General features: G+C 35.6%; 1 protein-coding gene across 1 annotated transcript; it reads right to left on the bottom strand.

Moving 5' to 3' along the window:
* Positions 1 to 4,070: 4,070 nt before the first annotated feature.
* LOC148940954 (GPI mannosyltransferase 3-like) lies at positions 4,071 to 99,966 on the bottom strand. Its single transcript, XM_089104827.1, has 8 exons — positions 99,845 to 99,966; positions 75,032 to 75,149; positions 58,373 to 58,598; positions 44,013 to 44,163; positions 13,695 to 13,985; positions 11,916 to 12,044; positions 7,731 to 7,925; positions 4,071 to 5,132 (listed from the first exon to the last, which is right to left on the bottom strand). The coding sequence occupies exons 1-8, from the start codon at positions 99,964 to 99,966 to the stop codon at positions 4,565 to 4,567; spliced, it is 1,800 nt and encodes a 599-aa protein (XP_088960953.1). The 3' UTR covers positions 4,071 to 4,564.
* Between the last annotated feature and the right edge of the window lie 44,213 nt (positions 99,967 to 144,179).

Genomic DNA, 144,179 nt, shown 5'->3' on the forward strand with positions numbered 1-144,179 from the left:
AATCCTTTATTTATCCTCATTCTAAATATGTATTACATAGGCAAGTTTTTAACTGAAATTATAGAGCAGCATTTAAACGAACAGCATTATTCCGTAAAATTCCCTTAGAGTTGCTTGACGAGACACATTTTTTTTTCTCCAAGATAATCACACACAGAAAAACCCTCTGGCTATTTCTTAGTTGGGATAGTAAAAGACGAACCACAGGGAATCAGCCAGCAAAGTCAGTCAAACATGGCACCATACCTCAGAGAAGCAACTTTGAAATATACTTGTTCTATTAACTTGTCAAAAGATAAGTGGGTTGCATCAGCATGCATTACCGTGGGCCGTGTTCGTCTTTTACTAGATTGCAGCTACCGGTGCAACCACAATTATATTACATTTACATTATTTTTATGAATATTACATGTTACCTTTATAAATACTTGGCTTTAGATACGATAGGTTGCCATACTGGGGCAACCATGATTCGTCCCCGAACAATTCCAACGTAATCTTTCTTGACACGATTAAATATAACTATCATGGTTGCCCCTGCTTGAGGGAATCTAGCAAAGAGTAAGCCCCTGCCAGTAGTAATCAAAAATTTTGAAAACTTGTCTGGAAAAAAAATGTCTTGTGAAAAAAAAATCGTCGCTTAATACCAATTCAAGGAAGGGAATAAGATTTCGCTTCATCTTATTTGTAAAAGTTAATATCAGGTTCCGTGGAACAGCCACGTGATATTCTTGTCACAAATCAAACAGTTCGTGGTAACGAACTGTAAGTAAGGAGCGACCCGGCTCAATATGAACCGGGACTCTAAAAAACTGAATTTTGATACCAATAGATATATAAAATGAATTAGCATATTACGTTGATTTCAAATATGTAAATTCCATTAAGTTTAGTTACAAACATCAAAGGTTACAAGCCTGAGAAAATTTGCCTGGTTTTCGAAAATAGAAGGAAATATCCCCAAAAAGTCACAGAACCTTATTGACAATCACAACATCAGATTCAGCGTATCAGAGAACCCTACTGTACAGGATTCAAACTCCTACCTGAAAAAATGTGGAATTTTGTATTTTTTGCCATAAGAAAGATCACGGATGCTTGTTTTTTTTTGTTTTGTTTTTTTCAGGGGTGATCGTAGTTACCCAGTGGTCCTAGAATATTAGGCGAGGGCTCATTCGAACGGAAATTGAAATTCCTTATACTTTTTTACTGTGACCAAAAAATTGAAGGGCAGCTAGTTCCTCTCCCACGGCCCTTTTTTCTCAAGCTCAACCGGTAAAAATTTTGGGATAACCATTTTGTTCAGCATAGTTGAAAGGTCGAACAAATATACCTTTGAAGATTTCATGACCCCCACAGCCCACGAGAAAAGGTCTTTAAGTTAAAAAATGTGCCCATTGTTTAAGTGTAGTATTTGCTATTGGGAAGTATGCATACATTTTTTGGGCGAGTGGGGGGGGGGGCAAATTTTCTTCAGGTGGGATATTCCACAGCGACAATTTGTTCTGGGAAGGGAAAATTTTAGGGGGTCAATTTTTCAGAGAATATTTTACACTGGTGAAATTTGCAGAATTCCTATACGAGATTCTTCTCATGTCTTGCTTTCTCTTTGTCTATTCAATTTTACACGTGCAGATGTTAAGAGTAAGTGTTCGGGGTAAATTTCACTAGGATTGAATTATCTAGAGCAGTGGTTCTGAAACATATTTAGACACTGTATCCCTTTTTACCCGCAAAATATTTTAGGTACCCCTTCTCAGTTACCAGAACTAAGCAAAGTACAGCTAAAATATAAAAATTGCCGGTCCTAGAGTTAAAAGTTTGTTTTATTGTTTTTGTTAGCTGGCCGTGTACCCCCTAAAAATTTTTGCGTACCCCCCAAGGGGTACGCATACGACAATTTGAGAACCACTGCTCTAGAGAATAAATCGGTCAAGAGGAGGGATTTTTCCGTAGCCAGATATCCTGGCATTATTTAAAAAACGATCAGAAATTAAATAAAAAAACAAGTGTTTTTTTCCACTGAAAGTAAAGAGCAACATTAAAACTTAAAACGAACAGAAACTATTACGTATATGAAGGGGTTTGTCCCCTCGTTAATACCTCAATCTTCACGCTAAGGTTTTTTTTTGGATTTCATTAGAGCTATTTATTCTAATTAAACCCTTTGTGATTCAGGGGTCATTCTTAAAGAACTGGAACAAAATTCGAACTTTAGCGTAAAGAGCGAGGTATTGACGAGGGGGCGAACCGCCTCATATATGTATTAAAAATATACGAATATAGAAGTTCGTTACGTAAGTTAATTCGTAAATTACGTATATTTATTACTAATAAAAATGTTCGTAAACAAAATTAAAAGCTCTAGTGCCCTTTTTAAGTCACCAAAAAAATTTGAGAGCAACTAGAACCTCTCCCAGTTCCTTTTTATTTCAAAACCGTCCGATCAAAATTTTGAGAGAACCATTTAGCAAAAAAAAGTAAATTAATATGCAAATTTCTTTTTAATTATTCATGTACGGTGAGCCAAAATCAAAACCTGCATTAATTCAAAAACGTTTAGAAATTAAATTAGAAAAAACAAGTTTTTTTTACCTGAAAGTAAGAAGCGACACTAAAACTTGAAACGAACAGAAAGTATTCCGTATATGAAAGGGACTGTCCCCTCCTCAATGCCTCACTCTTTATGCTTAAGTTTGACTCTTTCTTACAACTCCATGTTTAAAACAAAATTAAAAACTTTAGCGTAAAGAGCGAGGCGTTGAGGAGGGGAAAGCCCCTTTCATATACGGAATAATTTCTGTTCTTTTAAAGTTTTTATGTCGCTCCTTACTTTCAGTTAAAAAAATTGTCTTTTTTTATTTAATTTCAAAACATTTTATTTCTGTTTATTCTGCTTTATTCTGTTTATTCTGCTTTAGTTAATTTCTGGTACAGCTTTGACCTTAAAGACAGTCTTCAAGGCCTGAATGGAGATTAATTTAAGTCTTTTAGAACTGGATGGATAAAGTGATATTTCATTAAAAACACAGAACAAAACAAATACACTGAGAAATGGCTTTGAGTTTTGAGGTTACAAGTGTCTTGCCAACACAATGAAGGGCGCTCTCCCTCTGCTCATTGCTCAGAACTTCATTCTTTCTACCCATCAAATTCCTTTACATTAAATTTTCTTTCTACCGATCAAATCCCATCAAATTCTTTTCTTTCTACCCATCGAATTCCTATTTTCTATAAATCTTTCACCTCTCCTCATTTTCAAACCATGAAATTGTAATTTTTAATTTCTTAGACCACATTGGCCTGACATAGCTAAAGAAAGAAAACGAGCAAAAATGGGTTTTTTAAAGGCCAAATGAAAATACTAAAAAAAAAACACAACAAAGCGAATATTTCGAGGGAACAAACGCCTCTCTTCTTCAGCGCGAAACGAAAAAATATAATCAATGCGAGTTCCGAAGAACAAACCAACAAACAAAACGCGGAAAGTCAATGTGAATGTTAAAAAACTAACGAAAAAAAAAAACAGAAATTAAAAGATCAATAAAAATCAATAAAAGCCAAAAAATTTTAAGAATTAAAACCAAATACTTTACAACAATAAAAGTGAGTCATTCACCAACACGTCAACAACCCCTTAAGTCTCAAAGAGTGTCTGCGAGGAATGCAATTATTAAAATCAGGAGTCAGATGACATAGCTCTCAAACTTATTCAATGCTGTTTCGTTTTGGTTTGAGTGAATGAATGTTTTTCTTTTATATCTCAGTTATTCGCTAGTATCCGTCGATGGCGGTTCAATTTTGATTTATTTTGCAAATCACGGATATTGGTGAATGACTCCCTTTTATTGTTGTTAGGTTTCGGTTTTAATTCTTAAAATTTTTGGCTTTTACTGATTTTTATTCATCTTTTAATTTTTTGTTTTTCTTCATTGTTTTTTTCCCCATTCACATTGACTTTCCACGTTTTATTTGTTGGTTTGTTCTTCGGCATTCGCATTGATTTGATTATATTTTTTCGTTTCGCGCTGAAGAAGAGAAACGATTATCCCCTCGAAATATTTGCTTTGTTGTGTTTTTTCAGTATTTTCATTTGGCCTTTAAAAATCCCATTTTTGCTCGTTTTTCTTTCTTTATATTCTGATTTTTCTGTTAAAATTCACAAGAAAGAAAAACACTGACAAAATTGTGTATAGTTGTTCCACTTACAAGTCCCTTGTATCTATCAAATTGAGTAACAAATTCTATGGCACAACTTTACATGTAAGAAAATTAATCGTAACCTACATAGTTTACTAAAAGAGTAAAGTTTTTAGAAACCTTAAAAACCCTTCTTTTTAGAAACCTTAAAACCTTAAAAACGGTTTTTAGAAACCTTTAACTTTTCTAAGGTTCTAAGGTTTTTAGAAACCTTAAAAACCACTCTTTTTAGAAACCTTAAAACCTTAAAAACGGTTTTTAGAAACCTTTAACTTTTCTAGGCTTCTAAGGTTTTTAGAAACCTTAAAAACCCTAAATTGTCAATTTGAATTAATATCAACCTTTAACTTTTTGACTTGAGAGTTCATTCTGTCTTGGTTTTTTCATCGACCACTTTAGAGGAAGACTCACTAACCGTCTGATTTGAATTATCTAAATTATTTAATGAATCTGCTCTCAACTTCGGATCTTCCAATCTCACATTTTCATGACTAGATGTATCATTAAATCGTGTTGCATTATCATACTTTAAATCAGTTAATGTTGCATTATTACTCTTATCCTCTGATAGCCAATCCGGCAGCAAGGTCAAATTAAACACCCACTTGGAAGTCGTTGCATTATAATACCACCATTCTTCTTTTTCACTAAAATCCCTTCTTAACAAAATAGCATCACCTGAGCGTCTATACTTATAATCTGGTATACTATTGACCTCAACGTTATTATCTCCTATAAATCCAGTTGCATATAACACTCTGTACATATTCCAAATAAATTGGTTCGCTGTGACGACAATATGAGTAATGTGATCAGAATCTGGACCAAGTTGCTTCATGTATCTATAAAACCAAATTTGAGGACTTTTCATGAATGCAGTTTGGTCTTGACAGCTGACATATCTCGTCTCGACAAATCGTCGGTGAATTACACTAAAAGAAATAAAACATTACTCTTTTCACACATTTTTCAAAAACAGATAATGGAACCAAATCAGGAAAATGTAGGGGGCATGAATTTTTTCAGTTTTTTTCAAAGTTAAAGCTATTTTCTAAAGCGAAGGGGGGGGGAGCATGTTCTCTTATTTTAAAAATTATGACATGCAAAAACAGCATCTTTCAAAACCTGGGGAGGAAATCACCCCCTATCCTCTTCGTCTCATTGACAACCCTGAGAACAGACAAAAATTAATTTATATAATGCGTCAGGATCGATGCTCCCAGAGATTTTATAGACAGTCTTTTGTTCATACCCGTGGTTCGTGACCTGAGGAATGCGTAACCCCAGGGGTACGCGAAAGCCTGTAAGAGAGTATGTAAAAAAAAAATATCAGAAATAGTAGAATCAATATCTATGGCAGTTGCCATAGAGGTTTCATTCGTAATATTTTTGTTACATTTAAAATAAAAAATTACTTTTTACGCTATGGTCTTTAAAAGATTACTTTTGTGTTACGTTTTTGAATAATTAATAGATTACTCATCTTCTGAACAATCTATGTTCCCCCGTGAAGTAACTCAACTGTTTCCTGTTTTGTCACACTGCCATGAGTATGAATAATCTTCACACTGCAGTATTATCACGCAACCATTCAATTCTTAGGATTTAAGAAACACCCGTTTTGCTTAGTCGCATAGTAAATAACTTTAACATTCTACTTCATGGGATTATCATTTGCAATGCTGAGAAAGCAAACAGATTTCGAAGTCAACATCTCGTCCATTTTAATCTGGGTAATTTCTCTGATTATACTGGTCTACAGTGGTTCGTTAACAAAGCCTAATAACTATTTGTGTAATTAATTCATACTGGCTTTTAAATATTTGCCAGTAAAAAAGTCTAATCATCTCTCAATTTTTTTTCGTGGTTGCAGAGGTAGCCGTGACCTAGTAAAGAATAAACTACGGCCTATAGTAACCAAAAATTAAAAACGCGTTTTAAAAAAATTGGCTTGTTAAAATATCCATTTGTTGCTGAATAAGGAATGGTAACTATTATCTCGATTAGTCTTAAGCGTAGGAATAATAACAAATGGAATCATCCAAGCAACCAACTTGTCAATCTCAGATACTGAGGCATTAATTGAAATTTCCACAGATTCTTCTGTGCGTTCCAACTTAAACATGCAAATCTTACTGAGTTCTAGGCACGACCAAGGAAAGAATATAAAAGCATCAGTGATAAAGCCCTGGATTGTCTACTGCCTTTCCAAAGCTCAACGCTTGTTGAGAGGGCATTTTCACCCTATGCATTCGCAAAGAATAAACATAAAAATAAACTTCATGCAGCTCCAGATTTAAGGGTTCATCTGTCATCATTTGGTCCAGATTTTGAAAAGCTCAGCTTGAATGTCCAAGCTCAAGCACCTTAATTAAAATATTAAGTTTTCTGCTCATAAAGTAGTTTTGTAAAATAATTAATAAAATGGTAATTAGTTAATAAGTGTTCATGCTAAACTGTCCAAAAAATAACAACGCAAAATATTTTGTTACTTTTAAATTATGTTAAAAATGTATCCAAGTTGGGTTTAGTATTGTTTACTGTCTAAACAATGTTATTTTTCTTATAGTTTTTGTTTAAAAAAGAAATTTAGTTAGATTTAGCCTCGTTTTCTAACATTTTAAACGTGCTTATTTTATATAATTAGTGAGAGACTATATAATTAGCGACTATATAATATATAATTACATAATTATTTAAAATATAATATATAATATATAATTAGACTATATATATATAGTTAGTGAGATACTCAATTAACCTACGTCCATAAAATTGCACAAAAAACTCGTCACTGTTTTTTGTCACGGTTACAGCTATCGCTGCAACCTAGTAAGAAATTAACCCTAGTAAGAATTTGATTAGCCTGTAGTAGGCTAATCACAAATTTAAAAACTCTTTTTGAAATTAAGTGTCCAGTGAGATATAACTGCCACAAGAAGCTGAATTAGGAATATTAACTAACGATTTCGATTAATCCTAATGATAAAAGTGTACTGAGAAGAAAAAAATTATGAGAATTTCAAAGAATATCTGGAAACCTCATGAAAACGACGTTGAATTGAAAAAAAAACTGCCTCATTGAAATTGCTGTTGTTGAGAACCCCAAACATGAAAGGTACAACTTCCCACTCTTCCTCCCACTTGAAAAAAAAGACAACCACTTTTGTTCACTTTTTTATCCAGTTGGGGTTTCTGTGTTTATAATCCGAAAGTAAATCTACAAAAAAAAAATAAAAAAAAAATCTACCCCTTCCCAATCAAAGTAAATCTAAAAGTAAATTCTTTGGGAAGCAAAAAGAAAATCTGTAGAGCAGATAGAAATTTAAGAATGGCTTTATGCCATCTTCCCTATGTTGGGGAAACCACAACCTCCTCCCCACTTAGTATTTAGAAAAATAAACTGAATATGGAACTTTAGCAACAATATTTCTAGGTTTCATGATAATTACATCAAATAAAGTAAATCTTTCATAGTCCCACTTCGTGAGACTCAATATAATAGCAGTAATACTCAAAAGAAAACTTACCTTGACAAGGGATAGCCCAAACATTCCCCAAGAAACATGACACTTGGCATCCGATCAATTGGTCTCAAGTCGGGCTCCAAAGTATCACGGAGGACATCTACAATTGCATGGCGTCCATAATCCTCGTATAGGCACTTTTCATAAATATTCCAGCCATTTACCATTAAAGTAAGGGTCAGAAACCAAGCAACTAAACTAAAAAAAAAACAAACAAAGTAATAATTTACCGAGTTGAATAGACCATCACATGGTGTTCCCTCTCCGCTAATAGGGAACCAAGATACTGACGACACTAAATTAAGTATCTGTCTTTCTTTGTAGCTTACTTAAATGTTCTCAAGGACAAGTGACTCAACAACTATAGCTACAAAAGAGAAACTTCTTGTAAAATAAATTTGAAGGCATGTCTATTTGTGTAAACTAAACATACCTAAAAAATTATCACCAATAAAAAAGAAGGTCTTGCGAAGCCCGTAGCTATTACCGCGCAGAACGAGGGCGCGGGGAAGTAGCACGTCGGCAAAAACCAACGAAGCGGGCTATTTGGCTAGTATAACGCCATCAAGACGAATTTATAAAAAAAAACACATAGATATAAGTATTATCTTCCAAATGGGCCCTTTTTTAAATACAGGTTAATATGGACTGTCGTTTGCTCTTTACAAGGTTCAACCATGATAGTTAAGCTTTTAGTTTAAAATAAATGCAATAAATTACATAAGTATATCGGAAAGTTATATTATGTACAATTATAATTTCACTGAGAGCGTAGACTAAACGTTTCTTCTCTTTAAAATAATTTGTCCAAAAACCATAGAGAATTTTTGTTGATATGTTTTTCCTCTGTTTAGAGCTTGGTAACTATTGATGAAAATCTGATTTTCAACATTTGCAATTTAATTCACTAACATTATCTTAAAAGATAACACTGAATACGATCATTTACAAATTAATTTAATGTGTCAATAAACGCCTTACATTTTTAACTCGGATGACATATCTGTAGGTCATATCCTTGAAGATATCCTTGAAGGTTCTTTTGTTCAATTGAATAAGCACAACGGTCGTAACTGCAAACAATGGATTTGATGCAGCGGTTTAGTTCAAAGAGCATCGGTAGCTTACAAGAGTAGAAACTGACGCGTGTCAACAAAAAAGTTACCAGCACCATCTAGCATTTGACATTTCTTCGCGTGTTTTCAACTCTCGTAACTGCGTCTTTTTTAGAAAGTGAGATCATACACTTAATACTACCCTACTTTCGCCATTCAAACAATTTTTACCTTATTATAACACTGCTATAATGCTAAGAGACAAAAAATGCTATTTTGCGTTGGTAATTTTTTTGTCAAAATTAGCGCCAATTTTTACTTTCAAAGCTATCCATACTCTTTGGTTTAGTTCATAATAAGAATGCCATACCCATACATTAATAGATACTATAAATTATTCTTGGAAAAAAAACATACCCATTTTTGTACTAAAAAACAAAAACAAAAAAAAAACAACAAATAAACACGCATCCGTAATCTTTCTTCTTGCAAAAAATACAAAATTTTACGATTTTGCAGATAGGAGCTTTAAACCTCTACAGTAAGGTTCTCTGATACCCTGAATTTGATGGTGTGATTTTCATTAAGATTCTATCACTTTTAGGGGGTATTTCCCCCTTTTTTCGAAAATAAGGCAAATATTCTCAGGCTCGTAGCCTTTGATGGTTAAGACTAAACTTGAGGAAATATATTTAAAATTAGCATAAAAATCCGATTCTTTTGATGTATCTATTGGTATCAAAATTCCGTTTTTTAGCGTTTCGGTTACTATTGACAAGACTCGCTCTTACTATACAGTTCGTTACCACGGACTGTTTGGTGTGTATTAGAAGGTTCATTGTGTAAATGGTTGCATGACGGAGTTTTTTCTTGTATGAGGGAGGGGTACCAGTCACGGTGAAGTTATTGAGGGTCTTGGAACCTATTGCGAGTTTTTGAGATTCGTTTGTATAAACTGCTTAAATTACACTGCCATATAAAAGATATAAAACATTTGTTAGCTAAATCTATCATAAGGAAAACAATAAAATGAAAAAAATACTGAAAGTTATAAAATTGAACAAAGAAAGCCAGAAAAGACCAGATTCTATCAAAAACTACAGATCTAAAAGGTGTTACCCTAAAAATGTCCGTTTCTGGTGTTCAAGAAACGTCCCACCCACACCAACAAATATGATGAAACCCCCTCTCCGACCCAAACTCTGAATATTTCTGACTTGCCTAAGGTAATTTCACAGGCTTTATGTTAAAAATAAATACATTTCTGAAGAGAAAAACAACTAAAATACTGGCTTTTTATTGTAATTAAAAAGCAGCTGAAGAATAAAAATGGCTTTTTAAAGCATCAAAACATGCCACAAACCTGTTTGATATGAAAAAAAACCTTCTAGATATTCGTACAAGTGAGAATAAAGGACTTAATGAATCTGGGGGAGGACAAAAACTTCAACGTATACTGAGAACCAGGGTTATCACCTGTAGCACGAAAGTGCTATTTTAGCACTATTTTATTAAGCGTAGCACTATAGCACGTAATTAGGGTTGCTAAAATATTGCTAAAATAGCACGAAAGTGTTCAAATTAGCACTATTTTAGTACTAGCACCGAAAATCGCTGTGTAGCACGCAAATTAGGGAAATTTTAGGAAATTAGGGCACTTTAGGAACTGACCGTGGTGGCAACCCTGCTGAGAACCAAAATGGCGCGGGGAAACTTATTGGACCAATCGATCAAAAATTTTGAGCTGAGGAACTTAATCGGCAAATTTTAGTCACAAAATGTCGTACCAGTAAATCACAGAGACAAACTTTTTAATTAATACATCCTAAAACACAAGGACGAAAGCATTATAGCGATCTTCGGTCACTTTAGACAATCTTATACATACGTACACGATACAAACCAAGTAAGCTGCTAGATGGCGTTCGCAATTCATCTCAAGGGGTTGCAGTTAAGTTTATAGTCTTATGAGTTTGACTTCTAGTTCTATGCAATTAGTGGTTTTAATTGTGGAGAATTTAGGGGAGGGGATGTGTTTTTCAAATCTAGAGCAGATATTTTGCTGTCATTTTCCAAGAAATTACAAAAAAAGACAAGACATTTTGACGTAGATAATTTCGGAGACCACACTGCCTTTCCATGACAATAAAATAAAAGTTCAAAATAGGAATAAAATCCTTTTTAATAGACAGTGTATAATAAACTTCACAAAAATTATCAGATATTTCGGTCACACTTAGTGAAAAACTTAAAAGAATTTTACAAAGCAATGGTCTGAGGGTAGCTTTAAAGAGTAATAATACTTTGGGTAGTTTTCTAAATTCTGGGAAGGATCTAACTTTCAACTTAAAAAGTGGGGTCTATAAGATCCCATGTACTTGCGGAAGCTCATATGTGGGACGTACTAACCAAAATTTGGAAATGAGATTATTGCAACATAAAGATTCTATTTCTTCGGCTTTAAAGCAAGATTCTAAGTCTGAAGATTTTACTTCAGCCCTTTCAGAACATATTTTTAATTTTCAAGACCATTTTATTTTGTTCGAGTAGGTCTCTTTGATTTCTAGGGATCGGGGTTTAAAGCAAAATTTTTGTGAAACTCTTAAAATAAAGAAAATCTTATTCAAGAATATTGCTTTGAATCGGGATACAGGTGAATATGGGCTGAACTCTGTCTGTGATAATTTATTAAAATCTGACAGAGTAAAGTTCAATTCACCCAATGTAGTTGACCTCTGTCCAAATGTTATGTCATTGAACGCTAATGAACCGAATCCAAGTAGGTCAAGGAGACTAGCTCCCGCCTTTGCTTTGAAAAGAATTAGAGATTTAAACAATATGTAGTTTTATTTGATTTAGTATATAAACTTTTGTTTTAAATTGTTTTAGTTTAGTTTTACTACTGATAACGGTCACTGTATATGTGACCGAAATACCTGGTATTTTTTTGTAAAATTTATTATACACTGTCTATTAAAAAGGATCTTATCCCTATTTCAAACTATTATTTCAAAGACATTTTGAACGAAAAATTAAAGACATGAGTAGATGTATCATGTTTTATGAGTTTTTCGTGATTGCTCCATCCCCCAAGATTACGCATCCTGTGTATAATTCTACGAGGCATACTTACAATCTTCGAACTTTCCTTCGGTAATTATTCTTCAAAAAATCGTACGTTTCAACTGCTCCAACTGCTGCAATTAGAAGTGCCAGGGGTATAATTGGCATCAAAAAGCGATCTTCTTTGTGAGGATTTAAGCTAAAATCATAATAAAGAAAACACTTAAGAGTTAGCATCTTGGGCATAGATTACAGCCCAAAATCTTTAATAGCCGCCCAGTCCCCCCCCCCCGGAAGTGACTGATTAATCTGATTCCAGTATTTTATTTGATTCTTACAACTTATTACCCTGAAATACCTATATTGGGTATTCAGCTCCAAATCTTAAGGAAAAGTAGGTTACCATTTTATGATTCTTGTTGCCCCATAAAGATTGTCCAGAAGAGTAAAAAGAACAGAAAACCATGGATAAATACTGCAATAGCCGAAGACCAAAATTTCATTTTTGAAATTTTAGGTTGACTGGACCCTTTAATATGATTCAGGATGTTTTTTTAAACACTCTTTAGACCGGCTTGAAGGTTAGCTAGGAAAAAGTCGAGAAAGGGCTCCCAAGTAGGGAAATTGAAAGTTCTATTGTCCTTCTAAAGAACTTACAAAAATTTTGTCGCTTCAAAGTAGTGTTTTTTTGCCATTTATAACACAAAACAATAAACTAAAATGAAAGCTAAAATGAGCAAAACCCTTTACAATAAGTATTTTAGATACAGATGGCAGCCCAAAACTGAGATTTGCACGTACAGACCCTTAAAAATTAGCTTGATTTGTTAATCTATTTCTTGTATATTTTTCGGTTTTCTTATGAATTTCTATAATCTTAGTTTTGTCACTTGAAGTTGCTTTATTCAATTTTGCGGCCAGTTTTTTTTTTCAATATCTATTTTCTTTTCTTTTTTTAATACGAGTGCAGCCTGTCAGTGCCTGAGGTAGTTACATTCGCAAAAAGCATATTTACTTACTATTGTTATATAAAGACAGCTAAATTTACATAATGGTAGCTACTTGTGATAATTACATAATTACATTTAGCCTGTAAAACATTATATTATTCTTGGAACAGACTTCTTAAGCTGTTTGTTGCCATTTGGCTTATGCGCGTTTTTTTTTTTTTTTTTTTTTTTTTTTTTTTTTTTTTTCTTCTTTGGTGCCCAATGCTGCCAAAAACTAAATAAGAAAATACGAAGTTTTCTTTAATAAAAAATTTAATGCCTGAATTGTCCTGATTTTAAATGTACATATGATTGCCTAATTTTCCAGTTTACGTTTTAAATAATGAAATTTAATTTTCATTTTCACAAACATTGGTATCTTGGAGAAAAGCTAGAACTAACTTTTTCTTCGCAAGCCTTTTTGTGAACACAATAGGCTTGGGGTCCACTTTGATTCTAGAGTTTAAGAGAAAATAAAACACAAAAATTAGAGCTTATAGCTGAATGGTCAGGCTTCGTATTCGCATGTCGTCGCTATTACACAGATAGGCAATATCTGACATTTTCCAAGCAATGAATTAATTCCCAAAAATCATTTGCTGAGCAAACAGAGGATCACCAGGGCAAAGTGTGTTGAACCACACTTTAATCCTCCTGATCTTCCTTATATTGATGACCCTCTTTTGGAGAACAGCTTAACAAAAAGTGTCTGGAAAATTCCCCAGAGTGTCAGATACGATTTTGAGGCGTAACAACGATGATATATGCCAATAAATTTGATTTAGCCATATTTGACATAGTACTGAAATATCTTTCTCTCTTATCTTAAAGTAAATATTATTAAAAAATATTTTCTTTACCTTGTCACAAGAATATTCAGAATAAATATTGCTGACAGGATTCTTAGTTCATGTTTTCCTCTCGGCTGGTAGAAAGAAGTCCAAATTGCAACAATACACCATGCAAAAAGTGGCAGGGTTGTCAGAAAAACCTTTGGAAGAGTAGAGGTGAAGTAAAAGCTAAAGGCTTCAGTTCCAAAAATAGTAGACCCTTGTTCCCAAATGTTGACCTTGAAAAAGTTATAAGGAGAAACACAAAGTTCACCTGTGTAATAAGAATCAAGGGCAACGAATCCAGCGAATATGAACAAACTAGAAAAAAAGGAGCTTCTAGAAACTATGGTCGCAACCTACAAGATTCTAAGAATACTTAAATGAAATCTTAGGCCAATTTCAGCCTATTAATTGTAATTATGTTCTTCTAAGACACTTAAATACCCATTTGGGCAAAAAGGTGATACATTTCGATAAAAACTTTTTGTGCCCACAAAAATGATTGGCCTAGTTTTGAATCAAAAATTAAAACAAAAAAAATAACTTGTAGTTGAATAGTCCGGCTTCATTTTGGCAAATAGTAAGAATAATTTTGGTAGGCTGTCTTTGAGTTAAGGGTAAAAAAAAAATGCTTGAGGGGAAATTATAGCATAAATATCACTTTTTCTAGTCTAAAAAAAAAAAACGTTTAAAAAAGAAAAAATAGCTTGTATTTGAATCGTCTGGCTTTATCAGAGGCAACGCTGTACCGTTGCCTATAGTATAGGCCATACAGCTCCAATGTTTCATTAATAATTTATTTATTATTATTTTTTTCCAGAGGCACTTCATGTGGAAGGGGTCGTCGTATAAAGTTCAAAAGGGGCTCATTTGATTGGAAATCGAGAATTCTAGTGCCCATTTTAATACTCAAAAGTGATTGGAGGGCAACTAGCCCCCCCCAAGCCCATCAGTCCCCCAAACACATCCAATCAAAATTTTGAGATAGCCATTTTGTTCAGCGTAGTTGATTTTCAAATAGAAAATATATTTTGAGGAGGACACTCCCCCACAGCCCACAGGGCAAGGGTTTTAAGTTATGCCCTGGGGGCATATAAGGTTTTTATAGAAGGTGATGTCGTAGAAACTTCAAAAAAGGCTCATTCGATTGGAAGTCCCTTTTTAATAGTCGAAAGTGATTTGAGGGCAACTAGCCCCCCCCCCCAACCCCCATATTCCCCCAAACACATCCAATCAAAATTTTGAGATAGCCATTTTGTTCAGCATAGTTGATTTTCACATAGAAAATATGTTTTTGAGGAGGACACTCCCCCACAACCATCAAGACAAGGGTTTTAAGTTAAACCTTAGAGGGATATAAGGTTTTTATAGACGCAGGTGTCATAGGAACTTCAAAAAAGGCTCATTCGATTGGAAATTCAAAGGGCTAATCCCCTTTTTAATAGCCAAAGGTGATTTGAGGCCAACTATCCCCCCTCTCACGCCACCTTTTCCCCCAACACATCCAATCAAAATTTTGAGACAGCCGTTTTATTAAACGTAGATTCAAGTTCTGGAAATTAGGTCTTTGAGGATGACAACTGCCCCACAGCTCTCAGGGCAAGGGTTATAATTTAAGGATTCTCCAAATCCTTCCCATTATTTCTTATGGAAGGGATTCAAGGATTCTCCGAATCCTTCCCATTGTTTCTTATGGAAGGGATGCTCGTATAAACTTTAGAGAGGGCTCATTTGATTGGAAATTGAAAGTTCTTGTTCACTTTTTAAGAGTCAAAAGAGATTGGAGGGCACCTACCCCCCCCCCCGCCGCCCCACCCTCAATGCATCAGAGAAAAAGTTTGAGATAGACATTATGTTAAAATATTTCACAGTTCTGATAACAAAAAACGCCGGTGTCGACACAGCCCACTAGGGCTCGGGGGTAGGCGTTGTAAGTTATGCCCTGGGGGCATATAAACAATCAAACAATCATTAAATAAACAATCAATGCAAACAAACATACAATAGATATTGATGTAAATTAATAAATACATTTAGCACTGATATTAATGTAAATTAATAAATAAATTTCTGCTGGGTGGAATTTAACGCGGGGGAATTATCAGCAGGAAAAGAAAACGTTCTTTGAGGGGGGAGAAATTTCCCTGGGGTGGGTTTTCCAAATGTGAATTATTCAGGGAGGGGACGACTAAACCCACTCGATAATATTCTAAATTTTACATCTGAAAGTAACGGGAATAAAGAGTCAACGGAAATGTCAGAGATAGCACTTCAGGTTCCTTTAGACGATTTTTTTCGTGTCTGTTGAAAAAAGACATTTTCAAAAGACAGATTATTTTCATTTGTATTACTTTCTCTGTGGCTGCTCAATTATACATGTGATGCGGGAGACTTCCCCCCACCACTGTCTAAGGTAAGGTTCCAGTTTTCTTCTAAAGGCTTAAAAATGAACCCAATGCGATAAAAGTATAACTCAAAATAATATATATAGAATAATATATGCACATAACATGGAACAATTAATCAAAATTGCATATTATGACGTGAGGCTCACCCAAATGATGGCCAAGGGAGCTCACCATTCCACAATCTATGAGATCAGTCCTTCAATAACTGAAAATATAAAGTATTTTTGAGTATTTTAACGTCTTCCACAACTCAAACAGTCCAACATTCTACAGCCCAATGAGTCTTTCTAATCTCCTAAATCGGGAACGGAGGAGATAAGTAAAGTTCCGCCCCGTATTGGATGAGTCTCAAACCTCCCCCGCCCCCTCTCCTACTGTCTGCGCTAAAGTTTTCTTCTTTATGCCAAGTATGCCCCCCCCACCCCAAAGGCATTATTAATGTAAAGTTTTGTATGGGAAGAACACATAGTAAATCTATTATAATTATCCAATTATAAGGTTGAAATATATACTCTGTGATAGATGCAAAATTGCTTAGGCATACAAAATCCTATTAAGGCTAATTCCAAACAGTCGTGATCCCTTTGTGTCAGCAAGTGAAATGGTCTAAACCCCCTTATTGGAAGTATTATTTCAATCCATTCATTGTTGCCCATCATCGCTGCCCACAAGTTATGCAAGCTGTCTATTGTTCATATATAAGGTTTTTATCAAAGAGGTAATCGTATAGACTTTGAAAAAAACCTCATTCGATTTAAATTTAAAGTTCTAGATTCGTTTTTTAAAGTCAAGAATAATTGGACAGTAAGTACCCCCCCATGCCATAAAAACTTGAAATTTTTTGAAATCAAAAACGAACAAAAATTAACCAAAAAAACTTTCCGAAAAATAAGTTTTTCAATGAAAAGTAAAGGCCCTTAAGCCCAGTTTATACGAATACCTATTAACATACGAAATCAACACAACCAAAAATTACTATTAAATAATAGATAAACTCCCAAAACGAAGAGAAATTGAACAAACCATCATATCAAAAAAATAAAACAGGTAATTATATAACTGGTTAATTAGATCTTAAAGCGAGTAATTCTTAGATTGAATATGAAAATCAAGCTTAAAACGAAAAAAAAATTTTGCTATTAAATTATAAATGAAACTTATAACGAACAGAAATTAAATAAACAATAAATGCGAACAAACATACAATATATACTAATGTAAATGAATAAATAAATATTAAAACGAGTAAAACTTAAACTGAATATGCAAATCAAGTTTGAATCGAATAAAAATAACTACAAACAAGAGTTTGGGTATCGCCTCACTGCAGAAGCTTAAAACCTACTGCGTCATTGGCGCTTTACTGAAAACAAATTATATTACAAATGTTTTCTTTTGTACTTAATATTGAAAATAAATATTAAAATTACAGTAAAATTTTGAACTGATGAGCTTTCAGCAATTAATATCATTATTCATCAAATATTCAGTTTAATTTATTAGTTCTTTCCAAGATTGGTCAAGACAAATATAGTTTCACTACAAACCAAATTTGGATACTGCCCCCTTCTTTAACTGCAAAAACCTAAAGCCTTCTACGTCATTGGCGCTTCAATGTAAACGAATTCCTCGTACATTACAAATTTATTCTTTTTTAGTTCATACAGCATTGAAAATGAAAATAAAAATTACAGTGAAAAAAACAATCTTGAACTGATGGATCTTTCAACAATTAATATCATTATATATCTAATACTCAATTTGATTTTGTTTATACTTTCCAAGACTGTTCAAGACTCGTATAGTTTTCAGTAAGGCGCCAATGAAGCAGCAGTTTTAGGCTTCTGCAGTGAGGCGATACCCAAACTCTTGTTTATAGTTATTTTTATTCGATTCAAACTTGATTTTGCATATTCAATTTAAGTTTCACTCGTTTCAAGATTTATTCATTCATTTACTTTAATATATATTGTATATTTGTTAGCATTGATTGTTTATTTAATTTCTGTTCGTTTTAAGTTTCATTTACACTTCAATAGCAAAATATTTTTTTCGGCTTTTAAGCTTGATTTTCATATTCAATCTAAGCATTACTCGCTTTAAGATCTATTTATTCATTAATATTATTAATTGTTGTATGTTATTGGCTATTATTGTTTATTTAATTTCTGTTCGTTTTGGGTTTCATTTATTCTGATTTAACATCCCCAAAAAATAATTGTTGATGCGCCCTACTGTCAACCTGAATGTACACAGTGTGTTTTTTTTTAGTTTAACTTCCCACCCAACAGTCTCCGAAAATTTTACCTTAATATTCTTAACCTTTGTATTATTAGTGGTAGTGGTAGTAGCAGAAGTAGTAGCAGTAGTAGTAGTATACCAATATTGCCTCTTGGTCAGTTGAACACCCCTCCCCCCCCCCTCACGATGCCCTGAAAATTTCATCTTAATGCCCAAAGTCAGGAGAGGATGTGCCGACCAAATGTTAATTCTTAGATTAATAACTGAGACCAAAAATAATCTTAACCTATATTTTACCAGTAGAATTAACCACAAGAAAATTCCATTCTCGCTGAAAATTCTCCCCGGAAAATTTTCTGCGGACAGTTCCACCAGAAAAAAAATCTCCTTGGCCTACTTTCATTTGAAATTTTTCTTTTTTTATATAATTTCTGACCGTTTTTAAATCGTACCGGAAAATCACCCCCTCCCTGTCTCCGCGGAAATTTTTTCCCATAACTCCCCCCCTAACACACACAATAGAAAGTTTCTCCCATGGAATAAGACTTAATGAGTTTTCTATATTTGGAATCAGAGTCGGCGGCGTTCGGTCGACTTTAAATTAATTTTGCAGCAATTCTTTATTGCGTCAACCGCAAAGCCAGAGCTTTCCCTTCTCGTGTGGTTTAGTATTTCGATTTTCCTGATTAGAAATTAAGCAGGGCTTGCACTATCCCCGAATTTTCGGGCATTTCACTGAAAATCTATGCGTCACCCCGAAAAAGAATTTGGTTCCCCGAAAATCACGCGATCACGGTGACACCCCTAGCAATTTATTACCAGTGACTTTCCCTGCCAAATATTACTTTGCATACCATAATTCTTCAGTACTCTCTTGTTCATTAATTTTCGTCTCTTTTCTTACTTTGCAAAAAAACCAGACAGATGCAATATGTAATTGCAAATATTGCAATATACACAGTTCTTCATATGTTGACAAAAAAAAAGTATCGTCATTATGAAATGAGCTTAAATCATTTCGAATGCAGTTTCCCAGTCGCTATTTCTTACATCGTTCGTAGTCAAGAATCTTATTTTCATGGTTGAATAGAATTATAGAACACATTCACTACTATACAAGCTTCGGCCTTCAGTTGGATTTTGAAATTGACAGCCGACAGATTGTTTCTACAGCTGAATTGTAAGTTTGCAGATTTTTTTCCAGAAGGGGGTAGGGGGGTAGGGAGGTATTACATTCAAATGATAATATCTAGAAATTTTTTTTATTGAAAGCAGGGGTCCCAAAAAGTTAATTTTATTTTAATTTAAAGCAGAGACGGCATCCTATCAAGGTGGTATCCAGAAGAGGGGGGGTAGTGAGCTATCATATTTAAATGATAATACCTCGATTTTGTTAATAATAATTTAATAAGTTATTTTTTAAATTTAAAGCGGAGATGGTATCCAGAGGGGGGGGGGGGCATAGGGAGTATATTTAAGTGATAGTACCTTGATTTTTTTTTATTGAAGGCAGGGATGCCAAAAAGTATAAAAGTTGACAAAAATTAACAAGATTTTCGTGAGTTATACTTGATACAGCACTTGCATGGCTTTATCGTCCAAAGGGAAAGGGACATATGCGTCCAATCCGTTTTATTTCTTATTGATGAAACGGGTTTTCTTTGAAAACATTCATTCATAAGTACCAGGCAGATTCACACTAAAACGAATTGCTGTGACGAAAGCGATATCAACATCCCGACCTAACGTTGCGCTCTGACAATGGCACCCTTGGTCCAGTGCCCAAGTTACATTAAAAGGCCAAGTCATAGTAAAAGCTTCAGTTTGGGAGATTCAAGGAGGAGTCTTTGACAAGCTTATGACCTCAGGGTACTAGATTTTGCAACGTTCCTACGTATCTACAGTGGTTTAAAAAATTCGATCACCCCACAAATGATTATCAAAAATATGCACAAATATAACAAATGTAACATTTGGAATATTATAACACTTTTTTCAAAGCTTTGAAGAAAAGCAAAAAAAAGGCTAAATACCCCTAACTACTCTTGAAAGCAATTTTAATAAGACACTCTTTGGAGATTCCATGGAAATGAACATAGCAGAAGCTTTGAGCCTGGGTGGGGATCAAACAGGAGTCTTTGAGTATTTTGACCACAGGTGACTTGTTGTTGCGACTTTCTTGAATTTGGTAATTTTTGTGAGGATTTGGAAATCAAAGCTTAAGCTCAATAACTGATACTAAGTGTCCTAACATTTTGCTTGGATTAAAATTGACGAACTAGGATGAAAATCTCAACATCTTCCTGGAGCAAATTCAGTCGGCATATTATTTCATTTAATTACATTTAAAGCGGTGAGCTCTTCATTTTTTACCTAAGAAAAAAGCTGGCACTTCATTTTTCTTCATACCAAATAAACCATTAAGTGTTTTTTGTTCCATTGTAATTGAAGTGTTCTTAAGTGAAGTGTTCATCATGTATTTTTCAATCTGATAAATTTATTCCTTTTAGATGCAGTTTATAATTTGACTGATAATAGGTATTTATCAGTTTATAGTTTGGAATGAATCACCAAAAGAAAAAAACGAATAATATCCAAAAGAACATCCAAAAGCAATAAAAAAGCAGTAGTTCAGCCTTAGCCTACATGACATATATTCTATAAAGAAGCCAAAAAGCCTTTAAAATGTATTCTTTTAAAATTGTAATTAAAAACCAGTTTTTAATACAAGAAGGCTTTTTAGGAATTCAAAAGAGCAAAAAAAAATCAATATCAAAGTCGCCCATTTCAACTGTTTTAAAGGTGACGAAACAGATATAGGCAAAGGGGATTATGAAAAAATTAAGTTTTTGAGTTCAAAGTTATATTCAAAGTTTTTAACCAGATAACTGACGAATTTGGATATACGGTATTTGAGGTTTTGTATGCAGTAATGCTCGATGAAAAAAACTTCTAATTTTGATAATTGTTTGTTTTAAGAATAAAGAGCTAATAGATAATTCAACTATTATGCAAGGGTTCTGAAACACCACATCCATTTCGTTTCTACCATATTCCTACTTCTTTTCAGGATAACGAAGAAGACCAGTTTCCAGCCAGCCACTTGTGAATTTTTAAACTCATGAATAGGCTGGAATCTGTTGTAAATTTAAGCTGTGATTTGAGAAAGACTGATGAAAACATTAATGATTGCGGACAACATTGATGGCACCGGTGGCGCGCCGCCAACATCTTACCGGCGGCGTTGCGTGGCGCGCTTTTTTTGGCCCCGCCGCCACCGGTCTTCCCGCATCTGCGCGGTGCCAGGGTCTAGTGAAGGCCATACGGCTCCAGTGTTTTATTATTATTTTTTTCCTAGAGGCACTTCATATGGAAGGGGTCGTCGTAGAAACTTCAAGGGGAGCTCCTTCGATTGGAAATCGAGTTCTAGTGCCCTTTTTGACAGTCGAAAGGGATTGGAGGGCAACTAGCCCCCCCCCCAACGCCCATAATTCCCCCAAACACATGCAATCAAAATTTTGAGATAGCCATTTTGTTCAGCGTAGTTGATTTCCAGATAGAAAATATGTTTTGAGGAGGACACTCCCCCACAATCCTCAAGGCACTGGCTTTAAGTTATGCCCTGGTGGCATCTAAGGTTTTTATACAAGGTATTGTCGTAGAAACTTCAAAAAAGGCTCATTCGATTGCAAATTCAAAGGACTAGTGCCCTTTTTAATAGTCGAAAGGGATTGGAGGGTAACTAGCCTCCCCCCAACGCCCATTATTCCCCCAAACACATCCAATCAAAACATTGAGATAGCCATTTTGTTCAGCGTAGTTGATTTCCAGATAGAAAATATGTTTCGAGGGGGACACTCCCCCACAACCCTCAGGGCATGGGTTTTAAGTTAGGCCCTGGGGACATACAAGGTTTTTATAGAAGGCGTTGTCGTAGGAACTTCAAAAAAGACTCATTCGACTGGAAATTCAAAGGGCTAGTGCCCTTTTTAATAGTCGAAAGTGACTGAAGGGCAACTAGCCCCCCCCGTCCATCATTCCCCCAAACACATCCAATCAAAATTTTGAGATAACCATTTTGTTAAGCGTAGTTGATTTCCAGATAGAAAATATGTTTTTGAGGAGGATACTCTCCCACAACCCTCAGGGCAAGGGTTGTAAGTTATACGCTAGGGGCATATAAGGTTCTTATAGAAAGTGTAGTCGTAGAAACTTCAAAAAAGGCACATTCGATTGGAAATTAAAAGGGCTAGTGCCATTATTACTAGTTGAAAGTGATTGGCGGAGAACTAGCCCCCCCCCCACGCCCATCATTCCCCCAAACACATCCAATCAAAATTTCGAGATAGCCATTTTGTTCAGCGTAGTTGATTTCCTGATAAAATATATGTTTTGAGGACACTCGTTCATAACCCTCAAGACAACGGTTTTAGGTTATGCCTTGGTGGCATGTAATGTTTTTATAGAAGGCGATGTCGAAGAAATTTCAAAAAAGGCTCATTCGACTGGAAACTCAAAGGGCTAGTGCCCTTTTCAATAGTCGAAAGTGATTGAAGGACAACTAGCCCCCCCCGCCCATTATTCCCTCAAACACATCCAATCAAAATTTTGAGATAACCATTTTGTTCAGCTTAGTTAATTTCCAGATAGAAAATATGTTTTTAGGAGGATACTCCCCCACAACCCTCAGGACATGGGTTTTAAGTTATGCCCTGGGGGCATATAAGGTTTTTATAGAAGGCGTTGTCATAGAAACTTCAAAAAAGGCTCATTAAATTGCAAATTCAAAGGGCTGGTGCCTTTTTTTAATAGTCAAAAGTGATTGGAGGGCAACTAACCCGCCTCTCAACCCCACCTTTCCCCCAAGCACATCCAATCAAAATTTTGAGATAGCCATTTTATTAAACGTAGTTTTAAGTTCTGGAAATTAGGTCTTAGAGGATGACAGCTCTCCCCCAGCCCTTAGGGCAAAAGTTGTAAGTTTATGCCCTGGGGGCATATAAGGTTTTGTATAGACGACGTTGTCGTAGAAACTTCGGAAAGGACTCATTCGATTGGAAATTTAAATGGCTAGTTCCCTCAGAAGCGCATCCAGTATTTTTGTTCGGGGGGGGGGGGGGTACTAATTTTTTAGGGGGGGGGGGTTACATAAAAAACCTCAAAAAACGCATAAAAAATTTGTTTATGTCCAATTTTTTTACGTTTTTACGAGTCAAACAATCATTTCGGGGGGGGGGGGGTTTCAAACCGGGTAACCCCTGCCCCCTGGATACGGACTTGAGTTCCCTTTTTAATAGTCGAAAGTGATTCTAAGGCAACTGACCCCCCTTCCATGCCCACCATTTCCCCAGACACATCCAATCAAAATTATAATATAACCATGTTGTTCAACGTAGTTGAAAGTTCTGGAAATTATATGTTTGAGCAGGACACTCCCCCCAAAGTCTTCAGGGCAACTTTTTAACCTATTTGTTTGTTATTCCTAACAGCGCTACCCTTAACTTTACCACTATCATCCGGCAAACCCCCCTCCAAATCTGCAAACATATAACAAGAATTACTTATTTTTAATAAACATGTAAATTGGGTTATATATTTTTAGACTAGGAGGGAGGACAAAGTAAATTGAGACACTAGTAGAGTAAGAGGTACCATTTTGCGTACGCCCCCGTACCAAACAGGTTTCTGGTAGGTATAATCTGGATTGGTAGGTACAATCTGGTTAGGTGGGTATAATCTGGTTTGGTTCAAGTTTTTCTGACACAATTTTTCAGGGATACATTCACGGGTTTTTGAAGCACTTTCATCATAACATGTTTTATTATTATTTTTTTGGCAATTGAAATTTTTTGTGGGTACATATGGAATCCGGTTAATAGCCTATAGCTTAAAGGTATCTGAGATCTCGCCCCAGTATCGCATAAACTATTAGAGATATCAAGTGATTTTTTCTTTACATGGTGTTCGTTCAATTGAAAGCGAGGATTTCTGTTAAATAAATAATTGTTATACCTTTTAAAATAGCTTTACGAGGTTTGAGGGACTCTGTTGTTTTATTCCGTGTGATTTTTTCTTTACATGGTTTTCTTTAAATGTTGTTCGTTCAAAAAGAGAGGATTTCTTTTAAATAAATAATTCTTATACCTTTTAAAATAGCTTTACGGGGTTTGAGGGACTCTTTTTTTTTATTAAGTGTTATTTTTTCTTTACATGTTGTTTATTCAAAAAGCTAGAAATTTTTTTAAATAAACAATTGTTATACCTTTTAAAATAGCTTTAAGGAGATTTTGTGAACTCTGTTTTTTTATTACTAGTGATTTTGTCTTTACATGTTGTTCGTTAAATAAGAGAGAATTTATGTTAAATAAATAATTCTTATAATTTTTCCGTTCAATTGAAAGCGAGGATTTCTGTTAAATAAATAATTGTTATACCTTTTAAAATAGCTTTACGGTGTTTGAGGGACTCTGTTGTTTTATTCCGTATGATTTTGTTTTTACATGTTGTTCGTTCAAAAAGCGAGGATTTCTGTTAAATAAATAATTCTTATATTTTTTCCGTTCAATTGAAAGCGAGGATTTCTGTTAAATAAACAATTGTTATACCTTTTAAAATAGCTTTACGGGGTTTGAGGGACTCTGTTATTTTATTCCGTGTGATTTTTTCTTTACATGGTGTTTCGTTCGATAAATAATTCTTATATTTTTTCCGTTCAATTGAAAGGGATTTCTGTTAAATAAATAATTGTTATACCTTTTAAAATAGCTTTACGGGGTTTGAGGGACTCTGTTGTTTTATTCCGTGTGATTTTTTCTTTACATGATGTTCGTTCAAAAAGCGAGGATTTCTGTTAAATAAATAATTCTTATATTTTTTCCGTTCAATTGAAAGCGAGGATTTCTGTTAAATAAATAATTGGAGAGTATTGTCAGTTTAAAATAGTTTAGAAATAAAAAAAAAATTTAACAAGAAATGGTTGAAAAGTGTTTTGAGGGGGATGGGATTGCATGGAAGGGTTAAATAAATAATTCTTATATTTTTCCCGTTCAATTGAAAGCGAGGATTTCTGTTAAATAAATAATTCTTATACCATTTAAAATAGTTTTACGGGGTTTGAGAGACTCTGTTGTTTTATTCCGGTGATTGTGATTTTTTTTTACTTGGTGTTCATTCAAAAAGCGAGGATTTCTGTTAAATAAATAATTGTTATATTTTTTCCGTTCAATTGAAAACGAGGATTTCTGTTAGATAAATAATTGTTATACCTTTTAAAATAGCTTTACGGGGTTTGAGTGGCTCTGTCGTTTTAGTCCGTGTGATTTTTTCTTTACATGGTGTTGGTTCAAAAAGCGAGAATTTCTGTTAAATAAATAATTCTTATATTTTTTAAGTTCAATTGAAAGCGAGGATTTCTGTTAAATAAATAATTGGAGAGTATTGTCAATTTAAAATAGTTTAGAAATAAAAAAAAATTTAACAAGAAATGACTGAAAAGTGTTATGGGGGAGATGGGTTGATTGGCAGAAGGATGTATTAGCGTAGTTATAGTGGAGGACGAGTTGCTAGCAAAAACCCGTGTGGATGAGTTGAAATAAAAAAATTTAACAAGAAATAGCTGAAAAGTGTTTTGGTGGAGATGGGTTGATTTGCAGAAGGATGTATTTGCGAAGTTATTGTGGAGGGCAAGTTGCTAGTGAAAAATCTAAGCTAATAAGGGTTTTTGACCGTAAACTCTAGTTTTTTGTAAGAAAATTATGGAAAATACAATTTGTTGGTTCATAGGTGAAACTTAAGTCCAGGTATGGATCGAAAAAAAAACTATTTCTGTAGAATCTGAGCTAATAAGGGTTTTTGACCATAAAAGCTAGTTTCCTGTGAGAAAATTATGGAAAATACAATTCTCTCGTTCAAATGTGAAACTTAGATCAATTCTCTAGTTCAACTGTGAAACTTAAGTCCAGTTTTGGATACTCATAATAATGAGGACTGATGGTTCTAATTTAATATTTTTTTTCTTAAAAAAACTTTTTTTTAAACTTCGAAATTATTCAACTTTATTTTTTTTGTACGTATCTTAAAATGACAAATATGCTTACGGCTCTAACAATTGTACTCTGTGATTGGTCAGAGACACAATGTGGCTTTCCCACTGGTATACTATGTCCGGATATCGACACTACCCAGTCTATTGCATGTATTAAATCAGTATTTTTTACGCAGTAGAACGATAAACACATAAGTCATATCTTTTAAAAAAGTGAAGATGGAGCATTTTAATAAAGTGTGTTCACATGTCAATGTTATTGTAGCATTGAATGCTGACAAGGACAAGTATTTAAGCTATGAAACAAGTAAAAATGGTAGCACTATTAGAAATGTATGTGTGCATTGTCATGACAGTAAGGAATTTAATTTCTTTGGAGTACCAAAATAATTCAACTCTTCTTATGGTGGATATGCAAGAGTGAGATATCCAGAGATGATAGCACTCAAAGAAAATGCCAACATAAAAATAATAGTTGATGAAGAGGGACATCTTCTTGCCAGTGCTTGTGGTAACATGCTACCTCTTGTTGCACTCCATTGTAAACTTTCGGGTATTAGCATTCAACGGAAGATCAAAAGAAGACATGCATACTCTTCTACTAATATCATAAACCATATCTTGTCGACGTGCCGAAACTGTTACCTTTGTAAAAATAATGTTGTAATAGACAGTAAAATTGCCGGAAAAATAAAAAGGGCATTGGCAGAAAATATCACTAAGGAATATAAAGATGAATCCATGAAAAACAAAGCACCAGCAAACTACACTACCATTAATCAAACAATTATTGAAACAAATAATAGCAAAGATGATTTACATATTGAACTTGTGGAAGGCCCCCCATAAGAAATGTGTTCACATGCAAGTGTTATTGTAGCATTGAATGCTGACAAGGAGAAGTATTTGAAATATGAAACAAGTACAAGTGGTAGCACTATCGGAAACGTATGCGTGCGTTGTCATGACACTATGGAATTAAATTTCTTTGGAATACCAAAAAAATTCAATTATACAAATGGTGGATATGGGAAAGTATCATTTCCAGAGATGTTAGTACTCAAAGAGAATGCCAACATAAAAATAATAGTTGATGAAGAGGGGTATCTTCATGTTAGTGCTATAGGTAACATGCTACCTATTGATAGAACCTTTCGTCGGCTTTTAGGTATTAGCATTCAAATGAAAGCAAAGAGGAAAAGAAAGGCCTACTCTGCTACTAATATCATAAACCACATCTTGTCTACGTGCCGAAACTGTTACCTGTGTAAAAATAATGTGATAATAGACAGTGCAATTGCCAGAAAAATAAAAAGGGTATTGTCAGAAAATATCACTATGGAATATAAAGATGAAGCGATGAAAAACAAAGCACCAGCAAACGTTACTGGCATTGATCAAACAGTCAATGAATCAAATAATACCAAAGACGAAAAGCATATTGAGCCTGTTCATGAGACACCAGTAAAAATTGTGTATGATTCAAAATGGAATAATGATTATTCTACTGATTATGAACTAAGAGAAGACAATAACTACAATATCAAGAAAGAACATGGCGAACTATTTTATGGAACAGATTCAAAATGTCCAAAGTTAATCATTGATATTAATAATGTATCATAATATATTTTTTTTATTAATATTCTACATAACATTATTTCATTAAAAATATTACATTGTTATGTGTTCATTATTTTTTAGAGTAAGCTAGCATATCAAGCGTTTATAATGTCTATTAAAACATCGATGTTGTAAGAAAAGGAATTTGCGTACATCTATTGTCAGACACATGGGATAACATTGTCAAAATCTAGGTATCAGAATGAAAAATTGTAGGTAAGTAAGGAAGCAAGTAAGTAAGTAACAAACTCTTTCATGAATTCACCTCGTGGATACACAATGCAGAAATTTCATTAAAGAAATTATGAAAAAATTGTAAGTAAGTAGCAAATTCTTTCTTGAATTCACCTGCTGGATAAACAAAGACATTTCGTTCTAGAAATTATGACAAAATTCCAAGTAAGTAACAAACTCTTTATTGTTTACACAAATTAGATGCAAGATGTAGAAATTTAATTCAAGAAATTATAAAAAATTCTCAGTAAGTAACAATTTCTTTCTTGAAGTCAACTCTTGGATACACAATACGGAAATTTCATTCAATAAATTTTGAAGATATTTGCAAGTAAGTAACAAACTCTTTATTGATTTCCCCTATTGGATATACAATACGGAAATTTCATTCAATAAATTATGAAAAAATTGTGAGCAAGTAACAAGCTCTTTTCTGAAGTCACCTCTTGGGCACACAATACACAATATGGAAATATCATTTAAGAAATTATGAAAACATTGTAAGCAAGTAACAAACTCTTTCCTGAAGTCACCTCTTGGATACACAATGCAGAAACTTCATTTAAGAAACTATGAAAAAATTGTAAGTAAGTAACAAATTCTTTCTTGAAGTCACCACTTGGATACACAATACAGAAATTTCATTAAAGAAATTATGAAAAAAATTGTAACTAAGTAGCAAATTCTTATTTGAATTCACCTGTTGGATAAATAAAAAGACATTTTCTTCAAGAAATTATGACAAAATTCTAAGTAAGTAAAAAACTCATTATCGTTTTCACGAGTTAGATATACGATGGAGAAATTTAATTCAAGAAATTATGAAAAAATTCTCAGTAAGTAACAATTTCTTTCTTGAAGTCAACTCTTGGATACACAATACGGAAATTTCATTCAAGAAATTATGAAAATATTTGTAAGTAACAAACTCTTTATTGATTTCACCTCTCGGATATACAGTACAGATATTTCATTCAAGAAATTATGAAAAAATCGCAAGTAAGTAACTTTTTTTTCTCTTTATCACAAACAATTTTCACTTAGCTACACGATGTAGAAATTTAATTCAAGAAATTATGAAAAAATTCTCAGTAAGTAACAATTTCTTTCTCGAAGCCAACTGTTGGATACACAATACGGAAATTTCATTCAAGAAATTATGAAAATATTTGTAAGTAAGTAACAAGCTCTGTATTGATTTCACCTCTTGAATATACAGTACAGATAATTCATTCAAGAAACGTGACTAAACCCGTTTTGAAACTACATGCTATTTGTATGCCTTTCCTTGGCACCTTTCCAAACGAGCGGGGATTCCCCACTGCTTCCTACACATTGCAAAAAAGTGAGCAGTACGAAAACTCTACGTTTTCAACCAGACTGGTTTTTTAGACAACACCAATTTTTTAGGGACCAATCAGAGACAGCGGAGCACAAAAACAGAGACGACACACCCACAGAGATGACACACACATAGAGACGAGACACGCACACAGCGGAGCACAAAAACAGAGACGACATACCCACAGAGATGACACACACATAGAGACGAGACACGCACAGACACGACACACAAACAGAGTCATAGTGAGAGAGATATCCAAAAAGTTGGGTTGATCTAGGTTCACTTAGAGTGGCGCGCCACTCTAAACACTTTTTTCTAAACGCCATCTCCCCACAAACACTTTTAGGAAATTTCTTTTTCAATATGTTGATTTAAACTTACAATCTTTGGTTTTCTACTAGCAATTCCGCCTCAGGCGTAATTCTGCCACTGCATCCTTGTGTCAATAAACCCATCTCCCCCAAAACACTTTTTACCTACTTTTTGTTAAATTTTGTTTTTATTTCTAAACTATTTTAAATTGACTATACTCTCCAATTATTTATTTAACAGAAATCCTCGCTTTCAATTGAACGGAAAAAATATAAGATTTATTTATTTAACAGAAATCCTCGCTTTTTGAACGAACACCATGTAAAGAAAAAATCACACGGAATAAAACGACGGAGCCCTCAAACCCCGTAAAGCTATTTTAAAAGGTATAACAATTATTTATTTAACAGAAATCCTCGCTTTCAATTAAACGGAAAAAATATAAGAATTATTTATTTAACATAAATCCTCGCTTTTTGACCGAACACCATGTAAATAAAAAATCACCCGCAATAAAACGACAGAGTCCCTCAAACCCGTAAAGCTATTTTAAAAGGTATAACAATTATTTATTTAACAGAAATCCTCGCTTTCAATTGAACGGAAAAAATATAAGAATTATTTATTTAACCCTTCCATGCAATCCCATCCCCCTCAAAACACATTTCAACCATTTCTTGTTAATTTTTTTTTTATTTCTAAACTATTTTAAATTGACAATACTCTCCAATTATTTATTTAACAGAAATCCTCGCTTTCAATTGAACAGAAAAAATATAAGAATTATTTATTTAACAGAAATCCTCGCTTTTTGAACCAACATCATGTAAAGAAAAATCACAGATAATAAAACGACAGAGTCTCTCAAACCCCCGTAAAACCATTTGAAAAGGAATAACAAATATTCATTTTATAGAAATCCTCGCTTTCAATTGAATGGAAATAATATCACAATAATTTATTTAAAAGAAATACTAGCTTTTTGAACGAACACCATCTAATGAAAAAATCACACTGACTAAAACGACAGAGTCCCTCAAACCCTGTAAAGGTATCTTAAAAGGTATAAAAATTATTTATTTAACAGAAATCCTTGCTTTCAATTGGATGGAAAAATCATAAGAATTAATTATTTAACAGAAATCCTCACTTTTTGAACAAATACCATGTAAAGAAAAAATCACACGGAATAAAACAATAGAGTCCCTCAAACCCCTTAAAGCTATTTTAAAAGGTATAACAATTATTTATTTAACAGAAATCCTTGCTTTTTGAACGAACACCATGTAGAGAAAAAATCACACGGAATAAAAACAACAGAGTCCCTCAAACCCCGTAAAGCTTTTTTAAAAGGTATAAGAATTATTTATTTAACAGAAATCCTCTGTTTAAATTGATCGGAAAATGAATTTCAATCATTTATTTAACATCCATACTCTATTTTTGAAATACCATCATTAAAAAAAAAAATAAAAATGAATTAAGCGACAGAGAATCTAAAACACTTGAAATCTATTTTTAAAAGGAATATCATTAGTTTATTTTTCAGTCATAATCGCTTTTTGATGGACAACAATGTAATGACAAAATCACATGGACTAAAACGACAGAGCCCCTCAAACCCCGTAAACCTATTTTAATATGTATAAAAATTATTTATTTAAAAGAAATCCTCCCTTTCAATTTAACTGAAAAAATATAATAATTATTTTTTTAAAAGTATTACTAGCTTTTTGATCTAACAACATTTAAATAAAAAATCACACTGAATAAAACGACAGAGCCCCTCAAACCCCGTAAATCTATTTTAAAAGGTATAACAATTATTTATTTAACAGAAATCCTCGCTTTCAATTGAACGGAAAAAATATAAGTATTATTTATTTAACCCTTCCATGCAATCCCATCCCCCTCAAAACACTTTTCAACCATTTCTTGTTTAATTTTTTTTATTTCTAAACTATTTTAAATGGACAATACTCTCCAATTATTTATTTAACAGAAATTCTCGCTTTCAATTGAACGGAAAAAATATAATAATTATTAACTTATCTGTTATTTAACAGAAATCCTCGCTTTTTGAACGAACGCAATGTAAAGAAAAAATCACACGGAATAAAACAACAGAGTCCCTCAAACCCCGTAAAGATATTTTAAAATTTATAAAAATTATTCAATTTAAATAAATCATTACTTTCAATTTAACGGATAAAATATAAGAATTATTTATTTAACACAAATCCTCGCTTTTTGAAAGAACACAATGTAAAGAAAAATCACCCGGAATAAAACGACAGAGCCCTTCAGACACCTTAAAGCTATTTTAAAAGGTATAAGAATTATTTATTTAACAGAAATCCTCGCTTTCAATTGAACGGAAAAAATATAACAATTATTTATTTAACAGAAATCCTCGCTTTCTGAACGAACACCATGTAAAGAAAAAATCACACGGTATAAAACAACTGAGTCTCTCAAACACTGTAGAGCTATTTTAAAATGTATAACAATTATTTATTTAACAGAAATCCTTTCTTTTTTGAAAGAACACCATGTAAAGAAAAAATCAGACGGAATAAAACAACAGAGTCCCTCAAACCCCGTAAGGCTATTTTAACAGGTATAACAATTATTTATTTATCATAAAGACTCGCTTTATATTTAACGTAAAATTTATAAGAATTATTTTATTAACAGAAATCCTCGCTTTTTGAACGAACATCATGTAAAGACAAAATCATACGGAATAAAACACCAGAGTCCCTCAAACACCGTAAAGCTATTTTTAAAGCTATAACAATTATTTATTTAACAGAAATCCTCGCTGTCAAGTGAAATTAAAAATTATAACAATTATATATTTAACATAAATCCTAGCTTTTTGAACGAACACAATTTAAATACAAAATCACACGGAACAAAACAACAGAGTCCCTCAAACCCCGTAAAGCTATTTTAAAAGGTATAAAAATTATTTATTTAACAGAAATCCTCGCTTTCAATTGAACGGAAAAAATATAAGAATTATTTATTTAACCCTTCCATGCAATCCCATCCCCCTCAAAACACTTTTCAACCATTTCTTGTTTAATTTTTTTTATTTCTAAACTATTTTAAATTGACAATACTCTCCAATTATTTATTTAACAGAAATTCTCGCTTTCAATTGAACTGAAAAAATATAAGAATTATTAACTTATCTGTTATTTAACAGAAATCCTCGCTTTTTGAACGAACGCCATGTAAAGAAAAAATCACACGGAATAAAACGACAGAGCCCCTCAAACCCCGTAAAGCTATTTTAAAAGGTATAACAATTATTTATTTAACAGAAATCCTCGCTTTCAATTGAACGGAAAAAATACAAGAATTATTTATTTAACAGAAATACTCACTTTTTGAACGAACACCATCTAAAGAAAAAATCACACGGAATGAAACAACAGAGACCCTCAGGCTCTATAAAGCTATTTTAAATGGTATAGCAATTATGTATTTAACAGAAATCCTTACTTTCGTTTGAACGGAAAAAAATATAAGAATTATTTATTTAAAAGAAATCCTCACTTTTTGAACGAACACCATGTAAAGAAAAAATCACACGGAATAAAACAACAGAGTGCCTCAAACCCCGTAAAGCTATTTTAAAAGGTATAACAATTATTTATTTAACAGAAATCCTCGCTTTTTTAACGAACAAAATTAAATGCAAAAATCATAAGGAATAACACAAAACAGTCACTCAAACACCGTAACTATATTTTAATATGTATAACAATAATTTATATAAAAGAAATCCTCGCTTTAAATTGAACGGAAAAATTATAAGAATTATTTATTTAACAGAAATCCTCGCTTTTTGAACGAACATCATGTAAAGAAAAAATCACACGGAATAAAACAACAGAGTCCCTCAAACCCCGTAAAGCTATTTCAAAAGATATAACAATTATTTATTTAACAGAAATCCTCGCTTTCAATTGAACGGAAAAAATATAACAATTATTTATTTAACAGAAATCCTCGCTTTTTGAACGAACACCATGTAAAGACAAAATCACACGGAATAAAACAACAGAGTCCCTCAAACCCCGTAAAGCTATTTTAAAAGGTATAACAATTATTTATTTAACAGAAATCCTCGCTTTTTGAACGAACACCATGTAAAGAAAAAATCAGATAGAATAAAACAACAGAGTCCCTCAAACCCCTTAAAGCTATCTGAAAAGGTATAAGAATTACTTATTTAACAGAAATCCTCGCTTTTTGAACGAACACCATGTAAAGAAAACCATGTAAAGAAAAAATCACACGGAATACAACAACAGTCCCTCAAACCCCGTAAAGCTATTTTAAAAGGTATAACAATTATTTATTTAACAGAAATCCTCGCTTTCAATTGAACGAACACCATGTAAAGAAAAAATCACTTGATATCTCTAATAGTATATGCGATACTGGGGCGAGATCTCAGATACCTTTAAGCTACAGGCTATTAACCGGATTCCATATGTACCCAAAAAAAATTTCAATTGCCAAAAAAACAATAATAAAACATGTTATGATGAAAGTGCTTCAAAAACCCGTGAATGTATCCCTGAAAAATTGTGTCAGAAAAACTTGAACCAAACCAGATTATACCCACCTAACCAGATTGTACCCACCAAACCAGACTATACCCACCAGAAACCTGTTTGGTACGGGGGCGCAAGCAAAATGGTACTTCTTAGTCTACTGACACTTTCAGGAACGATATATATAAATGTAAATAAAAAATATATAGTAATTTTTAATATTTACAATTAGCATGTAAATGAGGCTATTAACAATGAAACATGTCACAAAGACCATTGATCGTTTCAATGACAAAATGCTATCTTATATCCAGTTTGAATCCAATTTATTGGTTTTACTTATATTTGAACGCTGGAAAAATCAAGAAAGCTAAAGACTCACGGTAGATATATGATTTTTATTCAAATATAGTAGTATGTAATTCACTTTAAAAAAAATATGTGTTAACACCAAAACATACTGACTCTCATTGAATCTTCAGGCATATACAGAATTAGTTCAAAGGAAGAGGCTGGGATGGTTGTAAATATCGATACTTAATCAATTAAAAGTAAAAAATTTGGGATTTTGCCAGGGGGGATTTTCCTTGGAAAACTTTCCAACGGATTGCGGAACTTCTGGAGAAGGGGACGCCGGTTCCCTATCTAAATTGAAGATTCCATAAATTGTCATAAATTCAGAGGATAAAGACAGGAGCTAGAATTTTTGTTCAGGAGGTGATGGTATTTCTTGGGAGAGGGCGGGGGAAGAGGTTCTACCCAACTTTCTATATTTTGCATTAGTGGAGAGAAAAAGGCTTCCCAGTTACAGAGAATATTTCTTCACGAACAATGATGTAACGTCAGGCTCAACAGAACGTTTCGCAATTAGGTTCAATAGATTGTCAAATAAAAATAATGTTTTGTCACTTATGTACCCAAAATTTACTTCTGAGTGGCCCCTCCTCTGAAGAAACTATTAAAAAATTAAAAAAAACTTCTAAACTGCTAATTTATTATTCCTAACAGTACTCCACTTAACTTTACCACAATCTTCCGCCGCCATCTCCCATAAATACGAAAATATATAGACCTAACCAGAATTAATCCCTCTTATTTTCAATGAATTTTCTATGCTTGATTTTTTCTTTAAGTTTTTTCAACTACTGTGGAAGAAAGCCTACGTAAATTTAGCAATATAGAAACTCATGAATAATATTTAACTTGAGCTATATATTTGTACATTAAGAGAGAGGTTAAGCAAAGGGAGACAGTTTTGGGAACGATATCGATAAAAATAAAAGATAAATCTAAAGAAGTTTTAAATTTTTCAAATTAGTCTACACAAGAGTTATTAATTAATCAACATGTTAAGAGAACAAATTCTTACTCCATAGTATGCAGAAAATATCCGATAAGAAACGAACTTACGGTATCCGTTTCCATTTTTTCAATGGTTTCAATAACTGTATAACTGTATGCAAAAATTTTGAGGGAACGTTAAGACACATCAAAATACACTAATAAGAACTAATTAAACTTAGCAGAAAAAGGGACTTGGGGTCCGTACGGAGAATAGATCCTCACGAAATTCAAAAACTTTTTAACCTACTTGTTTGTTTTTCCTAACAGCGCTTAACTGTACGACTATCATCCGCCAACCCCCCTCCAAATACACAATCATATAACAAGAATTACTTATTCTTAATGAACATGTAAATTGGGCTATATATTTTCAAACTAGGAGGGGGGAGAAAGTAAATTGATACTCTTTCAGGAACGATATATATAAACATTACAAAAAAAAATATACATAGTAGTTTTTAATATTTTCAATTAGCAGATAAATGAAGCTATTACCAATGAAATATGTCACAAAGACAATCGATCGTTTCAATGACAAAATGTTATCTTATGTCCCGTTTGAATCCGATTTATTGGTTTTACTTATATTGGAACGGAGGAAAAATCAAGAAAGGTGAAGACACGCGGTAGATATATGATTTTTATTCAAATATAGTATTATATAATTCATATTAAAAAAATATGTGTTAACACTAGAACATACTGGCTCTCATTGAATCTTCAGGCATAAACAGAATTATTTCAAAGGAAGGGGCTGGGATGGTTATAAATATCGATACTTAATCAATTAAAAACAAAAAAATTGGGATTTTACCAGTGGGGGATTTTTCTTGAAAATCTATTCAGCGCATTGGGGAACTTCTGGAGAAGGGGACGCCGGTTCTCTATCTAACTTGAGGATTCCACAAGTTGTCATAAATTCAGAGGATAAAGACAGGAGCTAGAACTTTTGTTGAGGAGGTGATGCTATTTCTTGGGAGAGGGTTGAGGAAGAGGTTCTACCCAGCTTTCTACATTTTTCGTTAGTGGAGAGGCAAAGGCTCCACAGTTACGAAGAAAATTTCCTTACGAAGAATGATCTAACGTCAGGTTCAACAAAACGTTTTGCAATGAGGTTCAATAGATTGTCAAATAAAAAAAATTTGTGTAGCATTTTTGTACCCAAAATTTACTTCTGAGTGGCCTCTTCTGAATAAAATATAAAAAGATTAAAAAAAAACTTTTAAACTACATATCTATCATTGTTAACATTATTCTACTTAACTTTACCACAATTTTCCGCTGCCCTCCCTCGCAAATACGAAAATATATAGGCCTAACCAGAATCAATCCTACTTATTTTCAATGAATTTCCCATGCTTGATTTTTTCTTTAAGTTTATTCAACGACTAAGGAGGAAAGCCTACGTCAATTTAGCAACGAAAGAACTCGTGGATAATATTTAAGTTGAGCTATATATTTGCACATTAAGAGAGAGGTTAAGTAAACGGAGGCGGTTTTAGGAACGATATAAATAAAAAAAAATAAATTAAAGGAAGTTTTCAATTTTTCCAATTAGCATACATAAGGGCCATTAATTAATCAACATGTTAAGAGAACAATTCTTTCTCCGTAGTATGCAGAAAATATCCAACAAGAAATGAACTTATGGTATCCGTTTCCATTTTTTCAAAGGTTACAATAGCTGTAACTATTCTGTGGGGACGTTAAGACACATCAAAATATATTAATTAGAACTAGATAAAGATTTGGCTATGCAAATACTCTCAGAAGTTCTTTCAAACTGAAAATGCTAAAATAATTAAAATTACGGTCATATTTAAAATAAGGTTAAAATCCATACTCAGCGATAGATACAAAATTGCTCTGGCACACAAAATCCTATTAAGGTCAATTCCAAACAGTCCTGATCTCTCTGTGTCACCAGGTGAAATGGTCTAAACACCCTTAATGAAGCTATTTTTTCAATTCATTCATTGTTGTCAATCGTTGTCCACAATTAGGCAAACTGTTCATTGTTCATATATAAGGTTTTTATCAAAGAGGTAATCGTATAGACTTTGAAAAAGCCTCATTCGATTTAAATCGAACGTTCTAGATCCGTTTTTAAAGTCAAGTATAATCGGACAGTAAGCAACCCCCTCCCCATGCCATAAAAACTTCAGAATTTTTGCAATCAAAACCGATCAAATATTAACTAAAAAAAAAACTTTCCGAAACATGAGTTTTTCAAAAAAAGTAAAGGCCATTTTAAACTTAAGCTCAGTAGATACAAATACAGTCTAAAATTCAAGCTCAAAACGACCAGAAATTACTACTGGAGAATACATAAAACCTAAAACGAAGGGAAATTAAATGAACAATACTAAGGAAAAACATACAAAAAGCAATAATATAAACAAATAAATAGATCTTAAAGCGAGTAATGCTTAGATTGAATATGAAAGTCAAGCTTAAAACGAAAAAAAATATTTTGCTATTGAAGTATAAATGAAACTTAAAACGAAAAGAAATTAAATAAACAATCAATGTGAACAAACATGCAATATATATTTAATGTAAATGAATAAATAAATCTTAAAACGAGTGAAACTTAAATTGAATATGCAAATCAAGCTTGAATCGAATAAAAATAACTACAAACAAGAGTATGGGTATCGCCTCACTGCAGAAGTCTTAAAACCTACTGCATCATTGGCGCTTTACTGAAAACGAATTATATTACGAATGTTTTATTTTGTACTTAATATCGAAAATAAATATTAAATTAAAGTAACATTTTGAATTGATGACGTTTTAGTTACTAGCACAATTATAAATAAAATATTCATTTTAATTTAGTAGTTCTCTGCAAGACTGGTCAATGCCCATATAATTATATTAAAAACTAAATTTAGACATTGTCCCTTGTTTTAACTGCAAAAACCTAAATCCTTCTGCGTCATTGGCGCTTCACTGAAAACGAATCACTCGTATATTACAAATTTATTCTTTTCCAGTTCTTACAGCATTGAAAATGAAAATAAAAATCACAGTGAAAACAAAATCTTGAACTGATGGATCTTTCAACAATTAATATCATTATATATCTAATATTCAATTTGATTTTGTTTACACTTCCCAAGACTTTTCAAGACTCATATACTTTCCAGTAAAGCGCCAATGATGCAGTATGGTTTAGGCTTCTACATTGAGGCGATACCCAGATTCTTGTTATTACTTATTTTTATTTAATTCAAAATTGATTTACATAATCAACTGCTGCTAGTTTCATTTTAAGATAAGTATTTGAATCTGTATTAACATCTATTTTATGCTTTTTCGCTGAGATTGCTTTTTTAACTTCTTTTCGTTTGAAGTTTCATTTATACTTCAATAGCAAAAGACTTTTTTCTTTTTAAGCCTGATTTTCATATTCAATCTAAGCGTTACTCGCCTTAAGATCTATTTATTCATTTATATTATTACTTGTTGTATGCTTTTTGCTATTATTTTTTCTTTAATTTCTGTTCGTTTTGGGTTTGATTTATTCTTTAATACTAATTTATGGTCATTTTGAGTTTGAATTTTAACAGGTATTTGTATCTGCTGAGCATAAGTTTAAAATGGCCTTTACTTTTCTTTGATAAACTTATTTTTCAGAAAGTTTTTTTTTAGTTAATCAGGACAAAAAGCCAATTCTTTTGATGTATCTATTGTTATCAAAATTCCGTTTTGTAGAATTTCGACTACAATGGCCGATTCGCTCTTATCATAAACTGTCCTAAGATTTGCCACCCCCAGGCAGTTCAGGTGCGTCCCCAAGTGGTGGATGAGGGGAAATCCTCCAGATACTGGAGATTTGTTCAAATAAATAATAAAGAGGCGCGGACACAGGGGGAACCAAGTTTCTGGGTTTTTTAAAACACAGAGGGAGTCCCGGATTCTGGAGTCCAACCCATTCGAGGAAGAGATAAAGGCCCTGTTTTGTTTCTGTGCTGGACCCATTTGCATATGCATACGTCCCGTCAGAGTCAAATCCTAGTCCCAGCTATGGGTAATTAGTCAGCGAGTAGAAAGCTGTGAGGGTGGAGTATTCTCAAGATAGAGGAAATTGGCCACCTGCAAAGGACAGAGAGGAGTGGCTTCCCGTTGTCCTACAATATCCATAAAATCCTCTTCTTTTAAGTTAGGGATCAGTTGAAGATAAAGAGACAAAACTGTGCTACCGCATCCAGGGTAACCGATGGAAGGAAAGATATAACAGTGAATGATAATGTTACCGCGTACGGGGGAGCCGACGATCTGACGACTTCAGACGAAGATATGCGAACTCGGCAGACGATGACGATTCCCATTGAGGATGATAACACTCTACCAGGAGAAACCCCTATTCTGACACAGAAAGCCACGTTCTACCTGGGGACTTTGAATGTGCGAAACTTGGTAAAGACTGGGAAACTAGAGCTAATTGTCAAAGAGCTCGAGAGATACAGATGGGACGTTATTGGCCTCTCGGAAACTCACTTGCCTGGTTCAGGAGAACAACGATGCGGCGACATCATACTTTCATATTCTGGCACACCTGATGGCAAACACCGTCAAGGCATTGACTGTCTTTTAAAATACAAAGTAAAGCGCGCCCTCGGAGCCGCCAACTTAGTCTCAGGGTACTTTATGATGAGTCAACTGCGAGCGAAAGTATGAAACACTATTACAATCCAAGTGTATTTCCTCGACTTCTCAAGACCTGTTATAGAAGTTGACATTTTCTATCAACAACTTCAGTCTGTAACTGATGAAGTACCAAAGAAAGATCTCCTCGTAGTAATGGGTGACTTCAATGCTATCGCCAGAGAAGCCACACAGCTCGACAGTGATGTCTTAGGCAGATTCGGTCTTGGGAGGCGAAACGAACGTGGCGAGCGTCTACTTGAATTCTGCAGGGATAATGATCTCTTTGTTACAAACTCAATGTTCAAACATAGAAAGAGAAGAAAGGCAACCTGGATATCCCCAGATGGAAAGACGACAAATCTGATTGATTATGTCCTCATCTCAAAACGGTGGAATTCATCTGTCACAAATACCACCGCCTTGCCTGGGGAAGACTTAGATTCAGGTCATGTCTTTGTAATGAGAAAATTGGACAAACTTCAATTGAAAATTCTACCTGTAATGAAAAATAAGATCCAAAGACTCCGCACCAATACACTGAAAGAACTCATCACACACATCACTTTCCTGCAGTCATTAAAGGAAAGTCTTGGTCCTATACTTGAGTTACTCCCGTTCACCATAACCCGTGACATCTTAGATGCCCTAGTTGATAAACTGAACACAGCACTCATAGATACAGCTAAGGAAATCTTAGGCCACAAACCTAAAACAGAGAAGCCCTGGATCACAGATGATATACTATATCTTTGTTACAAAAAGCGACAGGTTTGTAACAAGTAAGACCGAGAAAATAGGAAGATGTATAAGCGGATACAGCGGACGCTAAACAAAAAGATTTGAACAGCCCTCAGAGATTATATACGGGAGAAGTGCGAATCCTTCGGAAAGGATTTCCAATCAGGAAACAACCACAGAATGTACAAAACAGTCAAAGAACTCTCCACGAAAAAGTCCACCCTCGCTACTAGCGTCCTGGACAAGGGCGGTAAGCTCCTCAGTGACAGCGAGGCTATTAAAGATAGATGGAAAAGCTATTTTGAAGAGAAACTGAATCCGCTTCTTACCTGCAACCCTAATGTGCTATCAGGATTGTGCTATCAGGAGTGACCCTAGCCCCCCACCTTTACTTAGTGAGGTAAAAGAGGCCATTCACAGTCTCAAGAACAATAAAGCCCAAGGCCCTGATGGTATCCCTGCGGAGCTGCTTAAAAATGGGTCTCCTCTACTAGAGGACCTACTAAATAAAGTAGCTGTCGCCGTGTCAAAAATTGGCCTTTCCTTGACATATGGGGTGAAGGTTGTATTCCTACTAATCAACAAGAAAGCCCATAAAAACAATCCTGAGAATTACTAATCGATAAGCCTTACAAGTCACTCAAATAAAGTTATAACAAGGATCCTTCTAAACCAAATCAGAGCCATAACAGACCACATCATCAGCGACAACCAGGTTGGTTTTTGCTCTGGACAGTTTACCCCCAACCAGATCTTTGTAATAAGGGAACTCGCAGCAAGGTACCTTGAATCTGACAAAGAAATTCTACAACTATTCATTGATTTTATGCAGGCCTTCGATCTAGTTTGGTGAAATGGCCTTTGAAATATACTATTCAACTACGGCGTTCCTGAAATTATAGTCAACATAGCCAAAAATATGACAATTACTGTAGCAACATAGACAATTACTGTAGCTGTGTTTAGACCCCAGAAGGCCAAACAGAAGAGTTCGCTACAACTTTGGGCGTGCTACAAGGTTGCATACTTTCACCGCAACTTTTCAAGCTATTCTTACATGCCATACTGTCCCTGCTTGAGAACAATGTAGGAGTGACCGTTAACGGTACAAACATCGATACCCTAGATTATGCTGACGACCTTGATAAGCTAGCAGAAACTGATTCCAATCTACAAACCCAAGCCTCCGAACTTTAAACAGCCGGAAATAGCTTTGGTATGTTCATAAACCCAAAGAAGATCAAAGCGATGCGCACCACAAAAGACCCAAACCCATCCACTGTCCATGTCGTAGTAAGTAGCGAAGAAGTCGAATCGGTGACCAGGTTCGTGTACCTAGGGAGCTTAATATCATCAGACAACAACTGCTCCGACGACATAAAACGAAGACTTACCCTAGGGAGTGCAACCTTCAAGAGGCTACTCCCCCTCTTTAAAAATAAACACCTATCTATGCAACTGAAACTTCGACTTTTCGACTCTCTAATCATACCTGTTGCCATATACGGCTGCGAAAATTGGACACTGAAAGTCGAAGATGAACGCAGAATTTCGGCTTTCGAGACAAAATGCCTCCGACGCATTGCCGGAATCACATACCAAGACAGAGTCTCGAACGAAGATCTTCGGAAGCAGCTGAAGCGGGAAACTACTATTCTCCAGAAAGTGTGCCTGCAGCAACTTAGGTGAGCCACATACAGCGAATGGAGAACTCGCGCCTGCCAAAAGTTGCCTTCGAAGGAAGGGTCCACGGTAGCCACCCACCTGGAAGACCTAGGAAGAGATGGCATGACAACTTATGAGATGACATCTTATGCCTTCTGAGACTAGCTGATGACCAGATTTTGTACAGGAAACTGATCCAGGAACGTGTGAAGGAGATGGCCCCAACGTGACCTCTTGAGGACGTCAGGGACATAAGTAGTAAGTAGTAAGTATAAACTGTTTGATACCCGGTTGACTTCTGTGTCGGTTCAGTGTTTATAATTCGTTATAACTCTGTTTGAAATAAATAGAAGGTTTCTGATTACGATTTGGTCAAGTGGGACCTGAGACCCTGCCGCCTGCTGTACATATCGGAATGCCACATGTGCCGCAGAGTTCTGCCACGCTTGGTCAGGGGCGGATCTAGAGAAAGATCTTGGGGGGGGGAGCAATCTGACAAGGGCACCGATTAGCAAATCTTGGGGAGGGGGGGGCAATATGACAAAGGTGCCAATAATTGACCAAATTGACAAATTTATTCTAAAAAAAGAGTGAAAAAAGAAGACAAAAAAAAAGGAAAGAGGGCGCCAGAAAAAAATCTTAGGGGGGGGGGGGGCAGGGCCACCCGGGCCCCTCTCCAGGATCCACTGATGTGCTTGGTGCAGTCCCCAACACGCTTGGCACACTCCCAAAAACATTTGGCAGAGTTCTACCTCGCTTGGCACTCACCGCCTGGAGTACATGATTTCTGAGAGAGTGCGACTCCTCGGATTTTGCAAATAGTAAATATGTATTTCAGGTATCTTTTTAGATGAACATTCAAAGGAGTTTTTTTTTAAAGATGTTCAGAGCTGTCAAAATGCACAAACTTCTGACTACGAAAGACTTTGCACAGAATTTCACTCTCGGAGCTTTCTGATTTAATTTCTGCTTAACCTACTTCATAGTCTAGACATTCAGAGTAATTTTCAGAGCCACAGTGAGTAACCACATCAGTAACCACAGTGAGTAAATACCTCTGAATTCAAGCTGCAGCATAGTTATGTCAAAAATTAAAAAAATGTTGGAAGGACTATGCCTTAAACCATTATTTTAAAAATAAATAAAAACGGAAAAAAGTACCTGATAGGTAAGGCCACGGTAAGAGTTTTCTTAAAATTTGAAAAATGGCACAATATATGATGTAAGCCAAGTGGGATAAAACAAACAGCCGCGGTACACCGTATGCAAAATGAAAAGGTACAAACAACGAGATATGACCAATATTTCTTATCTGAAATAAATAAACATAAAAATTAAGTTTCTCTAGAAAAGCCTGAAAATCTGTACTTTGAATCTAGATTGCAAAATTGTGCCTCATAAAAATATGCAGACAAAAGTCCTGCTCTTTCAGTGGGAATCAGAGAATTTTGGCTTTTTTCGCAGAAATATTGCGTTTTTTTCAATTTTTGTGAGGCAAATAACAAAAAAATTATTTTCAACAAACGTACCAAAAAAAACGTTTTTTTTAAACTATGCGGGGGAAAACAATCCTGGGGTGGCTTGAAAGAAAATCCTGCTGGCCCCCCCCCTTCACCCCCAATTCATGTTACTGTGTACCCAAATGCATTTTATAGCTATTTTGTTTATTTGTAAAATAAAAATATTGTTCATTTTGTTTGTTCCACTTTAGTGAAATAGTGTCTCTAGCTTAAACATGTAAACAAACATAAAAATATACATGTAAAATAAACATGTAAAAAAAAACCCGGGCGCAAATTAAAGCAAAATAAATAACCTTTTCAATAACTGTGTCCTTGATGTACAAGATAAGATGTTTTATTCATCATTAAATACACATACAATATTACATGTTATTAATCCCTCAAAGGCTCATTGGCCTGTACAAAGATCAATGTCCATCTTCGCTGATTCTGTCATCTGCTAACTTGTCTTTGGTATGTTACGCGGACGACATCCTGTATCTTAGCCGAACCCTTCAGCGGGCAATTGATATCTTCGAAATCCTTTAAGCCGTATATATTAAAGTTGGACTTCAGTTCAACGCTTCAAAATCAGAAATCGTCCTATTCAATTGGAAAACTGATTTTTGTGTTCCTACCATTGCCCTTGGTTCTAGCTCTGTCCAGCCAGTGGATCACCTCATTTATCTAGGTTTACCTATAGTTTCGTCTATTCGTCACATCCGAAAACTTCTCCTGGAACAGCTTAAACGAAGAATTTCTGCGTCTGACGCTTCAATTGTATCGTCCAAACGCAGATTCCACCGGCCGCTTCTAGAAAGCTTGTATAACACCATCATTCTTCCTCACATTTTATATGCTACGCTCTTCCAGAAACTTCTCACTAAAACTGACCAGAGTAAAATCAGAGCAATCAGTGTTGCCAGATGGTGCGCATTTGCACCATTTGGGCGCTTTTTCGAGGCGGCTGCGCTTTAAATTTTTCAGGTGTGCGCATTGCACTACATTTGCGCATTTTCAGAAATTTCAGCTCAAATTGGGCGATTTTTGGCCTCCGCATGAAAAAATCGGGATTTTTAGGTAGGCTAGCTCATAGTTATTTTATCACGAGAAATTTAGAGGGTGACGTTCAAAATCTTAATCGCGTGAAACTTCAAATTACAGTAGCTTGGGGTAGCGGATAGAGACCTGTAAAACCAAAAATGGGAAAGTGGGCAAATTTCCAGAAAACATACAGGAAAGAGTGGGAAAAGTAGGCTGAGCTGAAAGATTAGCTGAAGCCTGTAGACAGTGACCCAACTTCAGCATACTGCCCTGTCTGCAAGTCCACCCTGAGGGCTCACTTGGCTGATCTCAAGCGCCATGCAGAAGGGATGAAGCACAAAGCTGAAATGAGAAAATTGCTGCCACCTGATAGGACACCTACACTTGAGCGAGTTGGTAAGCACACTGTAGTTAGCAGCATTGTTAATTGTACAGTATAGAAGCCCCCTTTGAACACGATGTCATTTCTAGGTTGATTTTTGTGATTCTTCAGGTAGGTGTTGTCTCTGTAATGCTGTCCTGATAGTGATGAAATCAATAGGAAGCCCCTTCTATTTCCCATGTGTTTTCCTCAGTCTAGCAGGCCAGCCCTTTTCCATGCACCCCAGATAAACCACACTGCACCATGAGAAAAATAGATGGGCTTTTTTATTTGTTCATAACTATTTTTGCAAATAGAGTTTGTTTACATTGTATAAGGTCTCAAAAGAAATGCGAGGAGGAGGGGCACTTTTGGTTACAACTATCCACCATGCCAGCTAGTAAGTAAGTACTGTAGATATGAGAGTAGAGATAGAATTATGCGTGTACCCTACTCAGCTTTTACGTATACCCTATATGAGAAAATATATTAGTATACTGTGGGGTTTGAGCATGTACAGAGGTTTCTGCATGGTACATGGAAAAGGGCTAGTGTACTAGACTGGCAGTGCCCCTATTTTAATTTTTAAATGGAGTCAGTGACAGTGGTTCCCTTTAGTAGATATGCAGCAACCATATTGATTTGTAAGGAGAAAAATAATGGTTCAGCATTCAGAAAAAAAGAAAAATTGGGGTAAAATTTGATTATAGCAGCTACTCCAGTTCACCCATTTTAAGTCCAATTGCTATGCTTTTTTTGGCTGAGATGTTGCCAACACCTCCTATAAAGGTTGTCCCCCTTTTTACTTTTTTGATTTTTCTATTTTTTTTGCATAAAGTAGAGGAGTGTTTGAAGATTTTGAAATTGACGAAAGAAAGGCAGGGTTGAACTATCAGAAGCAACATGTAATGCACATACACAGAAATGCTTAAATTATGACTTACCCATGATCTACTTCAAACCCTCCCCTACTTTACGGAAAAAAAGGAAAATCAAAAAAGTAAAGAGGGGGACAACCTTTACATAAGGTGTAGCTAACATCTCAGCAAAAAGAATTATCAAAATCGGGCTACAAATGCGTGAACTGGAGCGGCTGCTATGGTAAAATTTTACCAAAAGTGGACACTACCAAATGGTTTTGGTGTAGTGAAATACTGAACCTAAAAAGGAATCATCAGAATTGACCTAGAAATCTGGACGGGCATCCATGCTACATAATTATTGCAGCATCTAGTGCTAGATCACATAGTGGTAGATTTGACAATGTTGTACAGGTATGCTTTAAACTGTCAGTCTAGTCACAGTGAACGTAGAGGACCTTATTCTGGTGCAATTAGTCATTCCATGCAAATATATTGCCTGGCTCTACATTTAACAGTTGTACTAAAAAAACCTAAAACTGGCAATGTTGATTTTCCTTTTTTAAGTCTGGCCTTAAAAACGATTACAGTGCTTTCCACCCTAATATTTACAAGCCATTTAGTAAACTTCTCCAAAACTAGCAGTCCCTAGTACTCATCCTTTCCCGGACAGACAATTACTGTGCAACCTAACAGTTGTATAATGTTTAGATATCGTGTTATACTTGCTGAAATTGCTCTTTCCATGCAAAGCAAAATATGAGCTAGAATTTGCAATAAAATACTATGGTTTGTAATTCGATAATGCAATGTACTATTACGTCTATGTTTGATGTTCAGAGGTAAAACTAATTGCTTAAAATGGTGAAATGACTCTACCTTAATGGTGCAATGATAAACCTTCTTGCATAAGTTCTTATCATTCTACTTTAGTGGTAACTGTTGTAGGTCCGTCAATGGTGGGGGGGCCTGATTTATATATTTTATTCATTTTTAACACAGTTTTTCGGTCAAGATGGCAGGAAAGGGTTCCTAGCCTGTTTGTCATGACAGAATTGTCAGGAGACTGGAAAAATTACTAAGACGGGACAGAAATGCCGACAAAATCTTTTTTCGGCAAAAAAGGATAACTTACATGCTCATTTTAGTGCTAAAATAGCTGAAATCAGCAAAAAAAACCAAAAATGTGTGGCCTTCAGTTGAGGTTTTTTTAGTGTTGAAAACTGCTGAACTAAAATATAGAGTTGTACAAAAAAATCAGTCTTGGGCCGAAACTGGTGTCACCGTTTCTTCACCCCCCCCCCCACCAGGGTTTGGGGAACTGACTGGGCGGTAGTGTGGTCTTAGCCGCCGAACGAAGAAAATAAGATCAAAACCTCCCAACCTTTTTTTTCATGTTTTGTTGCAAAAACGATTGCGTCCAAGAAGGCAGAGCGGCAATAGCGTGTCATATCGCCTGTCATTTATCAACATGTAGTGTAGACTACCTTAAAGATTTGATGAAGCAGAAGTTGAAGGGCTGTGAGGAACTGAGTCTTCATATAACTAAATGCAGTATGCTCATTAAAAACGTGATAGCCCCAGAAATGCCATCTGAGATAATAGCTGATGTTGGTGGAAACGAGAATTCGTTGATTCTGGACGAATCAACAGACGTGTCAGTCGCGAAATATATGGCTGTGTGCATTAGGTTACAGTCAGCAAAACTGAAAGTGATCAATACTGCTTTCCTAGGTCTCGTACAGGTCGTGACCACAACTGCTGTAGCTCTGTTAGATGCCCTGTGTGACTTTCTCGCCAAAATAGGGATCCAAATCAAGAAATGTGTGGGAATAGCTAGTGACGGGGCAAGCAACATGGTGAGCATTCATAATTCGGTGTACACGCGACTTCGTGAGAAATCGGGTAATCCAGACCTCATACTATTCAAGTGTATCTGTCATTCTCTTCATCTGTGTACCTCGAAAGCTGGTTAAGAGCTACCTACATCGATCGATTACATGCTACAGCAAACCTGTACATGGTTTTCAATGAGCCCAATACGTAGAACTGCATATCGGCAAGTTTATACCCTCCTAAATGACGGAGCTAAAGGCCGTGGTATGGTTCAGCTTGCGGCAACTCGATGGCTTTCACGATATGGGGCAGTGGAAACGGTGCTAAGTTCTTATCTAGAACTATCTTCACATTTTGAGTGAGCTAGCCTCACTGAACGGTGCTATGCGGCCGGAGTTCTAAACGACATGTATAAAGACGTACCAAGTAAATTGTACTTGCTGTTTTTGAAGCCGATTCTGAAAAAGTTTCAGAAGACCAACTTGCTATTCCAAAAGACTTCCACTTACCATTTATGCCTTCTACAAGAGCTCGAGTCATTTGTGCTTACCTTACTACGGCGATTCCTGCGGAGAAATAGTGTATCAATTGAAGTCAGTCTCGAATCTGGCCTCGAATCAATTTACCTGCCGGTTGGCGAAGTTGACTTCGGATACGAATTCCAAACTGCCCTTGATAACTCGTCAAAGTCGATTTCTGAAAAGGATGAAATCCTTCGGCACTGCCATAACTTCCTGAAAGTAGTAGCTTCCGAGGCACTGAAAAGGTTGCCCCCTAATCTCGCCCTCTTAAAGAAAATCAAAGTCTTCTCTCCACAAATATGTCTCAACGGCATTACGAGGCCACGCTTCCAAGAGCTGCCACTTTCTCTTCTTAAAGGGCGTGACTTGAGTCAACTAGAAAATCAGTGGCGAAATTTGCTTCAGGTCGACTGGGTCGAAATATTCAAAGGGGAGTTGCCGGTGAGTTCGGAAGTGTTCTGGTTCGGTGTTGGTGACTACAAAGACATGTTGAATCGAAAGCTTTTCTTCGATATTGCCCAAGCAGCACTTTCAGTTCTTAACATGCCAATCAGCAACACCGTAGTCGAGCGAGTGTTTTCGGTCATGAATGTGGTAAAACACAAAATTCGAAACACAATGCTGCTGAAGATGCTGAACTCTGTTGTGACCATTCGACTTTGGCTGAATTGCCAAACTAAGTGCTGCAAGGATCTTGACCCCACGCCTGCTATGTTAAACCGATTCACAAGTGATTTGTATAATGATATCCGAGAATCACCTGAAGAAGATGAAGATGAAGACGACAGTTATCAGGAAGTTCTGTGTGATATAGAGGAAGGGTTTGCTGCGTTCTAAAATGCTCACTTTCTTGTTTTCTTTTTGTGTTCTTGAAGTTGGTAGCTGATCTCGATGGCTAGTCCATAGCAAATAATGTTTAAATAAAAAATAGATGCAAAAACTCTGTTTACATCACAATATATTAGTGGGAAAAGATCATTATAAGCTTCTGGTGCTGCTAGAAGATGGGATTTGTTAAATAGACTATGGGCTCACGTGTGTACATTTAAATTTTCCTTTGAATCTCTCATTGGCTGTTGACCTTTCAGACCTAAAAATCGAGCTATAAGAAAGAGGCCTTCTCTGTCTCTACGGTTAGTGGATATAAACGTGCAATGACGTCGTAGATTTGCGGAAACCCCTAACAACTGTCCGGATTGTGGTGTGCTCCCCCCGAACAAATGTGCTGAAAAGCAGTAATAACGGCGGCCGTGTTTTTTTGTTTTTTTTCTTTGACTCGGTTCCTCTTATCGTCCGAACTTGCATTTTCGAAAGAGTTCTCCCACGTCACATACTTTAAGAAGACAAAGCGGCAGCTTTTGGGAGCTTGGAGCTTTGGGAGCTTTGGTTTCCTATACAAAAAATAGCAGAAAATGCGCCGAAGGCGCATTTTCGCTTCTCTGGCTGCGCGATCTTGTGTCAAGCATCTGGCAACACTGAGAGCAATGTATTTTCGTTTTGCGAAGCATTTGCTTCGTCTACCTCCGTGGTATAGGAATTCGCATGTAATTGAAAATTTTAAAGTCGCAGACCCTGACGTAGCCGTCGCTAGACGAATAGCGAAGCATAATAGAAAAATACGCCGAAATCTACACGAATGGTCCCATCTGCTCATTCAGTAAATCAGTGATTCGTTTTCGTTGTTGGTTCAGTTTGTTATAGTTTGTGTCTTCTTCTTTTTTCTTTTTTATTTTAAGTGCTTCGTCTTGTTGTATTATTTGACGGGTTTTTCCATAAATAAATAAATAATATAAATAAACTATTAAAGAATACTAAGAAGACCAAGTGACGAAACTATTATCCTAGATTCTATGTGAAGATAGGAAGGTCTAAGTCTTCAAAAAGAGTTAACAAAACCCATTGGTGTCAATTAAGGGGTATATGCCCAAAGGCGGTTTTAGGGGGACAGAGGGCACAGAATTTCAAAAAAATAACCTAACGGTTATAATCATTTTTTAATTTTTGAAATTTCATTTTTATCAAAATAAAGTAGAGGGTGCAATTGGCAGCAAGTATATGCAAAATGAATAAGGAATTTTCATTTTTTTTTTTTGTGTATCTTCATCACCATTCCTAGAAAATAAAAGTAATTTATCAGTAAAAATAAAATATTGCGATGATTAGATCAGTTATTCAATGAACTCCAAGATATGAAAAAAATCATTCAACAACGACACAGTTCCTTAAAGAAATCTATAGATGTGTCAGAACTAATTATGTAAAATGGAGATGAAGGGGTCTTCACAAACGTAAGAGTTGTCTATCAAATATTATTAGCGATTACAGTGTCGATGGCCGTTAATGAGCGGTCGTTTAGGAAACTTACATTAATATTTACGTACCTCAGATCGACTTTGGGCCAGGAGCGACTAACTGATTTCGCGTTAACAACCATAGAACGGGAAGAATTAGAAGCAATCATCAACTGGGACGAGATAATTAATAATTTTGTTTAGGCTAGAGTAAGAAAACTCAGACTCAAATTAACGGATTTTTTTAAATAGATTCAAATTTTGCCAATAAGTGAAAATTTGGTTAAAATTCGGCCTGAGAATTTTTGGGAGACAGGGTGGGGGAGGGGGGCTATTCAATATTTTACCGTGGGTGCAAGATAGGCCAGACCCGCCTCTGTCTGTGCCTTATGCTCAGTTGAAATCTGCGTTGTAGGTATATTTTTATTAAATATTTATTACAAGGCCGTATCCAGGGGGGGGGTACCCGGTTTGAACCCCCCCCCCCCGGTATTTTTGACCGAGTCGGAAATTAATCTAAAAAATACCTGTAAAGACAAAACCTTACCAGAAAAAAAATATGCTCCCATACTAAATCCTATTGCATTTAGTGGGTTAACGGTTCTGATCAGCTTACGCAATTAGGTAACCGTAGGTAACCCCATGTTCACCTGACCTTGCATAGTACATTAGGGTTAATATTATGCGCTCTGATCAGCTTACGCAAATAGGTAACCCCATGTTCACCTGACCTTGCATAGTAAATTAGGGTTAATAATATGCGCTCTGATCAGCTTACGCAAATAGGTAACCCCATGTTCACCTGACCTTGCATAGTAAATTAGGGTTAATAATATGCGCTCTGATCAGCTTACGCAAATAGGTAACCCCATGTTCACCTGACCTTGCATAGTAAATTATGATTAATGGACACACGAGGTATGGAATAAGGCAGTGCAGGATTATCAGTTTAATTTAGTTCAATTTCGGACTTGGATAAGAGAGGAGAGATTTTCAAAATGAAAAGGACATGTGGTATTGCATCGTTTTTCTTTCCAAATAGGACCAGGGATGTTTCTGACCGTGTCTTTAGCAGGACATCTGCAGAGCATTTATCTAAACCTATGGATTTAAAGGGAACTGAAGCCATCGTTGAAGCTTCTGAATCACGCACACTGGAACCAACCACGACGCAACACGCACCTGCACCAACCCAGTCTTTGTCTTTGTTTGCAAATGACAAAGATCGTTTTGTCAACAAATCATCCAGTCTCGATACAAATTCTAAACTGCGTTTGCTGAAGAGCTCTTGGACTCCAGATGTCTCCTAAATTTTTCCAGTATCCGAAAAACGGAAGCTGAAGTTTCAGTTAACTGGGCTCGCTCGTTTCAGTTGGTTGTCCTACTCTTCTTCTGAGGACGCTACTTTTTGTAGATTTTGCGTTCTGTTCTCGTAAGAGACAGCTGGCAAAGACTGCCAACAGCACTTGGGGAATCCAGTCAAAAAATCATTTAGGAACTCAATGGGAGTAATGGAGTGCTTTACAGATCACAAGCGAGCGCCGTTTCATATTAACTGCACCGAATCGGCTTCAAACTTCTTTTCTGTCTCAGAAAAAAGGTAGGACAATATCGTGCACCAACTAGACGCTGCGAGGAAAGCGTAGGTTCAAGAAAATCGCCAGAAGTTGCAACAAATTGTTACTGCTACTGCTTTCACGGCTATTTTCGATGAAGTTCAGCGTTTTTCCAGCGACTTGGGCCAGGAGATGATTCGTTCAAGGACGAGAGGCAGTCAGAGTAGGCATGAAGATGATACAGACCTTATCGATCAATATAGAACCTTGCTCTTTATTCCTTTCCTGGACCACTTCACTTCCGAGCTGAAACAACGATTGGTGCTTCACCAGAAACTGCTGTCAAATCTCAGCGTCCTTTCTCCTGCCAAAATTGTTTCTGTCGATCTGAAAGCATTAAACCTGGAGTCATTGGTTGAATTGTATGGCGATATTCTTCCCGAGCCAGACTGTCTGAAGCAAGAAATTGAGCTACGGCGCATCAAGTGGGAGAATGTTCCGGTATCATTGAGGCCTACTTGTGCTGTGTCTTTGCTTCAGGAATGCGCTACCAGCTTTTTTCCAAATGAGGGTCTTTGCAGGATTGTTTTTGTAATGCGATTGACTATTTTTACGACCCCAGAAAGGAATTTCTCAGCGCTAAGAAGCGTCAGAACATGGTAAAAAATTTGAAATGAAGAGGAGCAATTGAATGGCCTAGTTGTCGTCCGAAGGGACGTTGATATCTCCCCTGACAAGGTCATCGTCGCCTGGATTTCGTTTTAGATATATTCGCCCTTACTTTGAGCTAAAAAAAAAACTAAAAAATACATAGACTACTTCTAGCATACTATTTGGCTTCTCTTTTCGCAAAAAAATAGGTTGTAGTATTTAACTGTATGTAAATACTTGTCTTGTTTTTCCGTTACTAAAAAAAAAAAAAAAAAACAAAAAAAAAAAAAAAAAAATGCCCCTTATAGATACGAGAGTATGCCTAGTGGACGCGTCCTCGTTCGCAAGGGGCGGACTAACGGTCTCGAGCTAACGTAATGTTACTCGAGGATGTTAGACAAAGTCCACGGGAAAAAATGGGGTAAACCCCCCCCCCCCCCCCCGAACAAAAATCCTGGATACGGCCCTATAATATAATAAATTTTATTATGTCGTATTTTGGTCGGGCTAGATTATGTTAGGTTAGCTTAAGTTAGGTATTTATACAATAAGTTCCGTGCGGCCCCCCTACCATAATTCTTTGTTGTAGTTTCCATTACTTTGTTACTGAAGTATTATATTTTCATCATATTTTGGTAAAATTCAATAGGATTAACCTAACTTCATTTCTTGAGTTTGTACCATATAATACACAAGGACCATCGTATGTTATATTGGTTGCACTGAAGTTTAAGCGTAATTGACACATCTTAGCTAGGGTTTATAATGCATTCGTTGTCCCACATTTCCTCACCCTTGCGCTTTTTTGGTCCCTGTTTTCACTTAATGATATTAAAGACATTTGAAGTTGCTTCTATAATTAAGAGATATGTTTGCTTCGGATGGCTCACTGGTAATAATTATCACCTGTCTTTGCAATATGGGGTTGCTAATCCTGTGATGGCGGTGCAAAAAAAGGGAGGTACCGGAATTAGCCTACTCTTTAAAGCCCCTTTGAAACTGTTCTTTATTTTGTGAACTGTATTTTTATTTATTTTTTAATGTTCATTGTATTTGTTTCTTTTTTTTATTGATTAAGCCTACTCTGTCACTGTTGTGTCTTTTTACATTTATGATGGGCAATAAATCCATACATATATACATAATGTTATAGCTTAATCGTATCAATTATCCAGTTTTTCTGAAGATTCTTATTTTCAAAAAATTTCCAGACGTTACACTGTCACTGGCGCTAGTAGTTTGTAATCCCTATTTTCCTATGCTGGATCATCGAAGGTCAAACTCTTTAAAGTTTCCCATTTTCTTTACTTTGAACGTGAGACCATACAAACCTGCTTCTAAAACCCAAGTCAGAAGTCGGGTAGCACCTGGGTGGTTTACTGGTGACATTTATTACACGATTTGGAGATGAAAGAAATACATAATACAATATATTAATCCCAACTCTTCACAACATGGTAAGTTTAAAGGGGTTTTCCGCTGTCTAATTCTCCAACAAGTATTTGATTTGTTAAAGATATTATGTAACACTGTTAGCCAGCAGTTTTTTGTTTGGACGGCGGAAAAACCCCCTTAGATAGCAAAATAGATAATTTATAACACAAAACATTGACAAAGCCTAATTGAACCTAAACGTAAAACCAATTTGAAAGAACAAATAAAGGAATTAAAGGAATTTGAATAAAGGAATTATAAGGAAACCAAAAGGAAAAAAAGGCAAAATAGGGGAAAACCATGGAAAAAATGTGTGTTGCCCCATTGTTGGCTGCCTGCTAATAGATTTTGACCTTTAATAAGGAAAATTTAAGTTATAATTTGTGATTGAGTGACCCCTTTCCAGCCTTACACAAACATTTTTACTATATGATTTGGTTGGAGTAACACACACAAAACTGTTTACCACGAACAGTTTGATTACCAATCAAAATCCAAACAGAGATCATTGAAATATTGACTGTTTTTTTCCGTTTTTTTTGCGTTGCCAAAAGTATTGTATTCATAAAACTTTATAGTTTCCTGAAATGTAATTAAACAAATAGGTTTTTCTACTAAAGTAAGGAGCAAGTTTAAAACTTAAAGCAAATATAAATTACTCTGTATATAAAGGGCAGTGCCCCCTTCTCAACGTTTTGCTCACTAAACAAGGGTTTTTTAGTGCTTTGAAAAATTTTATCTTTCCAATTGCAAATTTTCTTTAAAAACTTGAAAGCAGCCAAACTTCATAGTAAAGAGTAAGGAGCTAAGGAGGAGACAGCCCACTTCATATAAAGAATAATCTGTTAAATTAGCTTTCAAATCTGTTCCTTGTTTTCATTTGAAAAGCTCTTTTTTTATTTAATTTCTGATTATTTTCCAAATCATACCCAGGCTTAACCAAGATATAACTTGAGGTACCAGTCCCTTAAATCCTTGGTTAAATACTTTTAAAATATGTAAATCAATAATTGTACGTTGATTAGTACCGTAATACGTTTAATTGCAATATCTATTTTGGAAACAATTTGAATATACTTAAACAATTAGCGGTGAATAGTAATTTTGGTAAAAAGTCTTTGTTAAATTACTACTCAAGAATTTTGGTTGGATGAAAAGGAGTATTATTGTTTGTATGGATGGAAATTGTATAAAAGATATATTCCTCCTCGGGGTAAAGTCGTAGTTTGGTGCCCTAGAATGGCAGAAAACTAGACTTTCGCCGGACGCAATCTCCATCGTCACTTAATAAAGAGATTTAGATATAGATTTCAATGAGCTTCCTCACAATCATCTTAGACTTTCGGTTTGATACAGTCACCCCAGTGAAAAAACAAAACAAATAAACATGCATCGACGATGTTCCTTCTGAAAAAAAACGAAATTCGACATTTCGAATATTGGAGCTTGAAACTTTTACGGTAGGGTTCTCCGATGTTATGTATCTAATAAAGGGATTTTCAATAAGATCGCTTGCTTTTTTGTGAGTGTTCCCCCTTTTTTCAAAGATCAGGCGAACTTTCTCAGATTTTTTGGTTGTTCTTTTTTTTTGGGGGGGGGGGGGGTAAGAATAAATTGAAAGAATTTTATATATTTAGAATCAGCATAAAAAGCCAATACTGCCGCTATATATTTGGTGAATATTGGTCAAAGTCAATTTTTACTTCCAGTTTTTTTATCACAAACTTTTTGATAAGATTCTCTTGTGACGATATTTTTGTGAACTCGTTATTTCTACTGAGTTGAATAGGACACTTAAATGAAGTAGGGTCAATTAGGCAGCTAGTTAGTAAATTTCAATTTCATTTTTCTTCCACTGTTCTATTTTTTTTTTTTTTTTTTAATGTCTGAATATATAGCGGATTTAAGTTCGAGGGGAGAATTGCCCTGTTGCGAAAGAGGTACATTTTACATGGCCTTTATAAAATCAAAACGTGGTATCTATGCAGGCAGGATGATTTTTGAGTATCTCTACTCCTTCTTTAAAATATTATAAGGCTTAGGAAATTGCAAAAAGACAAGTCTGCATCTGTTATAATCTACGGAAGCAATAAATCCTTCTGTAATTTTGGTTGGAGTTTAATTTTCTTTTAAAATTAAATACATAATAATTAAATATATTATTGATTAACTAAATTGATCCTTTTGCCAGGAATCCTTGTTGTTTAAAATTTACTGTATTTTGTTACATTTTGCATACAACTTAATTGCTCTTTTTATTTGGGGTTTTTTTCCTAAAAGTACTGAAAAATAAACTTATTCCTACGAAAATAAATTCCTGAAATATATTCCCTGTCACCCAACCGCCATTGATATTTTGAGTTCCCCCCCCCTTGAAAATTATCTGCCGGCGCCCTTGTCATATACCCTTATGAAGTTATTGGTAGTAATGGGAGCCAAATTGAAATAAGGGGATGAAAAAATGAGCAAATAAGCTAAATAATGTGACATAAAACACCATCAGAAGGTGTGGCTTTGCTTTGAACACAGATTATTGATACTTACACAGACTTCTCATTCCAATATATTTGCAAACCTAAAAAGGAATCCAATGAGAAGATTTGACGCTCGGGAGGAGCGTTATCCAATTAAAGTGCGGGCGTACCGTTCTCCAATCCAATGACATTGCGCGGGCGGGCTAGTTTTATTAGATAGCCAATGTAATTGAGGAACACGTCGGCCCATGTATTTTGCTAGTAATGAGATTTCTGTTGAAACCTACAAAATAATCCGTTCTTGGAATGTGTAGCTGTCTGGGACCCCATAAAATGGCACTGGTCTCATTTTTACAGATAAAAAGCGTTGCCAGGGCAACACCGTCCATTTTGTCGACAACACCGACAAAAGTGCCCTACCAAATCCATAATTTAAGCAGTAATAATTTAGAACGTGTTGCAATAATGTCAAACTGTAAATAATCCCGTGTACTGATCCTGAAATTTAAGAAACGACGTTAAATAATGCCTTAGCTAGGTTAATTTACCATCTCCCCCTCCTTCAGGATATAGACAGTATCACTATTTAGGAATCCAAATACTTTGGTCAAAATACGTTTAAAGCATCAGAGATATCGGAATTGTGGAATTGAGTGAAACGGGGGATCTAATATGAATGTTAAAATTACAATTTGGGATTTGCCATTTATGTAATTCTTATAATTTTGCTCATGAACCATTATAACCGGGTATATATCTCTGGTTAGGATAGGCTAGGTAACGTATTTAATATATGGTATGCTTTACCCCCCCCCCCTAGGGTGCAAATATATAGCCCAAATTTTTTTATAAACTATTATATATTCATCCTATTTTATATCATTATCATTAACCAAACTTGACTTCTTTAGCAGTATATAGAAGTGTCCGTATAATGCACCAGTACCGAGATATCTAAACAGATTTAAGAATCAGAGTCCTGAAAAGTTACCTTTGTCTATTTTGTAGGGATACAGCGATAACACTATGAGCAGAAAAGCCATTTCAACGGTGTTAGTCAGGGTTCGTGGACTTAAATTAAAAACGAACCAATTTGAAAACATGAAAAATGTCATCCAGTTGGCCATTCTTTCTCCAAATATTTGTGCTGCTCTCTTGTAGAACATAGTCTCTGCGATTGCAACAAATATTGCGTGCATTAAACGAGGAACTAATGTCTGAAAAATGGAAAATAACTACAAATTAATGAAAATAAATAAATGGTAAAAATTAAAGATAAATCATCAAAGCGCAATTACAAATTTTTGAAATAAAATGGGTTACAAGAAATATATTTAAGCCTTTCAGGAGACAATCTGACAAAGTCCATTTCCTTTTTCTAACTTAAGTTAGGGCATCTGTGCATAATAAAACATTTACTTTTAATTTTTATAATGATTTATAACTAAAAGGTTAAATAGAATGGACTTTGCTTGTTTTTGCAGCAAAACCAGACTTGACTCGTTCTTTGAACTGAATCAGAATTTAGCTATTTTTTTTTACCAAGTCAGGACTTAACTCGTTTTTGCATTAATTCGGCCTATGGCTTAGACTTAGCTCGTGTTTGCGCCGATACTGAAAATTCTTGGATCATTCTACTTTAAACTAGGTGCAACTAAAAAATATTGGTGGTTGAGGGGTTTGGATAATTTTTATAATAATTACATAATTTGGAACCCTTGCTCCTGGGTTTTTGTGGGTCTTGTACCCTTGCAGGCACATTACTTGGACTGACCGGCCATTTTGAGCCTAAAGACTGCCTCAAAATTTCGATCCAACACGACCGGGAGGGATACGGGGATATATGCAAGCATAAAAGCACACGGGCCCTCCGACTATTTTTTTGCCTAGAAAATTAGCACCGGAAAGTTCAAATTTCAGTTTATATGACCATCCCTTCTATACGAAGAGGCTAGGTATAAAACAATGCACGGGATATGCATCACTCGATACTAAGTCAACGCTACTGTAATGCTACTCAGGGTTGCCACCAGCTCAAGAAAAATTCCATATTTCATGGTGAAAAAATTTGCCGCTCGCGACGCTTCGCGTCGCTCACAAGTACGGCTTTTTGATAACATAGATCTTCGTTCACATAGATGCAACGCACAATTGCACGGTTTGTATTTTTTTTTCATGTAATAGTTCGTCGAATGCGCTTAAATGTTTCAACGTGTCTCGCTGTAAAGTATCTTCCTGATTTAAATTGAGTCAATAGATTAGTCTAGCTGCCAATATTTTTGTTGCAATACAGCTTCGTTTTTCACGGAACCCAAGGGATTTCTTTGAATGTAGGTTTAACCAGTGTTGTGAAGGGTGAAAGGATTCCTAGAACATATTGATAAACCTGTAGAAAGACAAGTTTATATTTGTGTGTTTAACCCTTAGATAGGGTCAGTCGAGCGTGTGCATTGTACGTGATAAGTATCTATGGCTTTGATATAAATAAAGACTGTTTATTTGAAACATCTATGGACTTGAATATCTAGCTCTGCAAAATGGTATATTGGTTTGTAAGCACCATTGAATGGACTCGCCCAACTCTTGAAAATTAAAAAGAAAGCTTACAACATGGTGTCAGAAGTGCTGTGATTTTTCGAGCCCAGTCCATCCAAAGCAGAGCCAGTCCGATGCCATTTCTTCCAAACAGACGCCAGAAATAAACAAGATACTGGCCAGACATATTGTTACACAGGGTCGTCTCAACTTCTAAATGTTTCTCAACCGCCGCAGTTTTATCAAACCGAAGGTGACCGAAGCCTACCAATCTACGCACATCTCCTGTCGTGAAATCTCCAGCCGTCAAAGAAGAAACCTTGGAGGGATCTGCATCCAGTGAAAAACATAAGAGTAAGTGTGAGCCCTAAAGTTTTGTGCGCATAGGAAAAAGTTAGGAGTGCATAGGCTAGCTATTTTCTTGTATCAATTTTTTCTTTTTTAACCATGAATATCCCAGAATTAAATCCTGAAAATGATAATTTTGATGAAGTAAAAGCGAAAGCCTTCCTTGCACAGCAAGAATTACGAAACATAGAAATACCCCCTACCTTTGATCCAAGTAGCGATTATTATGACGTAGAAATAGTCACTAAGTTTTATTCTGACATAAGTCTCTGGGAAACAGCGGCAATGGCCCATTATCTACAAATTTCATCTAATCCCCAAAGTAAAAATTCACAGCAACCGCATCCAACAAATAATCCACCGTCAAGTGATAACCTTTCAATCAGAGCAACAACAGATTTAGCTTCATTAATAACACCATTAACAGAGGTCTCAAAGATAAATGAATTTATTAGCCAACTGAAAAGAATTCAAGATACCTTAACGTGGTCGGAAAAGCAAGTGGTTGCCACAGCAGGAAAGCTAATGAAAGGGGAATTTTCTATTTTTTTTGATGATTTAAATAAGGGGAATTTAACACTTGATACATTACGGAAAAATCTGTTGGAGGCTTTTGTTCCTCAACGCAGCCCCGGGCAAATCTTACAAGATCTTGTGGGATGTAAACAATTTCTGGATGAAACAGTATATCAGTTCTTAAAACGAGTTGAAAGAGCCGCTAAGTCTTACGCGAATTCAATGGGCTATTGGGATGGGCTAAGAAACCCGGCAGTTCAACCATTGGCACTAAACACTTTTAGGGAAGGTGCACGCATAACTTTTAAAAGGGTACTGATGGAACATGAGGATCAAATAACTAACCTAGAAGATGCTTTTAAAATTGCGACCAAGTATGAAAAAATTGAAATTGCGACAAAACCGGCGGATGAGTTTTTTTCGGCTGCCGTGTCAATTGAAAATAGGTTCCGCCTCCCCAGAGAAAGACATGCTACGTTTGCGGTAACCGAAACCACGATAGTTCCGAATGCTGGTATAGAAAAGACCCAGACTCTGAACAAGTATCGGAAAACTAAATAGCCAGTCTAGACAGAGGGCTACGACTGGTACAGAAAAAGAAAACCCTCAATCTGAAACTAAGTATATTAGCATTAACAGCAACATGGGAGAAGATAGAGTATCATTAATACGAAAAGACAGGGATGAGATGCCTGGTGAAAATTTGAAAGTGCTGGACATTTCTATGAGATACCACACAAAGTGTACCTGTGTTGAAGAGGCATCTACAGAATTAGCCTCACGTGATGGTAAGTGGGCCAGGTACAGAGGTGCCCAGCAGTTCGTTCCGCGAAGTGCAATGAGATCTGCTAATCCGGGGGACGTAGCTCGGTTTTATGTGGAACGGTTAAAGGAATACAGGGACGGGGCAATAGACGGGGCCTTGGAAGTTGCATGTATATGTAAATATATATTACGTAAAGAAGTGTGTGATGATGAGAAATTGGAATACAACATTCCTGTTTTTAATAGATATTCTATTTTTTACAAAGGCGAGTTTGAGGAGTTGGTGGGGATTGACGAACACGAGATATCTGTGTTGCAGGATTACTTTCGTACCAACACGCGCCCTAGTAGCGGGCGTAAAACGGCTAAGACGGGTCGGATAGGAGCGACAGGACTTGCGCCAACCAAGGGGAAGGCCCCATCAAAGAAACCTAAAGAGACAGTCTCTCCGATGTCTGAAGAGGAGAGGAAGCAGCGTGTTGCAAAACGGAAAGCAGCTATACGCAGGATTAAAGAGAAGTTAGCTAAAACCGCTAACTCACATGGGTTATTACCTGCATCGGGTTTTTTCCTGCAACAACCTTCATCGTCGATAGTTAACCAGATGATGGAAAAAACGTGTACTGCGTCCGCTCGAGCTTTGGATGCTTACTCTTCTGGTCTGTTGGACTGGTTGTTGTATTGTCGTAGGGTGGGGTTATCGAAAAAACGGGCATTGTGGGGAACATTGCATTATATCATAGCGGACGTGGACTTATCCGCATTACCCGACAGCTGCTGGGTGAGATGCCTAGTGGACGACGGAGACGTAGAGTCTAACCCTGGGCCTATATGCAAGTCTATGGATGATGTTCGTTCGGCTTTGCCGAGCGGGGTTGTGCCAAAAAAAAGGATCAATCCCTCCATTTTGGAATCTTTCAGCAGGGATTGAAAATGACTAATATAAATACATACTTATGAAGTAACCAAAATTCAGATCTTAAAATATTTTAAGTTTAAGCCGTGTGTATAAATATTTTACTAAATATTCAATGTCATTTTTTTTTAACATCCCCTAAAAATAGTGCATTAATTTAGTTAATGGAAATTATATATATATATATATATATGGATAACATTGCTGCTGTTACCAAGATTTTTCTCTCAATAAGGAGAGTAATCATAATAAAAATTATGTTTAATTTTATAGCAGATTTTATAAAGAAAATTGGAATTATGTCCAATCCTCATTTCTAATTTTTCTTTTTTTTTCTCGCAAAGATAGGCTTTCGCTACATTAAAACGCGATAAGATTTATTGATAAGTATATGTGTATATGTTTACGTGTAGGGACAATTGTAGGTGACTGCGCACCTAGTGAACAAAAAGGCTTTCACTTATAAACAGTGTCAACATTGTCAGTTTTGTGGCCGAGAAGGGAAGCACAGTTTAAAGACTTATCCTGCCGAAGTGATTCCCCGTCAAAACAGAACACTTTTATTTTCAGTGAATGTTTTTAAGTGCACACCCTAATTTAGTATTTGCTGTTTGTTCTTTTATTTTTTTGTGTCCTAATTTTATGTTTGTTTCATGGATATTCTGCGCCGTAATACCAGAACTTTTAAGCATAGTTTAAAAATCTTAATTTTTTTTGCTAGAGTCGGGATTTAAGTGATGTAAAAGATACTCTAAAAACCTTTTTTTAAATAACTCAAAAATCTAAAGGGAAATAGCAAGAACTTTGGTTCTCTTTAAGAGGGGGGTGGATTGTAAAGTATCTTCCTGATTTAAATTGAGTTAATAGATTAGTCTAGCTGCCAATATTTTTGTTGCAACACAGCTTTGTTTTTCACGGAACCTAAGGGATTTCTTTGAATATAGGTTTAACGAGTGTTGTGAAGGGTGAAAGGATTCCTAGAAAATATTGATAAACCTGTAGAAAGACAAGTATATATTTGTATGTTTAACCCTTAGATAGGGACATTCGAACGTATGCATTGTACGTGATAAGTATTATTGAAAAAAATGACCATGGATTGTCAGTTTAATTTAAATATACTGGTAATTATTCCTTGAAGTTTTGATAACTATTTATTTATTAAAGTAAAAAAACGAAAACATTTAAGACGTATTTTGTTTTCAGTAAAGCGCAAATTATTTTCTGGTCTTGAAAAAGCGTGGGGGTTATCAGCCCTATTCATGTTGATTTTTGCTCGTTTTTGGGTTTGACTCGGCTATTTATTGTAATTTCTGTTCGTTTTGATTTTTATTTATTGATTGATAGTGATTTGTGGTAGTTTTGCGCTTGGAATATTATTTGACTTTATTTTTGCTCAATGTTGGCTCAATGGAGCTTTTTACCTTTCTTTTAAAAACTTGCTTTGTGGGAAAATAATTTTAAGTTAATTTCTTTTGATTTTTTTTATGGACATTGTCTTTTTTATGGAAAAAATAATATTTTATATCTTTTTTTTGTTTTTTCTATCAGAATCCATAGATTAGGTTGCTATTTGTATGTCAGAAATACTTTTTTCAAATTTAGTAATTTGAAAAAAAACAATTAATTTGATTAGGAACCGCCTGAAGTTGACCTAAAAAATAAAAGTAAAAATAATTCCCGAAAGATTCTATCTATGCTCTTTGACAACCTGGATACGCGTACATTCTTTATATTTATTTAAATTGTAAGAACAGAAGTAGTAATAGTAGTAGCCCCCAAAAGTCTCAACTTAATACCCCCAGTCGTTCTCAATATATTGCTGAGGTGTCTTATTGCCAACCATAAACACAGTACCTTTTGATTTAATTTAAATTAACATTTAGTTTCAAAGCATAATGGACCAATTGCATTAGGGGGTTAACACTTTCTTGTGTTCCTTAAGACAAAGTCCATCAAAATAATCCATATAAAGGGGGATAGAACATAACCCTGCTTAACTCCTGATTTAATAAAAAAAAAAAAACAGCTGCTAACCTCATTTCCTACCTTAACCACAGCAGTGTTATTCTCGTATATAGCACTAATAATTTCAATTTATATGTCAGGTATACCATACAAGGAAGCTTTTCTATTAGGAGAATTGAATGTTTGCTCATTATCTATGAAACTGAGGACCAAATGTGTTCGACAACTCAGGCACTTCTCAATTATTAGCCCCAGAGTGAAAACTTGATCGACGCATCCTCAATCTTTTCTAAAACCGCACCGTTCGTCTCTTAAAACTTTATCTAAAGTATCTCTCAGTCTAAAAAGTATCATGTTACTAAGTAATTTACTACCTACAGAGACCAGACTAATGCCTCGATAATTACCACACTCACTCTTATCATTTTTCTTATACAGAGGTTTAATTAAGGTTTTCTTAAAATCGCTAGGTACTTCCCCTTTTTCAAAAATCGTTTTCACAGTCTTCAGTAACTTATTTCTAACCTCAGAGCCACCATATTTAAGAAACTCATTTACCACACTATCAGCACCTGGAACCTTACTACTTTTTAATCCTTTAGGTATTGTTGCTAATCATTCCTTACAAAACAAATCTTTCTTCACATCCAAAGTATCACAAACTTTTTCATTTTCCTCTATATCTTTTCCTGCAACTCTATCTCGGTTAAGCAAATTCTCAAATGTTCGGCCCATCTCTCTTAAGTTTTTTCCTTATCGTTAATTGCGGCCTCATTCCTATCTTTAACTGGGCCAAGTCCGGATTGACTATTCCCTCTCAATTTGTTAACATGCCAGTACAATATTTTACTATTATGCCGTCTACCTGCATCTTCCAGATCCTCGGCAATTTTATCCATGGCCTCCACTTCACACCTTCTTAGTTCATATTTTAATGCTTTCTCCACTTTCTTTACATTCCTTTTGTTTTCATATGATCCATCACTCGGATAATTCCTGTACAAGTCCTTTCTCCTTTCTATTAAACATAAAGCTTTTTAACTAATATTCTTAGGTGCAGTTCTATCTTTCTCCCCTAAGACACCTTCAGCAACTTCGCAAATTATTTTTCTACAATTATTCCAATCATCTTCCACATTACGAATTTTAAACTCTCAAGTTTAGTATTCAACTGTTCCTGGAAATATTCTCTCAAATTCTCATCCTAGAGTCTACCAACATCATAACCTCCCGGGAGGTAGTTATCTTTCCTATATTTCAGCTTTAAATTAACCCTTGACATTACTAGATGGTGATCTCTACCTTTAACATCAATAACGGCACTCCTATATACCCTAGTATCTTGTATTGATCCTGCCAGTCTTCAGTTTACTATAACATAATCAATAAGATTTGCTGTCTTACCATCACGCGAATACCATGCTACCTTATGAGCCATTTTATGACCAAACAGCGTATTGGTTATAACTAGATTGTTATACCTACAAAATTGCAAAAGTCTGTATCCATTACTGTCTTCTTTTCGTATACCAAATTTACCTAGGCTAGGATACCATCTATCCCTATTTCTACCGACCTGGGGGTTAAAATCTCCCAATAAAAAACACCATATTTCTACCCGGGACCCTGTCTATTTGCTCCTGTAACTGTAAGTAAAATTCATCTGAGTCACTGGTATCTCCGTCAGTCAGTTCTACAGGGGCATATACTACTATAACCGAAACCCTGTACTTTTTAGTCATAAAATGAGCAATTAGTATTCCATTATTAATACCTTCCCAGCCTAAACAAAACTTAGCAGCTTCTTTGTTCATCATGAGCCCTACTCCCTGTCTATGTACCCCATCCTTCCTGAGTGAACAAATTCTATATCACCTAATTTCATGCTTGCTACTCCTGGGATATGAGTTTCTTAAACTCCTAATAAATCCAGTTCGAATCGTCTGAATTCGTCAGTCAAAATGTCGATACGATAGTCATTTTTTAACGTCGTAACATTTCAAGTTCCAATTTTCATGTTCTTTAAATGATTAAAATTATTTTCACCTTAGGAAAAGCAATGATCCCGGATACCAGTGCGGGACGGAGATCACATATCTTCTCAAGTCTACACCAAAGTGCTTAAGCCGGCTTATAACTGGTCAGCAAGAATTCCCTGGGACCTGCATGAATGGAGGCTTTGTTCAATCATGGTCCCATCCTGGTCAAAACATGGTTTTCAGCATTTGGCAATGCTCTTCTATCAACAAGAGTTGAAATTCTGCAAAGACAATCTCAAGCCTATTACCTCTGACTCATTATATATCCATGCCTACAAATATTATGCTACTACGGGGAGGCAGCCCATAATAGATAAATTAGATAGGAAGAGGTTTTAAATTAGCTAGAACAACGGCAGATGCTGTTGTCCATAGATCTGGATCTTACGCCCTGCCGCAGTTGTCCTCCTACAGAGGATCCTCCCGCGATGGTGTTCTGCATCTCCATGCAATTTAATCCATTACTGGGAGAAGGTTTGTAACTCATGGGACTTGTGGATAAACCAGTAGGCTTTTTTGAGTGTTAATTTGAGGGGCCTTCTTCCTCCTCTGCCTGTATTTATGACCCCGGGCGAGGGTGCCCCAGTTTCTATTATGGACCCCCAGGGACAAGGTCCCCCTTGTTCCATGCCTCCTGTGGAGGTACCCTACATATCTGTAGGGCGTTCCCCCATCGCCGACTGGGAACATGCTGAATGGCCTGGGGGCGGCCAGGAACACAAGAATGAAGTTAATGAAAAATATTGTGTTTCCACTTCCCTAGCTCAAGGTCTTCTTGATAAAGAAAAGATTGTTGCTGGTCAAATGTTATGACTCTCAACAGGACAAAAAAAAGTTTGATTAGTAACTGACAATTCAGGCTCCCTTTTGATTCAGCACGAAGTCCCTGCAAGTCCAGCAAGAAGTCCCTGGGACCTCCATGAATGGAGGCTTTGTGCAATCCTGGGCCTATCTTGGTCACAACATGGTTTTCAGCAATTGGCGATGCTCTTCTATCAACAAGAGTCGAAATCCTGCACAGGCAATCTCAAGCCTATTACCTCCGACTCATTATATATCCATGCCTACAAATATTATGCTACTACGGGGAGGCAGCCCATAATAGATAAATTAGATAGGAAGAGGTTTTAAATTAGCTAGAACAACGGCAGAGGCCGTTGTCCATAGATCTGGATCTTACGCCCTGCCGCAGTTGTCCTCCTATAGAGGATCCTCCCGCGATGGTGTTCTGCATCACCATGCAATTTAATCCATTACTGGGAGAAGGTTTGTAACTCATGGGACTTGTGGATAAACCAGTAGGCTTTTTTGAGTGTAAATTTGAGGGGCCTTCTTCCTCCTCTGCCTGTATTTATGACCCCGGGCGAGGGTGCCCCAGTTTCTATTATGGACCCCCAGGGACAAGGTCCCCCTTGTTCCATGCCTCCTATGGAGGTACCCTACATATCTGTAGGGCATTCCCCCATCGCCGACTGGGAACATGCTGAATGGCCTGGGGGCGGCCAGGAACACAAGAATGAAGTTAATGAAAAATATTGTGTTTCCACTTCCCTAGCTCAAGGTCTTCTTGATAAAGAAAAGATTGGTGCTGGTCAAATGTTATGACTCTCAACAGGACAAAAAAAAAAGTTTGATTAGTAACTGACAATTCAGGCTCCCTTTTGATTCAGCACGAACGAAAAAACCTTAAATTTGACGTAAGTAAGTTATAAATTATTTGAAAAAAAAATTAAGCTTAAGCATATGACTAATATTTGATATTTTTCTTTTTTTAGGTTCCCTTTTGAGTCAGCATAGATGAAAAAAACTTCAGTTTCACGTAAGTAAGTTATAAATTATTTGAAAAAACCTACTTTAGCATATGACTAATATTTGATATTTATCTTTTTCAGGTTCCCTTTTGAGTCAACATGAAAGATAAAAACTTTAGTTTCACGTAAGTACATTATAAATTATTTGAAAAAAGATTTTCTGTAACATATGACTAATTTTTGATATTTATTTTTTTCAGGTTCCCTTTTGAGTCAACATGAAAGATAAAAACTTTAGTTTCAAGTAAGTACGTTATAAATTATTTGAAAAAAGTTCTTCTGTAACATATGACTAATATTTGATATTTATCTTTTCAGGTTCCCTTTTGAGTCAACATGGAAGGAAAAAACTTCAATTTCACGTAAGTAAGTTATAAATTATTTGAAAAAAAAAGTTCTCTTGTAGCATATGACTAATACTTGATATTTATATTTTTCAGGTTCCCTTTTGAGTTAACATGGAAGGAAAAAACTTCAGTTTCACGGAAGTAAGTTATAAATTATTTAAAAAAGAATCTTCTGTAGCACATAATCAATACTTTATATCGATCTTTTTCAGGTTTCGTTATGAGTCAACATGGAAGAGAAAACACTTCAGTTTTACGTTACTAAGTTTCAAATTATTTGAAAAAAAATTGCTTTAGCATACGACTAATATTTAATATTAGTCTTTTTTGGGTTCCCTTTTGAGTCAAAATGGAAAAACAAACTAAAGTTTCATATAAGTAGATTATAAATTATTTGAAATTAATTTTGCTTAAACACATGACTAATATTTAATATTTGTCTTTTTCAGTTTCCATTTTGAGTCAACAAGGAAAGAAGAACTTCAGTCTGACGTAATCAAGTTATAAATTATTTGAAAAAATATTTTTCTTAAGAATTTGACAAATATTTGATATTTATCTTTTTCAAGTTCCCTTTTGAGTCAACATGAAAGATAAAAACTTCAGTTTCACGTAAGTACGTTATAAATTATTTGAAAAACGTTCTTCTGTAACATATGACTAATATTTGATATTTATCTTTTTCAGGTTCCCTTTTGAGTCCACATGGAAGGAAAAAACTTCAGTTTCACGGGAGTAAGCTATAAATTATTTAAAAAAAATCTTCTGTAGCATATAACCAATACTTTATATCGATCTTTTTCAGGTTCCGTTATAACACTTCAGTTTCACGTTAGTAAGTTTCAAATTATTTGAAAAAAAATTGCTTTAGCATACGACTAATATTTAATATTAGTCTTTTTTGGGTTCCCTTTTGAGTCAAAATGGAAGGAAAAAATTCAGTTCCAAGTTAGTAATTTATAAAGGATTTCGAAAAAATGTTCTAAAGCATATGACCAATAGTTTTATTTGTCTTTTTCAAGTTCCCTTTTGATTCAACATGGAAAAAAACCTTCAGTAAAATTGAAGAAAAAAATTTTAGTTTCACGTACGTAAGCTACAAATTTTTTGAAACTAATTGAGCTTAAGCATTTGACGTTAATAAGTTACAAATTATTAGAAAAAAAATTTGCTGTAGCATACGACTAATTTTTAATATTTGTCTTTTTTCAGGTTCCCTTTTAAGTCAACATGGAAGAACGAATCCAGTGAAAAGAGCTCTTCATTGAAGAAAAAAATACTTAGTCTTACGTAAGTGGGCTATAAATTATTTGAAAATAATTGTACTTAAGCATTTGACTATTATATGATATTGGTCTTTTTCAGGTTTCCTTTTGAGTCAACAAGGAAGAAAAAACTTCGGTTTTACGTAAATAAGTTATAAATTATTTGAAAAAACTTTACTTTAGCATACGACTAATATTTGATGTTAGTCATATAAGAACTTCAATTTCACGTAAGTAGTAAGTTATACATTAATTGAAAAAAAAACTGTTCTTAAGAATATGACAAATAATCATTTTGTCTTTTTCATGTTACCTTTTGAGTCAACACGGATGAAAAAACTTGAGATTCATATAAGTAGATTATAAATTATTTGAAATTAATTGTGCTTAACCATATGACTAATATTTAATATTTGTCTTTTTCAGGTTTCATTTTGAGGGACCAATGAAGGAAGGACTTCAGTTTGACGTAAGCAAGTTATAAATTATTTGAAAAAAGTTTGTTCTTAAGATAATGACAAATATCTAATAATTGCCTTTTCCAGGTTCCCTTTTGAGTCAACATGACAGGAAAAAATTCAATTTCACGTAATTTATAAATCACCTGGAAAAAGCTTTTCTTTAGCATGTGACTAATATTTTATGTTTTTCTATTTCAGGTTCTTTTTTGAGTCAACATGGGAGAAAAAACTTCAGTTTAATGCAAGGAAGTTATAAGTTATCTGAAAAAATGTGTTTAAACACATGACTAATATTTGATATTTATTTTTTTCAGGTTGTCAGTTGAGTCAACATGGAGGGAGAAATACAATTTTATAAATAATTAAAAAACAACGATGGATGACGTCACATCCAAGAAAACGTATAAAAAAAGTTTAAGTTTCACGCAAGTACGTTTTAAATTATTTGAAAAAATTTTTCTTTTAGCATATGACTTACGTGAGCATATGACTTATTGTTTAGCATTTTGTTTAGTCAACATGGATGAAAACTCCAGTTTCGCGTAAGTAAGTTATAAATTATTCAAAAAAAATGTGCTTAAGCATATCACTAATATTTGATAATGTCTTTTTCAGGTTCCCTTTTGAGTCAACAAGGAATGATGAACTTCAGTTTCACGTAAGTAAGTTATAAATCACCCGAAAAAAAAACTTTTCTTTAGCATATGAAAAATATTTGTTATTTGTCTTTTTCATGTTCTCTTTTGAGTCAACATGGAAGACAAAAACTTCAGCTTCGCATAAGTAAGTTATAATTTATTTGAAAAAAAAACTTCGCTTAGAACTGGAAGAAAAAAAATCAATTTCACGTAAATTATAAATTATTTAAAAAAAAGTTCTTCTTCAGCATAAGACTAATATTTGATATTTGCCTTTTTCAGGTTCCCTTTTGAGGCAATATGGAAGAAATAACTTCAGTTTCACGTAAGTAAGTTATAAATGATTTGAAAAAATTTATTCCTTGGCATTTGATTAATATCTAATATTTATCTTTTTCAGGTTCGCTTTTGAGTAGACATGAACATAAAAACTTCAGTTTCACGTAATTAAGTTATAGATTATTTGAGAAAAAAGTTTTTCTTTAACATATGAATAATATTTGATATTTATCTTTTTCAGGTTCCCCTTTGAGCCAAAATGAAGAAAAAAGGAAAATCAGCTTCAAGCAAATTATAAATCACCTGAAAAAAAGTTCTTCCTTAGCATAAGATTCATATTTGATATTCGTCTTCTTCGGGTTCCCTATTTAGTCAACAAGGAAGAAAAAAACTTCAGTTTCACGTAAGTAAGCTATAAAGTAATTGAAAAAAAATTATTCTAAAGCATATGACTAATATTTGATATTTATCTTTTCCCTCTGAAATTTATACGACCACCCTTTCTGTAAAAAACCTTATATGCCCAGGGCATAACTTACAGCCCTTGCCCTGAGGGCTGTGGGGGTTGGGATACTCATAGACATAATTTCCTTTTCGCTAAGCTGAACAAAATGGTTATCTCAAAATTTTGATTGGATGTGATTTGGGTTATTGGGCGTAAAAAAGGGTTGGTTGCCCTCCAACCCCTTTCGACTATTAAAAAGGGCGCAAGCCCTTTCAATTTCCAATAGAATGAGCCCTTTTTGAAGTTTCTACGACAACTCCTTCGATATGAAGTGCCCTGGTCTATAAAAAATAAAATAAATAAATAATACATCGTACCCACATCGCTCTTTACTTAGGCAGCGCTATTGCATTGCCTATGATAACAGCTGCAGCTGCTGCAACCATAAGAATTTTTTCTATATTCTGTAGCATTATAACTATATTTCGTAAATACACGGCGCGTAGCATAATCTTGTCTTATGTTTGGCTTCATACTACTTTCTTTATAAAAGTAATTGATAAAAAAGTAATTGATGATATTGTAAACTTTGGAAGTAGGTTTTTCTGGGTTAAAACCAATCATTGAAATTCTAAGTATATGTCGAAAGGTTCATTTCTTAGTTAAAATCCCATTTCCTTGATAAGTATATTAATTCTGAATATTTTCTATAATTTCTGGAACGTGACAGATTAAAATAGAGCAGTTCTGTCAAATGCCCCGATTTGTATCTGCATATTGCGATGAATATATGTTACCAATTTAGATTATTTGAGTCAGTTCGAATTCTGTATCTGTCCTCGCCTTATGTACATCCACTGTATTATATGTATAAATAAACATTATGTACTCTAAACACAAACTATGTGATGGTTAGAGACTCTAGACATCCTCCACCGGTTGAACCCAGATAATAGGCCAACGCTACCATAAGGCCCCAAAGAGAAGAAGTCTCACTTTAAAGAGAAGTAGATAATTCACAGAGAGGTGAACACAGAAAGTTTACAATATTTTGCCCACGATTTCTAAAGGGCAAACTACAATACCATTGAAACGTTGCAACCTCCAGCTTAGTTAGAACAGGGCTGCAAAAAGGGATAAGGAGGTTATGAATACAAAGTTATCAGTCCTTGACTTAATACTTTACTATATAATAACTGGTAAAATTAAAACACTGTGCCTCAAGGAAAAGAAAAAAGAGATATCGCACTTTTATCGTTATGTCTAAAAAATTGTGTTTGGTTGCATTTTTGTAACGTCAATCGTCACGTTTTTTTTACTTTATAGTGATGAAATAAAAATAGCCAACCATAACGCCTCTTGCAGCTCATTTGATACATTAGTATCGAAAACTACAAGCTGGCAGTTGTATTCATATATTAATTATGAGCGGGAAACGCTTCAGCTGAGATAGTACAAGAGGTGGTATGTTACAAGACGTCAATTTCCAGGAAACTGGAATTGCTTAAAAACCAGCTTCGGGATTTTTTATGGTTTTCAGGAAGCTCTTCTTTTTGCAATTGAAAGGTTTGTTTAGGCATTCAATATATGGCATCTAGGATTTTATATAATAACTTATTATTTCCAACCATTTTTGTGAGTGAGAATAGAAGATATAACCCTTTTGGGCATAAAAGAATAACTTGTATACTTTAACGACCAGATAAAGATAGAGAAAATGGATCGGAGAAATCAGTAGAGCTTCCTATGTTTGAGGGAACGGAGTATAAGTCAATATTTTTGAAAATTTTGTTAAATAACGCCATCGCCTATTGTATTATATTAAATATTATCACTGAAGGGCAACATCCAGAAGCCTTTGGTCACTTATTTCATAGGACATGTGCTAAATATCTCCATCTTCGGAGTCGAAATGACATTGTCACAAGCTGTTGCCTCGTTGGATCTTGCATTGACTGATAAGTCATTTTTTGAGTCCAAAGAACGTTTAATATTCTCTTAAAGCAGATGTTTTTCGAACGCTTGGTTAATTTTTCTTGCTGCTGTTTAAGTGTATTCTCTAAAGCGTATAACAACACAGGTAAGATATTATTATTAAAAGCCGCAGCTTCAAATGGAGGAAGAAGTTCTGGGATTTTGCGAAGAGATTTTGCGCCAGATTTTGCGAAGTCTATTGAAGTTCCCATTTGCCTGTCCTATTTTGTTGATACTTTTTGTGCTGTTTGACCGGGGCTCTCGACAACATTCCCTAGTTGTTTGAACTTAATTAGTTGTTTTATGTCATAGTCCCCGCACTTGATATTTAAAGGAGGTAAGTGGTTGCCATATATTTTGTCGATTAGCGTTTATTTTTAGACCGACTTGACCAGTTCTTTCTCTGAGTTCTCGTCAGTGTTTCTTTGAATCGGTTCTTAGATGGCTCTGACATTGCAATGTCATGAGTGAAGTCTAAATCATTTAGACGGATTTGTGCTTTTAGCTCGATGTCATCTGGTTCGCTGCATCTGAGAACGTAGTCTATCACTATTACCAAGAGAAGTGTTGAAAGAAGGCAACCTTACTTCACTCCTGATAGGATGTGGTGACATCTAGTTCTGCCATCAGGGGTTCATGACAAATCATTCGCTGTTTTCATTTACAGCCATCCTGAGACCAACTAGTTTCTCTAGGACACCGTAGTGCTTCCATGAACTAAGAAGGTCTACACAGTAGAAGGCCCTTTGGATATTGACAAAGATCTTACAGATCTTTGCCCGCTATTCTCGACTTTCTGACGATGCGATGTAGGAATATCAGATTTGTGCAGGAGCGGATTAGTTGGTTGCTATGCTACTCTTCGCGTAGACGATTGTCTAATTGCAAAGTGATCCTTTGGAGTGTAACATGGAAGAACAGCTTTCCAGAAGTGTATAGCAGGCAGGTGCCACGCCAATCCCTGGGATTGTGCCGAATTCTGATGAAAAACCACCATTGTTCATCTAATCTGATAAAATATAGTCAATTTTGGAATCTGAAGCTTAGAATATACTTTTTGAGTAGCATCAAGGTATTCCATTAATAAAAAAAATATCCCACGCAATGCTGTGTCGTTCGGGTAGCTGAATTTAGAACATTTGGATAGTTTGGGGTGAAGGAGCTGGTACAGCTGTGGTGGCCCCAGGTGGCATGTTGCTGCAGTGAGTTTTTAGTAGTGGTACTGTTAATGTATCTATTCAGTAGGCTATTTATTGCGCTGTTTTGAAAATCATGCTACTATTTGTCTAATGTCTCTTGTCAGAAAGATCAATAATATAAGATGAAACAGTTTAAAAACATACCAATAAATAAGGATAGTCAACTCTAAAATATCCAAGAATCCGATATGCTATGCTAATGATAAGAGGATAGAAATATGTTCGAACTCCGAAATTCCAATCCCATGTTATAACACCATACCTAGAAATAAGGATATAAATGTCAAACGGTTCTTAATAACGAACTGAAGCTCAAGTAAGGAGCGAGTCAACCAAATAGTAATTGAAACTGTAAAAAAAAAATTTAGTAAAAAAATTAATACATTAAAAGAAATGACTCGTTATGCTGATTTCAATTATATAAGGTTCATAAGCTTCATGTTACCCAACAGAGACTACGAGCCTGAAAATTTGTTGATTTTCGAAAAAGGCAAAACACCCCCTCATGCGATTTTACTAAAAATCATACTATCAAATTCAGCATATCAGAGAACCCTGGTGTAGAAGTTTCAAGTTCATATCTACAAAAATGAGGAATATTCTGTTTTTTTACTATAAGAAAGATCACTCATGCGTGTTTATTTGTTTGTTGTTTTATTTTCCCGGGGGTGAGCATATCGAACGTACGGTCCTAGAAGATTGGGAGAGGGCTCATTGAAACGGAAATTAAGAGTTCTTGTACCCTTTTAAGTGACCAAAAAGTTTGGAGGGCAGCTAGCCCTTATCTCATGAGTAGTAAGGCAATAGGGACCACAACCGGGACAAGAAATGGGACAAGATAATAGTGTATGCAATATGAACGGTACATGAAACGGGACAAGAAAACCCACGCCTTTGACACTATATTTAGACATGCACATTTTAAAAAGCTGGCACGCTATAATGCATGTTATAAAACAATAGTCAAGGTTCTATTGCACAAGGAATGTGCGTCGTAACTTCACGTGGACATTTTTTTTTTAAAGCGGGCATGGTATAAAGTAGTCCAACAGGTTTTGGAAGTATGCACAAAATTATATATCTCAAGCACTGTTTTTTGAGCCAACATCCGTTTTTTATTCGTCCTTGAGATTTTGTATAAAATGTTCATGCCTTAAGATTTAATTTCAACTATGTTTTAACATATCATAGATAGTCCACTGAATATTATTAACTTTGAAACAATGGATACTTCAATTTTCAACGTGAATACAGTTTACTGAATTTCTTAATTTACTTCCAAATAAAAATCATTTTACCAGTAAATTCAAATTTCAGGGTCATAGGCCCCCGTCCCCTCCAACAATACAAACCCTTACAACAGTATAAGTATACTCGTTAGAAAACGCAAAGTACGCTCTTTTTTCTATTATGTAACCAAAAACCCATCCCCCACTGCTCTGTTTACGAGCATAATTCTGTAGTTTTACTTATCTCATTCAAAATCTTCCATTTCCCTTAAGATGTTTTAACCTTTTCCGCTCTAAAAACCGGAATTGTTTATAATTAAATAAACGGGTCTTTTTGGAATGGAACTTAACACGGCTTATCGCATAGATTAATGCAACATATTTTTGTGATTCAACACACATTCACAAATAGATTGTTTATCGGCCAAATTAGAGGAGATATATTCTATTTGGTGAAAGCATATGGGGATTCATTAATGATTAAGGGTCTTTTTATAAAAATATAATACAGTGAACTAATTATAGCACCATCCTTGCAAGTTGAAAAAACAAACTATTTCGTCGCATGGAAAGTAAGGGGGAGGGAGAGGGGAATTCTTTGTGCAGACTAATTTTTGAAACTCCAAATTTTCAAAAATTTTACTTTAGAAGCTTTTTAAATATTTCTAAAGTGCTTAGACATAGAGCAGTACAAACATCAGAATTGAATCTAAGGGTTAATTTATATCATGGGATGATGTTTTTGAAATACCCCCCCCCAAACTCAAAATTTTCCAAAATTTTACTTTAGAAGCTTTTTAAAAATATTTCTAAGGCACTAAGACATAGAGCGCTACAAACATCATAATTGACTTTAGGGGGTAATTTATATTATGGAAGATGTTTTGAAATCCCTCTCCCCCCCCCCCCAAACTCAAAATTTTTCTTTAGAAGCTTTTTAGAAATATTTCTAAAGCGCTAAGACATAGATCGCTATAAACACCAGAACCATCTTTAGAGGATAAATTATGTTATGGCAAGATATTTTTGAAATCACCCTTCCCCCCAAACTCAAAATTTTCCAAATTTTACTTTAGAAGCTTTTTAAAAATATTTCTAAAGCGCTAAGACATAGAGTGCTACAAACATCAGAATCATCTTTAGAAGACAAATTATGTTATGGCAAGATGTTTTTGAAATCCCCCTTCCCCCCAAACTCAAATTTTCCAAAATTTTACTTTAGAAGTTTTTTTTAAATATTTCTAAAGCGCTAAGACATAGAGAGCTACAGACACCAGAATAAACTTTATAGGGTAATTTATCTTTAAAAGAGAGGTTAATATCTCCTTTCTTAATTTTTCTTCTTTTTTAAGGAGGAGGAGGTGGATTCATACAATTACTCTTCCCAAGGAAAGAGACCAAGATGAACTGGTACCACATCGACGCAATCTGCACGGCCATCCATTACAAGTTCTCTGGACGAACCAGGACCCTCTCATGCCAGTGTCAGCTCTGTACAGACCACTATGCAACCTGGTAGAAAATTCAAGAGGGAATGGATGCTTTCTCATAATGCATCAGTCTTGTATACTCAAGATCAGGAGGGGACCCCCCTTCATGCTTTACCAGGGGCTTCAGGCATAAAAGTGCAGTCTGAATTTATAAATGTATGTATTTTACCTCTACCTTATACATAATTATTTACTTAAAAAAAATACTAGGAGGAATTGAGTTTTGTGGATGGGTGGTGTGAAATAATGGTACGTGTTAAATATTCGGATAAACATACGACTAGAAAAATACTTCACAATGAGTACAAATTTTGTGTTTTTCTGATATTTGTGTAGCGGGGGTAACTATTAACTCTAAATAATTCTAGGAGGAATTGACTTTTGTGGGTGGTCAAGAAAATTGATACGTTTTATTTATTTAGGTAAATATACGACTACGCAACGCTTTACTATGGTTAAGACTATTACATCTTTCTGAACTTTTTAAGGTAGGGGTAACTATTTAGTTTAAATAATTCTAGCAGGAATTGAGTTTTGTGAGTGGGTGGGTGGTACGGAAAAATGGTTCGTGTTAAATATTCGGGTAAACATACGACTAAGAAACACTTCACTATAAATAAGGCTATTATGTTTTTCTGAACTTTCTGTGGGAGGGGGTAAGTATTTAGTTTAAAAAATTCTAGGAGGAATTGAGTTTTGTGGGTGGTGCGGAAAAATGGTACGTATGAAATATTCGGGTAAACATACGAGTAGAAAAATGCTTCACTACAGATAAGGCTATTGTTTTTTTCTGAACTTACTGTGGGAGGTGGGGGTAACTATTTAGTTTAAATAATTCTAGGAAGACTTGTGTTGTGGGGATGGGGGCTGGTGTGGAAAAATGGTACGTGTTAAATATTCAGGTAAACACACGACTAGAAATGAACATGATTTTTCAACTTTATGAAATAGTGCTTATTTCACATAGAAAATAAACCTTTCCTCTATAGATTAATGAAATAGCAGCGCCATTGGCTCATGAAATACCATCATTTACTGAACCTGAACCAATTTTAGCATCACCAAGGGAGTTCAGAGATGAACCTGCATTAGTTCTAGACAATATGGAGTGGCATAGGGGTTTTCTTAATGATTGTTTTGGGGAGATGGCCAACCTAAAAGATTTAACTTATGACATTGACATGTTGGAGGACCCGGACTGGGCAGATAGATTTATGCGTGAGCATTTAGGGGATGTTACTAGTGCATCTGAACCGGCTCCTCATAAAGAAATCCCATCACAGGACAATACAGGCTGGCTTGATCAGCTATCCCCAAAAAGCCTGGAATACATACTAACAGGCCTAGGGGACTTCATGCCATCTCCAACCATCGCAATTGAACAGACTGAGGGTGGTGTTATTGACAATTCTATGTCACCCCTCACCATTCCGCTTAATGATACACCTAGTGCTAGTAATAGTAGTAGTAACAATACAGCAACAACACAAATATCCCCTCTTCCAGATTTTTTTCTGTCCAATTCTGCCTTCCTCAACACAAAGGTATACAGAGCCCATGTTGGTGATCACTTCAACTCTATCGTGTCAGGGGATATAAGCCAAGAGCCATGGGACATATCACATTTATAACATAATAAAATTCAAGAAGATATAGAACACCAGATGGGGGCGTGGGGGGTGGGGGTCAGATTAAAAGCATCAATAAAACAAAAAAAATTTTTTTTAATGGAAATGCGAGCGAGGTACATTCGACATACTTGCAGACAGAGATATTGGTAACTCGCCTACATTTATCAAATTACGGGGAGGTTTTTTTTAAATTGGGCTAATAGTATTGAAAGTAAGTGGGAAAATTATAATGAGGGGGTAGTGGATGTGTAGTTTTATTTATTGAAAGTTTAAATGTTAATATTTGTAGATTTAGAAAGGATTTTATTTTAAGAGGTGGGCATAGGGAGAGGGCAATTGAATTAAAATATATTCATATTTAGAGAGATATAGGGGATAGAAAGAATCTGTTTCAATACAAGGCTACAGTATTTCAAGTGTGCATTTTTAATTGGTACATAAAGCCTCTTCAAGAATAAACAACTAAGAAAAAGTTGGATAAAATGTCAGTAATTGGTAGGGAGGGTTCAATGTTCCCCAAAGTAGATTTTAATTGTTTAAATGGTCAATTTCTCGTGACACTAAAAGGAATAGATATTTTCGAGTGGGCTAATGCACATTTAAATATTGGTGTCACGGTGTTACAGTATGAAACAGAATTTGAGGAAAGCCATCGTTCCGATAAGAGGGGGGTATTATTTCCAGTCCGGGCTCCTTCAATTGAATCAGTAGAACATTGGGTGTGGCTTTTATACGCCCCATCCACAGACCCCAATTCAATTGGTCATTTCAATCCAATTACGGATATTAGTAGGGTTTTGGGGGAGGCCAAAAAGCGAGGTGGTGTGTGTTATTACTGTCCAACATGTCTCTCAAGATTTTGCTCTGATTTAAAGTTAAAGCATCACATGAAACACTGCAAACGTCATGGATACCAGGCTGTGGAGACGGTAAGTGGAGATAGAGCGATCTTACGTTAAAATTTCCAAAACACACTCCTGCAGAGCAATAAAATCGTTTTAGACTGCGAAGCGAAACTGACAGAAGTGTGCGATCCGTCAAATTCAAATCGTGTTAAAATACATGAATCCATAGAAGTCTCTTACGCTCACGCGCAACGAGATTCCAATAATACCATGCAAGTGCTGGATGTAGTTGAGATGTTGGGTGACGGTGAAGACTTCATGCGCTCGGCATTGATCAGTCTAATCAAAACAGCGAACGGTGCAATTTCGCGCCTTCTTTACACAAACTATCCTATGCTCCTATCACCAAATGATATAACGGCCATTAAAAATCGTAAAATGTGTTGGGTTTGCAAGGGGGAATTTGATGATGGTGTTGGGAATGGGGGGAGGAGGAATGTGATGGACCATGATCATTTGTGGCAGGAAATTACATCGTGAGGGAGTAACTTTAGAGGGGTAGCACATCAGTCACGCAATTTAAACGTTAGAGAACAATATTTCGTACCTGTTTTTATACACAATTCCAATTGCGACTTAAAGTTTGTTCTACCGGCGTTGGCCCGCATTGCCAAGGGTGGAGTTGTAGATGACGCATGGATAGATGGTTCTTTTCATATAATATCATACCCAAATCATCGGAGAAGCTACTGCTGCTAGAATTCATTTGGAAAACAGTTGACAAGGGTAACACGTGTCTGAATAAAATCCGATTTTTTAGACTCTTTCAGCTTCTTTCCCAAATCTTTAAGTCAATTGATTCAGGTACAGAAAAGTGACAATTTTGATAGCTTCCCCCTCCTCAAACAGCGCTTCCCCGATGATGAAATGTATGATTTATTGTCGTGTAAGGGTATATATCCATATGATTATTACAACTCTGGCTCGAGGCTAGATGAGGTGTCACTACCGCCCATTGAAGCTTTTTACAATTCTCTTACTGAGAGTGAGTGCACCACTAGCGATAATGACTTTTCTAAGAGGTTTTTGGCAAAAGTCGGATTTAAAAATGGGTGGTATTGTTGTAAAATATATCTTGCAAGTGATTTACTCACTCTTCTGAACATTGTTTGCAAAAATCCAGATAAAATCCATAGGGAACGTTGGTTGGATTTAGGGTAATATTTTTTCCATCCTCATCTTGGGATGGAATTGTTACTTAAAATCAGCAAAGAAGAAATATGTCTGCTCGCTGATGTATATCAGAATCTGTTTGTAGAGAGATCAATGAGGGTTGGGTATGTTTTTCACGGGGATCGTATCACGAAAACTGATCCGACCGGACAGCACACCGATGAAAAGTCAGATGCAGTTTTTTTGTATATGAATTCTCTTTTCCCGTCGGCAATGTCTCACTACTATTTGCCGTTTGACAATTACATATGGCTTAACAATCCATGTGCTTAGACTTTCCCTGATATTGCCAGTCTTGAGGAAAATGGAACGAAGGGATGTTTTTTTGAAATTGACAGTGAAATACCTATGGAAATCCATGACTCGGTAAAAGACTTTGTTTTTCCGTGCATAAAAAGACGGGTGGGTATGGACTCTCTGAGCCCCTACAATTTATCATTAGTAGAGGATGGAAGTATGCACTGGGTACCTTCAAAACAAAAACTAATTGCCGACCTCAACCCGAAACAGAATATCGTCGTTCATCACGTGCTATTGAAATGGATGGTGTCCAATGGTTTCAAGATCACAGAGATTCATAGAGCCCTCCAATTCGATCAAAAGCCTTACATAAAAACATTTATTGACACCTTTGTCAGTAAGCGTTCACAAGCGAAAATGAAAGTTGAAAAAGAAGTCTATAAACTCATTTTGAACTCAGCTTTCGGTAAAATGTGCGAAGAAGTACTACACGGAAGTTGACGCAAGATTGTAACCAATTCCAAATATTTGTGCTAGATCTATTTCGGATCTAAGCATCGCATCATTCGCAATAATTTTCTTTGATATGGGGCTCCTACATCGCAAGAAAAAAAACATTTTAATAAGTAAAATTATTGCAGGAAGAAGTACAATCGAGGAAATATATGAGAACCTAATGTATTTTTTTTATTATAATTTATGCAAGGTGCATTGGCCGATAGAGGGACAAGTTCAAGTGTATTACGGGGACACTGGTTCACTCCTGTTAAAAGTCAAAACTGAAAATCTATTGAATGATTTGGAAAATGGCGAGTACATTAGCTCACGAATGGACTACACTAATTGGGATCAATTGTTAATGCTAAAATCTGAAACGGGTAGCGATCTGATATCCAGTGGTGTTTTTCCTGGTCCGAAGGTATACTGTGTGGAAACGCGCAACAAAGATAACAAATAAGTAAGTAAAGTGGTACCTACGCACTGATTACCACAGAACTTCAACAAGAATGTTCATAGAATCTTTGTGGAAGGTGGTTCAGTGCATAGGACAAAAGTAATGGTGATTTAGCGTATACCTTATAAAAACTAAACTGAGGGAGTTGATAGGATTACCCCGTTTGCCATATCGGACAAAGTCTATGTACTTGAGGTTGGCGTTAGGTCACTACCACCCGTTCATTATTTAATATCAGTCAGTGTCGATTTCGTAGAGTAAATAAAACAACTCAGTCTACAAAAAAGAATTTAAACTTATTTAAAAAAAGAAGTACAAATTGAGGTGGAGGGTTTCTTGGGTAATGGGGTGTTTTCTAAATTCTTTTTATGTTTATCACAAACAGTTTTCAATGTGTGTGTGTGTGCAAGGCAGATCAATTTCCACTATTCACTGCCCCCGGCCCGGGCCCGCCACAGCGGGCCCCCCACTTCCCGCCGCACTTCCCGGCCCGCCGCAGCGGGCCCCCCGGCCGCCGCCGCGGCCGCCTCCGGGGGGGATCCCATACCAAATGCTGTAAATAAATGCTGTAATGCTGTGTTTGATATTATTTCAAGTGCATTATTCCAATAAATGTTGTAGTTTTTATAAATAAACAAAAAAAAGTGTATTTATTGAAGTGTTTCTTGTAGTGCCTATGTAAATGTTATATTTTTTATTATAAATAAATTAAAAAAGTGTATTTTTTCATGTTTAATGTGCTTTTTTCAATGTAACATTTTTTAAGTATTACTACTTTTTTATGCTTATAATAAAAGAAAATATGATTCTTTTTTCGTCTTCTTCTTACTATTATTCTTGAACGGAGTAGTAATAGGGAAATTATTAAGTCGTTTGACAGCTATAGTCTACAGATAGTTGTCTGAATGACCTATGGAAGGGAACATGTATCAATTTAAAACACAATTTAGATCGTTTCTGTGTGGGCCGTCAATGTCAGGCAAAACAGCACTCTTAACTAAAATAATTTTAAATTACGATAAAATGTTTGTGGAAAAGTCGAAAAAATTCTACTACTGTTACGGTTTTTGGCAGGAGTCATACGATAAAATAAAAGCAATTGCCACGACGGGATTGGTGCAGATACAATTCATACAGGGACTTGATGTTTTCAGCATTATTGAACCAAACTCTTGGCTGATTATTGACGATCTGGCTGACTCTATTGAACAATGGTCCTAGGAAAGGCTACAACTGTTCACTGTTCGCTTTTCAATGTTTCTTTTCTTACGGTGTAGGAGCACCATATCAGAGTCTATGATTGTGAACGATGTGAAGTTTGGATCCGCAATGATTATAGCACAATCTTTGGGATTGGTTACAATGTCACGTCGACTTCTGTGTCGTACGTCTTCGCACATTTTACCGAAATCTGAGTTCAAAATGAGTTTATAGACTTCTTTTTCAACTTTCATTTTTGCTTGTGAACGCTTACTGACAAAGGTGTCAATAAATGTTTTTATGTAAGGCTTTTGATCGAATTGGAGGGCTCTATGAATCTTTGTGATCTTGAAACCATTGGACACCATCCATTTCAATAGCACGTGATGAACGACGATATTCTGTTTCGGGTTGAGGTCGGCAATAAGTTTTTGTTTTGAAGGTACCCAGTGCATACTCCCATCCTCTACTAATGATAAATTGTAGGGGCTCAGAGAGTCCCTACCCACCGGTCTATTTATGCAAGGAAAACAAAGTCTTTTATAAATCCACGGGTTTCCTCGGGTAGAACAATGTTAATTTAAAAAAGCCATCTCTGTGCCCCATGCATCTCACCGACGGTCAGGTCGGGGAAATACGAAGCGAACAGATTGCTAAAACCGTTATTATCGCCTCACTGTCCGCTTAATTGATAAGTCACCAACGGGTAAAAGGAGTTCATCTCCAACAAACCTAAATCTGAAACGGGTAGCGATCTGATATCCAGTGGTGTTTTTCCTGGTCCGAAGGTATACTGTGTGGAAACACACAACAAGGATATCAAACAAGTTTGCAAGGGGGTACCTACACACTTTGTAAAAAATAATTTCGCCATGAGTGTGTGTAGAAACTATGTGGAACGTAGTTTAGTCCCAAGAGCGAGAGTCATGGCGATTCGCTCTTTACAATTTAAAAACTACACAGTTAGAGTTGAGAAAAACACCATGTCGGCCATATCAGACAAAGTCTGTTTACTTGAGTTTGGTGTTAGGTTACTACCATACGTATTTTATTTAATTTTAGACCATTTTGATTTTGTAGATTAAAGGACAAAACTCGGTCTAGAAAAATTAGCTTAAATTTATTAAAAAAAAGTTCAATTTGGGTTGGAGGGTTTCTTGGGTAATTAGGTGTTTTTTAAATTCTTTTTTTCTATATCACAAACAGTTTTCAAGGTGTGTGTGTGTGCAAGGCAGATCAATTTCCACTATTTAATGCCCCCGGCCCGGGCCCACCGCCGCGGGCCCCCCGCTTCCCGCGGCACTTCCCGGCCCGCCGCAGCCGCCCCCCCGGCCCCCGCCGCGGCCGCCCCCGGGGGGGATCCCATACCAAATGCTGTAAATAAATGCTGTAATGCTGTGTTTGATATTATTTCAAGTGCATTATTCTAATAAATGTTGTATTTTTTTAAATAAAGAAAAAAAAGTGTATTTATTTAAGTGTTTTTTCTAGTGCCTATGTAAATGTTGTATTTTTTATTATAAATAAATTAAAAAAGTGTATTTTTTTCATGTTTAATGTGCTTTCATGTTCAATGTAGTATTTTTTAAGTGTTATTACTTTTTTTTGCTTATAATAAAAGAAAATATTATTCTTTTTTCGTCTTCATCTCATTATTATTCTTGAACGGAGTAGTAGTAGGGAAATTATTTAGTCATTAGACAGCCATAGTCTACAGTTAGTTTTCTAGGTGAACTGTGGAAGGGAACATGTATCAATTTAAAACACCATTCAGATCGTTTCTGTTTGGGCCGTCAATGTCAGGCAAAACAACACTCTTAACTAAAATAATTTAAAATTGTGATACATTGTTTGTGGATAAGGTGAAAAAAATCTACTATTCATGCAGCATTTGGCAGTAGTCTTAAGATGAAATAAAGCAATTGGCGCAATGTGACTGGTACATATACAATTCATACAGGGAATTGATGATTTCACCATTATTGAGCTAAATTCTTGGCTGATCATTGACGATCTGGCTGACTCTATTGAACAATGGTCCTAGGAAAGGCTACAACTGTTCACTGTTCGCTCTCACCATGAACAGATTTCCGTTACTCTGGTTCTACACAATCTCTTTCATCAGAGCAAATGTATGCGAACACTTGCATTGAACTGTACCTACTACATCATCTACATAGTTTTTCGTGATTCTAGCTGGGTAATAACTCTCAATAAACAAATCGGTCCTGGCGCCCCCATTGTTTTACTCTCAGCACAAAGTTAGGCAACTAGTAAACTCTACGGTTACATCTGATTAGATGTTAATCAAAATACACCCAAGGATTTGCGTGTGGTCACAAATATTTTCGACAATGAAATTACAGTATATCTCCCCTTGAACACTAAAAAGACCTACTAGTTGCTATCATGACACTGAAGAAACTACATGAAAATAGACATCTTTTTTCAGTTCTAAGCACTTCAAAACCTCCGCTTGGAAAATACATACTCAAACTCTGTATTTACAATGTTTTTATTGATCTAATATCCGAACTTATTTTAAATTTGACCGAGGGCAATGTTTAACAACAAGAAGTAGTTTAGCCATTAAAGAAGCGATATCGTTCAATTATACTTAGATTGGCCTCTAAATAGAAAGGAAAGAATTTTAAAAGGAAACGACTTCTTCAGGCGGGCTGTAGCTTTTTCACACTTTTACTGCCAATAATTGCAGGACTTGTAAACAGTTTTCTCTAGAGAGAATGGCAAAATCCAATAAAGTGAATCCAACAAAACTCGCTCTCTCCCCCGTGGAAGACTTTGAAAACAATCTTAGTAAATTCATTGATAACAAGAATATTAAGTATGATAAAAAACTACTTTTATTTCAAGATACACTTCGTCAATTGGACAAACATAAGTCCTATCAGACGAAGCCCAGTGGTATTGATCACAAAAAAGAATCATCTCCTCAAGAGTATGCTGCTTCTGGAAAACAATTAAAGAAGTTTTATTGATTTAAATTTTTTTTTAAATTTTTAAATATAAGCCCCAAATATTTGGTTGAAAAATTATCACGACTCCTAGTTTATCTCTTGGAAAGTTTGCAAGATCAAATTCAAGCTGACAACAATGGAAAAAGGATTATAATTCAGGGCAAGAGCTATAATCTACTTGATTTAATCTATGATATGGTTACAAATCGTAAAGGACATTCATCATTTGACGCTCATCTATACAAATTTCTAAAAACGTTAAACTTCCCCAAAAGCCTTATTAGCAATAGACAAATTATAAAAAAAAGGAATGAACTAGCATCAACAACACCAACGACAACAACACCCTGAAAACATAATGAAGAATAACAAGAAGAAAATTTTAAATCAAACTAAGAAAATACTGGTAAACCTACATGAAACTTGAAATTAGTGGCGAAGAAATAGCAAAAATGTTTCATGTCACCGTCACCATCCACAACTAGTATACAAAAGGTTATCAGACGTTACACAAAATGCTTTTATTCAAAATGGTTGAAGTTCTGAAATGTACTTATGAAAATATTGTCAAAGCGGTGAGTTTAAGTTCCCCAACCAATCTTTCCAAGGTCACTGGTGTTCACACTAAATGTTTAAAAGTGTACTATCTTAAAAATTAAACAAGTTACACTCTGCATAGAAATAATAGACTTCGTGCTAATCAATATCGAAAAACTCAAGCCTTTTTCCCATTGTATATAATGCACGCAGATCTCCTGACTCTATATGAGATTCAACGACGTCACAATACACCGTAAAAGCACATTCTACTTGTAATCAGTATTTATAGTCGTTCTGCGTATGAAATTCCATTTCAATAAAAAAGAGGCGTTGAAATTGCTCAAGCCATTTAAAATATTATCGATCATGATTCTTGTAAAAAAATTCAAACAGAACGTAGTAGTTAATTTGGTTATCCCCTTGTTGCAAAAGTATTAGTGAACTATAATACACTGCTCTATTATAGTCATAGTCCTATAAAGGCTGCACTGGTCGAAAGATTGATAAAAACTATTCGACTTTTAATTTCAAGATATTGTACATTGAGAAATACACCTGCTTTTATTAATGATTTAGAAAAAATCTTGTTGATTTATAATCAACAATCCCATCGATCATTTTTCAACTCAATCCCAACGGAAGTTCATCATTCTGATAATGATACATTTGACACCTTTCTTAAACAATATTCCAATGAAATGATTGTCAAGAACAAAAATAAATTCAATGTTGATGATACTGTTCGAATTAATAGGACAACTAATGTTTTTGAGAAGGGCAATTAATTCTGTTCAACATAACTTTTAAAAGTGGCAAAAATCCTAGACACTAAACCCATAACTTATCGTTTGCGTGATACAAAAGATGAAGAGATCCTCGGCGGCTTTTATGACTATGAACTACAAAAAGTTAAAAATAATAGTGAAATCTATCAAATTGAAAAGATATTAAAGACTCTAACTCGCAGGGGTAAGAAACAGTTACTTGTACGGTGGCTAGGATACAACTCGGATTTTGATTCTTGAATTGGTGTTCAAGATATTGATAATGCCCAATTATCTATATGTAACAATTACATCCAACATTTTCAATCCGTTCTACAATGACTTAAGTACGACAAGGCATTTTTGGAAGAGAATCTCCCCTGCCATGGAATACGACGGTGCATATAAAGTGCTTTTTGTCGATGGTATTCTCAAAAATACCTATGACATCCTGAGAAGGGATCGTGTGTATGATATAAAAGTTATACCATTCGATTGGACACTCTTTGTCGACTAATGGCTTGAAGCACTTAAATCTAGCGAATATCCACATGCCAAATTGAAATATATTGAATATGATGATATGAGAAATTTGTGTCGTACAATCAATAGAAAAATATCATATCGTAGGAATGGTACATTCCATTTTAATTATTCATTGGAACACGATAGGATTTACATTACGTCACCTGTTGACACTGAAATAATTATTCTCAATGATAATCTGAGAGACTTTCTTGGCTTTAAACAGAATATGATCAATGGGAAAAATGCTGGCACCATTTACGGGGTGGATAAAGTTATTTTTGCTGATTTTGAACCTGATTTCGCTTCGGACTCTTGCATATTTCTCTATGCCTCTTTTGTGGAAACATCGAGAGTTGGTCATTCAAATATCCCCTTCCTACGTGTTCTTGATCGAAAAACAACTCATGAACTTGTTCATCACTAAAATATAAAGCACCTTCAGTATGTTCCTGTAAACACTTCGTATTTGGAACTCTGTCAGTTAACACTAAGAAGTGAATTGGGTGATCCTCTAGCAATAACAAAAGGCTTAGCAGTGATTACATGTCATTTTCGACCCATTGTCAGCGACAGCACAATCACCTAAAATGAACAATTGAAGAATTCCATTTGTCTGTCCCGATAAAGATTGCTATGTTGGTGCTTTGAGTCCACGTCAAATAGGCAATGGATTGGACTACTACAAGCGGCGTACTACAATGTCTGGCTATGGTCTTGGTAGCTGGTTTGCTAGGCTATTTCGTTCTGCACTACCCCTTGCCAGAAAATATCTTGGACCTGCTGCATCAAATTTTGCTGCCTCCACACTACAGGATTGGGGGTCAGGCAAGAATTTCAAGGAGAGTGTTAAGGAAAATACTAGATCTTCAGCAAGAGCCGTTGGTGAGCAACTAAAATCTCGACAAAATGGAGAGGGATTGAAAAGGATGCGTGCGCGTCATTCACTCATCAGTCTCAACCCAGGCGGGAAGCAAAGGACATCAACAAGGACTTTGAGGAATGAAACAAGGAAGAGCAATAAGCAGAAGAAGAAAAAGAAAGATTGTTAGATCAAAGAAGGACTTCTTCTCTTAAGATGACTTATCTCCCCCAAAAGGAATCATATCCATCAATTAGTTCCTCATTGAATCTATTCAATGCTGAAAATGTTGATGTCAGTGTCAAGTATGGCCACTATGAACAATTTCACCCCCAACACCCCCTCTCGGAAAATATACACTTTCAAATATTTTCCAATGAAGACTATTTCATTGATTTGTAATCAACATTTATTGATTTAAATGTTGCGGTGAAGAAAAAGTCAGATATTAAAAGTCCAACTGTTGCCGACGGTCTCTCCTACGAAAACTGTATTCTAAACAAACTATTCAAACAAATTAATTTATTTATTTATTATATTTTGGTTAGCATTAACAATAATTTATCCAACTATGCAAGCTACACACAATTTATGATGATGACACCAAAGGCATACAAGGAGTTGAGAGGACAATCATTGGGTTAGGAATATCGATCAGGTGTTGATACTGACGGCGAGTTGACTACTGCAGTGACCCAGGAGAATTATCTGGTTGGAAAATTAAATCATGAGATATTCAATATATCCCAATGGCTACCGCACAATGTCAAGATTGACATAAAGTTACAACTTGCCCCATCGAATTTCATTTTGAGAAAAACACTTCCTGCAGCACCCGATGCAAATGTCATTATCAAATCGGCAATTCTCCACGTCCGAAAACAAAAGGTTATGAGCTCTGTTGCATTGCCAGTGGAAAAGCTAAGAGCCACTGGTAACAACATTAAACTTCTTGTCCCCCATACGATCACCAATCAACGTCACATTGTCATCGGCTCTCGTAGCTATAGCGATTCATCATTTATCAATGGAGAAATCCCATCAAAATTGGCTTTGGCCTTTGCGAAGAGTGGCAATGCCGTTGGATCCTGGACTGAATCCCCCCATGATTTTATTTTTTTGGTCTATCTAGCCTTGTGTGCAAAGTGAGTGGTATTCCACTGTACACTCTATCATTTGACAAAAAATTCTATAGAACTCTGTACGAGTTGACCATGCAATCCCTAGATCATGACTCTCAACTATTTAAAATGGAATAACCGACTCAACGTTTTCAAAAAATCATGGGGTAATTGTTTTGGACTTGTCAGGGACTCAGGATATGAGTATAGTACGAACAGGAAATTTACGTTTAGAGTGTACACTTGCTGATGTTTTGACTGAGAGTATCCCGCTAAGATCACTGAGTCAATTTGAAACCTATTGGGAAATCACAACCGACGGTAGTGTTCTGCTAGACCTAGCACCATGAACAAAAACCAAATAATCAACGTATTTAGTATGGATCCATACATGTCCCAGTACAAGTCCTATTTTACACCTTCGGACTTCATTGAAAAAATTCCAAGTGTTAACAATACCCTAATCATTGTTAATAGCAGTCCATCGACATTGAAGACTGGCCATTGGCTATGCATCTTTCAAACAGCGAAGAATATTGAATTTTTTGATCCTCTTGGCCTATCGTATAAATTCTACACGCCATACATCAGCAACTTTATTGAAAGGACTGGGAAAACCATTATTCAAAATCAACGAAGAGTACAGGATTTAACGACCAAGACATGTGGCTTTCATGCACTACTCTTTTTCATGTTCACATGCCGTGGCTATACCTACAAGCAGTTTCTCAACATCTACGTTGACTTACCTCGATTGAATGACTTTCTAGTGTGAAATATACTTACAAGCGTATTTAATATTGATTTTAGTGCCCTACGAATAAAATGTTCTAAAAATGTATGTGAATTTGTTTATTAATAAATGATAAAAATTTATATACATGATAAAGCGATGTTTCTATTCTTTAGATTTCATCTTCTACTAGGTATAGATATTTGTCGAGAACAACTAGCGTAGGTAGATTATGCGAATTCATAGTGTATTGATCCTGATATACTACAATGCCCGGGTCACATTTTTTGCTGTACAGATCGACTTCACTCTTGACATATCTCTTTATATAGTCAATGATACTATTCTCATTCATTCTATAGAATTCAAATGTTTTAATTTACTTATTTGAAGTAATTTCAGAAACAGTGTCCTCAAGTGTCGAATCACACTCCGTCACAACCAAATAAAATCAGTGGGATTATAATCATAACACGCATTGTCCTCACAACGATGCCGTAGAAACCATATTCTTTTGTTGTTCCAACTGTTGAATCGCTGACCTGGCTCCTCCTCCCAGAACAATCTAAAACCACGACGATACCAATCTCGTTACATTAAACTAAAATCACGCTTAATATTCTTTCCAATCACATCGAGATATATATTATCCCCCTGATTACATTTATCATAGTGACAATTGGAGCATAGGTGCCCTCTAGGATGAGAGTCACACACCTCTTCAAGACAGGAATTACAATCTTTAATTTGTACAGAATATCCTCTATGCAGTTTACAAGGGTTGCATAATCTACACTTTTCATCATACTCATCAATCATTGTGCAATTATCACATGATGACCAACTGCCCAGTGTGTACATACATAGGGGACATGTATGAAACATTTTTTCATGTGTTGACACTCTCACTGCCACAATGAAACTGACCTAGCAACAACAAAAAATTGTCTGAGATAGAGAGAGGAGTAAATCATCCTTGAACACCATCTTTTCTCATGTGAAAAAAGTCCTAAATTTCTAATCTAATGTTTAAAGGCATATCCACAATATCATTTTGCCGTGTCGTGATCAATATATCAATAAATTGTGTAAATGCATATAGACCACGATGTAGAAGCTTCATACAATAGTCTAATGATGGAGAATCAGTTTTCATTATATCCACAAGCATTCCCTGAGAAAGTATCTTACTTTGAATAGATAACTCTAGAAAATCATATTCTAGAATCAAGCGTTTTACAATAAACACTAGATTCCCCTAGATTTGCTCTTTCTCAAATCAATCCATTTTTTTAGAGTCCTAACACTCCGACTATTAAGTTCAGACTAACCAGATTTTTTTCTACTCTAAAATTATACGCTAGTCTACTATAGAAAGAAAAATACCTTTGATTTAGAAACAATTTTATTGAACATAATTACAATAATAATATTCACCGATGCATTTTATTCTCATCAATATATTTCGATAGGACATTTAATGCTGCCCGAAGTTGATTTATATGCGGAATGTTTACTTTTCCCGAAAAATATAGTTGCTTCTCCTACTTAGATTTCCCTAATGATGTCACGCTTGTGGCATACATGTTATCCCATTTAAGGTATAGATTGAAAGCTCTTGCTATTTCCACAACAATAGTGGGTAATCGTATATCGTTGCCGCTGCCGGTTCCATCATTAATCTCCAATAATGTAAATGCAGCACTCATTGTTCTCTACTAATATCCTCTCAAATAAACTATTCTCTCTGAATTCAATTCTCTTACTAATATGAATTATAATGAAAATCATTCCTTTTATTCAAATCCAAATCACCAATCAAGTTATCGTATATTGAGCAGCCATCGTTGTCTCTGATTGACTCCTAAAAAATGTCTACGTCAAACGGGACATTCTTCTGCAATGCATATTAATAACAAAAAAACAGGTTCTTGTATGCTTCATATTGTATACACTATTATCTTGTCCCGTTTCTTGTCCCGGTTGTGGTCCCTATTGCCTTACTACTCTCATGCCCGTTGTTTCCCCAAAGACATTCAATCAAAATTTTGAAATAACCATTTGCTTCAACGTGGTTGATTAGCTCAATAGTTAGGCCTCCGGGAATGAAATGACTCCCCCCCCCCACACACACACACAGCCTCTGGGGAAAGGACTATAAGCTATGCAATTTGCCCAGTGTTTATATATAATATAAATTATTGGGAAATATCCGGAAATTTTTGAAGGGAAATTTTCGGCGGGGTTGGGACTTTCCATGAGGAGGAAAGTTACCAGGAGAATCCTCCAGGGGAAAGTTTACATGGGGTAGGATTCCCAGGTATGATTTGAAAAATGATCAGAAATTAAATTTTAAAAATTCAACCGGAAGTAAGGAGCAACATTAAAACTAAAAACTAACATAAATTTTACTTATATGAGCGGGCGGCCCCTTATTAATCCCTCACTCTTTACGTTGAAGTTTGACTTTCTGTCCCAATTCATTAAAAACAACTCCTGAAGGGCAGCTGAATTTGAAAGAGAAGTATTTTTAGAGGACTCTAGTACTTGAGTGTATATAGGGAAGGAAGAGGAAGGGACAGTCTCCCTCATACGAAATAATTTCTTTCGTTTTAAGCTTTAATGTTGCTCCATACTTTCAGTTGTTTTGTTTTTTATATTTAAAACTTGGATAACTTGAAGAGTCTGTTAGTAACATAAATCACCTAAACTATTCTAGCTAGGGACCTGTAATTTTGTGGAATCAATTTTAAAATACCAGGAGTGAGGTTGTCTATTTAAATCTTGAAAATTTTCACTGACCCGGTGGTTGTGTTTTATACAACTGTGGTTGTGTTTTATAAAACTGTAGCTGGTTACTTTGAATATTAAATATAAAAAAGATTTTTCAACTGAAAGTAAGGAGCAAAAATAAAACTCAAAATGAACAGAAATTATTCAGTATATGAAGGAGTTGCCCCCTTCCTCAATACCTTGCTCTTTACGCTAAAACTGTTAGCAGTTTTAAAATAGCTTCCTATTCTACTTAAACGGCCCCTGTGTTTCAGTAGCCAAACGGTCAAACTTTAGCGTAAAGAGCAAGGTATTGAGGAGGGGTCAACCCTTCATATAAAAAATAATTTCTGTTCGTTTTGAGTTTTAATGTCGCTCCTTACTATCAGTTAAAAAAACTTTTTTTTATTTAATTTCTGATCATTTTTCAAGTAACGCAGGAAAATTTGGCTCACCCTACATGAAATATACCCCCCCCCCCTCACGTGAAAATCCTCCGAGGAAATTTCATCTGACGTAGAGTGCATCCCCCCCGTTCAATTTCCACCAGACAGAATTTCATCCTCGCTGAAAATCCCCCTCCCCGTAAAAGTTTTTGCGGAGGATTCATCCTGAAAAATTCTCCTTATCATACTTGCATTTGAAAAAGACTTTCATCTCTAATCGGTTTTTTGATCACTCCGTAAATGCCCCCTTCCGTGGAATTTTTCCCAGAAATCAAAAAACGCGGAAAATAGCCCCGGATGTTTCTCCCGGAACATCTCCACATGCAAAATTGATTTGACAAAGAGAATGTAAGACAATTAAAAATAATTTCGAATAGAAATTCTGTCAAATCCCCTTAGTATAAAATGTTCTTTGGAAAATCTCCCCCGGAGATTTCCCACCCCAAGGAAGATTCTCCCTATGGAAATCCACCCAAGGACAAAATCTCCCCCACCTGAAAAATGTCTGTATACTTGCCAACAACAAATACTATACGTAAACAATGGGCAGATTTGTATAACTTATTGGCCTCTCATCACGGACTGGAAGGGGCCATTTTATCCCTAAAGACATAGTTATTTGATCTTTTAATAAAACCGAACAAAATAGCTATCTCAAAATGTTCATCAGACAACTTTGGGATAAAAGCGTGTGGGAGGGGGGTCAGTTGCCCTATAATCTTTATGGTCGCTTAAAAAGGGCATTAGAACTTTTAATTTCCATTTGAATGCACCCTCTCCCGATCTTCTAGTACCATTATTTCAATACGACCACTCTGGAAAAAGATAAAAACAAAACAAAGTAAAAAAAATACACACGCATCCGTCATCTGTTTTCTGGCAAAAATAGCAACATTCCACGTTTTTGTATATGTGAGCTTGAAACTTCTAAAGTAGAGTTCTCTCTTGTACGCTGAACCTGACGGTGTGATTTTCATTAGGATTCCTTGAATTTTAGGGGATGTTTCCCCCTATTTCAAAAATCAGGCAAATTTTTTCAGGCTCGTAACTTTCGATGGGTAATATTAAACTTGATGAATCTTATATTTTTGGAATCACAAGAAAACCTGATTCTTTTGATGTATCTATTTAGCCTATATCGAAATTCCGTTTTTTATAGTTTCGGTTACTACTGAGTCGATTCACTCCTTATTTACAGTTTGTTACCACGAACTGTTTGATAAACAAGAACAAATCAAATGAGAAAAATATAAGGTTTTAAAATCCCAAAAACCAGACACGGCTAACTGTACCAAATTAAACGGCAAACAACTTACATTATGTTCACGGATCGTCCTCTGAGCGAGAAAAAAGGAAATGAAAAATCAAACAAAAGAAAATGAAGTAAAAATCCAAAGACTAAAAAAATTAAAAACTTTACATACAGGCCTCGCTCAATCTTCAACAGCAGGGCTCTTTTGTTCCCGCCGCTTCTTTATCGTTTGCTGTTAGATCAAACAGTTCGTGCTAACGAACTGTAAGTAAGGAGCGACCCGGCTCAATAGTAACCGAAACTTTAAGAAACTGAATTTTGACACCAGTAGATGCATCAAAGATTTTTAGATTTTTATGCGGATTTCAAATATATAAGTTACATCAAGTTTATTTTTACCCATCAAGAGTTACTAGCCTGAAAAAAATTGCCTTATTTTCAAAAACGGAGGAAAAACCCCCCTAAAGGTGACAGAATCTTAAAGAATCAAACCATCAGATTCAGCGTAACAAAAAATACTACTGTATATTTTTTAAGCTCCTATCTGTAAAAATGTGGAATTTTGTATTTTTTGCCAGAAGAAAGATCACGGATGCGTGTTTATTTGTTTTTTTTTCCAGGGGTGATTGTATCGATCCAGTAGTCCTAGAATATGAGAGGGCTCATTCGAACGAAAATTAAAAGTTCTAGTTTCCTTTTTAAGCGACCAAAAAATTGGAGGGCAACTTGGCCCCCATCCACGCTGATTTTTTTCCCGAAGTCACCTAATCAAAATTTTGAGATAGCCATTTTGTTCAGCATAGTCGAAAACTAACAAATATGTCTTTAAGGATGACGTTATCCCCCACAGTTCCCTGGGGAAGGCCTGCAAGTTATGAAATTTGCCCATTGTTTACGTATAGTATTGGTTATTGGAAAGTATACAGACGTTTTCAGGTGGGATTTTCTTCTGGTGGGGGGGGGGGGGGTTGGAGGAGGAGGTTACGCGGCAGTATCTTTCCATGGGGGAAGTTTTCTTAATACTTTCAAGAGAGCTATCTATTCTAATTCAACGGTTTTTGTGATTCAGGGGTCTGTGATTCGAACAAAATTTGAACTTTAGCTTAAAGAGCGAGGTATTGACTAGGAAGCGAACCCCCTCATATACGTAATAACATAAATTCGTAAGTTATGTATATTTATTACTAATAAAAACGTTCGTAAATAAAATTGGAAGTTCAAGCTCCCTTTTTAAGAAACCCAAATAATTGGAGGGCAACTAGGCACCCTCCCCCGCACTTTTTTTTATCAAATTCGTACGATCATAATTTTCAGAAAGCCATTTAGTCAAAACAAAGTAAAATTAATATGCAAATTTCGTTTTAATTATTCATATAGTGTTAGCTAATTTCAAAACATGCATTAGTTCAAAAACGTTCAGAAATTAAATTTTAAGGGAGAAGCTTAAATTTTCTCCCAATTCTTTAAGAACGACTTCTGAAACACTATGTTCGTTTAATTGGAACAATAAGAAGTTTTTTTCAAAAGCACTAAAAAACTTTAGCGTAAAGTTGTTGAAGTGAGGTTGATGAGGAGGAGTCAACCCCCTTCATATACGGAATAATTTCTGTTCGTTTTAAGTTTTAATGCCCCTCCTTACTTTCTGTTAAATTTTTTTTTTGTATTTAATAAAAGAAGAAATTAGTGGTGCAATAGAATTTCGGCTATTGAGGGGAGGGGGGTGAAGTAAAGCACATTTAAGAATGGTATAAGTTAGTATTTCAGAATGTTTTAAAGTAGTTTCTCGAATTTTATAGTGTTTCGTTATGGAGAACTAAAACGCAAAATATTTACTCTGTTTCTTTTAGAAAAGGGCCCTGATTACAATGTTACCCAAAACATAATGCAAACCAAGAAAATGAGCAAGTTTTTGGCATGGGTATTATACCCTGGTATTAAGGGTAGGGTGTAGTAAATTTAGTAAAACTGGAAGCGGCTCAAGAAATTTTCAGAATGTAATGTAAGAAAATATTCGTGCACGATTGGAGCTATTGAGAAAGAAATTGTTAAGAAAACAATTCTTACTTCATAAAATGCAGAAGAATTGTGGTCAACACATTTTATGGGTGCTTCTACTGTACCACCCCCCTAATGTGCAAATATATAGCCCGAAGTATATATATAGCCCGTTTCTTGATTTCGTCAACGCTGAATTGATTTACTGGCATTATGTTGAACAAGAGAGACGCATGGTAAAACAGTTGGGAAATATATATAATTTGGGTTATATATTTGCACATTAGGTGGTGGGGTGGGGGTAAAGTAGGTACTTATGCATTATACGGTAGCCTACTCAACGCTATCGCTATATATTGTATAAGGAAACACTAAAGGAAACCTGTCAAACGGGTATTTGCAATAGACAAATGGATCGCAAAGCGTGGTTTCCTATTGAGTTTACAATACTTAAACTATTTTTTTTTTTGGGGGGAATTAGGGGGGAAAAACTTACCTATGTTAGGTTAGGTTATGTATTTAATATATGTTATACTTTACCCCCAATCCCCCACCCCACCTCTAATGTGCTAATATATGGCCCAAATTTGTATCTAAACTACTATTAGATACAAACTATTTTATTTTATTTCTTTAGCATTAACCAAACATGACTTCTTTCATGGCTACCGCATAATGCAGAAGTACCGTAAAGTATATTGGAGGTGCCCTCAAAATGTGCTAACTACAGTTTTTGGGTATATAATGAATTTTGTTGTAAGCAGCCCTGGATTTACCAATAGGTCCACTAGGACCGGGTCTAGGGGCACACAGTGCCAGGAGTTGCAACAGACTATCACTGAGTGATTTTTCCCTTAACATAAACTGGACTGATGTGACTTGTCGCCGAAGTGCCTATACACAGAAAAATGATTTTGAAACAACACTGGAATTCCGTGGCGACTTACTGTCAGATCAGATGTCTCCCAAGAATGGCAGCTGAGAGTTCGATATCACCTCTCTTTCATTACTTGTGACTCGTTAGTTATTTAGTTGCGTTCTTTACAGTGCTTCCACTATCATCGACTTTTCTGAGACTTCTCTGAAAATCTCGCGAAAACGGAGCGGCAAAAACGCTCAGGCCTAGAAGCGTCAAAGCTTTAAAATTGGCCCTAACTGTGGTATTTGGCTTAGAGCATAAAATAAGAGATCTAGTGGCATTGCTGTTATTTTTAGGTGGTGGATCCAAAGGGCACGTTCCTGCCCCTTCCCCTCCCTAGAAGGTTGAAGTTTGAAATAATTATATGGATGACTGGGCCAAAAATACCAATGGGAGAGCCAACTCTCGATGGTGCCCTTCCCAAACACTAAGGCTGTATCTTTCCCTGGTAGAGAGGGCAACAGAAAAGTGTTTATCAAAATTCAATGAGAATAAAGAACCAAAGGCGGATCTAGAGAAAATCTTGGGGAGGGGGAATATGACAAGGACACCAATACTTGACCACATTGACAAGTTTAGAAAACAATAGGGTAAATTTTTCGCTATTTATATTATTGACTTACGAATAAAGTAAACATACCACTCAATGCCTTTTTTAATGTTCTTTCCAAATATAATAATTATTTTTGTCGTAAATGAATTTTATAACCCCCACCCATCCCTATATATACCAATTTAGGGTAGGCCTATATATTTGCAAATTAGGGGGGGGGGTAAATTTTATTTCTGATGTATATGAGAGGTAAGTTTAAACTTTAAACACCCACACCCCCACACCCCGAATGTACAAATATATACCCTGAATTCATGGGCGCCCATAAGCTGAATTCCAGGGGGGGGGCAAACTTCGTCTAATTGCTACTTTTAATGCTATATAATAGAAATCTCAGAACAAAATTATAAAAATAAGGCAGCATCATTCAGCCAGGGGGGGCAAGAGCCCCCCCCCCTGCCCCCCCATATGGGCGCCCATGCCTGAATTGGTATATATAGGGGTGGGGTAAAATTCATTTCCGACAAAAACGATTAATATATTTGGAAAGAGCATAAAAAAGGCATCGAGTGGTATGTTTACTTTATTCGTGTCAATAATATGAAAAGCAAGTTCCACTCCTGGACCCTCACAGGGGTCCACCCCTGTGAGGTACTAAAGCACTAATAACTTACCCAAATGCCAATCGATGGGCCATTTCCATAGACTGGTAATATTCATCCGGGTTGAAATAAGTTTTTATAAAAAATGCTCCAAAACATCGGAATAAAATGAAGTGCCACCATTTTATCTCCATGATAAATTAAAGTGACTAAAGCTAACTAACGAAAATAGTTGATCAAAAACGGGTTTTGATTTGGCACTTGCCCGAAGCAGATATACCCATAGTAAACACTGATGGAGCTGTAGGGGCTTCCCACTTTTTTGAATGAGTACTTTTTGAAACTGGAAAAGATGGAAGTTTGGAACCACTGTATATATTATAGCCTCTATATACAGTTTATGTATACAGCGTATAATTGTATAATTATACATACAGTGTTTGGAACCAAGGTCGTATCTACAGGGGAGGGTTATCAGGTATGAACCCTGAACTTTTTTCCAACATGTAATTGGTACTTTTGTTTTATAGCCACCACACTCAAAATCTTTTATCGCGAACATGAAACAATAACTGCTTTTCACGACCTTTATACCAGAGAATATTAGCTTCGGCACGGTGGGAAACTACATTGTAGCTATATTTTTATTAAATATTTAGTTGGTATTTTGGTTAGATTAGGTTAAGTTACGTCTCGTCGACCCCTTCCATAATAAATTGTTGTAGTTTTCATAATTATGTTGATAAAGTATTATATTTTCATCATATTTTGTTTGTTTCACTTAGCATTAACCAAACTTCACTTCTCGACAGAACTTGAGTGGGGTGGCTATAAGATACAAGTGCCCTGTAATTCTTAGCAAAAATGTATTTTTCTTTTTTTTTGGTGCGGCGTTCAAATATTTTTTTTTACCCACCCAGTTTCTTTAAAAAAAAAATCCTGGATGAGCCCTTGCTTGGAACAGTAGTTTTTTTCTCTGTAACAGGAATCTGGCAAAAGATACAAAGGTACTTGTCGTAGAAACACTCCCAAGAACTGAGGTTAGGTTAATCCTAATGAAATATAAACATAATGATAAAATTGTACTTTAAAAATAAATTAAGGAAACTTAACCCAACCCAACCTAACACCCACCCCCACCCCCTAATGTGCAAATATATAGCCTAGCCCAAATTATACAAGTCCCGTGGATTCTGTTCAAGTCCAATGCATTTTATCATCCATCACTTGTTTTTGCAGCTATGAAACTGTTTTTTTGCGATGTGACCTAAGCGTAATTCTTGAATGTTTCCAATAACCGACAAGTGCCGATTCAAAGACGTGACATTAATTGAGATTTAGATGGTAATAGATTAACATTTATACAAGCTTTCTAAATCAATATCGGGCCTTTTTTAATTTTTCCCTATTGAAACATAAGTGTGGAGTTAGAATCAAGAAGAACCCCTTGTCATTCATAAAACTTGCCTTGTTTTAGCCGGGGGGATCCAGGATTTTTTTAGGGGGGGGGGCAAATTAGGTTGATCTGAAAAAGTTGCTGTAGGATTAAGTTTAATAAACGCAAACTTGCGTTAATTAAGTAAATAACGCTACTTTAGACTATGCTAGGGGCGCGCGCCCCCCCCTCTGGATCCACCACTGTTTTTGTGACAGGTATGATTCGGGTATTAATTTAGTTTTATAGTTAATTGCAAAAATTATCGCCAAAAATAGGCCGAAAAAATAACCTTGAAGGGAATAATTTTTTAAGCAAAAGCGCCACTAGCCAAAATATTTAGATATGGAGGGGATATACCCTTAAACTTTACAAACTGGCTGAATATTTTTAAAGACCGAGGTTGAAATCTCAGTAAAAATCATAAAAACTGAAATAGAACCCTTTTCAATAAAACCCCGAACATTAAAAAACTAAGATTTGATTATAGCGTTTAGATTTATAATCAATTAGATTTAAACCAATATTTAGATTCATAACTAATTACAAAAAATATGACCAAAAATATGCCGAAATAATAACCTTAAAGGGAATAAATTTTTTTTAGCAGAAGCGCAACCAGCCAAAATATTTAGATATGGAGAAAACAGACCCTTAAATATTAAAAACTGGCTCTACATTTTTAAAGACCGAGTTCGAAGTTTCAGTAAAAATCATAAAAACCGCAATAGAATCCTTTTCAGTAAAATCCCGAACTCTAAAAAATTAAGATTTGATTGTAGCATTTAGATTTGAAACTAATTATATTTAAATCAACATTCAGATTCATAATAAATTACGAAAATTGTCACCAATAATATGCCGAAAAATAGCCTTAAAGGGAATATTTTTTTTTTAACTAGAAGCACCACTAGCCAAAATATTTAGATGAGGAGGGAATCGGTTCTGCAATAGGACCGGTTAGAAAACCTTCCTTTATTAAAAATTCACTAAAAAAACTTTGTCCACCGAATAAGCTTCTCAAAAAAAAGTAAAGAACTCATTAAAACCAAAAATGAACAAAAATAGAATCAAATAATGCGCCTAGTATAAATAAGCCCAAAGAAAATATCAATGAATTTATGAGACCCCAAAAAAATCTAACTTAAAATAAGTCAAAATCAAAACCCCATGCGTTCTAAAAGCTAGAATAAAGAAATTCAAATGAATTTACTGAAAAAAATGTGTATGGTCAGTTTGCTGAACAAAATAGAATCAAATAATCTACCAAGCATGCAGCTACCACAAATCAGTATCAATAAATAAATGAAACAAAAACAAACAGAAATTAAAATATGTCAAACTCCAAACGAGCAGAAATTAATCTGAGTAGGGTTCTAGGCCCTACCCTTTCTAAAAGCCAGAATATAATTTGTATTTTATTCAAAATTTTCTTTCAAATGTTTTGACTTTTATAACCTTAAGAAATCAAAAATTAATTAAGATTTTATGGAATAAATATCAGCATATGTACATTAAACTGACAATGCATATTTTTTTCAGTAAATTCATTTGATTCTTTTTTTCAGTTCTTTACTGAAAACGTTTGACAATAAGAGCTCAAAATCTTATTCTATGGCCAAAAAAATGTATTCTTTTTTTTAATTCTTATATAGTAATTCTTTAAAAAAAATTCTTTTTAATATTTTCACTTTTATAACTTTAAGAAATCAAAAATTAATTTTTGCAGTAAATTCACAGGAGTTTTTTCAGTAAATTCATTTGAATTTTTTCCCTTGAATTTCCATTTCCCTTGACAATTTTGAATGAAAATTCTGTGAATGCGGAACAAAAACACAATTGAAAAATTAAAATAAAAAAGAAAAATACCGTTTTTGACATCTTTTCTTGACTAGTTATTAATACATACATTAGTGGGCGTGTAATAATAATTTAAGCTCTAAAGATAACTAACTTACAATAATAATACTTCTCATGTTAAAAATTACCTTATTAGTAGTCATGTTAAAATTACTGGGAATTACAAAGTTGAATCGGAGCCCTCAAGCAGGGATGTAGCTCCAACATTTTATTGGGGGGAGGGCAAGAGGGATCTCAACCCGAAAAGTCAAGAATATGGGCTATAGAATCATTTTTTCTCCAAATCCTTGCCCGCCTGAAACAACGCCACTGCTTTCAAGGTTATTTTTAGAAATATAATTAATTGTTAATACATTTTTAAGCAAATTCATTTGAATTTTTTTCAGTTCTTTACTGAAAACGTTTGACACTAAGAGATCAAAATCTTATTCTATGGCAAAAAATATTATTCTTTTTCTTTTTAATTCTTATATAGCAATTCTTTTTAATGTTTTCACTTTTATAACTTTAAGAAGTCAAAAATTAATTAATATTTTAAGGAATAAATATCAACATATGTATATTGAAATGACAATACAGATTCTTTACAATAAATCATTTGAATTTTTTCAGTAAAGTGAAAGATATATTCTGCCTCTTAGAAAGCATAGGGTTTAGAACCCTATTCAGATTAAGTCTTGGTTACATCATGTCTTGGTTAAGCCTGGGCATGAATTAAAAAAAATCGAAATTAAATTAAAAAAAAACATTTTCAACTATGAATGGGGGAGGGGGTAATATTCCTCAGGGAGTATTCTTAATGGAGTTGGAGAATTTTCCAAGAGAAAACACCTAAACACAAGTAGAAATGACCCTAAAGGTCCGACGCGAACCACGTGGTTTATGGTTTTCTCACTGAGAATGAAAAAACAGAATTTTTCTCACTTGAAAAAACAGGAATTTTCTCACATTTATGGTTGTTTCTTGGACGGTTATGTGTGTAGATCAATTTATTTGATGTTTTTCTCGGATGTCAACAGTAATATATGTCTGTTTTATGGTTTTTGTCAGTGAGAATTTGAAAAACAGGAACTTTCTCAATTTAATGGATGTTTTCTGGATAATTGAGTCTAACGGGGACCGGAGTCAATGACACTTTTTACGAATGTTATGCCGTCCAGGAATCCTGGAAACAGTTAGATCACGTGTTTCCTTCTCAGCCAATCAGCGAGTCGGATACATCCCCCTTCTCAGCCAATCAGAGGCTTGCTTGCATGATTTTTCCCGTTACATAACAATTCACCCTTGAGATTTCGTATGTAACGGATATGCAATGTGATTAAATTATCAGAAAGTATTTTGACACAGTTCAAACAACTAGAATGGATAATATTGATGAATTAGAAGCCTTGGCAACTTCAATTTACCATGTAAGTTCTGATTTAGTACATTTTTTATTTTCAAAATACAATTATTTTCCTAGGTCACCCTCCAGTATATTCAGGTAAATCCCCTCTCCCCTCCCACTCTAGTACAAACATCACTATGCAATCTTTTATATTCACTAGAAAACATAAAATATATTCCTTTTACGCTCAAAACCTAATCCATCCCCCATTGTTTTCACAATCAAAATTCTCGCAAATAGAAATAATTATCTTGTCGATAAATTTAGCTTTTCTCTATTGTGATTTAAAGTGTACACTGACTTCTACCAATTCTTAATGCAATATGCCGCTCTGATTTGACATAATGAGTTTTGTCCCCCTTTTCCTATGTGTTTACGAACGCGGTGCTAAGACAAAGGAACTGTTTCTCCGTTGAATTTAAAACTCATTTTTTAGACACTTGATAAAATTGATTATAGTCCTATGCAATGCTATATTTTGGTGAAGTGAAATGGATTATTTTCAAATATATTGGAAACCAATCTGCTGCATGGGATGATATCTTTCGGGGGGGAGGGGGTATTTTTCCATGTCTTTTCTCACTGATATTTTCCGTGGGGATTATTTTCCTCGGGCTGTTTTTTCTGGGGGTGGGGGTTAAATACCAGCTACCGAAAAAGGATATGGAAAGATAAAAAATACCGCTAATACTTTAAATGCATCAAACGAGGCATGCTCATTGCAGATTAAAGCCAGAATAGAACAGAAACGCCTAAAAATAAGAAATTCTTCAAACAGCTTAGAAAAAAACTAGGCCGACATTTATAGGCTGAATTTTGAATGGCTCAGTGAGCCGTAATTCCTCTTTCTCAGATTCAAAAGGATGCGATTTCTTTCGGGGGGAGGGGGTATTTTTCCATGTCTTTTCTCAGGGATATTTTCCGTGGGGATTATTTTCCTCGGGTTGTTTTTCTTGGGGTGGGGGTAAATACCAGCTACCGAAAAAGGATAAGGAAAGATAAAAAAATAGCGCTAATACTTTAAATGCATCAAACGAGGCATGCTCAATGCAGATTAAAACCAGAAAAGAACCGAAACGCCTAAAAATAAGAAATTCTTCAAACAGCTTAGAAACAAACTAGGCCGACTTTTATAGGCTGAATTTTGAACGGCTCAGTGAGCCGTAATTCATCTTTCTCAGATTCAAAAGGATGCGACTAGTATATTTCACGAATTTTTTTACGTTTTGCTTTACTGAAATGAGACAAATGCTTTTCTAGACAAGTGATTATGGTTAGTGGGGAGGGGGTACTAATTTTCCTTCTGTAAAAAGGGTGAAATTATTTTCCATACTAACTTTTTTCTCTTTTTTTTAAGGACAATTATGAAGAATGTATGCCCCCTCCATCGAAGAGAGCAAGAGAGGGTGAGGCAGCCCCATCAGTGCCAGCCCCTATGCAGTCTGAGCATAAACCAAAAAGAGAATTGGTCGTAAGGACGGGGAACCCTGGTGTCTCATCGGTGCAAGCCCGTGGCATCGCTGGTTCGACTGCATAAGTCTGTACCGTCACAGGCCCTACTGCACAAGCCGCAGCCCAATCTGCACAAGAACATAGCGCCGCCGCCCCGTCCGCCCTCCAACACGCACTACCCGGACCATCCGGCACCCAAGTGCAGCCAGGATTTGCAAATGTGAGCATTTTTCCTACCTATCTTATAGAAATATATATCTATTTCTTCCAATGTCTTTTAGTCTTTTCTTTTCACTATTTTTCAACCTAATATAAACTTGTCTAAGAGATATTAAAATATTAACCCCTCGTCCCCAACCATTGTTTTAAATTTCTCTGCTCCCCCCTCCCTCAGAGATATCTAAATATAATGTAACTTTTTTGCTTGTCAAACCACTCTTTTTTCTAATCTTTGCTATTTTCTCTGTAGACATCTTCGATATCTCATAATAATATTTTTAGTTAATTTCTAGTTTTTATCGCTATCCCTCCACTATGAAACTCAAAATGCTACTTTTCACAATTGAATATTATTGTTTTATGGGGAAAGGACAAAGATTATCCCAGTTATCTCATTGCACATATGGATTCTAATTTGCGCAATATTTTTGACAGCTTACAATTTGCCAAGATTTTAAGGGAGTTAACGGTTTCCCATTTAATTGTAGTGTTTCCCTGAGAATACGCATGGAACAGAACATACGCGACGGCTTACAATAATTAAGCTAATGAGTCCTAGACATCCCAGTGTAGGGGAAATTAGAGAGAGAGAGAGAGAAACAACTTATGATCTTTTTTTGGACATTATGTAAACGGTTTGGAGCCGCCACGGCTCCCGGGAAGCGCTGCGGGCCCGAGAAGCGCCGGAGGAAGCGCCGCGGGAAGCGCTGAGGGAAAGCGCCGCGATGGCCGGCTCGGAGGGGGGAGCATTAAATATTGGAAATTGGGAAAGGGGGTTGTTTGAACCAAATCAAATTGTCAATTTTATGTAAAGCGGCGTTTTAGATTGTAAATATCTTATATTAAGTTGGAAATTGGAACTTTCAGTTTAATTGACCAAATGCTACTATGCGTATACTGCTACTACTACTACTACTACTAAGCGCGTTTTAAATAATACGTAAATAATAATCCAAATTTTAAAAACAGTAGGGGTGATTTGAACATTTTGAAAATAAGCTATTTTTTTCATTTATAGATTGGAGCATTGGTCCCATATTCAATGTCACCATCATCATCAGTTGGAGAAGGAGAGGACCTCTCCAACAATTCATTGGAAATACCGTCGTCGTCGTTAAATATTGATGAGTTTTTAGTTGATTATTTTAATGTAGATTATAGCGCAGTTGGGCAGGGGGACTTGAGTCAAAATACACTACAGCTTTTGGAGGATTTTACAAACGAATTAACGGGGAACCCTCCTCCTCTAGCCTCCGATACCCTACTTCCACTTCAAAACACTGAAGTGGAGCATTCGAATACCCCAAATATTGTTGAACAACTTGGGGGAGGGAGTGTTGATGATATACAAGAGGGGGAGGGGGGTAATGTCCAATTCACGGCTTTGCTAGACTTTCAGCTGTCCAACGCAACTTTAAATGCAATAGTTGTTTACACTGCGACTTTTGGGGACCCATTTAATTCACTTATGGGGGGAAATTTTGTGTTTGATCCCGTAGAAATTGTGCATGTCTATGTAGATAAAATTCGTGCACTGCTGGAGAACCAAATTCAGTTGTGGGGGTAAGGGCTCAATTAAGGTTTCAACTGTTTTAAAGGTGTTCTATTTAAATGAGGGGAAAAATGAAGTTTACCATCATTATATAAACTCCAAGATGCGTATGATTTATACGAATTTAGAAAATTGTGAGGCAGTTTTTTGCAAGTTGGTAGGACAAATTATGGCGCATCTCGAGAACTTTAATGAAAATGGGAGCGGCTCTGTAGATTTATTTATTGAAAATTTAAGCGTTAATATCTGTAAATTTAAGAAAGATTTTATTTTAAGAGGGGGGGGCAGGGTCTGAGAGGTCAGTAGTTTTAAATTACAATCAAGATCTAGTAGGTTGTCAAGGGGTCCAGAAGATTTGTTTTGAAACAGATCAAAAATGTTTCAGGTATGCTTTCCTCATATCAGCATTTCAGCCTCTAGCAGATGACGCTACCAAGACGAATTTAGACAATTGGGCTGTACATGGGAAGGACGGGTCCAATTTTCCAATTGTAGATTTCTCTTGTTTAGAAGGAAAATTCCCAGTAAGGCTGAGATCTATTGATATTTTTGAACGGGCTAATGCCATTTAAATATCGGCATTACTTTGGTTCAGTATGAAACTGAAGTTGAATATGGGGTTCAATTTAGAAATGAGGGAGTGGTCTTCCCTGTAAGGGGTGCGTCAATTGAATTAGTCAGACACTGGGTTTGATTGTTGTATACACCACCATCTAGTGACCTTGCCAATTCAATTGGCCATTTTAACCCTATTACAGACATCAGTGGAGTTCTGGGGGAGGGTAAGAATAGGGGGACATGTTTCTACTGTCCGACATGCCTCTCTAGATTTTGGACTGAATTAAAATTGCAAAATCACATGAGGCATTGTAGCCGACATGGCTATCAGACAGCGGAAACGGTTTCAGGGGATAGGGCTATTTTACGTTTCAAAAATTTTCAAACCACCCTCCTCCAGTGCAAGACAATATCTTTAGACTGTGAAGCTAAGCTGGTGGAGGTGAACGATCCCCGATTTACAAATCGAATCAAAGAAAAGCAGGCTATTGCAGTGTCCTATGCTCCTGCCCAAAGAGACAGTTCTCACACCATGCTGTTGTTAGTAATCGTAGAAACATTGGATGAGGGCAACTGTATGGTCAAGGCACTAACTAAACTAATTGTCATAGCTGATTGCGCTATTTCTTGTTTGAAAAGCACACATTACCCTATTACGCTGTCTGCAGAGGATCGTCTGAAGATTAAGGTTCAAAAAATATGTCGGGTCTGTAAGGGAGCGTTTGTAGAGGGGAATAAGGGGACTAATGGGAAAAGAGGCAGTGGGAGGGGGAAAGTCAGAGATCATAATCACTTGTGGCAGGAAATATCATCGGGGGCTAGTAATTATAGAGGGGTAGCGCATCAATCGTTTAACTTAAATGTTAGCCAGCAGTTTTATATCCCAGTTTTTATTCACAACTCAAATTATGATTTAAAATTTATTTTACCAGCACTGGCATGTATGCATAGGGAGGGAGGGGGAGTAGATAGTCCATGGGTAAACAATTCATTTACCTATAAAATTATTCCCAAATCGGCCGAGAAGTTGTTGCTTCTCGAGTTGAAATTGCAGGCAGTGGATAATTGGCATACTTGTTGGAATAAAATCAGGTTTTTAGATTCATTTAGTTTTTTTCCCAAGGCATTGAGTCAATTGATTCATGTGCAGAAAAGCGACAATTTTGATAGGTTTCCCTTGCTTAAATAGCACTTTCCAGACCGTGAAATGTATGACCTGTTGAACTGCAAAGGTGTATGTGCATACGACTATTACTGTTCTGGCGCACGCTTAAGCGAGGTGAAACTACCTCCAATTGAAGCTTTTTACAATTCACTGACCAGCAGTGAATGCACAGCCGAGGAATATGAGTTTGCCAAGAAGGTGTGGTCTAAGGGGGATTGTAAAAAAGGGTGGGATTGTTGTAGACTTTACTTGGCCAGTGACGTTTTAACTCTGTTGGATATAGTCTGTGAGAACACAGACCAAATCTATTCAGAGTTCGGGTTAGATATAGGCTACTATTTTTCCACACCCCATTTGGTGATGGATTTGATTTTAAAATTTAGTAGGGAGGAAATAGGCCTAATAACAGATGTAGATCAACACCTTATTATAGAGTATTCAATGAGGGGTGGGTATATTTTTCACGGGGACCTCGTCTTATTAACCGATCCGAGCGGACAAAACAGCCCCCGTGCAAAGTCAAATGCAGTTTTCTTGGACATGAACTCATTGTACCCCTCGGCAATGTCTCACTAGTCTTTGCCTTGTTGGAAGTATCAATGGCTTAAGAATTCTTGTGAGTTCCCCAACATCACCACCGTCGAGGAAAATGGGCCAAAAGGATGGTTCTTTGAAATTGACGGGCACATTTCGCTGGCGCTTCAGGATTCAATGAGAGATTTTGTTTTTCCCTGTATCAATCAACCCATGAGCAGGGACTCACTGAGCCCCTACAATCGATCATTGGTTGAGGATATGGGGATGCACTGGACTCCCTCTAAGCAAAAACTGATTGCTGATTTGGACCCTAAGGAGAATATCGTTGTTCACCATGTGCTTTTGCACTGGATGGTGAACAATGGTTTCAAAATCACCAAAATACACAGGGTCCTGCAGTTCAATCAGCGACCATACTTGAAAACGTTAATCGACACTTTTGTCGATAAAAGCTCTAGGGCAAACTCAAAGGTAGAGAAGGAAATGTACAAACTGATTCTAAATTCAGCGTTTGGCAAAATGTGTGAAAGCGTACGTAACAGATCTCGCTGCGACGTCGTGACTGACCCTCTAGAGTGTGCACGAATTATTGCCGATCCCAATTTTACATCGTTCACGAGCATAGAGACTGGCATGGTTTTTCTACACAGGCGAAAGCGAAATGTGGTACTGAATAAGAATATAGCGGGCGGTAGTTTCCGAAAAGCACATATTGTCTTTTTTTTTAAAAAGTGTGCAATGTGCAATGGCCCCGGGCGGGGGAGGTTCAAGTTTACTATGGGGATACAGATTATCTGCTGTTAAAGGTAAATGAGACCGAAGATTTATTGGGTGATTTAGAAAAGGGGAACACATCAGCTCGCGGATGGATTTCACCAACGGGAATCCGTCCCTCTACCCCGAGTTGGTGAAACGTCAAGCCCCCAACCAACTATTAATGTTAAAATCAGAGACGGGGAGTGATTTGATATCCAGGGGGGTGTTCCCGGGTCCCAAAGTTTATTGCGTTAAAACTCATAGTGGGGATGAAAAGAATGCGTGTAAAGGGGTGCCTACACATTTTGTACAGAGCAATTTCAACATGAGCGTGTACGGAGACTGTGTAGAAACTAGCCTAGTGTCGAGAGCACAAGTGCTTGCAATTGGCTCTCTACAGTATAGAAATTATACTGTGAGAGTGGAAAAGAATGCAATGTCATGTATATCCGACAAAGTCTATGTTCTCGAGAATGGTGTGAGTGTCCTGCCTCATGGCCATTACCGTATTTTAGACCGGGTTAAATGCATAGACTATCGCAATCAACTTGGTCTGGATAAATTGACCTAATTTGACTAATCAACTAACCAACTAACCATCACCAACCCATTCATAAATTAACTAACCACCACCAACTAACCCAACCACTAACCTGTAGCAGCAGTGACGACAACTATTGTATTGTTTTTCCACCGCGGTTCCCGGGGTGGGGGGTGGGGGGCCCTTCCCGCGGCCGGCCCTGGGGGGTGGGGGGTCCCGCCCGCAATCGGCCTTCGGCTCCGTGGCCCCGGGGGTGGGGGGGACCCCACTTCTAAATTCATAATGTTCAACTGTGCTATCAATTTTCAAGTGTGTTTTTTTTTCAAGTGTTGTTTTCAAGTGTTCTTGTTGTTGTTGTATAGAAAAGTGTTCATGTTGCTGGACAAAAAGTGTTGTTGTTGTACAGAAAAGTGTTGATGGATAAAAAGTGTTTAAAGACAATAAGTGTTGCTCTTCATGGACAAAAAAAAAGTGTTTATTTTTATGTTGTACATAAAGTGTCATTTTTATCGTTGTCAATTGTTCACGTTGATCAAATAGAGTTTTCATGTTGCCGAAATAAATGCTGCCATGAAATATTGTTGTCAGGTTCTTGTTGAACAAGTGTTATTCATATCGTTGTCAATTGCAGTTCATGTTGAACAAATATTTGTTTTCATGTTGCCGAAATAAATGCTGCCATGAAATATTGTTTTTTTTTGTTGTTACTCTTGTTAACGTACTAAATAGATCAATGGGAAAATTATTGCTACTACTACTTATTCATTGGACACGTATGATTTACAGTTAGTTATAGTCCAACTGTTGTCAACAGCAGCAGCATGTATCAATTTAAAACACCCTTCAGATCGTTTCTGTGTGGGCCTTCAATGTCGGGGAAAACAACACTTTTAACTAAAATAATTCAAAATTGCGATAAAATGTTTATGGAAAACATTGCTATAGTATTTGGCGGGAGTCCTATGATCAAATAAAAGCAATTGTCCCAACCGTACGAATACAATTCATACTGGGACTTGCTGTTTTCAATAGTATTGAATCGAACTCTTTGTTGATTATTGATGATTTGGCTGAATCCATTGAACAGTTCTCACAGGGAATGCTACAACTGTTCACTGTTCGCTCCCACCATGAAAACATTTCCATAACCCTAGTTCTACACAATCTGTTTCATCAGAGCAAATGTATGCGAACCCTTGCTTTGAATTGCACTATCTATATTATCTATCGAGTTGTTCGTGATTCTAGCTCGTTCATAACTCTCAATAAACAGATATACCCCGGCGCCCCTAAATTTCTGCTGTCAGCGTACACTCAGGCGACTAGCAAGCCCTACGGTTACATTTTGCTGGATCTTAATCAGTGCACACCCGAGGATCTACGCGTAGTCACCGACATTTTCAACAATGAAATTACAGTATATCTTCCGGTGAACAGTAGAAAAGGCTATTAGTTGCCATTATGACTCTGAAGAAACTACATGAACAACGGCATTTATTTTCCATTTTAAGCACTGCAAAACCCTTGCTTAGGAAGGCCATGCTCAAACATGGTGTCGACAATGATTTCATTAATTTAATATCTGAACTTTGTTTAAATTTAACTGAGGTCAATGTTCAACTGCCATAAGTTTTTAGACAACAGACAAATCAACATCGTTCCACTGTACGCGCCTTGGCTTTTAAAAAAATGGGGAAATTTTTTAAAAGAACACGGCTCCTTCACGCAGGTGGTAGCTTTTTCACACTTTTACTGCCAATAATTGCAGGACTTGTAAGCATTTTTCTCTAGAAAGAATGGAATAACTCAATAAATTGACACCATTTGAACTTGTCCTCTCGCCCGTCGAACATTTTTAAGACAATCTAAGCAAATTCATTAATGATGAGAATATTGCCGATGACAAAAAATTGCTTTTACTTCAAGATGCATTGCGACGTGTGGACAAACATAAACCTTATCGTGAGAGACCCACCGCTGTCGCCACTGTTACCGATCCCTCTAAACAGGAAACATCTCCTCAAGATTCTGCACAATCAAAGGAGAAGGAATTGAATTCGATTGTATCGAAAATTGGAAACCTATTGGCACTGACCTATCGAGAACAGAGTGAAAGAGTATTATCATATCTCATGTTGGAAACTGCTGATGAACATCAAATTCAAGTCGACAGCACAGGGAAACGAATTATAATTCAGGGAAAAAGTTATAATCTAGTTGATTTAATTTGTGATATGGTAACGAATCGTAAAGGACTTTTATCCTTTACGATAATCTATACACCTTTCTAAATGCATCAAAATTCCCCAAAAGTTCTATTGGCAATAAGAAAATTCTTAAGGAACTAAGAGAATATATTCCCCCACCAGCGCCAACACCACCATTTAAAAAAGAAGAAGATTCAATATTTGAAAGTACTAGCAGCAGCAGCAGCAGCAGTAATGATTTTACAACACCTGTGGCTGCTAGTCAAAAGCGAAGACGAATTGATTCACCTTCCAGTGTGCAAAAGGGGAGTGGACATTACACTACGTGCTTGCGTTCAAAATGGATGAAGTTCTGAAAGGTGTCTATGAAAATATTGGTGAAGCGGGAAGTTTAAGTTCTCCCAAAACGCTTTCTAAAGTTGTCTCCGGCACCACATTGAAAAAAGCAAAAGAGTATCTATAGAAATGAATCGAGTTACACACTGTACCGCAATCATAAGCTTCGCACCAAACAATATCGACAAACTACGGCGTTTTCCCCTCTGCATGTAATACAAACGGATCTTTTAACTTTAGACGCAATTCACCAGTGTCACACTGCACCCTACAAATATAATCTAGTGGCAATCAGTATCTTTAGTCGCTATGCCTATGCCATTCCATTGCAATCAAAGAGAGGTGTTGAAGTTGCTCGGGGCATTGAAAGTATTCTTGAACTGGATTCGTATAGAAAAATTCAATCGGATCGCGGCAGTGAATTTGTTAATCCCCATGTGCAAAAGGTTCTATTGAAATATAATACAACACGTTATCATAGTCACAGCCCGATAAAGGCTGCATTGGCTGAACGATTAATAAGAACGATTCGTCTATTAATTTCCAGATATTGTATCCTGAAAAATACATCGGCTTTTATTCATGATTTAGATAAAATCATGCAGATATACAACCATCGACCTCATCGATCTCTGTCCAACTCAAGCCCTCGGGATGTTCACTGCAGTGAAAATACATTTGATGCTTTTTTAAAGCAATATTCCAATGGTGAAAAATAAAAAAAATGTGAAGAAGAAATTCAATGTTGGTGATACTGTTCGAATTAATAGAACCACCAATATTTTTGAAAAGGGGAATTATTTATGGAGCACCGAACTTTTTAAAGTGTTCAAAATCCTGGACACCGAACCCACGACATATCGACTGCGAGACACCAAAGATGATGAGATTCTCGGCGGTTTTTATGAATATGAACTGCAAAAAGTTAGAAACACTAGTGAAATTTATCAAATTGAAAAGATATTAAAGAGTCGTACTCGTAGGGGCAAGAGACAGTTGCTTGTTCGCTGGCTAGGATACAACTCAGATTTTGATTCTTGGGTCAGGGCTGAAGATATTAGCAACACCCAATGATTTCTATGTGACTTTCATGTCCAATATTTCCGATCCTCTCTACAATGACTTGAATAGAACAAGTGATTTTTGGACGAAACTCTCTCCCACCATCAAATTCGATGACGGAAAGTTTGAAGTGGCTCTTGTCGACTGTATTCTCAAAAATACCTACGACATCCTGAGAAAAGATCGTAAATATGAAATAAAAATTAGACCCTATGATTGGCCGCCACCATCCTCAAGTGATCAAGAACAAATTCAAAAGATCAATTGGATGAATTATTCATATACTGAATTACCCTACGACGATCTCACCTGCATGAATGATTTATGTCGTTCTACTAATAAAAGAATTTCCGGTCGTAAAAAAGAAGCTTTTCATTTCAACTATTCAAAGGAGGAGGGCAAAATCTAGATTAGTTTACCTGTTGCCAGTGAAAAGGTTATTCTCAATGATAACCTAAAGGATATTCTTGGCTTTAAGCTCAATATAATCAATGGTAAAAGTGCCGGAAACACTAATTTCATTTTTGCTGACTACCCGCCTGCATTCTTTACAGACACTTGTATATTTCTCTACGCCTCATTTGTGGAAACATCTCGGGTTGGCAATTCAAATGTTCCTCCTACGAGTTCTTGAACGAAAAACCAATCAAGAACATATTCACCACTACAATATAAAGCATCTTCAGTATATTCCCGTAAACACTTCCTATTTGGAACTCTGTCAGTTAACACTAAGAACCGAATTGGGTGATCCCATAGCAATTTCAAAAGGTTTGGCTGTGATTACATGCCATTTCCGTCCCATCTTTCAAATTCAATAAGATGTCTAATAAAAAAGTGGTCTTCATTTGGCCTGATATTGACTGCTATGTTAATACTCTTGGCCACAGACAAAAGGGCAATGGAATGGACTGTTCCATGGGTCGTTCGTCAATGTCTGGCTACGGTCTTGGCAGTTGGTTTGCTAAGCTGTTTCGCTCTGCACTACCTCTGGCTAGAAAATATCTTTTACCGGCTGCGACAGATTTTGCATCCTCTACACTATACGATTTGGGCTCTGGCAAGGATTTTAAAAAAAGTGCTACTTAAAATCTTAGGTCCAGTGCGCGAACCCTTGGCGAGCGATTAAAACAAAATGGTAAAGGCTTAAAAAGGTCAAGAAACAATGCATCACTCATCAGTCTCCACTCAGGTCGGAAACGAAAGACATCACCCCTCTTGTCAGAGAAAAGAAGGAAAAAGCCGACACGTAGTGTAAACAGAAGAAGAAGCCCTAGGAAGAAAATTGTTAGATCGAAACTAGATTTCTTCTCCTAAGATGTCCTACCTGCCGCATAAGGATTCTCAACCTTCAATCACCGCCTCCTTGAATCTATTCAATGCTGAAAATGTTGATATGAGTGTCAAGCATGTATACTATGAACAATTTTATCCACAGCAACCCTTCTCCGGTAAGATTTATTTTCAAATTTATTCCAATGAAGACTCATTTATTGTCATTACTTGGACATTTATATATTTAGGAATGAAAGTTCAGAAATCCAATAATGCATAGCCGATTCGGGGTAACTAGCTATCCAAAGAAAGTGGTATATTACATAATCTTCAAATTAATGTCTACATCAATGGCACGCTGGTGAGCACAAGCAACAATCTCTCAAATTATACAAGCTATATGCAATTCATGCTGATGACACTCAAGTCATACAAGGAATTCGGAGGCACCTCCAATGGATATGAATATATTAGTAATACTGATAGTACAGATGCACTTAAAAATGCTACAACTAGTGAATTACATCTAGTTGGAAAAATATATCATGAAATATTTAATATACCCCAATGGCTGCCGCCCAATGTTAAAGTGGATATAAAGCTGACGCTTGCACCCTCCAATTTCATATTGAGAAAAGAACTTGCTGCCAATCCTGATGTAAGTCTCTCCCTCACCTCGGCAATACTTCTTTTACGCAAACAACAGGTCATGAGTTCTGTTGCTTTGGCAGTGGAAAAACTAAGAGCCAATGGAAATAATATTAAACTACTTTTTCCTCATACAATGACCAATCAACTTCATATGGCAATGAGCTCACACACCTTCACTGATACATCCTTTATTAATGGTTAAATTCCATCGAAACTCGCTCTGGCATTTTTAAAAAGCGCTAGTGCACTAGGATCGTGGACTGAATACCCACATAAATTCGAGATGTTTGGACTTTCATCTCTTGTGTGCAAAGTAAACGGTATCCCACTCTACAATCTATCTTTTGATAAATCCTATAGAACATTGTATGAGTTGACCATGCAAACCCTAGATCATGACTCTCAACTATTTGAAAATGGTATAACCGAAGATATGTTTGCTAAAACACATGGTATCATTGTACTGGATTTGTCTGGCACACAAGATATGAGTATAGTACGTACGGGGAGTGTGCGTTTAGAGTGTATATTTGCCAACCCATTGGCTGAGGGTATTGCACTAACCTCACTAAATCAATATGAAACCTATTGGGAAATCACTCCCAAAGGCAGTGTTCTACTAGACTTGGCGCCATGAACACCAGTCAAATAATAGATGTATTTAATATGGACCCCTACATGTCCCAGTACAAATCCTATTGTCTACCCTCGGACTTTTTTGGAAAATTTCAAAGTGTCAACAATACCTTGATTATTGTTTATAGCAGTCCGTCGACAGTGCTGACGGGTCATTGGCTGTGCATCTTTCAAACAATGAAGACGATTGAATTTTTTGATCCTCTTGGTCTATTTTATACATTTTACACACCTCACATCAGCAACTATATTGAGAACAGTGGGAAAACTATTATTCAAAATCGGAAGAGGGTGCAGGATCTAACGACTAAAAGCTGCGGATTCCATGCACTACTATATTTTTTGTTCCGATGTCGCGGCTATACTTACACGCAATTCCTCCACATTTGTAGTGACAATCCAAGTCTGAACGACTTTCTAGTGGAAAATATCCTCTCAGACCTATACAGTATTGATTTCAGTGCCCTAAGAGTAAAGTGCTTAAAAAATGTTTGTGAATTTTTTTTATTGGTGAAATGTTTATATATATATAACATTGTCTTTAAGTGTGAATTTCTGATTTCTTCTTCTTCTTCGGTTTACAGGCAACTGTCATGAACCAGTAATTGCAGTAAATCATTTGGATTCACTGTATATTGATCTTGATTGACTGCAAAGTCAGGGTCATTTAATCTAGAGCACAATGTAACTTCACTCTCGTCATATCTCTTTGTATAGTCAATGATACTATTTGCATTCATATTATGAAATTCACGATTTTCAATCTGTCTATTTGAAGCAATATCACATACAGTGTTTTCAAGTGTCTAATCACATTCGGTAACTGCAAAATAAAAATCGCTAGTTTTATAGTATTAGTAGGCAGTGTCTTCACAATGATGACGTATAAGCAAATTTATCTTGTTACCCCAACTGTTGAAACTTAGACAAGATTCCTCTTCCCAGACTAATTTAAATCCACGAAAATATCAATCTCGTAGCAATAAACTAAAATCGCGTTTAGGATTCTTTCCAATCATAGCGGGGTAAGTATTCTCCCACTGATCACATTTATCCTAGTGAAAATTGGAGCACAGGTGTCCTCTAGGGTGAGAGTCACACACCTCCTCAAGACATGAATTACATCCTTTAATTTGTACTGCATAGCCTCTATGTAATTTACAAGGATTACATAATTAGCACTTTTCACTATAGTCAACAATAATTGTACAATTCTCACATTGAGTCCAACTTCCAAGAGTGTACATGCACAATGGACATGTATAGAACATTTTTTTGGTTTCCAATATCACTTGACTCACTCACAGCTAAAACGAAACTGATCGTTCCTGCCGATGGATAAATTCAAGGTGGAGGAATGGGGAGAGGAGTAGCTCTGTGACGTTACCTCTTTCGAATGGCGGGGAGCCATCTACATTAAATCCATTGGCAATGTTTTCAAAAGTATATCCACGATATGATTCTGCTTTGTTCCAATTAATATATCAATAAACTGACTAAAAGCACTTGAGTCACATTTTAAAAGTTTCATATAATAGTCCAATGGGGGAGAATCACTCCTCATTATATTGTCAAGTGTTCCCTGACGAGAGAATATCCTGCGTTGAAGAGATAACTCGAGAAAATCATCATTCAAAATCAAATGTTTTTCCATAAACACTAGATTTGATCTAATTCTCTCTTTCTCAAATTTATTCATTTTTCAATCCTTTCACTCTGACTGCTGACTAGACTGACCTTGATTCGTTAGCCCTAACCTAACCAGAAAAGAAAGGGAACATTTTCGATTTCGAAACAATTGTATTGAATAATTACAACAACAACAATAATACTATGCATGTACAATTAGCGATACAGTTTATTGTCTTCAATATGTTTCACTAATGCATTTATAGCACATTGAAGTCTATTCACGTGTGCTATATCAACTTTAGCAGCGAAACATAATTGATCCTCCATTTTAAATTTGCTCAAGGATATCACATATCTTGCATATACTGCATCCCATTCCAGACGAAGCCGTGATCCTTTCGTGATTTCCACCGCAATGTTTGGTGCTTTTGTATTATTACCATCAACTCCACTATCAACTTCTAAGAGGGTAAACATTCCACTCGCCATCAGCACACAAATATATATATCCAAATGAGTAAAGTCAAACTGTTCTTCTTCTCACCCCTTTGAATTCTATTCACAGACTAATAAAAACTATAGCAAAAATCCTTTCCTCATATGCCCTCCGTCGCTAATATGTAAACTGACTCGCTGATTGGCTGAGAAGGAAACACGTGATCATGTTTCCTAATTCATGGATCATAACATTCGTAAGAAGTGTCATTGACTCCGGTCCCCGTTAGACTCAATAAACCAGAAAACATCCATCAAAGTGAGAAAGTTCCTGTTTTTTCATTCTCACTGATAAAAACCATAAAACAGACATAAATTACTGTTGACATCCGATAAAAACATCAATTAAATTAACGGCCACACATAACCGTTCAAGAAACATCAATCAATGTGAGAAAATCCATGTTTTTTCAAGTGACAAAAATTCTGTTTTTTCATTCTCAGTGAGAAAATGATAAACCACGTGGTCCTCGTCGGACCTTTAGGGTCATTTCTACTAACACATAGATAATAGCCTAAGCAATTAACTATTTCTGAAGGATAGATTGTCTTTGGACTCATCAAATTATTAATGTCTAAACTTTTATAGACGAAAAACGCGCCGAATCTAATGAACTAGCTTTTGTTTATTTTTTTTTGCACCGTAGTAATTTACACGAAAATGTAGCATTTCCCTTGAAAATTTTGAATGAAAATTCTGTGAATGCGGAATAAAAACACAATTGAAAATTGTGTATTAACTAATTATATGTATAAACTAATTATAAATACATACTTAGGTGGGTGTCTAATAATAATTTAAGCTCGAAAGATAACTAACTTATAATGATAATTCGTCTCATGTTAAAAATTACCTTATTAGCAGTCATGTTAAAATTAATGGGAATTACAAAGTTGAATTGGAGCTCTCAAGCAGGGATGTAGCTTCAACACTTTATTGGGGGGGCAAGAGGGGTCTCCATCCAAAAAGTCAAGAGCTTGGGCTATAGAACCATTTTTCTCCAAATCATCGCCCGCCTGAAACAACGCCACTGCTTTCGAGGTTATTTTTAGCAATAAACTTAATTATGAATAAATTTTTTGTGCCATCAAACGTTTTCAGTAAAGAACTGAAAAAAAATTCAAATGAATTTACTGAAAAAAATATGCATTGTCAGTTTAATGTACATATGCTTATATTTATTCCATAAAATCTTAATTAGTTTTTGATTTCTTAAGGTTATAAAAGTGAAAACATTAAAAAAAAATTTTGAATAAAGTACAAATTATAATCTGGCTTTTAGAAAGCGTAGGGCTTATAACCCTACTCAGATTAATTTCTGCTCGTTTGGAGTTTGACATATTTTAATTTCTGTTTGTTTTGGGTTTCATTTATTTATTGATACTGATTTGTGGTAGTTGAATGCTTGATAGATTATTTGATTCTATTCTGTTCAGTAAACTGACCATAATCATTTTTTTCAGTAACTTCATTTGAATTTTTTTCAGTAAAATACAAATTATATTCTAGCTTTTAGAACGCACGGAGTTTTGAATTTGACTTATTTTAATTTCTGTTTTTTTGGAGGTTTCATTTATTTATTGATACTGATTTGTGGTAGTTTTATGCTTGGTACATAATTTGATTCTCTTTTTGTTCATTTTTGGTTTAATGGAGTTGTTTACTTTTTTTTGAAAAACCTTAAATACCCCTGGGCGTAACTTACAATCCTTGCCCCTTATCTGTGGGGTTTGTTTCAGCCCCAAAAGCCAGGTCATATGATATTTAGACTATTTTGAATAGAATGGATATCTCAAAATTTCTATCAGATGCATTTTCTATAGATATGACGGTATTTATTCCTGAAAATCTTAACTAATTTTTGATTTCTCAAATTTATAAAAGGAAAAACATTTAAAATAATTTTTATCAATAAAGTAATAATTATATTCTGGCTTTTAGAAAGCATAGGGTTTAGCATTAACCCCTGTTTGCATTTTAGTAGGGTGTATCTATGGAATTCTAGACCTTTATGTTCCTTCCTGTGCTATTCTGGACCTTTACGTTCCTTCCGGTGCTATTTGGGGAGATTACGTTCCATGGCACCTTTCCAAGGTAGATTACCAGACTGGTTATTGCTATTGATATCACAGTTTGACGTGTTTGGGGAGATTACGTTCCTTGGCACCTTTTCAGAGCATGTACTTATGCAACGTGATTAAACACGCTTTTACAATCGGAATTCATTGATTGACACTTGCAAAAAAGGGGTGATTAGTGATTGGATAATTTTTTAACATGAAATCTCTGAATAAAATATTTTTTGGAGCATGTACTTGACGATGGAGAAAAAGGGTGCTGTTTTTTTTTTTTTTTAATCGAAAACTAGAGATTGTCAAATTGCGTATTTAGGAATTGTTTTGATTGACATTTTTGCAAAAAGGGATAAGGAATTCGCAAATTGGACACTGAACGATATTAATTAATGTTTTGAATAATAGGAGTGTGATTGATTCTAATTAGTGATTGGATAATTTTTTAACATGAAATCTCTGAATAAAATATTTTTTGGGGGAGATGGATTGATTGTGTACTGTATAATACACAAGTGATGTTTGGACAGTGTTGTCAATTCAAAATAGAGTTTAACGTTATAGTATACTAAATAGTTGATACTAAGAGAGATGTAGATGGCAAGAAAAGAATTTTAATAATGAAATTCAGAACAAACCTTAGAAATCCTTGCAAATCAAGTAGTAAGGTGTATGTGAGTACGAACCATCAAGGATCATAAGCACCAACGACCCTAACCAGCAGAGACATCAACCCCTCAAAGGCCCCTTACCCCCAAACTCGAAGGGTGCCCCCTCCCTCCAACTTTTTGCCCCCCTCCCCATTTTTTTATTATTTTTTTTAACATTATATCTTTTTTCAACTTTTTTACATGTCTTCGAATGAGATGAAAAATACTTAACTTCAGTTGTGTTTTGTCGTGATTTACCTTGTCACAGTTACATTATCTTGATTTTTCAAAGTTCATTTTGAATTTCTTTCGTGAAATGTAAGAGTTGGAATATTTCAGTAGTGTCTTGATTTGCCTTACCTTGTCACAGTTACATTCTCTTGATGTTTCGAACTTCATTTTGCTCTTGTTTCGTTAAAATGCAAGAATTTGAATATTTCAATGGTGTCTTATAGTAGTTTACCTTGTCACAGTTACATTTTTTTAATGTTTCAAATTTAATTTTGTATTTCTTTTGTTTTAATTTATCATTTCTAATTTTTTTTTAGTGTTTTGTCTTTGTTTAACTTTTCACACTTACATTCTATAAATTTTTCAAAGTTCATTTTGGATTTATTTCATTGTATTGCAAGAGTTGTAATATTTCAGTTGTGTTTTGTTGTGGGTTACCTAGTTACAGTTACATTCTCTTTATTTTTCAAAGTTTATTTTGAATTTCTTTCGTGAAATGCGAGAGTTGGAATATTTCAGTAGTGTTTCGTCGTGGTTTACCATGTCACAGTTACATTCTCTAGATTTTTCAAAGTTAATTTTGAATTTCTTTCATCAATTACGAGAGTTGGAATATTTCAGTAGTGTTTTGTCGTGGTTTACCTTGTCACAGTTACATTCTCATGATTTTTCAAAGTTCAATTTGGATTTCTTGCCTTGAAATGAAAGATTTGGAATATTTCAGTAGTGTTTTGTTGTGCTTTAGCTTGTCACAGGCAAAGTTACTTGATTTTTCCAAGTTAAATTTGAATTTCTCGAATTGTAAGGCAGGAGTGGGAAAATTTTAGTTGGGTGTTGCTGTGTTTAAATTATCAAAATTACAGTTTCATTATTTTTCAATGCTTATTTTTAATTTATTTTTTGAAATTAAAGAGTTGAAATATTTCCGTAGTGTTTCTTCGTGGTTTACCATATCACAGTTACATTCTCTTGATTTTTCAAAGTCCATTTCGAATTTCTTTCATGAAATACACGAGTTGGAATATTTCAATAGCGTTTTGTCGTGGTTTTCCTTGTCACAGTTCCATTCTCTTGATTTTTCTAATTTAATTTTGGATTTTTTTACTTGAAATGCAAGATTTGGAATATTTCAGTAGTGTTTTGTTGTGCTTTACCTTGTCACAGTTACATTCTCTTGATTTTTCAAAGTTCATTTTGGATTTCTTTCGTTGAAATGCAAGAGTTGGAATATATCAGTAGTGTTTTGTTGTGCTTTACATTGTCACAGTTACATTCTCTTGATTTTAAAATTTCATTTTGAATTTCTTTCGTGAAATGCAAGAGCTGGAATATTTCAGTAGTGTCTTGTTGTGCTTTACCTTGTCACAGTTACATTCTCTTGATTTTCCGAATTTCATTTTGAATTTCTTTCGTGAAATGTAAGAGTTGGAATATTTCAGCAGTGTCTTGTTGTGCTTTACCTTGTCACAGTCACATTCTCTTGATGTTTCAAAGTTCATTTTGGATTTCTTTCGCTGAAATACAAGAGTTGGAATATTTCAGTAGTGTTTTATCGTGGTTTACCTTGTCACAGTTACATTCTCTTGAATTTTCAGAGTTCATTTTGGATTTCTTTCGTTGAAATGCAAGAGTTGGAATATTTCAGTAGTTTTTTTGTAGTGGTTTACCTTGTCACAGTTACATTCTCTTGATTTTTCAAAGTTCATTTTGGATTTCTTTCCTTAAAATGCAAGAGTTGGAATGTTTCAGTAGTGTGTTGTCTTGGTTTACCTTGTCACAGTTACATTCTCTTGATTTTTCAAATTTCATTTTGTATTTCTTTCGTTAAATGTAAGAGTTAGATTATTTCAGTAGTGTGTTGACGTGCTTTACCTTGTCACATTTACATTCTCTGGATGTTTCAAAGCTAATTTCGGTTTTGTTTCATAAAAATGCAAGTTTGAATATTTCGATATTATCTTGTAGTGGTTTACATTGTCACAGTTACATTCTCTTAATTTTTCAAAGTTCATTTTGGATTTCTTTCGTTGAAATGCAAGAGTTGGAATATTTCAGTAGTGTTTTGTAGTTGTTTACCTTGTCACAGTTATATTCTCTTGATTTCTCAAAGTTCATTTTGTGTTTCTTTCATTGAAATGCAAGAGTTGGAATATTTCAGTAGTGTTTTGTCGTGTTTTACCTTGTCACAGTTACATTTTATTGATTTTTCAAAGCTCATTTTTGGATTTCTTTCGTTTAAATGAACGAGTTTGCATATTTCAGTAGTTTTTTGTTATGGTTTACCTTGTCATAGTTACATTCGCTTGATTTTTCAACGTTCGTTTTGGATTTCTTTACTTGAAATGCAAGAATTGGAATACCATTTTTCGTTAAGTGTCAAAGTGAATAAATTCATTATCAACATCCTTTGTCAGATACATCAAATAAAATTGACAAAATCTAAATTTCAGAATGAATAAATTCATTATGAGCATCCTTTGTCGGATATGTCGGATAAAATTGACAAAATCTAAGTATCAGAGTGAATATTTTTTTTATCAACATCCTTTGCCAGATACATCGAATAAAATCGATAAAATATAAGTGTAAAAGTGAATAAATATTTCTATCAACATCCTTTGTCACATACATCAAATAAAATTGACAAAATCTAAATTTAAGAACGAATAAATCATAGTCTCTGTTTAGTCTCCGGAGTGATAACATCATCTTTTTGGATCTAGTGAACTTTAAAACCAGCTGTGAAATTGTATTAATTCAGTGCCTTGAGCTATAATATATTCAGTGACCTTGAGGATTATTTCTGCTACGGATTATAATCTAAGGTAAACTTATTGATATGGACTAATTTGCATGTTTGGATTATTAATACGGTAGCAACAAAGTTCAAATTTTAAGGGAAAGAAAAGGACGGAAAGAAGGGAAAGAAAAAAGGAAAGAAAGAAAAGGATTATTTGGCTAATAATATAATTTAATAGCCAAATTTTTCATTATATTTTCGCTGATTAGTGACAGCCTGTGCAGAAGAGAGCGGGAACAAACACAAAAGCCGTATCGGTCCCGGCCGGAGATTGATCCTTAAACTGCTGGGGAAAGGCGATTTGGGTACCCGCACTTCCCACAGATTATGTTAGCTGTATCTCGTCAGCATTCTTTCTGTGTAGTTCATATATAATGTTATTGCTGTAACGTGAGCAAGATGTTAATGGAATATGCATATTCGCCTGTTCTGAATTTTCTCCAATCAAATTTTCGTGAAGGAATCGATGATGTGACGATAATTAATCATGCACTGGAATTTTTGATGATAAAGTCATTAAAGACGCCAAAGCGGAGTTTTGGGGAATAGCAGATCCAAATAAATCTGTTCCAAAGCGGCAGGGTGATCTAGCTTCGCAGAGAAATTTGAAAGATATTTTGGACTTGTTGCGTCAATGTGAATCTGATAATACCCTGCTGCCAATTTTTGTCATTGTCTCACCTACTGAAGTGCCGGTTATCCCCGCAGTAGCTTACTCCAGGTTAGTCAGTAAAATTAGCTCCCTAGACCGAGCCCTTAAGCAGATAAACGAAAAAGTGACATCTTATGATCTGAATCTTCCCTCCTTGCCCAGTGCCTCGTTTAAGCCAAATGTAAACAAATCCACTACTACTGTAGTAATCTCTGGAATTTCTCCCGAGCTTAACAATCCTGCGATGCTATTAACCAAATCACTGGACCTCAAGCCGATCATTCCACCCACCTGTCGGGTAATAAAATTTTAGTAAATGTGGAACCAGTTGCAACAAAGGAATTTCGTGATGCGGTACTTAATCGTCCGAAATGCGAAGCACAACTTTAAGATTGGAAACTCAGTGGACTATTTAAAGGCTTCCCACTTGATTATAATGTCAGTTTTTTCGTGGGGTGTGAAAGAGTTGTAGACATTAAGTGCCTCGGGCAGTCTTTGACTGTTTAGATATTCTTCTGCGAGGCTGTTGGACTTACAAATGCACTTCGTCACAGCCTTAGGGTAGAATATAAGGTTTTCCGACTATTTGAGTGCCTCCGTCCTCCCCGTTGCTGTTATAAGTGTCAATCACCTGATCATGTGAAAGCCAATTGCACCAGCCCTCCCCGCTGTTCCCACTGCAGCGGTATGTATTTATCGACAAAAGATGCACCCTGTTTGGCCGAACCGAAGTGTGCGCTATGTGGTGAAGGCCATGTTGCATTCAGTCTAAAGTGCCGCGTAATCCGCAGTGCCATAGCTAAGCGTGCCTCGAATAAGAAATGACTGGAACAGTAACGTTTTCTGTGTGTTCTCTGAACATAAATGGCACCAAAGACAAAGATTATTCAATAAATCAGAAAATGATCGATTTTGACATCGTTTTGCTACAGGAACATCTTTTGCCAGCTGTAATTGTCAGCTCACTAAACAGAAGTGATTAACATCTAGTTTATGCAACCAGTGCCAGATGGACGAGGGCAGACCTTCCGGAGGGCTTGCATGTATTGTGAGTAATATACCTTCGTGCTTCTCTCCCCAGTGCATACACTCTTGCGATAATTTCATTGCCCTTCGAATTGCAGATCTAGTGATTATCAATACTTACCTACCTCATGATAAAAAAACAGTTTTGTCATTTAATAAATTCACAAAAATTGTGTCTTCTCTGAAGAATTTCCTTCGGAATATTGAAAGACATTGCTTTAAGTGGATCATAGTGGGAGACCTAAATTGTAACATAAATAAAGAGTCAACTCGGTCTGATCTTGTGCTTCAGTCTTTGCCAGATGGATATCAGATAGTAGCTAAGAGTGTAGATTTTTCGTATATTCATAATAGTGGATTTGTGTCTGATATAGACCACTGCGTTGGCTCGGCTGGTGTGATATTCTCGAGTGTCGAGCTTCATGGTGAAGAAAGAGATTATGATCACATCCCCTTATCTTTTGCCGTCTCTGTTTCGCATTCTTCTGGCCCAAATCAGTGTGAATCTTCTGCTCGGGGCACGAAATGGTATGATAAGCGTGAATGGAATAAAGCTAACTGGACATTATATATCTGTACTTTGGCAACTCTGCTCTCATCTGTGACAGTTACTTACCATTTACTTCGTACCAGTGTCCTCTCGCCTAATATTCGATCACAACTTAATTCTTACTATTCTCATGTTGTTGCCTGCCTAAAACAAGCCGAGGCCATTGCTGTCCCTGTTTCACGTATTCGTTTAAAAAATAAAAGTTTTTTTATGGAAAGAGGACCCTCAGTTAAAAATTGTGAAAAATCAGGCAAAAATGTGGCTTTGGATATGGAATGCGTGTGGCCGCCCCACTTCGGGTCATGTATTTAATATTAAAAAAAAACAAATCTGAATTCAAATCTTACTTGCGAAGCTTCTGATATAAGGTTAAGGAATTTTCGAAAAGTCCTCGGCAATGGAGTGAAGTGATGAATTCTAGTAAGCTAAACCCGACTGTTTCGTCCAGTTTAATTCCTGGTGATTCATGGGTTAGTCATTACTCGACAATTTTCAGTACAGTAAATTATGCAGTCCATTCCAGGTTTTGTAGATTGCTTGATTCAGTTATTCCGCGTAGACTACGCCAGAAAGATATTATCCCTATTAATGCTGAGTCTGTTGTGAAAAACAATAAAAAACTAAACTCTAAGTCTGTTTATTTAGATGGAATTTGTGTTGAATATCTAAAAGATGATTCTTCCGATGTGATGAGTCATCTATAACTACTTGTTTAGATATGTGTTAGTAGCTCACTGTTGCCTGATTCTTTCCTGTGTGGTACTGTTACCTCTGTTCTGAAGCGAGGGAAGGATCCGCTTCATTGTGGATCCTACGGCCCTATCACTGTAGCGTGTAATTTAAGCAAACTATTTGAATATGTACTGCTCCCATTTATTCAAGATAAGGTGGATTATGACGCAAATCAGTTCGGTTTTAAGTCGCGTATAGGATGCCAGCATGCCCACCGTATACTTGCAAAGGTGTTACAAGAAGCACATCGTTTAAAAACGGAAGTTCACTTTTGTGCGTTAGACCTATCTAAAGCTTTCGATACTGTTTGTCATTCTCAGGCATGGTTTTCTCTGGCACGTTTGGGTGTGAATAGTTCAATTATTTGTGTACTTCGGTTTTGGTACCAGAATTCATTTATTCAGTTGAGGCAGGGTTCCCGGGCTTTTGGCAAAATCCCAGTTAGATCTGGGGTCCTTCAGGGTAGTGTGCTTTCACCTCAAATTTTTAAAGCTTGTTTATTGAGTGTTCTTAATATGATACCGCTTTCTTACTCTTCAGGGTTGTCAAACGTCTCCTATATTGCATATGCGGATGATCTTCTGCTTGTTAGCAGGTCAAAGTTTACATTAAAGAAGTCTGTGCTACTTGTATCGCGGCTGTATGGGGAAATCGAATTAAGCCTCAACACTGATAAATGCGAATATTTAGTGTTTTATTCAAAATCTTCAGCAGCGCCGCTTGATTGCGGCGTATTTTCTGTAAAAAGTGTTGAATCTTTCCGATGGCTTGGGATCAATATTTGCAAATCGCTAACTTTATTTCGTTTCCGGGTATTGAGTTCTACTAAAGAGAAGCTGAAACTGGGGTACGCGAAAATTGTCCCCAACAGGGGAAGATATAACAGAAAAGCACTGGCTAAATTGTACTCGAGTTTTTGGGACCACGCGGTTTTGTTCCCAGCTGGCCTTCACATCCTGCTTCGACCAGGTGATATTAGCGATATTGGAATTATTTATTTTAGTTATTGCAGGTTTTTATTGTATATACCTCGCAGATACAGTAATAGAAAGATGATGCGGATTTTTGGCGCTCCGGATATTGTAAATTGTTTTGCCAGACAAAGTAGCCGTATTCAATATAAATTTTTTTGTTCTTTGGTTTTTAACCACCCACTTTGCGAGGTTGCCACCGGCCTTTTATTTTTATTGTTATTTATTTTTTTTTTTTTTATTTTATCTTTTGTGTTTGGGTTGTTTTTTTTTTTTTCCCCTTTTCTTGTGTTACTCCACTTCATTTTCTTTATAGCGGGTCAAAAATAAATTATAATTATTAATTAACAACATCCTTTATCAGATATGTCAGATAAAATTGACAAAATCTAAGTATCAGAGTGATTAAATTCTACATAAACATCCTTTTCTCGGATACATAGGATAAAATTGACAGAATCTAAGTGTCAGTGTGAATAAATTTTTTTTATCAGCATCCATTGTCAGATACAACAAATGAAATTGACAAAATCTAAATTTCGGAATGAATAAATTCATTATCAACATCATTTTGTCGGATATGTCAGACAAAATTGAAAAATCTAAGTATCAGAGTGATTGAATTCTATATCAATATCCTTTTCTTGGATACATAGGATAAAATTGACAGAATCTAAGTGTCAGTGTGAACAAATTTTTTTATCAACATCCTTTGCCAGATACATCGAATAAAATTGATAAAATATAAGTGTCAGAGTGAATAAATTTTTCTATCAACATCCTTTGTCAGATACATCAAATAAAATTGACAAAATCTAAATTTCAGAATGAATAAATTCATTATCAACATCCTTTGTCGGATATGTTAGATAAAATTTATAAAATATATGAGTCATAGTGAATAAATTTTTTTTTTATCAACATCATTTGTCAGATACATCAAATAAAATTGACAATATCTAAATTTCAGAATGAATAAATGCTTTACCAACATCCATTATCGAATATGTCGGATAAAATTGACATAATCTAAGTATCAGAGTGACTAAATTCTATATCAACATCCTTTTCTCAGATACATAGGATAAAATTGAAAAATTCTAGGTGTTAGAGTGAATAAATTTTTTTTCATCAACATCTTTTTATCAGACACATCAAATAAAATTGACAAAATCCAGATTCCAGAATGAATAAATGCTTAAACAACATCCTTTATCGGATATAGCGGATAAAATTGACAAAAACTAAATTTAAGAATGACTAAATTTTATGGCAACAACCTTTTCTCTGATACATAGGACAAAATTGACAAATTCTAAGTGTCAGAGTGAATAATTTTTTTTTATCAACATCCTTTGGCAGACACATATGATAAAATTGACAAAATCAAAATTTCAGAATGAATAAATTAAATATCAACATCCTTTGTCGGATATGTCGGATAGAATTGACAAAATATAAGTGTCAGAGTGAATAAATTTTTTTTTCAACATCATTTGTCAGATACATCAAATAAAATTGACAAAATCTAAATTTCAGAATGAATAAATGCTTTAACAACATCCCTTATTGGATATGACGGATAAAATTGACATAATCTAAGTATCAGAGTGACTAAATTCTATATCAACATCCTTTTCTGAGATATAAAGGATATAATTGACAAATTCTAAGTTTTAGAGTTAATAAAATTTCTTATCAACATCCTTTGGCAGACACATTGGATAAAATTCACAAAATCTAAATTTCAGAATGAATAAATTCATTATCTACATCCTTTGTCAGATATGTCGGATAAAATTTACAAAATCTAAGCATCAGAGTGAATATTTTTTTTAACAACATCCTTTGTCAGATACATCGAATAAAATTGATAAAATATAAGTGCCAGAGTGAATAAATTTTTCTTTATCAACATCTTTTGTCAGATATGTAAAATAAAATTTACAAAATCTAAATTTCGGAATAAATAAATGATTTAACAACATCCTTTATCGGATATGTAGGATGAAATTGAAAAAATCTAAGTATCAGAGCGACTAAATTCTATATCAACATCCTTTTCTCGGATACATAGGATAAAATTGACAGAGTCTAAGTGTCAGAGTGAATATTTTTTTTTCAACATCCTTTTCTCGGATACATAGGATAAAATTGACAAAATCTGAATTTCAGAATGAATAAATTCATTATCAACATCCTTTGTCGGATATGTCGGATAAAATTGACAAAATCTAAATTTCAGAATGAATAAATGCTATAACAATATCCTTTATCGGATATGTCGAATAAAATTGACAAAATCTAAGTATCAGAGTGACTAAATTCTATATTAACATCCTTTTCTCGGATACATAGAATAAAATTTAAAGAATCTAAGTGCCAGACTGAATAATTTTCTTTTTATCAACATCATTTGTCAGATACATCAAATAAAATTGACAAAATCTAAATTTCAGAATAAATAAATACTTTAAAAATATTCTTTATCGAATATGTAGAATTAAATTAATAAAATCTAAGTATAGGAGTGACTAAATTCTATTTCAACACCCTTTTCTCGGATACAAAGAATAAGATTGACAAATTCCAAGTGTTAGATCTAATAATTTTTTTTTTATCAACATCTATTACCAGATACTACTACTACTACTACTAACAACTCATCGCAGCACCTAGCCGCCTGAGGCCAACACAGCTACGCACGGTCCTCCTCCACCCCAATCTATTCAAAGCCTCCCTTTTTACGTCCTCCCACCCCAGACGGGGACGACCTGCTTTCCGTTTAGCCCTAGATGGTTGGCCGAAAAGAACAATCTTCGGCAATCTGTCATCCTTCATCCGCACAACATGCCCTAACCACCTCAACCTTTCTTTCATTATAGACCTAGAAAGCGGTATTGAACCACATTTTTCGTATAGCCTATTTTTTTAAATACGGTCAGTCAGCCGAGTACCCATAACAATCTTTAAGCAATTTCTCTGGAAATCATTTAACAAATTTTCATCCCCTTTTCGGTGCGCCCATGCTTCACAGCCATATTTGACCACTGTCATCACTGTAGCTTCTAAGATTCTAATCTTGGTTTGCAGACTTATCTTCCTATTCTTCCAGACTTTTTTCAACTGTGAAAAAACACCCTGAGCCTTGGCTATTCTATTTTTAACATCTTCACTGCTCCCACCATCTTTACTAATAATACTACCAAGGTAAGTGAAGCTGCCAACCTGATCAATCTTTTCATTACCCAACGTCACCTCTTCATCTTCACTTATTCCTACCCTTATTGACTTAGTCCTCCTAACATTAATTTTCAAACCAATACTAGCACCCTGAACTCGCAAAACCTCTAAAACTTCATTCATTTTGCTCACACTTTCATCTAGGATGCTTAAATCATCAGCGTAATCTAAGCCCAGGAGACTTTTCCCTCCCCAGTTCATTCCGTGGTCTCCCATTGCCTTTCCTGTGCTCCTTAATACAAAGTCCATCAAAATAATTCATATAAAGGGGGATAGAACACAACCCTGCTTAACTCCTGATTTAATACAAAACCAGCTGCTAATCTCATTTCCTACCTTAACCGTAGCAGTATTATTCTCGTACTTAGCACTAATCACTTTAATGTATTTGTCTGGTATACCATACAAGGATAAAACCTTTACTAAAGCCCCTCTATCAACAGAATCGAACGCTTGCTCATAATCTATAAAACTGAGGACCAAAGGTGTTTGAAAACTTAGGCACTTTTCAATTATTAACCTAAGAGTGAAAATTTGGTCAACACATCCTCTACCTTTTCTAAAACCGCACTTCTCTTCTCTTAAAACTTTGTCTACGGCATCTCTCAGTCTAAAAAGTATCATATTACTAAGCAATTTGCTACCTACAGAGACCAGACTAATGCCTCGATAATTACAACACTCACTTTTATCACCTTTCTTATAAAGTGGCTTAATTAAGGTTTTCTTAAAATCGTTAGGTGCTTCCCCTTTTTCAAAAATTATATTCATAATCTTCAATAACTTATTTCTAACCTCAGAGCCACCATATTTAAGAAACTCATTTATTACCCTATCAGCACCTGGAGCCTTATTTTTCTTTAATCCTTTTAGTACTGTTGCTAATTCCTCCTCACACAACAAATATTCTTTCACATCCAAGGTATTATAGACTTTTTCATTTTCCTCTATATTTTTTCGTGCAACTCTATCTCGGTTAAGCAAATTCTCAAAATGTTCGGCCCATCTCGCTTTAGCTTTTTCCTTATCGCTAATTGCCACCCCATTCCTATCTTTAACTGGGACAAGTCCGGATTGACTACTACCTCTCAATTTGTTAACGTGCCAGTACAATATTTTACTATTATGCCGTCTAGTTGCATCTTCTAAATCCTCGGCAATTTTATCCATAGCCTCCACTTCACACCTCCTTAGTTCACATTTCAATGCTTTCTCCACTTTCTTTACATTTCTTTTGTTTTCATGTGATCTATCACTCAGATAATTCATGTACAAGTCCTCTGTCCTTTCTACTAAACATAAAGCTTTTTTACTAATATTCTCAGCTGCAGTTCTAGCTTTCTTCTCTAAGACACCTTCAGCAACTTCACAAATTATTTTTCTAAAATTATTCCAATCATCTTCCACATTATCAAATTTTAAACTCTGAAGTTTAGTATTCAACTGTTCCTGGAAAGTTTCTCTCAAATTCTCATCCTGGAGTCTACTAACATCATAACTTCCCGGGAGGTAATTACCCTTCCAATATTTCAGCTTTAAATTAACCCTTGACACTACTAGATGGTGATTTTTACTTTTAACATGAAATAACAGCACCCCTATATACTCTAGTATCTTGTATTGATCCTGCCAGTCTTCGGTTTACTATAACATAATCAATCAGGTTTGCTGTCTTACCATCACGTGAATACCATGTTAGCTTATGAGCCATTTTATGACCAAACACCGTATTGGTTATAACTAGATTGTTATACCTACAAAATTGCAAAAGTCTGTATCCAATACTGTTTTCTTTTCCTACACCAAATTTACCTAAGCTGGGATACCATCTATCCTTATTTCTACCAACCTGGGCGTTAAAATCTCCCATCAATAACATCATATTTCTACCTGGGACCTTGTCTATTTGCTCCTGTAACTGTAAGTAAAATTCATCTGAGTCACTAGTATCTCCATCAGTCGGTTCTACAGGGGCGTATACTACTATACCTGATACCCTGAACTTTCTAGTCATAAAATGAGCAATTAGTATTCTATTATTAATACCTTCCCAGCCTAAACAAGACTTGGCAGCTACCTTATTCATCATGAGCCCTACTCCCTGTCTATGCAACCCATCCTTCCTCCCTGAGTAAACAAATTCTATATCACCTAATTTCATACTTCCTACCCCAGAGATATGAGTTTCCAAAATTCCTAATATGTGCAGTTCAAATGTTCTAAATTCGTCAGCTAGATGGTCAATATGATAACCATTTTTTAACGTTATAAAATTACAAGTTTAGATTGTCTTGTTCTTTAGATGATTGATATTATTTTCGTCTCAGGAAGAGCAATGATCTTGGATACCGTTGCAGGACCAGGATCACACATCTATTCCCTCGTAAACTAATCGGCTTAAGCCGGCTTAGAACCGGACATTAAGGAGTCCCTGGGACCTCCATGAATGGGGGCTTTGTGCAATCCTGGGCCCATCTTGGTCACAACATGGTTTTCAGCACTTGGCGATACTCATCTATCAAGAAGAGTCGAAATCCTGCACAGACAATCTCAAGCCTATTACCTCCGACTCATTATATATTCATGCCTACAAATATTATGCTACTACGGGGAGGCAACCCGTAATAGATAAATTAGCTAGGAAGAGGTTTTTCAGCCCAAAGACGCCCATCAAAACATACCAATCCCAGAAGAATTGTCCATTAGTCAGAATCCCGTGCGAATGCTGTGTCGTTTACTAGGCCGTAATTTCCTCGAGGGGCGCCTTTGCCAGATACATCGGATAAAATTGACAAAATCTAAGTATCATAGGGAATAAATTCATTATCAACATCCTTTATCGGATATGTCGGATAAAATTGACAAAATATAAGTATCAGAGTGAATAATTTTTTTTTATCAACATCCTTTGCCAGATACATCGAATAAAATTGACAGAATCCAAGTTTCAGAGTGAATAAATTTTTTTATCAACATCCTTTGTCAGATGCATCGAATAAAAATTGACAAAATTTAAATATCAGAATGAATAAATGCTTTAACAACAACCTTCATCGGATTTTTCGAATAAAATTGACAAAATCTAAGTATCAGAGTGATTAAATTCTACATCAACATCCTTTTCCTGGATACATAGATTAAAATTGACAAAATCTAAGTGTTAGAGTGAATATATTTTTTTTTATATCAACATCCTTTGCCAGTTACATCGGATAAAATTGACAAAATCTAAGTGTCAGAGTGTCTAAATTCATTATCAACATCCTTTGTCAGATATGTCGGATAAAATTGACAAAATCTAAGTATAAGAGTGATTAAATTCCATATCAACATCATTTTATCGGATACATGGGATAAAATTGACCATTTTTAAGTATCAGACTGAATAAATGCTTTATCAACATCCTTTAAATGCATTATCAACATCATTTGTCGGCTAAATCAGGTAAAATTGACAAGAAAGACATGGAGTGTACACCGTGACGGCGCATACATAGTGAGAGAGACATGCAAAGTCGACATAGCTTTATTTGATTTTTTAAGATTTAAATTTTTTTTCAATTTGGAAATCAATTACGCTGAAAGAAATGGCTGTCTCAAAATTTTGATTGGATGTGTTTGGGGGAATGATGGGCGTAAGGGGCCTAGTTGCCCTCCAATCACTCTTGACTATTAAAAAGGGCACTAGCCCTTTGAATTTCCAATCGAATGAGCCTTTTTTGAAGTTTCTACGACGAAGCGTTCTATAAAAACCTTATATGCCCCCAGGGCATAACATTTACCCTTACCCCGAAGGTTGTGGGGGGTTTCCTCCTCGAAAACATATTTTCCATCTGGAAATCAACTACGCTGAACAAAATGGCTATCTCAAAATTTCGATTGGATGTGTTTAGGGGAATGATGGGCGTGGGGGGGCTAGTTGCCCTCCAATCACTTTCGACTATTAAAAAGGGCACTAGCCCTTTGAATTTCCAATCGAATGAGTCTTTTTTGAAGTTTCTACGACAACGCCTTCTATAAGACCCTATTAAGCCCCCAGGGCATAACTCAAAACCCTTGCCCCTAGGGTTGTGTGGGAGAGTCCTCCTCAAAAAGATATTTTCTGTCAGGAAATCAACTACGCTGAACAAAATTGCTATATCAAAATTTTGATTGGATGTGTTTGGGGAAATGAGGGTCGTTGGGGAAGAGGGGGCTAGTTGCCCGCCAATCACTTTCGACTATTAAAACTGGCATTAGCCACTCCAATTTCCAATAAAATTTTGGTAAAGCTTTCTAATTAAGTCAATTTGGAATTTAGTAAAATATTAAGACGTAAATACAAAAGTTCCGAAATACCACTTTTTATTAAGATAAAGATACACATCCTGTAATGTGTAGGCTTGGAGGGAACTTGCTCAATAACCAATTTCCTGGCTAAGTTCGTCAATGAGCCGGGTGGAAGTGGTTGGTTTTTCATATATATACTCAGATTTTTTAGACTGAGGTCGGACTCTTTGACTTGAATGGTGAACCTCTGCCCGTTTATTATCTTATTAGAAAAGCCTTGGAATATTTTCGGATTATTGTAAGGGTCTAAGTATCTTATTATATATTAATATAGTTTTCTGAGACTTGTGGTCTACTTGGGACAACAAGTCCCAGTAAAATATATATATACATATTATCAACCCTTGTATTAGTTTGTGTTAACTGAATAAAAGTATTGTGTTACAGCCAACCTCTCTACAGTCTACATTTAATCTCTCGAATATACCCAGCTGGTACGCCTCATTAGTCCGGTCATAGCCTAAGGCACGCTACCAAAGTTTAAATACCTTAGGGCCATAGTTATCTCCCCCATACAAGGAGAATAAAGGCATCTACCACTAAATCCTCCTAAACACCATAAGAATTACCTTACCACAACTGGTGGCTGTTGGAAAAACTAGGTCGAGAGGGCTAGATAAAAATAGTAGATTGAAATAAAATGGCTTTACCAGAGTAAAAATGACTTCCCTATCTACGGCACTTGAAATTGCCAAAATTATACCAGAATACGCGGAAATTTCATATGTAGATGAGTTTATCGAAAAATTAAAGATTCTCGACGAACTAACTAAATCGTTGGAGGATAAGGTCAAAGAGCAATGCGCTTAAGCCAGATTAAAGGGAAGCGCCCTTAAACATTTTGAGACAATTAAAGATAAAGAGCCCAAGGATATTAGTACTCTAATTGAATCTATTAAAACAAGGTTCATGGAGACAAGCATCTCCGAGAGGCTAAGAACAGAGGTAGTGATATTCAATACCTCAACTAGTATCAGGGAATATGCCGACAAAATTTGTCGATATGTATGCTTACAGTTAGAGAAAGGCGGAAATGACGAGACGGAACAGAAAGTACAATTACATGCTTTTACCCAAGTGTTACCAAAAAAGCTATTAAGACTAATATTATCACAGAATCCTGAAAATTTAGAGCAGGCTATCTTAGTCGAAACGGTAAAAATTGACGAGGCTATGAAAAAGTTTTATCAAATGTCAATAAATAACACAGGAGCCCAAAAAAGTATAAAATATGAAAGAGGACAGAAGCGGGTGAACTTGGAGGAGCCAAATCCTGAACCAAAAAGGCGCGACGGAGGCCAAGGGTCGCTGTCTAGAGAAATAGCTGACAGATTTCATGACCTTGAGAGATTAGCAGCTAATAACTATAGAAAATATGGGCACCAACCTCCACCAAAGACAGATAGTTGGGGAGCCAACACTGACGGATCAAGAATTTTTAGAAATAACCATGAAACCAACAAACAATTTAAGAGAAAATTTAACTGCTATTATTGTAGCAAACCAAACCCCTATGCAGCAGATTGCTGGCATAGAATAAGCAAAGAAGGCCAAACGTACAAGACAAGACACAAGTTCAGAACGCAGGGGGGCAGAAATTTAGGAAGGCAGGGAACAAATAATACTTGGCAAACACCTAGTAATATTCCTCAATTTAGGCCTAGGAGGCAGACGGTTAACAATATCCAGGGTCAAAATAGCAACGCTGAAGAAAATTGGGATAACCCCAGAAACTTTTGGTCAAACAGTGGGCATTTAAACGGAGAAACCAGCATGTAAGGGTCGACAGAGCTGTTTCCTTACAAAGACCCCTATATAATTTAGAATGTTTTAATACAAATGCAAATAATAACAGTCTACCGATTTTGCGTTGTTTTAAAATTGAGTGTTTTCAAAATTTACCTTGCTTACTAGATACGAGTGCATCTAAATCATTAATTCGAGAGGAAGTTTTAAGAGGTTTCCTCCTGATGTCAAAAATCGCGTAAGCAGATGCCAGAATACCTTGACATCAGTAACAGTGCACAAGCTGACAATTTTGGGGGAAGGTCCATTAAAATTTAGCACAGGGGATAAAGAAATAAAAATAACGGTGATAATATGTAAGCAGCTACCATTTCCTTGTATTCTAAAAGTAGATACTATAATAAAATATGGGATCGTGTGGGAAACTCTAACTGATACAATAACCATAAGACAGCCAAATGAAACTAATAGGCAAAATTGCAAACAACAGATAAAGAGAGTGATGATTCGAATTATAACCTAAAAAAATGGAAAAATCACAATACAAGGGGGGACAACAGCTCAAGTTCTAGCGACATTAAATACAAAAGAAGGAAAGGTTAAAACAATGGATGCCATGATAGGAGGATAGACCTTAAAAGAATACCCCACGGTTTTCGTAAAAAATCAAGTTATTAAAATTGAAAATGGTATCACATACATTAAACTATCAAAACTAAGTAATAATAAAGTAAAGCTGAACCAAATGGAACTTGGGTCAGTGGAAAAGATTTCAAATTCAGAATTAAAATCTGCAAACAGTCCAGAATTAAGCGTAAATTTCACTGGCCACGAGCAAATATCATTATCAAAACCGCAACCACAAGAAAAGTATGGAATGTCGAAAACTGATTTTTTGCAACAATTTAATTTGAAAAATTTACCGGAAAACATAATAACCCGGGTGTAAAATTTTCTTTGGGATTTTAGATGGACTTTTGCAAGACACAAAGCGGATTACGCATTAACTCACTTAATCAGGCACAAAATATCAACACAGGGCCCTCAAATTAAAAAGTCACCGTATAAAACACCTTATCCCTTAAAACCATGGCTGGACGGCCAAATAAAGGGAATGGAAGAACAGGGTATAATTAAAGAAAGTTTTAGCGACTGGTGTTTTCCACTAGTAATACTCAGAAAACAAGATAACACCTGGAGATTATGTATAGATTTTAGAGCGCTAAATGCCGTCACGGTAAAAACATCATGAAATTACCAAGAATTGATACGATTTTAGATTCGCTGGGAGGTACAAAATACTACACTTGTTTTGACATAATAGCAGGATATTGGCAAATAGCTTTAGATCCAGAAACAAAGCATAAAGCAACAGTAATCTTAGACGATAGAAGAACGTTCACATTTGAACGTATGACTTTTGGCTTATCATTTAGTCCAAATTGTTCTAGTCGACTAATGAATTTGGTGTTAAAGGATAACGAACCAGGAAGAAAAAAAGATACCTTGGCTTATTTATATGATGTAATTTTGTTTAATGAAAACCTGGAAGACCATTTAGTCGGACATAGAAAAATACTGGAAAAATTTGAAAAGCAGGCTTAAAAGAAAAACCAGAAAGTTAAAAGTAATAGTACCAAAGCTAGTTTTTTCTAAACATCTGAAAGACCAAGGTACTATTTCACCAAATCCGGAAAAAAGTACGGTCAAAGAAAATTTATAGCCCCCAAGAGATAAAAAAAAGCTGCAGATAAGTTTGTTGTTTTTTAAGTTATTTCCGACGATAAAAAATTATGCAACAATAGAACAACCTTTGACAGACCTTTTGAAAAAAAATCAGGCAACTTTGAATGTCCATCAGACGCAATGCAGGCGCTGAATGAAATAAAAAGGCATTTATTAAAGGCACCAATACTTAAACTACATGATTTTTCCTAAGACTTCTGTTTACAAACTGATGCGCCGGGGTACGGACTAGGAGCAATTTTAATAAACATAAATTCGAAAGGAGTAGAATTAATAGACCAATGTGCCAGCAGGTCTCTGACGGAAGCAGACAGAAAATATTCGACGGTTGAAAGAGAATGCCTAGCGGTTGTATATTTTCGACAATTTTTACTTGGAAAAAAATTCATTTTACGTGTAGACCAAAAATCCCCAATTTGGTATGCATACGATGCAAAATACTTCAGCACGGCTGACACGGTGGATACTACGTGTGCAAGCATATTCATATACCCCAATATATATATAAGGGGCCGTACAAACATTTTACCAGACTATTTGTCACGAAATCCTGATACGGAAGGAAATTTGATAACAACCATCCAGAACGAACTGGAAGGGGAAGAAATACTATCTTTATGAAAATATTTCGAATCATCAAGATAAAGATAATTTTTTTTAGCGATGAAATCCTTTTTATCAAAAGGAACGGAACTGCCAAAGCACTTTAAACATTTTTTGAAGGAAATAGATAATTTTGATCTGGATGAAAGTAAAAATTTTTTGGGAAGATATTACAGACCATCGCAAGAATATAGAAAAAATGACTTCAAAATTATTCCAATAATTCCAAAATCACTCGAGGGGGAAATTTTACAGATGGCATACGCAACAATTGGCTGTCACATGGGAGAAGCGAAAACTATTTTGAGCGTAAAAGGAAATTTTTTTCCAAAAATTTACTCAAAAGTAAAAGCTTTCATACAAAGCTGCCAAGAGTGTACCAAACAAAAGTTGCCACCAAAGACCCCTAGGGCCGAATTAGGTCTAAACCCCACCCTTTCAGGGGTAGGAGAATTAATGTGAATAGACATTTGGGGAACAGTAGGAAGTTTACCAGTTTCCAGGAAAGGAAACAGGTGTGTACTAACCGTCGTTGACCATTTAAACTCATATTTATATGCTTTTCGAATTAAAGACGAAAAGACAAAAACCATTGCGAAAGTTTTAGTCATCTAGCTATTTTTGGAGCACGGAAATTTTCCTAGAATTTTACTTAGTGACAATGGGCCATGTTTTAGAGCCAAATTATTAGACGAAATTACGGAATATTTGGAGGTAAAACGATGGTTTACCTCGTCTTACATGGCATCCGCTAATGGAAAAGTTGAACGCAAACATAGGGAATTAGGTTACATGCTGGGGATGCAGGCAAGAGAGGAAAATGAAAAATGGGACGAACACCTACCAGTCGTAGTTTTTGTAGTAAATACGGCTTTTTCACGTTCTTTACAGAAACGAAGTTTTTTTACAGCATCTAAGAGATCCCAGAATGTGTTTAGGTGAAATATAAAATGATAGAATATATTACAAACTGGACCAATATAAAGAAGAAATGGTGATGCGAATGAAAAAAGCTATGGAACAAGTTAAAGACAATTTGGAAGACGCGAAAACAGAACAAAAAGAAAAATATGACAGAACAAGCAAAAATAAGACAAATTATTGTCTAGGAGATTTGGTCTATGTATACAAAACCAACTTAGAAGGGACAAAAAAGTTAAAACCGAAATGGGACGGGCCCTACAGGATTGTAAAAATTCTACCAAATAACTTAACTTATGTTCTAAAACATTATTATAATGAAAAGGAAGAAGTAGTACACCATAACAGAATGAAAAATGGATTTTTTTTCAAAACCGTGGGACTCAGAGCCTATTCCTTCAGACGAAGAAATAGAGGAAACAATTTCACCAGTATATATCAGAAGACCATACGAATTCTATGATTTTTTTAATGATCGCAACAGTTGGGAGGAGTGGAAGGAGTATTTAGCTCAGTCTTGGCTACAAACTCTCCACAACAAACAAGAGAAAAAGGGAAATATTCGATGCTCGTCGGATACTAGCGATGAAAGAAATAGAGAAGAGCCTCAAACACAACCTGAGGGTTTAAAACGTGAAAAACCAAAGGTTAAATCCAAAGAGAATGAAAAATTAGAAGGAACCAATGAATTATCTGATTTTAATACATTAGACTCACCTACAGTCTTAACACAAAAATGGCTTCTGGAACAAACGCCATCTAGCAGACGCGAGCAAACAGAATGTGACACCGATAATTATTCTACAGAAACAGATATAACTAAACCTGGGCCATCGATAAGAAAAACCTCCTTAAGAGAGAAATTATGGAGAAAAGTAAAGAAACCAGAATAACAGCAACAAGTTCCTTCTTCAGCAGCCCAAGTAGCTAAATCACTAATGAAAAAAGCCAAACTTCATAAGAAACAAAGATTAAAGACATTTGACGAAGCAACAAAACCGTGCTTGAGTTCAGAACCTTGTGAATCACATTATAAAGACCACGGAAAAACTTGCAAATATTAGAAAGAAGAGAAAAAAAAATTTGGAGTCCAAAATTCAGACCAGGAAACGGAGAAAGGGAGGACAAGCGTGGCTCCCAGCCGATTAATATTTGAATAAAATTAAGATAACCGGAAAAAGAATAAAATAAAACGAGTAAAGAGCCTCTAAAGAAATATCCATATTTTAATAACGTCAAATTGTATATCAAATAAATACGGTCTGATAGTAGAAATCATATAGAGTGAAGCCAATAGTGAAGAGTGAAGCCAATAGAGTGAAGACAATTACAACAATTACAGTGGCGTTATTAGTTGACTCGTAACTTTAATTGCAAAATACATGTACAAGCTAGCTGTAATCTTATTATAAATAGTAGAAGAGATAACAAATGAATACTTACCAAATAAGGACAGTATATATAAATAAGAAGCCGTAGATAAAAGGTGTCACAATTTAAAAAGTATAGCACAGTATAAAACAAAGTTTCCTCGGGTATAAATATTTTCACATATTAAATAAATTCACAACACACCATTAACAGAAATCATCAGGGCGAGGAAATTGTAGGTGAAAGACACAAATGACAGGACCATTTGCATTTAAAAACGAAAACTGCTAGTGGTCTTGTCATTGGGGGGATCCACCAAGTTAACCAAAAATATATAAGATATAAAGGTCAAACTGGAGAAGGTTTGGGCTGAAGGTCCGGGTAAAATCATTGCACATCATAGAAAAAAAATAAATAGCATGTTCCAACTATTTTACCCGGGCACTAAAGCTATAAACCTTTAGAACAGGGAAAAAGTCAAAAATATCAGGAAAGGGACAAATTTCACTCAATGACTATATAAAACTAAAACAAAAATTAAACTAAGGAAAAACGCCAGTCACGAATAATATAAGAGATTAGAGGCAACGCTGTAGCGTTGCCTATAGTAAAGGACATAGGGTAATATCAATTTTTGGTTTTGTAGACAATGTGGAAGTTTTACTGGTGGGCTGTTTTATCGCTATTATTTTTGGGAAGAAGTGCTAAGATGATCACAAAAACAAAATTTGAGGGCGAGAAAGTACAAGTGTACTTTCCACTTGTACTTTCCACTAAGTACAACCACTTGTACTTTCTCGCCCTCTAATTTTGTTTTTTTCATCATCTTAGCACTTCTTCCCAAAAATAATAGCGATTAAACAGCCCACCAGTAAAACTTCCACATTGTCTACAAGAAGAAATTGATATTACCGTATGTTCCTCCGTTTTCTTGTAAAGTTTTTTTTTCCTCCCCGCAATATGCTGTCTTACGCTTTATAGGGCTCTCCAGCATATTAGGGGTTTTA

This window comes from Artemia sp. Qi Xiang Cuo, chromosome 19 (assembly GCF_049724085.1).
Source record: "Artemia sp. Qi Xiang Cuo chromosome 19, ASM4972408v1, whole genome shotgun sequence".
NCBI classification, from domain to species: Eukaryota; Metazoa; Arthropoda; class Branchiopoda; order Anostraca; family Artemiidae; genus Artemia; species Artemia sp. Qi Xiang Cuo.

Coding starts and splice junctions, on each gene's coding strand:
- LOC148940954 (XM_089104827.1), bottom strand. CDS start 99,966: ATGGAGATAAAATGGTGGCACTTCATTTTATTCCGATGTTTTGGAGCA. Junction 7,926..11,915: donor CGAAGGAAAGTTCGAAGATT/GTAAGTATGCCT, acceptor TTTTTTTTTTAG/TTTAGTTGCTTGGTTTCTGA. Junction 5,133..7,730: donor TTGGGCTATCCCTTGTCAAG/GTAAGTTTTCTT, acceptor TATTTCTTTTAG/TGTAATTCACCGACGATTTG.